The sequence below is a fragment of the Malus domestica genome, chromosome 15 (assembly GCF_042453785.1).
Source record: "Malus domestica chromosome 15, GDT2T_hap1".
In the NCBI taxonomy this organism is placed as follows: Eukaryota; Viridiplantae; Streptophyta; class Magnoliopsida; order Rosales; family Rosaceae; genus Malus; species Malus domestica.
In genome coordinates this window covers 53246086-53386795 of record NC_091675.1, presented here as the reverse complement: position 1 = coordinate 53386795, position 140710 = coordinate 53246086, and the positions used below count along the sequence as shown (strand labels likewise).

Below are 140710 nucleotides of genomic sequence, written 5' to 3'. Positions count from 1 at the left end.
ACATCAAATTTTGATAATTTGGTTTCTTAGATACATTTAATGGTTGTACGACAGAGGAATAAGAGAGCTTTGATTCTCAGACAGAGAAAAAAGGATGGTTTACTATACATCCTAAAGTAAAGAATTGCAAACTCTTGCATGTTTTATAAAAGAACAATTCTGAGGGAACCCTTGATTCTCTTTCATATTTGTTGGTCTATTTCTTAACCTGTCACAGCAATGATGTTTTACAATTCTTCAAGGTCTGAGATATTATATCTTTAAATAATATTCTTTGTGAGCAAAATACTCCAAATTTTTACCATAAAAGGTTGATTGTTTACTTTTGTTTATGTATGTCTTCCTATATCTTTGCTCTCTACCTGACTATCATTTCACCTCCTTAAAATATGCTGATAAAGAAATGTTAGATCAATATTTGATTTAGTTCTTTTCATTTTAAAGGAGTTTTATGCTTGAGGGGCCTCATTTATTTTGTGCTTCTGTGTGTGCATGCTTATAACTTGGGTCAGAACTCAGAAGGAGATGCATTGACAAAAAAAATAGTTTTCAAGGAGCATGGGATAGAAACTAAGATGTATGATAATGTGCGTGGAGGTCTGGATTTTAAGCTCAGCAATTCAAATCACGTATGTCATTGTGCAGGTGTAGTGGTCTAAACCAAAGCAAGGTGACAGGGTAAGTAGAAGAAAAAAAAAAGAGACAGAAATATGAATTGCTGGTTTACTTCATATGACTGTATTTTATGTATTTAAAAATATCGCCTGTAGCTCCAAAGAGGAGGTTTACTCATTCGGCATAAAGGGTTTCTTTCCTTGATATCCTGGATGTTTTTAGGTGGTCTAGTTTACTGAAAGTAAATTCCCAAATTTTCAGTCTAGCGAATAAGAATATTATATAACTGCAAAAAACATCTGTCCTGGTCCTAAATAAAAATTCGTATATGACTGCACAAACAGCAATTCGAGAAAGGCTCATACTCAATCAGAATAAAGCTGTTCGAATTATTCGAACAATAAACAAAAATCATACAAAAATATAGGGGAAAGATTGAAATGTATCGGGAAGAGATAACAGAGCTGGTTGTATGAGCTGGGACAGCGAAACAAAAAACCAGCTGCTCAACTTCCTTGGACTGGAACAGAGAAGGAGAGAAGGATTGAGGTATGTAGGTGGGAGGCCGATTCATGTCTGCTGGAAGGAGAAATAGGATATCGAAGAGGTTGATGTGGGATTAGGCTTCTCTATTGGGTGGGAGGAGGAGAAGAAGATGGTGAGGGCTTAAGTGAATACACACAATGGCGGCAGTTTTTGTTTAAAAGAAAAAAACATTATCTAACAGATGACACAAATCCTTACATTAAAAGTAAGCAATCACCAATGACCAAAAGGTGCCATTGCCTCTTAAGACTTTTGAAAGCAAAGGTAGGTTTACTGGTCGTCTTTCTTCTGGGGCTTTCGATGTTTCTCCCATTCTTGGCACCACTGCATCATGGTTTGTATCTTGCGCCGCCACATCTTGGAATATGCGTTCCTTGCTAAGCAATCATATGCCAGGGGAATATTCGGCCTTGCCCCAAAGTGCAACTAGACGACTTTGAAAACACTGATGAACATGGTATAATTCTTGCCTCATTGTCTTTCCTTATTTCTTTGTAACATGTTCATTGATTTATCATGTACCACTGTTGTGAAGAATGACGAAGGTGGTAACTCTGTATCCACTGTGCTTCTCGAGGGTATAGTGACAGTATATTGGATGATATTGAAGGAGCAGTGGATGACAGAGTGAAGACGGACAAGGTAATTGACAAGGAACATTCAGAATTTTATATTGCTAGGCTTGTTTTGTTTCACCTCTGCAATAAATGCTAGTGTATGTATAACTTTAAAAAAACTTGGGTGTCTGAACCATTGAATTTATATCTTCGCTATCATGATCTCTTTCATTTCAGGCAACAACTGCTAGTGTATGTATACTGTTCTTGGAGCTGCAGCTACTGAATTGAGTGAGCTAGGAGAGTAAAGGAGTTCTATTTTACAGAAACGGGGAACATTGTCATTTTCAGGCAATGTGCATTGGATGGCCGTGTTTCATATTCAGGTAATGTGCACAGACGTCGTATTTTGTTCACTTTCAGTGATTTCATATGCAATATGCCTGTTTAGTTAAAAAAAAAATGCAATATTCCTGTCGAGGCTTGGGTTGGCCGTGAGTGAAATAATGAACTAAAGAATCAATGATGTTGCAGATTGGACCAGTATACTGTAGCAAAATTTGCCAAAGGCTTTGACACGATGCCTAAATTTCTTGAGAAAAATGCTGGGCTTAATGCAACGGAGATCATATCTTCTATATGTGCTGAACATGCATCAGGAAATACCAAAGTTTGCCTTGACCAAGTAAGCTGTTCCTTGTCTTGTAACAGTTCATGCTTTTGTATGAGAGTTTCCATTGCATTGTATGCTGTTACAGCTGTGATGCTTTGATGTGATATTGGTTCTGAAGATTATTTTTTGTGCATTAAATTTTGGTCTAGGATTTGTCTGTATGTTGTCACGCTGTGGTGTGTGCTTGCTGGTAAATGATTCTTGAAGTGTCGGTGGTAATTTGTTGGAGCGCTAAAGCCTTCTTTTTCACCAAACGGGTGTCTGTTTTGGGAGTTTGTTTTGTGTATTGTGCTGCTTCGTTTTGCTCAGTGCTGCCTTTTTTTGTTTTTAATTTTTGTGGGTTAGATTTTTGCTTCTTCTCAGTTCATACAATCACAAGATTGTGATAAGTATTTATGAATCAAGTTTACAATCTCTTGCCAACGGGAGTTGTTTATATTCTCTCTTGCTCTCACGTTTCATAGTAACTTTGATATCGCATACATAGCATCTCTCTCTCGCTCTCACGTTTCATAGTAACTTTGATATTGCATACATAGCATCGATCGAGTGCAGCTTAAAATCCACATCCTTTGCCTGCTTCTTCAAGATATCCTTGAGGCGGCCGATTTCACAGGTAAGTGAAGATGGTATTCTTACATAGAAACATTATGCTCAGTGAAGTGACAACCTAGTGCTTCACCAGGTCCTTGTTTGCTAGTGCTTTGGTATGAAACTGATTCTACATTCTCGAGAACGATTTCGTAGCAGGGAATTGATGCTCACCACTGTAACTATATGTTAACTATATGTTAAGATATATTTGAAGATGCTTTTTTTTTTTTTGAGAAGAAACAAACATTTTATAAAAGAAAAGAGAAATACACTGAAATGGATAAGAAATCCACCATTTACAAGAAACAAGAAAAACTCTCAATAGGATTTGGCTACAGCAACAATAGCTAGACCTAACTCACTTTACCGCTGCTAACAAATCTCAATATTTGAAGATGCTGGGGGATTGGAAATGGCGGAGGTGTGGGAAAAGGTCAAGCTTTGGGAACTCTATGGACTCCTGTATTTCGTATTTATAGGATACACATCTATCGACCATTATACTACCCTAAACCCTAAACCCTAAACCCATACAGGTATTTGAAGATTGTAGGGGATTGGAAATGGCGGAGGTGTGGGAAAAAGGTCAAGTATTGAGCAACGTTTTGGGCTTTTGTATCTCTTATTTTTAGGAATATACCTCTATCGACCATTATACTAGCTTGGATGCTAAGCTGCAGTGTCTTGATGTTTTAGTTTACTTATAGATTACTTGTGCATTACTTGTTCACTTTGATGTACAGGCTTTCTTTTGAAATAAATCTTCTTTTTTCGAAAAAAATGTATAGACGTGAAAAACTTTATTGGTCACTTCTCCACAAACAGTAAAAGGAATGTTTAATGAGGTTTGTTATGCTTGTGTTGCCACAGTTGTCTGGTTGCTGGGAAAGTTGGGGGATGTAAACAGTGTCAAGTCAAATGTTGGGTTTTGTTATTCAATGTTTATTCTTTGTAACTATCTATTTTTGTGAGGAAATTTTCTCTACCCCTGGAAATTGAACTTGTGTTGTGTTCCTTATTTTCGCTTTGCAAGTACATTATCTATTTGCTTTGCTTTCATCTGCTGCTAAAAGATTGAGAATGTTGAATGGAATGAAAAGTGAATATTTTTTGCGTATAGCTTAGTCTATAACTAGCTGTGTTAGGCTAAAATAGGCGCTCTACATTCTCGTGTCAGAATATCAATCACTTTTGTGAAATTGCGGCTCTGTTGAATAGTGGATTTAATTTAGCGGGAAACATCAAAATTGGGTTTGTGTGGTTTTTTTTTTCCTTCTTTTTTTCTTGCAGTGAAAGTTGGGATACCAGAGTTTTTGAATGGCATTGGCAATGGAGTGGAATCCCATGTAACCAAGCTTGAGTCTGAGATTAGAGACTTCCAAAAGTTGCCTGTCATTCGTACTCTCAGGCTGAAGAAACTTGGCGTCCCTTGCAAACATGTAAGCAATCTCTTAGTCTAACACTCATGTAAGCAATCTCTTAGTCTAACACTCATTGTAAGGTATTAATAACTGTATTATTCAGCACCAGCTGGGCATTAACACAGTAAAGTTTCTGTTTTTATTTTTTTATCAATTCTCGTAATTTAGGAATGTATAGCTGTAGTACCTACTTAGCAGCAGTAAAGTTTCTGTCTTGCTGATTAGTGGGTGTGGAACGAAATCTGTGTCTCCCTTTCTTAAAAAAACGAATAAATTTCAAGGATTTGAAAGTTGCAAACTTGGTGTTCATTTGGTGGTGAAAATAATTTCACCACTTCACGTGGACTTGTATTTTAAAATTTGATAGCTGGATTCTTTTGCAGAGGAAGCTCATCTTGAAATACACTCACAAGTATAGGCTAGGACTCTGGAGGCCTCGAGCTCAGCCCGTCAAAGCCTAGTTAGTTTAGGAGTAGCGGAGATGGATTGTTTGCCCTCCCCTCCCCATACCCTCCTGTTTTGTGCGGTCATGGTTAAGCCACGTCAACATTTGCTTTTTGTCTTATTATTTTTATAAAAAAATTAATATAAAATATTGACGTGGCTTAAGCGTGACCGCACAAAACAGGAAGGCATGGAGAGGGTATGGAAAGGAGAGGGCAGACAATCCATCTCCTAGGAGTAGCGCGTCCTTTACACACATATTGTCTGCCGCAAAATGTGACTGTCGGACACTTGATGTACTGAGATTTGAAAGAAGAGTTTTACTTGCTTGTTATAGTCGTCCGTCTCCTTTATTTAATTTATAATGAAGTTTAGTGGTTTAGTGTCTGATATACTGGATGTTCAGTTTCATAATGTACCTAGCCAGTTGAATATAACAATAATTTTTTAGCACATTTAATTACGTATTACTCTTCGCATCTCTCATTCGTGTGGAACTCGTACGTAGAATCCCATTCGTATTTGTAAGAGATGTGATCTGCCAATTTTCGATACATGTATCATGAATATCTGCATGACTGAAAATTAAGCTCCGAGTGTTCTTCAATTGAAGCGATGCAGTTGGACCATGTTTTACGATACTGAGGCAGTTGGAGCATGTCTCGGAGTATCAACGTAGCATTCAAAACTGGACATTAAAGCATAAGAACATATTGACACTCATATGTTTCGATGCCCACGCCGTTGGATTGATCGTAACGAGTCGTAACTGAAACGGTCACAACCAATCTCACAAGCTTGCAAACTTATAAATTTTCGTATCTTTAAACTCTCAAGGAAGGAGAGCCCCCAAAAACCCTACATATGGTGACAAATTCTCGATTTAAACCTTAATCCCCCTGACAAAACCCTACTAGTATAAGTACTACAAAAGCTTGTATACCAAGGGAACCAAAACAGGAAACGTCACACTTGAGCGACCAAAACACAATGTTTGATATGATAGTGTACTTGAGCTCTCAACATGACAGATTGAGAAACTAGAAATTTCATACGGTAGTAGACTTCGACCAAAAAACCGTAAAATTTGAGTTCTTATTTTCAACAATCTCCAACTTGACGAAAAATGTATTGGCCGCCACTTCAAATCGAGAAGTCGAGTTAATCAAGAAGCTCAAGAGGATAATCGCCTAAAATTAAGGTTCAGGGGAGAAATTGGCCAATTATAAAAGTTTAGGGGTGGTAATTGGTTAAAATTAAAGTTTTAGGAGGGAAGAGGGGAAATTGACAACTCCTTAGAAGTTGCGAGAAGGGGGGATCGACGGATACCTCATCATATAACAACCCCAAGAATAGAAGGCAAGTTCAAAAAAACCAAACCCTAGCTACATCTTTAAGAGCAGTTCACTCGTTTTAGGAGGGCCAGTGTGAGGGCAAGGCATGTAAATTGCCCTTGTGCAACTCCATCCGTTAGGCAAGGGTAAAAGCAAGAGCGATTACTATTCACATATATATATTTTTTTATTTCTATGCCTTGTAAGTGTGTTTAAGTGTGAACTTTGTAAGTTTTTTTTTTTTAAAATAAAATTCCCAAAAATATAACTCATACCATATTTTCCATACCACGTTTGTATCATCTCTCCAACTAAGGTAAGACTCACATGTGTTTGTGGACCCTACCTTTATTAGAAAAATAATACAAATATGGTATGAAAAATGTGGTAAGTGTATCATTACTCTGAAACTTCATGTTTAACTCCAATAATTTAATTTCTAAAACAAAGCAAATCATAGAATTACAACTAGTATGATATTAAAACAATATTATTCTGAGTAGCCTACAACTTAGGACATACAATGTGTAGTGCTAGGCATCCAGCGTATGGCACAATTTTGTATTTAAAGTATGCTTCACAACATTCCAACGTTTGTGCCTTTGTGAATGATGTATTGTTGTTATGAAGATTAAATCACATTTGTGCTTTCTATTATCTCATTGGCTAGATTATCGCCACTTTGATAAATTGCTTCTGCTTTTGTGAGGACTTCTTGTCAATGCTTCAACTCTTTATGTAGATGTTTGTGCCTACTCTACAAAGATTCCTCTATCCGGGATGTGCCTTGAATCTGCTTAACAAATTGTGCATGAATCTTCTTTCACATTTATTGCACCCTCATCTCATTTTTCGTGATCGGTTCATGAATAACACGTACCTAACTCTCAAGCAAAGCAACATCTTAATCGACCAAATTGCCTTCTCACTCGATTTGTTTTGGGTAAAAAATAGATTTGGAAAGTGGAAACAAATATAGAAATTTGTAGTAAAAATGATGTTGAGTTGTGATGTGGGGAATAAAGAAGATGGTTGGGTATTTATAGTATAATAAATATATTCTTAATTTTTTTACCATTGTATTATTCCTGGCCATTGATTTCCCAACTCATCTAAAATCTGACGCACCAACACGTGCCACGTGGCACAATGATAACTTTTTAAATTTTTTTTCTACCGTTGGAAATCCAAGAGTCTAGATCACATAATCATACGGATCGACGTGAGAGTCCAACTACATTGCAGCTAGAATCCACGTTGTACATTTGAAAGAGGTTGACCCCTTTGCTTCTCTTATGTTACAATCCTCTTCCCCCTGAGCCTCTCTTTCTCCTCAGTCCACATAGACAAAATGTAGAACTGGGGCGAACAGTTCATCAAAGAAGAAAGGACTCACTATTTGTTGGTAGTAGAGCTATTACAACGGGCCCCATGACAACAAAAATTGTTCGTCCAAGTGCCAGACTCACTTCACACGTATAATGCATGTGACAGACAAAAAATAAACGTGGCTGACGTCAGTCTTGCCTGCTTTTGCAAAACTAGATCTAACTTGCCTAGGCTTTTCGGGGGCTTCACATGACCCACAACTTTCCCTTTTAATTTGGATTTGGATCCCATTCGGATCCAAAATATGGGGATCCTAGGAATCTTCACATTTTAACCATTCATTGTGCATTGTGCGGTCAGAAGTCATTTGGTTTTTTTAATTTAAAATTAAACACACATTTAGTATCTGATGAAAACTGGCCGCACAATGTGTGATGAACGGTTAGGATGTGAGGATCCCTAGGATCTCACAAAGTGGATCCGTCAAGGATCCTTGTAACGCCCCGCCCCAAATATTTGCTTTATTTCGGGAAATAATAATATTAGTGATATGCCCAAACTAAAACTCTTGTTTAGTTTGTTACCATTTCTTCCAATTCACTTATAAATCTCCAAACACCTCACACTAATTTTTTTTTTAAATATTTAATTCCCAAAAGCATAAGGTTAAATCTCTATTTATGCATCAAATTCCTTTACTTAATTCCATTCTTCACATTACTTAGCTCAATTTCTCAAACAAGGATTTTATCTCAATTATTTAAACTACTGATTTATAGTGATTCTCTAATCACAGGCCTTGAATCCAACCATACTAAATACGTATTATTTCTTCTCATACCAAAAGTATGATTTCATTCCCAATATATCACCTTTCTCTTTCATAGATCAATTTCCATTCGAATCATGGTTAAACTTATTTTCGTGAATCAAATTTCATCACTCCAAACGATTTAATTCTTACTAAACTATCCATGCTGTTAATTACCAAAACACTCAATTAAATTATCAATTTATTTCCCCAAATTCTTCTATCAAACAACCTCTAAACAAAAGATTAATTCTCGAATATTTAAGGCTGCATCTAACGTTGTTAGACTGCCTACGTACTCTTTAGCGGGATCAAGCCTTTCGTAGTTCACAAATTCAAATTTAACCTAATTACGAAATTCAAACAAGTAACCATAAATCAACATCTATCTCCAAACAAGCGAATCACATCCAATGCTTATCAAACTTGATTTCAGAACATCAAAATTAACTTAAAAATATGGCTTTAGCTCACTGGCCACGTGCCGCCGCCGGTGGCGGTCGGCTGCCTCGAATAGTCAGAAAATATCAACTATTTTTAAAAATTACCAAATTATACATAAATGTAGATTTCAATGAGTGAAGCAACTTTCATACTTGTGACCAAGACCAATTTGGCCTGAAAAAGCCTCAATTTGCCTCTAACCCGTCGAAACCCTATAATTTGGGTGTCCTCAATTCGACTCCATAACAACTCCGACGCCCCCAAACTTGTTTGGGCCTTGTTCTTGGCCTCCAAAGGAGTGTTTTGGTAGTGGAAATTTGAGGATTTTGTTTCAGGATTTGAGGGATTTACGCCATGAACCCGAAGTGCCGCCGTCGGGTTTTCACCATTTTCTCACTTAATTTCTTCTAATTTTAGGTGAAAATGGAAGAGGGAGGGTCACTAATTCAAGTTTAGGTGGTGGCGACATTCAATTCGCCTGAAAAATCACTAAAATGGAGTCGGAGAACCCCTCAATCCCTTCGGGTCGGGTTGCGGTTAGGAAGGATGTCTGATCCCCTCCTCTACTCCCTCATTTCCCTTCCTTTTTTCCTTTCCTCATTGGCCATCCCTCCTTAGATTCCTTCTCCCTTTTCTCCTTTCTATGCTTTTCTTTTTATCACAGCTGTCCATCATTTATATTTCCTTTATCACAGCCACACACGTGGCACAACTCATTGCTCCAGATTTTCCAGAGCCTTCTAAATGGAAATAAAATTACCATAATATCCCTGACTTTAAACATTAATAACTTATTCGTTATAACTCCGTTTCATGAACAGTTTGCGCCTACGCGTTCGTGAGATCGAGCTCTATTCAAATATATAAATTGTGACCTCGAAAGGTATATAGATTTTAAATAGTTAATTTCCAAACTTTAAACCTCGTAACTAGTTTAATTTAAAACTAAACTCACATAAATTATTATAATTCTCAAGAAATCATATAAAAGCTCAATAATACAAATATGTAGATTATCATAATTTCCGGAAACAAAACTTTAAAAGTTCTCGATTAAATTCTTCATAATTATAAATCGATTTATTTTCGATTTTTCCCACATATCCCTAATTATGAATATATAATTCATATATTTAAATTTTCAGGATATTACAATCCTCTTCCCTTCATTTTGGCCCGCTGAAGGTGATTGTTCGGGTTATCAATACACAGAAGTCTTAGGACTTGTTTGAAAAATGATTTTAAATGAGTGAAATCACTTTTGATAAAAATGTTTTTGAAACCAATTACTAATAAAAATGTAAGTTAATCATGAAAAAGCACTTGAAGTGCTTATTGCAACACATAACTGGTGCTTCTTGCAGAAAGCACTTGAAGTACTTTTAAACAAAAAATATTTATCTAAAAACACTTTCAGTCATTCGCAATTCCTAACGAGCTCTTAATCTATTTTATAATACTTAAGTACCCGTTCGAAAACCAGACACTGTAAAAGCTTATTCCAAAAAAGGCCATGCAATCACAGAACAACATGTTATCCTATGACGTAGCGACCAATAGCCAATTTACCAGAACACCCTTGCACTTCCAATGGACCGGCGATATATCAGTCTCCTCACTCTCCTCTCACACACACAGCAGAGTCGTCTTCTCCTTCAGTCTACGCTCTCCCTCCCCAGCCGAAAACCCAAAAATAATCCCAGACGAGCTTCGTTTTCTGATTCTGTGGATGGTGGATCTATCCAAACCCGTATGCTTCTGAAGGATCCGAACCCGTTCTGTTTCGTTCGGTAACTGCAAAATGAGGACCCGTTTTAAATCTGCGTTTTGTGCTGTGATCGTCCTGGTTTGTTTGGGAGCGTCCGGAATCGGTTTAGTTTCGGGTCAGAATCGGAGGCCCAAGAATGTTCAGGCCGCGGTTCGGGCCAAGTGGTCGGGTACTCCATTGCTCCTGGAAGCCGGGTAAGCTGCTTTCTTTCGAAATTTTATGTTTTGATAATTCTGGAATTGATTGTGTCGGTAAAGTTTGAGCTATGAAGTTGTTGGTAATGTCGAAACCGTTATTGTTTTACGCTACTGCGAAGCCGATGCTTTTACAAATTAGGAAGATGATGATTGAGTAGGCGTGCGTTTTGGAAACCATGGAAGGGGCAACGACATGAGGGATGTAATCCCAAAATTGTAAAAGTTTTGTAGGAAGTGAAAAAAACGGAGCGGGTTTCTTTCGGAAGAGAAATGTGGAAGCAGAATTCAATTTTTTTTAGTTGGAGATAGTCAATTTTAAACTAATTTGAACACTTCATTCTAAATATAAGTAGAAATGAAATAAAATTTTAATTTTATGTAGTTTAGATGACCGAAAAATGATTCCTTTCGTTGATAAACTAGCATTGGGGCTGTGCTATTTGTCACACGAGTAAACAGAATGAGCTACTGTATCTTGAAGGGGACGACCGTCTTGAATGTACTTTTATGTATCATAATAACTTAAAATAAGCACATGAAAGTGCTTCCTCTTAAAGTCTTAAATAACGAGAAATTTGAGGTGGTTTTTGAGTTAGAGAAATAGTTGTGTTGGAACTTGGATGCACATGGGATTTTCTCCGTTTGGAAGTTCTGAAGTTTTTCGGTGGAAAGAGAAGGAGGGTAGTGCTTAGGAGATGTGCTATGATGGTAATTTTCTTGGTGGAATGGGAAGAAAGGAATATGAGGAATTTTGAGAATGTTATCGCTGACTAGATGGAGTACCTTTTTGTGGGCATCTGTAGCTTTGGAGTCCAGAGATCTCTTTTTCTGTCATTTGATCAAATTTGAAGGCCTCTATATTGTGATTCTGTGTTTTGTCTTTTGTTTCTTGTTAAAGAAAGAAGTAGCATATGTTATGAGTATTGTGATTATTGATGGTTAGAGCAGAATCATGTCTATGAGATGATTATTCTTTAGATAAGTTAAATTTTGGAGTTCGAATTCTTGATTGGAATCAGCAAATTATTTTCATCTGCTTTTTGTAGATATAGTTTATCTCATATATGGTGCCTTTCCTAAGCTATTATTGGCTTCCTGTTTTTTAATGCAGTGAATTACTATCTAAAGAACAAAAAGACCATTTTTGGGACTTCATTGATGCCTGGCATCATAGTGAGAAGGATGATGCTGAATCTTATACTGCTAAGGGCTGCCTAAAAAAAATTGTAAAGCACGGACTCTCTATTTTAAACGAACCATTGGCATCTTTGTTTGAATTCTCCCTCATGCTTAGATCTACATCTCCAAGATTGGTTCTTTATCGGCAATTAGCTGAGGAGGCTCTGTCTTCTTTTCCTCTGGTTGATGAAACTAATTCAAGCAGTGACAGTGGAATTTCTGAAACAAATGAGCTTATGGAAGGTAAAAGGTCAGATCTTTTGAACATTGGTCGAAACCCGAAGAGCCCTAATGGGAAATGTTGTTGGGTGGATACTGGAGGTGCACTGTTCTTTGATCCAGCAGACTTGAAAATTTGGCTTCAAAGTCCAAGAGATTCGTGAGTACTCTCTTGAATTTTGCCTTGTTCTCTATCTCTAGAAAGAGTATCCATATTGGGAACACTTCCTTACTTTATTTTTCTTGTTTCTCAGTTCTGGAGATTCATTTCAGCAGCCTGAACTTTTCGAATTTGATCACATCCATTTTGATTCAAGTGTTGGAAGTCCTGTTGCTGTTCTTTATGGAGCTCTTGGAACTGATTGCTTTAGGGAGTTTCATCTCACCCTAGTTGAAGCTGCAAAAGAGGTTCACATCATGTTTTATACTTTATATCCTCTTGGACATTAAATTGATTAATCACACTACAGTAAAATTTTTTTTTTTGAAAAGAAACGAAAGAATTTTATAAAACGAAAGAAATACAAAAGAGAAATAGAAAACCACGTGGAAAAGATATCCACCTGGAGCTAGAAGAAAACTAGCAAGGGCCCCTAACTAAAACTAAATGAACAGAGGAAAAGCTAGACCAAATCAAATAACGGCAGCTAACAAATCCCTAAAAATAGAAGAGAAATTGTAATCTCTAAACTCCACTGAAATCGAAGCCCAAAGGGCTGCCCAGTGTTTTACTCTATCCCAAAGCTCCTCAACCCCCACTCCCTTGTAATCCTCAAAGACTCTTTTATTACGCTCCAACCAAATGTTCCAGAAGAGGGCCAACAACAGAGATCCCCACAAAGTTTTGGCTTTCCTCCCTTTCCCTAGGCCTTCGAACTTAGTGCTTAGGAGCTCAAAACAGCCCTTTGGAGTGACCCAACTTGCTCCAGCTTCCTTGAGCAAATTCCACCAAATTTGAATGCTATACGGACAGTGGAGGAAAACATGGTTGATGCTTTCCTCCCCGGATTTGCACAAAGCGCACCATTGGGGGGAGAAACATGCAAAAGGCATTCGACTTTGGACTTGATCACAAGTATTAACCTTCCCGAGCGCCACTAGCCACACAAGGATTTTGACTTTTGGAGGCACTTTTGCTTTCCAAATCTGAACGAAAGGGGGAAATTGTTGCACAACTTCATTGTTGCAAAGGAAAGAGTTATAGGATTTGCAAGTGAACTGGCCAGAACCTTCTAAATTCCATCTTCTCCTGTCTTCTCTAGAATGACACAGCCGTACGGACTCCACCTTCTGCAGTAAACCAGCCACATCTTCAATCTCCGACTCTCTTAGGTTTCTCCTAAAATCGAAATTCCAACAGACCGGCTGTAAAGAAGAAACCACCAAATTGGAAATACTTTGGTTTTTTGTCCTTGCTAAAGAAAATAATCTAGGGAATTGCTCCTTCAACGGTTCGCCCTCCAACCAACCGTCCTCCCAGAATCTCAGCCTCTCTCCGATACCAACCTCGAAGATGCATGAGTGAAGAAATGAAGGGTAACCAGCTGAGATGTCTGTCCAGGGACGCTTGCTCGAGCCTCGACTCGGACAATTAGCATCCCAACCATTTGCCACCAAACCGTACTTGCTCTTTATCACCCTATGCCAAAGAGAGTTTGATTCGCACGGGAATCTCCACAGCCACTTGGCTAATAAGGCGGCATTCCGATTTCTCAAATTTCCCAGACCAAGGCCACCTTCCTCCTTGCTTTTACACACTTTCTCCCACTTGACCAAGTGAAACTTCTTTCCTTCCTCAACTCCTTCCCAAAGGAACCCTTTCATTAGCTTTTCCAATCTCCCAATGACCCCGCATGGGGCTTTGAACAGGGACATGTAGTATATGGGCAAGGATCCTAGGACAGCTTGGATCAATGTTAATCTTCCGCCTCTAGATAAAAAAGCTTTCTTCCAACCCTGAAGTCTCAAATCCACATTCTCTACCACCGGGTCCCAGAACTTAATAGATTTTGGCTTGCCTCCGAGGGGAAGACCCAGGTATTTCATTGGCCAACTGCCCACCTCACAGCCCCAAGAACTTGCTAGCCTTGTAATTTTCTCGCCATTAGAATTAATTCCCACCAAGGAACACTTTGCTTTGTTAATCTTCAAACCTGAAACCTTGCCAAAAATTTGCAGCAAATGTAATAAATTGTTCCAAGCCTCCTCATGCCCTTCCAAGAAAAAAATTGTGTCATCCGCAAATTGAAGATGAGAGATCTCCACGTTATCTTGCCCAACACGCAGCCCTTTGATCAAATGATTATCTTGAGCCTTCTCAATTAATCTGCTCAGCACGTCTACAACTAGGGTGAACAAGAACGGAGACAGAGGGTCACCTTGTCTCAGACCTCTTGAAGCTTTGAATTTTCCCCTAGGTCTCCCATTGATCAGAACTGAGAAATTAGCCGTGCATATGCAACCAAGCACCCATTTTCTCCATCTAAACCCGAATCCCTTTCTCAGTAATACTTCTTCCAAGAATCTCCAATCGACGTGGTCATAAGCTTTTTCGAAATCAATCTTAAGAACCAAACCCTCCTCCTTCTTCTGCCTCACCTCTTCGACCACCTCGTTTGCTACGAGGACAGCGTCCAGAATTTGTCTGTCTTTAACAAAAGCTCCTTGAGATGGGGAAATTGTACTGCCCATGACATTCTTTAGTCTTGTAGCAAGGACTTTCGCCACTACCTTGTAAAGACTGGTAACTAAGCTTATAGGCCTATAGTCCCTCAAGTGCACAGAATCTGCCTTTTTCGGGATTAGGCATATATAAGTTTCATTTGTTACTGTGTTTTTAATCCCATTTTCGAAGAATTCTTCCAACACCTTCATGATATCCGCCTTCAAAATATCCCAAGAACTTTGGAACATTTGCAAAGAGAAGCCATCTGGGCCAGGGGACTTATCATTCCCACAATCGAAAACGGCTTTTTTAACTTCGGCTTCCTCGAACGGCTGTTCAAGCCAAGTTGCCTCGGTGGCATTAATTGGACCCCAATTAATACCATCCAGCCCCCAGCACTCCTCTTCGTTGCTACTGTACAGAGACTTGAAAAAATGAATGATTGCTCTTATTTGTTTGAGAAGTCTAAAAATTGGGTATAAATCATATTATAATTGAGGAATACATGAAGGGAGGTGAGTGGGTGAACCATAATAATAGGTGCAGCGAAGTACTGTTAATTCTAGATTGTTAGAAGCTTTTCTGGAAAGACATCCCCGAATGGCTACACCTGTTTTTGAGTTGCTTCCAGGTCGTTTTGGGTGGATGCTATTAAGTTCTGGGAGGATGTTTGGGTGAGCTAAAATATTTGGATACGGTTCAAAGAAGATGGCCTTCTGTCTTTATTTCTGCCCCCTGGTGTTGTGTGTAGGAAGGATTCTGATTATAGATCACTTATTGCTTCATTGAGCTTTGGTGTATTCTTTACGGTCACAACTACTCGTGGAGACAGGCTTATAGTCTCCTCTAATATCATGCAATGCTTTGTTGTGCGAGGAACTTAATTTTTTTGGGATAATATGGAGTTGGCTCGTTTATGGGGATAGGGTCCCTTTTTGGTCTTCTCTGTGGGCATCACTTTAGAAAGTTGTCATTTTCTTATTTTATTTGACTGGGTGGCAGCTGTTATGTAATTTTTATGATGTATATTGCATCTCGGTAGCTTAAGATTGGTAGTTCTAGTTCATCGTTTCAGTCATGGATTTCTTGTTCACATTTCCTATACTCTGTGACTGTTAATAAAAACACTGTTTCTTAAAAAAAAAGAAAAAAGTAACTATGCAGGGATTCGGGGTAGTAAACACAAGGGAGAGAATTTACTTAATTTGTCAGCTTTTGTTCTTTTTGTTCATTTTCTACTTTTTCCTTTTTTACGAGGATAGGTACTAACTTTTTGTCATATGATCTCATGATGCTGCTTTATGTTTAGAGTCTTCGTACTGGTTATCTCTTTTATGTTCTGTTATACATGTATTTTTATATGTTTTGCACATATGTAAGAAAGGTGAATGTTGCATAATTTTTTGCACATATTACAAATCTTTGTTTGCTTGATAGTGTGTGCTTGTATGTAATATATGCAAAATCTTTCTAAAAGATTGGCCCAAAACTTCCAGGGAAAAGCTAAGTATGTTGTTAGACAAGTATTACCTTCTGGCTGTGATGCCAAGATTGACCGTTGTGGTGCTGTTGGTACAAGAGATTCATTAAACTTGGGAGGCTATGGAGTAGAACTTGCTTTGAAGAATATGGAATATAAGGCTATGGATGATAGTGCTATAAAGAAAGGTTAGAATAATTGATTCTAGCTGTTGCTCTTGATTCTTCTGTTGGCTTGTCTTCTCAAGCTTTTGAGGCATGTCCCAGTATCTTAAGGATGTTTGAATGCAAAAAACGAAATAGGTATTGAACTGTTTCTTGATTAATAATAGTATTTATGAAAGAAGTGTGATGACAGTTAAATTGAAAACTTTATAAATCCCATGTGTGAGGCATACGCTATCCTTACTCTTTATATATGTTTCTGTTTCTAATAACTAAGTAAACCTGATAAACTCAGACCTGTAGTCTTAACAAAAAACGAGATTACAATGGAATGAGTGAATAAAAATGTCTACGGATCAAGCTTTTGAGGTAGAATTATGTTTTCCGCTCAGTTTTGAAACCAGTGATACTTTTGCACTTGAAAGTATTGCTACTTTTCCATAAACTATGAGAGCGCTATTGGATTCCACTTGAGCAAGTTACATTAACCATTTTCTTATTTTGTTTCAAGATAGTCAACACTTACTCAGAAAAAATATAAAAACTTTCAACTACTTTAAACAAGTAATACCAATAATTACCAGAGATATAGAAAGTTTGTAAAGCTGCTTAGCCTCCTAAACATGCATGAATGGGTACCTAACACATACTGCTGACCAACTTAACCTGAGATCTAGAATTAGTTGCTTACACATGCGCACAATATCTTGAGTAGCTCAAGCCTCAACACAACTTGAATATATTCTACTCTCTTTACTCTTCTTCCAAAAATAGGCTTGACTCTCTTTACAAAGAGTCAGTTAAGCTTGAAAATTGCAAATTTCCTGAAATATGAATTGGACATTTTTGAATATTTTCTTTTTCTTCTTTTCTTCACATCTTCATGTTTTTTGTTATTTTTTTTAATTGCAGGAAACAAAAATATGTTTAGTGCGTGTACTCATGTTTAATTGTTCGTAGATTTTTTGTTTTGGGTCAAAATATTCCTCAGAAGTACCGGGTTTATGTTGCAGGTGTCACATTAGAAGATCCCAGGATTGAAGATCTCAGCCAAGAAGTCAGAGGGTTTATATTCTCCAAAATTCTGGTTTGTTTTCCTTGATATAATAGCACAAGTTACAATAAATTTTATTATTAAAAAGATTCTGAGTTTTAAGCATGGACACTCTTACTCTCTTTGGTTTTCACTGGAAAGCTTAATTTTTTTTTTTACATGAATGCCATTGTATTTTCCCTTTCACTAATGACACAAATTGAGTCCAAGAATTTTCGTAAGTCTTAGACTGGGAAAATATCAAAAGAAATCCGGAAGAAGAATTTGAAACAGCTTTTGTTTCAATTTCTTTTGTCCTTTGATTATTGGAAACAGAAAGAGGGAATAAATAGAAAAGGGAACAAGAAATTCTTAAGTTTATCTGATTATTACCTCTAGGTTTTGTTTATCTATTCATGATTTTGTTCATATTAGAGATAATACGAACTTGATCAGGAATAGATGAGTTTCCAAACTGAGTATGAAATTAAGTTGCAGTTCACATTAGATTTTTTTTGTTTGTTTGTTTTTGTTTTGTTTTTTTTTAAATTATTTTGAAAACTGGTTTTTCTTCCACTTTCTTTTTTCTATTTTAAAATACATAAATAAACAAAAAAAAAGAAATCTGACATAACTAACTACCCATGTTTGAATGTTTTGAATTTAAAGTTTTCTTGGCATTTACCATTTTATCCCTGTTAATTAAATTGTCTATCATTTGGATTCCAAGTTAGGGAAGGGCAATTTTAGGCATTATGAATGTTTCACCCTTTTTGCCTTCTAACTTTATATATACTATAAAGAGATAAAAGGGGAATGTTTGTATATGAATTAGTATGCATCTTTATTTTCTGGATGGTATTCTGTACATTTTATTTGAGATACCAATTTATACCATGTTTAACACTCAAATTGTGAATATAATGTCTGGATTTTCATAATCCACAGATACACCATACGTAGATTAATTTAGTTACAGGAAATTATAGGGAGGATGGGTTGGAAGGGTTACTGGACCCAACTAATATTAAACAAAAGAAAATAGTGGACACATTAAAGCTTGTAGTCTTATGATAATATCATTGCTGAAATAACAGGAATCCAGTTTTGTATTTTTTTCATGTGGGGGTTATTTTCAGGGTATGACTAACAAATCACTCAAATATGTGGAAAGAATTTGAACTAAACTTATTCCAAGAATTTGAAGCCCTCTTCAAGAAGTTTGATTAATAAATCATGTGGTTGGCAGAATTAAGGAAATATGATTAGTTTTGTGATTAAAGCTAGAGCAATGATTGGAATGAAACATTGAAACATTGAAACATTATAAGTCAGATATTAGAAGGTAGGCATTGTTAAAAAGACGAATTGCCATCTGGTTTCGCATTAAAGTTTTGTGGAGTTGTTTTGATGCTTCTCTGTGAGTGTGTGCTCACTTGCCATGATCTGATGGTATTATTAACAATGTCAGTTGTGATAAGAATGGAGTTATTGTAGTTTGTGGATAATGAATAATTTTGAAGCCAGGATGACATTATTTGCTCCGTTCACTTTGCAGGAACGCAAACCTGAACTCAGTTCAGAGATAATGGCATTCAGGGATTATCTTTTGTCATCAACAATATCTGACACACTTGATGTTTGGGAACTAAAAGGTATCTGCAAATTAAGGCTTTTCTCCTGATTTTGATGAACTACAGTATCCTTATGGTTTTCTGTTCAACAGATTTAGGACATCAAACTGCACAGAGGATAGTTCAAGCCTCCGATCCTTTGCAAGCAATGCAGGAAATTAATCAAAATTTTCCGAGCATCGTCTCTTCCTTATCTCGCATGAAGGTAAAGAATTTATTTGCACACTTTGAGTTTGATTGAATCTTAAAGTAATGTCTCTTCCTTATATAAAATTTTAAAATATTTCAGAACAGATATTTTTTTGTTGCTATTGTCATCTATTTACTGAGCGTTTTCTTGCAGCTCAATGATTCAGTTAAAGATGAAATAAGTGCAAACCAGAGAATGATCCCACCTGGCAAGTCCTTAATGGCTCTGAATGGTGCTTTACTCAATATTGAAGATATTGACCTTTATCTGTAATGCTTTTGCTCTCACTGAATTTCTTTTCATCTTTTTGACACCAACAGTTTATAGTATCACCTAGTGGTGAACTGGTGATGCATGTGGTTGTTTGTCATTACCAATTTTGAAAGTGCTCAACGTTTCTGTTGTTCATTTGACACTCATTCAAGCGTGTACAAGTTTAATGCTCAACTTTGTCTGTTCAACCTCTGACATTGCATTTCTTTAATATTCTCTTAGGTTGCTTGATTTGGTTCATCAGGATTTATCGTTGGCTGATCAGTTTTCAAAGTTGAAGGTAGGCATTCAATCTTAGCTATGATTAGCTGGAAGAGTGTACATGATGGGCTAATATGTGGCCAAGTTAGTAAATGACCTGTTCACTCCATCAAGTGAAATGCTAACCTTGAATTTTTGAATTCACCCAATGTTATAGTTTTAAATATGTGTACTTTGACCCCATTCCCTCTCTGTTTTTGTTTTGCTTTATAAATTACTTGTCTTTCAGAAGCAATGTTTTTGGTTGCGAAATGTGATTAAGAGAAACAACTTTTAGATTAAAATTTCGTTAACAGCTGACCTTAGTTACACATATGACCTGACACCATCATTAATCTTGATTGTTCAATCAGTTGATTACCTTTGAATAGAGTACACTGGGAACCCTTGGTTTGGTATGCCAATAGTTTTTATTTTTTATGCTTAAAAATATTTACCATGGTCCAGGGTGAGATGTCAGATGCTCATCCTCTATGAGTTAATTCCGGCTCAGATAATGGATTAGGAATTGGGCTAGGTTGAGCTTGGTCTAAGGTCATATCTGACTTTTAGTTACTAAGCTCCTGGCCTAGCTCTGTAATCTTCTTTCAACTGTGATCTATAATAGCCTCGAACAATGTTATTCAATGCATTTTATCATAGCCTTTTAAGTTCTCTGACTTTGTTCTTACTATCAATTATCACAGATTCCTCATGGCACCATACGGAAACTCCTGGCGAGTCTGCCTCCTCCAGAATCTAATATGCTCCGTGTAGATTTTCGTTCAGATCATGTTCAGTATCTGAATGACATAGAAGAAGATGATATGTATAGACGATGGAGGAGTAATTTAAATGAGGTGGATATATCGCTTCTTTCAGCATTTTTCTTTCTCAGTTTTGGATGGCATTGAATGTCCATGATTTTCTGGAAATATGATCCCTACAATTTATTTTGTGTAGATTTTGATGCCAGTCTTCCCCGGTCAGCTACGTTATATTCGCAAAAACCTTTTCCATGCAGTTTCTGTTATTGATCCATCAACTGTTTGTGGTCTTCAGGTGAGTTTTATATTTCTTTACCAAGTTATATGTGATATTCATGCTTCATGTTATTTTGCTGGTTATACTTGTTGATCGTTTTATTATTAAAATCTTGCAGTCCATTGACATGATTTTGTCTCTTTACGAGAACAATTTTCCTATGAGATTTGGAGTTGTACTGTATTCTTCGAAGTTCATCAAGCAGATTGAAACTAGGGGCAGTGAAGATGACCATGAAATTGAAGAGGATATGTCCAGCTTGGTATTTTCTTCTATTGCCTTTCTTATTTCGTTATTCTTTGTGGGTATTTAATTAAAACTACTCCTTAGCCAGCTTCCATATGTCCCTGCTATCAACTCAAAATACAAAATATTGTTCATGTCTTACAACAGCAATTCTTGAAAATGTTTTTTCTTTGCAGATTATACGTCTCTTCATTTATATAAAGGAGAATCATGGAATTCAAACAGCTTTCCAGTTTTTGAGCAATGTGAGTGTGATCCCATGTTTCTGTCAAATTTTTATTCGTATCAATAACAGAAGTCGCGTTATAAAAATATACGAAAGTTTTTCGCTTAAACCAATTAAAATACGAGAGTGACAAGATGTCCAGAAAGTAAGACATAAACAGCAACTGGATAATGAATGTGACCACCATCCTCAATTTAAAACCTCTATGAAACTCCATAAAATTAACTAATAGTGGCTTTGCAGTTAAGCCATATATCTGAAGACAAAATGTCTAATCTCTAAGGAAACATAGGCTCATAGGGATGACCATAAACAGACTTTCTATCTCAACTCATTTCTTTTGCTGATTGTATGTTCCTCAATGATCAGCCTATTTCTTTCCATGATTGCTCTTCATCTACTTTTCTGCTGTAATGATGTCGCAATATTGTTTTATTGACTATTCTAAAGCACCTGACCTGATCCTTGTTAAGAACGTTGAAATCCGGTATTTGTTTGTTATTTTTTTTTTCTGTGCTGCTTAACTAGACTTTATCCATTATAGCATATAGGTGCTACGTCATCCGTAGAAAAAAAAGGGGACACATTGTATCTTGTACTTAAACACAGTGATATTCTTTTACTGCTGAATAATAATTATCTATTTTAGTATGTAGCCTCGTTTGAAAATAAATGGGGCCTCATGCTAAACTCATTCAGTGAGAGAACTTAGATAAGGACAAGTGCCAAATGAAAACGCTTTACTTTTTTTTGTTGACTTTCTCTTGTAATTTAAATGATTTCAAATGGTCTCTGTATTTTCCAGTCACTCTTTGGTGTAATGTTGCTTTTCGATATGCGGTGACATTTGTTGATGCTATTTTTGACTTGTAAGACAATGCTGTGGGAAATAATAGTTCATAATTCTCATGCCTAAAGAATGTTATTCTGCTTGATTCTGGACACATGTCAGATAAACAAATTGCGGATTGATTCTGAAGATTCTGCCGATGATGCTCTTGAAATGCACCATGTGGAAGGAGCATTTATAGAAACTGTATTGTAAGTGTTTCATAGATTTTATGGTGATATCAATACTTGTATGTTAATGAGGAGGGCCTTGTAAACAAACATACATATTCTTTATTATATTTTCGGGTGATCTGAAATACGTTCTCATTCTCCTTTTCTAGGCCCAATACAAAATCTCCACCTCAAGATTTATTGCTAAAGCTGGAGAAGGAGCAAACTTTCAAGGAGCTTTCGCAAGAAAGCTCCATGTTTGTCTTTAAGCTGGGTTTGGCTAAGCTCCAGTGTTGCCTGTTGATGAATGGCCTTGTGTTGGAGTCTAATGAGGTGTTGTTTGAGATCTTTTGATAAATCTTCACAATAATAAATCTAATTACCTAAGAGTTCAGTACAATACTTGAGTACATTATGGCACCCCGATCCCCAGAGCGAAATGGTGATCCCTCCCCCTAATGGGATGATCTATCAGCAGTTGTAATAATTAATATTTCCACCACCATCCAGAATCAATTGCAGTTGACAGCCTGAAGTTCCTAAAACTGAAGCAGTCAATATCTCAATATTGTTGCTCAGAGGATTGTTCAACTTTTAGGCTATCTGACTTTCTGATTAATTTATTAGGGCCCCTTTGATACCCGTTTTGATTTTAGTTTTAGTTTTTGTGCTAGAGATAGAAAGGAAATACATGGGAGAAATGAGGGATATCGAAGAATGGAGGAAGGATAGTGGGAGAGATGTAGAAAGAAATTTATAGAGAAGGGCACACAAAATGAAACTAAAAACCAAAACTATTGATGTTGTTTTCACTTTCAAGATGTATTTTCACTCATTCTTTATTTCTTCCCCTCTTCCACACCCTTTTTCATCCATCAAAGCGGCCCTTAGACTCTTGGGTATGTTTGATCATTTTGAATTCCCTAACCGTTGGGCGACTATAGTTAAACTCAGCTATCTTTACACCTCTCATTATAGGGGATGTGAATTCCCAGATTCAGCTTTAGAAGGCACAATCTCAACATGCAATATGGCTAACATATCAAAATTTGTCATTCTTGCACTTGCAATTGGATTTTGATTTTTATCTGTCAACTTCAGTTTTATGTAGTTTATAATATTTGTCTCTAGTTATTTTATTAAGCTACAGTCACATGTTATAAACCATGATTTGTTTTGGTTACATTGATCAGGAGGCTCTTATAAATTCCATGAATGATGAGCTTCCCAGAATACAGGAGCAAGTGTACTATGGGCATATAAATTCCCGAACAGATGTTCTTGACAAGTTTCTGTCAGAAAGTAGTACTACTCGCTATAATCCACAGGTGGAAGCATTTAACAAAGCTTTTAATCCAAAATTTAGAATAATTAGTTACGGTAATGATAGTCCATGTATCTCAATGGTTTAACATGTAGTGTGGGTTTGTAGATTATTGCTGGTGGAAAGCCAAGGTTCATTTCTCTGCCTACATCTATTCTTGGAGGGGATGGTGTCTTAAATGATATCAACTATTTGCATTCTCCCGAAAGTAAGCTTTTTTTAGGTTGAAAATATTAGTTCACACGTACTGTTTTGCTCAGTTAATTATAACACATGGTTTATTTTGATTGCATCCAGCTATGGATGATTTGAAGCCTGTGACCCATCTTCTAGCTGTTAATATCGCATCAAAGAAAGGGATGAAGCTGCTTCATGAAGGCTTACAATATCTGGTTAAGTTTTGGACTGTGATACTAATCTCACTTGAATTCTTCAAATTTATATTATGTGTTTGCTGTCATCATTTCACTCTAAATCTAAACATGTTCATCACTATTATCATAATTATTATGTTGCTTTATGTTTTGTATTTATTCTTTTTACTCTTAATTCAGATAGAAGCGTCCAATCGCGCTCGAGTAGGTGTGCTTTTCAGTGTGAATCAGGATGCTGATGTCTCTAGTCATCTTTTTGTGAAGGTGTTTGAAATCACTGCATCCTCGTATAGGTTTGTATTCGTATCGAAGCTTAATGGGTTATCTGTCAATGGATGCATAACTCATATTAAATTTTCATTGACTTATTGTGCAGCCATAAGAAAAAGGTGTTAGATTTCCTGGATCAGATGTGCTCATTCTATGAACATAATTATTTGCTTGCATCATCTAAGGGTACCGAAAGCACTCAAGAATTTATAGATAAAGTGTGCGAATTGGCTGAGGCTAATGGTTTATCATCAAAGGCCTACAGATTTTCCCTTTCTGAATTTTCTGATGAGAATTTGAGAAAATCTATGAATAAGGTATGCATTTATCTGTATGCTTTGGCTTTCGTTTTGTTTTGTTTTTTCCCTTTAAATGTAATTTTACTACTTTCACCAGATGTCTACTGTTCTGATAAAAACTGGCTTGCTAGAGGACCTCACGAATAGTTCTATGAATTCTCTCTGATCAAACCGTGGTTATCTATTGTGAGAAAGTTCTTATGACAGCTGTTTATGATGGTTTCCAGGTATCCCAATTTTTGTATAGGCAGCTTGGCCTTGAATCTGGTGTTAATGCAGTCATTACTAATGGAAGGGTAAGTCTTCTTTGTAGACATTCTACTTAGTTGAATGTCATATTAAATGTTATTTCAACTCTTTTAATTAAATAAGATTTGTTTGTTGGAAAGAGACTCTAAGAAAAGACTTGGAGTACTTGGATCTAACAGAAGACCTAGCACAGAACCGAGTGCAATGGCATTCTAGGATTCATACAGCCGACCCCACTTAGTGGGATAAGGCTTTGTTGTTGTTTGCATGACAATCCGTTCCTTTGGTCACTGTTTCTTTGTTTATTTGAAGTTAAAGATAGTCTAGAGATTTAGTATTTTTAAATGATTATCTTTGCATTAAGTTCCCCAATCTTGGCAGTTATGCCTTTATTAATGAATCATTATCCGATAGGTGACAGTTGTAAATGATGGTGGCACATTCTTGAGCCATGATTTACGCCTTCTAGAGTCTCTAGAGTTTGCCCAGAGAATAAAGCACATTGTGGAAATTATTGAGGAAGTGAAGTGGGAGGATATGGATCCCGACATCCTAACAAGGTTTGTTAGTTTTAACACTTATTTTCTATAGCCGTACAATGTGCACTACTGACTACAACAGCTTGAAATTCTCCTTTTTCCACCCGTCTTCTATGCATTTGGAAGATCCATCCTCCGTTGCAAATACATTAGGGTAAAATGAACTGTCCATATTACTGTTCTTATTGGGAGTGAATAATGATATTGATAGGGTCAGTAGAGGCCACTGATCTATCTGTAAATCCGGACTAGACTGTCTGATAAGCACCTGTATTCATCGTATTATGTGTTAAAATGATTCATTAATAAAATGATTTCACGTTTTTATACTGATCAATTTATCCATAAATATTTCTGTAAATTCAAGTTCAGAAGTTGTATCAATGCCACTACTTTCATTTTTGAACAGGGGATTGGTGGCTATTTTTCTGTGATATTTTTTCTTCACTAGAGTTTTCTTTCTTGAAATTGATGTTGATCTTATTTGTTGGCTGTATTCTCTTTTATTTGTGGAAAGACTGATGGTGATTTTTAAAATGATTCGTGCAGCAAATTCATTAGTGATACTATAATGTCTGTGTCATCTTCCATGGCTATGCGGGATCGAAGTTCTGAAAGTGCCCGCTTTGAAGTTTTGAGTGCACAATATAGGTAAACAGATAATTGTTTCTTTGAGTGGATGCATATATGTGGAAACTACAACTATATGGCTCATTATCATTCATTTTCACTTTACTTTGTAAACAGTTTTGATATTATTGTTTGATATCCAATATTTAATAGAAAAGCACTGGTGTGTTCTTTAGTGACGATTCTCCTGGATACCTTGGGGTATATAAATTATCCATTGTTTGATGTTGTGCGCAAATTCATTTAATTATTCATGGTTAAGAGAAGGTCATTGTTATTGCTTGTTGAGATTATTGTCACGGATAGGTCTATAAGTTATGTGATTTTGATGTCCTTTTATATCTTACACTTATTTTTTCTTTATTCTTTGCAGTGCCATTGTTTTGAACAATGAAAATGCTAGCATTCATATCGATGCAGTTATTGATCCCTTAAGTCCATTTGGGCAAAAGCTATCGTCAATTCTTCGAGTCCTGTGGAAATACACTCAGCCTAGCATGAGGATTGTACTAAATCCTTTGGTGAGTTACTATTTGCTTCGTTGCTTGTACGTCATTTATGTGATACATGATCACCTTTACCTCTACGGTGTTTCTTTCCATTTAAGCTGTTGCCATCTTTTCTACTCCATTTTGTAACTTATTGTCTGTCTGCAATAAAATTTGTTTCTTTTCCACAAAAAATAGATTACTTAATATGGAATGAACCACCCTTTTTGGGTCCTCCTCATAATGTGATTTCTTGATCCAAACCATTCTTTTTCAGTTAGCTATTTGCTTATCATCTTAACTTTTTCAGTGTTTTTATCAAATTCACCAATGCTATTCATATGAAATATTGATTTCCGAGTTTTCTATTTTCATAGAATACTCGAGCAAGACAACACACTTTTTCTGCCTTTACCCCGGTCTCCATAGCAGATAACAGGATTCAACAAATTTCCTTGTCATAATCTTTTCTTCTTTATTATATACTTGTATGCATCCGAAGCATAGATAACCTTTTTATCTTCCATGTCTGACATTCTCTATGTTGCTAGTATGAAAAGAGATTTAGGCATGGAAATTTTTGTCACCATATGAAAGCATGACTAAAATCTGATTAATATCAATATAGATTTAGGCTTCCCTACCAGTGTTTGGTTTAACATTCAAGTTGACCTAGCAATTGCATGATCGACTCATGATTAGTCGTCGTACCCAGTGCACAAGGCTCCCGCTTTACGCAGGGTCTGGGAGAGGTGAATGTCGGCTAGCCTTACCCCCATTTATGGAGAGGCTGCTCCCAAGTCTCGAACTCGAGACCTACTGCTCATGGACGAAGGCACTTGCCATCGCACCAAGAAACATATATTTGTTAATGGAAATTAAGAGAATGCAAAACACAGGAAAGCTAACTTTAAGAATGAGGACCCTCACTAGCAAACTTTAAGAATGAGGACCAGCACAGAAAATCTAATCTTAAGACACTCACACCTTTCCAATCAGACAAAATAACTGAAAATGATCATTACTTTTACTCAAATGGGAAGCCCATGTGGATGCCCAAAACCAGACCCTCTTCTACAGAAGAAACAACCATCACACCATGCCTCCCTGGCAACACTACCCACACTTCTCATTATTGGCATGGAAAAATCAATAAATCATAATGGATTGGCGTCAATAATGACGCCAATTGACTACTACATAACATCACTTTGTTCTGGATAGACTTCAAATTACAATAATTAAAAAGAGGTGTAGGTTCACTAGATTAAGGAAAAGAAGAGTAGTAACAGACACTTCTAAATAAAACATAGTATCAGAATTTATTTATTTATGTTGGCGCTGTCTTTTGAGGTTTGACCTATTTTCATAAGTCATGATTTGGTATTACCTGTTTCACATTCAAGCTGTATATGAATTTTGAGTTCTACAAGTAATAACAAGGCTGTTATTTGATGTTTCACTGGGTATCTATATGTTGGTATGACTGTTTATAACCCACAAAGACTATTTTTCAATTTCCATCAGTAAACCAAAGAGTCTGTAGTAAGTTTGCAGTTTACAAACACTATTTTTAAATTTCCATCAGTAAACCAAATAGTCTGTAGTAAGTTTGCAGTTTACTTACTACTCTGAAAGTGTTTTGTAAAATCATTTGCAGGTGTAAATGTTTCTCATTGCACTTGCTACTACAGTACTATACTCTTAATACTTTCCACATTCTAACAATTGAATTCATGGCAGAGTTCTCTTGTTGATCTTCCTCTGAAGAATTACTACAGATACGTCCTACCAACAGTGGTAAGTCAGATGAATCTTTTGTTATAGCCCCAAAACTGTTGTCTCCATTGGAATGTAGACTCCGGTTTCGCACTCTTAGTTGTGTCATATTTGCAGGATGACTTCAGCAGCACTGACTACACAATAAATGGGCCAAAAGCCTTTTTTGCAAACATGCCACTGTCCAAAACACTCACAATGAATCTTGATGTTCCTGATCCATGGCTAGTTGAGCCTGTTATTGCAGTGTGAGTTTCATCATTAACAAAGTTTGTAGTTGTCATACTTTCTTTCATTAGCTCTGCTTTGAACAATTTTACGTTATGAGTCACACTTTTTGTGCTTTGCCTTTGCTAAATTTGTTTTTAATTATACACAGCCATGACTTGGATAATATTTTGCTTGAGAATCTTGGTGAGACACGAACATTACAAGCCGTGTTTGAACTTGAAGCTCTTGTTCTTACGGGTATGATTTATTTGTTTTTTGTTTTTTAGATAAATTGCAACTTTGAACTGCCTTGCAATTTTACTCCAAGTTAATGGCAAAGTGAGGGTTACCAACTATGTTGTGATATGCACTGACAAGTCATCTACAGGTCATTGTTCTGAGAAAGGTCATGATCACCCCAGAGGCCTTCAGTTGATTATTGGTACTAAGAGTACTCCTCACTTGGTTGATACTCTTGTGATGGCCAATCTGGGTTATTGGCAAATGAAAGTGTCTCCTGGCGTTTGGTACTTGCAACTTGCTCCAGGTAGAAGTTCTGAACTTTATTTTCTGAAAGAGGATGGCAACGAAAGTGGGAGCAAAACATTATCCAAACGTATCACCATAGACGATTTACGGGGTAAAGTAGTTCACATGGAAGTAGCAAAGAAAAAGGGAAAGGAGCATGAGAAATTGTTGGTTCCTGATGGCGAAGACAACTCACACGATGATAAGGAGGTGAATTTTTGCTGTTTTGAAATATTGTTCTAATGCTTACTAATGCAGTAAGTTAATAACCAAACAAAAATATTGTGTTTGTGTGCAGTCACACACCCTTTCTTTTTGTATTTTTATTTCCTTTCTGTTGTTGTAGGGAAGTAGCTGGAACTCCAACTTCTTGAAATGGGCTTCTGGTTTTATTGGTGGTGGTGAGCAATCTAAAAAGAGTGAAAGTACTTCAGCGGTGAGGAATTTGAGCTCTTCCTTTCTTTACTTGAATTTAACTATAACATGATATCAGTTCCATTTTTTCTCTGATTGTGATTGAAAAATACTCTCTTATCTGGTTTTGGATAATTATTAGGAGCAAGGAAAGGGTGGACGACATGGAAAAACGATTAATATTTTTTCTATTGCTTCTGGACACCTGTAAGTGCTTTTTCTTTCTTGATTTTATCTGCTTATTTACTTTATGCTTCCTCTGACAGTCTTTTTTGGGGTTGAAATACTGAGTCCATGATGGCTTCTGCATCATTGTTTTGTTTATCTAGGGTTTTTTCATGTTTCTGCCTTGTATTATAAGCGGACAGTAAAATATCACCTGTTGATAATCAAATGCCAGAGTCATGATGTCATTGCATATTACTGGAATAATCAAGTGCTTGATTCATGTACTAAACTTCATTCTTGTTTGTGTGAACTTTCAGACATTAATGATCAACATGGTGAACTTTTATAAGCCCTACACTCAGGAATTAAGTGTCTGAAAGTTTCTAGATTTTTGATAGAGGGCGTGCCATACGCTATAGTTGAACTTTTAATGTATTGAAATTAATTCTTTATAAAAAGATTTTAGTCCATGCCTTTACATGTTGGATTCAAAATTGTTTTGCACGGATCTCTGAAAAACGTTACATTTTTGGCGTCTTAGTTCCATAAAGGTCGTACCCAGTGCACAAGGCTCCCGCTTTACGCAGGGTCTGGGAGAGGTGAATGTCGGCTAGCCTTACCCCCATGAATGGCGTCTTAGTTCCATACTGAAATAATTTTCCACTTTGAAAACTATAGTAATAATAATATGATAAAAATAATAATGATAATGAATAATAACAATCATCATCATGGTAAAACTTTGCCTTCTTTTGATTTATTTGTTAAGCATGCAATCCTTTAATGACTTCCTTGTGGAATGTTTTGGCAGATATGAACGTTTTCTGAAAATCATGATTTTAAGTGTCTTGAAGAATACCCATCGTCCGGTCAAATTCTGGTTCATAAAGAACTATCTTTCTCCTCAGTTCAAGGTTATAAAATGTTTAAGTTGTAAACTTTTCAAGGTTTTTGTTTACTTGCTGAGAACAAATGAGAGTGCTTAACATGGATGCTCGGTCATTATTGTTATATGCAGGATGTCATTCCACCTATGGCTCAAGAATATGGTTTTGAGTATGAACTGATCACCTACAAGTGGCCTACATGGTTGCACAAGCAAAAAGAAAAGCAACGGATTATTTGGGCCTATAAAATCTTGTTCCTTGATGTTATCTTTCCCCTTTCTTTGGAAAAGGTATTGACATTAAATATTTTCTAATTTGACCTGTTGCCTTATTGGGTTTTCATCTTTAGTGATACTCGTACATTTGACATCTACAATATGTGCCAATATCTGCAGGTCATATTTGTTGACGCAGATCAAATTGTTAGGGCAGACATGGGAGAGCTGTATGACATGGATATAAAAGGACGACCTCTTGCATATACTCCATTTTGTGACAACAACAAGGATATGGATGGATATCGGTTTTGGAGACAAGTAGTTACCAATAATGACATTTTCGTTTACTTTTTACTTTCTTTCTACACTTCTTATGAATCCAGCAACCATACTTGTTACCGTATTTTAGATCCATGTCTATTAAAAGTCTGAAGGAATAATTTCTTAAATCATGTTTCTTTTTAATTCATTATTGATTGCTCACATGTTGTCATTTTTCTGGAACAGGGTTTCTGGAAAGAACATTTACGTGGGAGATCTTACCACATAAGGTAAACTATGACTTTTGTTGACGTGGTTCATAAGCTGGCCATATTTAGTAATTTATTTGTAGTACATAGCCATTATTAGATGGTTTGATAAATATCCTTCACTAGCAGACTTCTCCCTACCCTTAGAAGGATCAATGTATTCTTTTAAATCAGATACCATGATAAACTTATATTAGTTAACCATGGTTTCTAAAAGCTTAAAACTATCAGGATCTAAGAAAAAATAATTAATTTACATTGAAAAAAAAAACAATAAAGAAAAACAGCAGGAGTTGACATGTTGATTTTGTGCAGTGCTTTATATGTTGTCGATTTGAAGAAATTTCGAGAGACTGCAGCAGGAGATAATCTGAGAGTTTTCTATGAGACTCTTAGCAAGGACCCAAACAGTCTATCTAATTTAGACCAGGCAAGTGGTTACGTTTCATGATTCGCAGTTTTGATTGCACCATCTCATATTACTCTTCCAATTTTGATGCAAGTGAAGCCAGAATTAGTGTTGCGATGTCTGTCTGAATGATATTCTGATTTTCTTTGCATTCTAAGGCACTATAAATTGATCTTTTAGGACACGTTTCTAACAGTACCACAACTGAGGCCCAATATGTGAGACGTTTGATTAATTAGGAGGGAAATTTGATTGATTTGTCATTATTTCCTAATGCTTTACTATCATAAGGATATAGGCAAACAATTGCTTTAATCTTAAGTATTTCATTGGGGCATAAACTAAAAGAAATTACAACTGAAATTCTTCTTATGAATTTGTATTAATCTTATCTATACATGCAAACAACGAAAATGGATCCATGCTTGCTGCCATCATTGAGTGAAAATAACCAAATGCATTTACAAACACAACCCCAATCGTTGTGTAAAAACACCGATGGAATATTTTTATTTCACTTGTTCCCTTTTCCACTATCAGCGAGATCTCCCCTCTCTCTCTGGAGGAGATAAAAATGAAAAATCAACAAACTGACGTCAGGAACACATCATTTGGAGGCTCGTTGTAGATTCATATTTCCGTTTTGTTTTCATTCATTATGCTAAATGCCATCGTTCATATTTCAGGATCTTCCAAACTATGCTCAACATACAGTACCCATCTTTTCATTACCGCAAGAATGGCTGTGGTGCGAGTCATGGTGCGGTAATGCAACTAAATCCAAGGCAAAAACCATTGATCTTTGCAACAATCCCATGACAAAGGAACCCAAGCTTCAGGTAGATATGTGTTCCTTCGGTTTGTGATTTTTCACTTACTGAGCAGTGAGCTCGCACCCAGACCATATTATATCATTGTTTTTCCTGAATATCGTCGAGTCTTGCAGGGCGCTAGAAGAATAGTTTCTGAATGGCCAGATCTTGATTTGGAGGCAAGGCAATTCACTGCAAAGATCTTAGGTGACGAACTGGACATCCAAGAGCCTGCACCACTTCCTAATGAACCAGAGAAATCAGTGACCGGCAGTCCGGAGGAGGATCTTGAATCCAAGGCAGAGTTGTGAATATAACACACACTATGGTTCAATTCCAGTAGAGCAATTATTCAAAAGATTCGAGGTAACAGGTACACTTACACATAATTTGACCTGAGGGTGACGGCCCTTACAAACGGTATACCTGTATGCTAAACAAGAGATTTCGGCTAATCAGCAGGAAGATAATGTAATATCGGTAAACAGAGGCTTTACAGGCTTTCTATGTCATTGCAATAGCGACTGAGACTCGTTCGGGCTTATTAATTGTTAGCCCAGATACACTTGAGAAAAAGAGATTTTGTCGAGCTAATTTACGAAGACTTCTTTTGTGAACGATTGAAATTGGATGGATGACAAGAAAAATGAAAGATGTCTACTTTAGAATGGCTTTTGCTTCTTTAACTAGCTTCAAGATGGTATTGATAGGCAACGAATTTGACATATTTAAGCATTAAACATGTTTATTTTCACTTTACAACTATATCAAATCGCTGTCTGCGCAATTCAAAGTGCTTTTCCAAAGGAGAAAAACTACACATTCAACGACGGTGATATGATTTTTACCACATGCGCAAGTGTTAAGAACACCTATAATACTTGTAAGAATGACAAAGATATTGTAGTATAAATGGTTCTAGTAAGGTCGTTCTCCACAAGGAGTATTAAATAATTCATACCAAACCAAATTTTAGTTAATTATTGTAAAACAAAGATTTGGAATGATTGATTTTATGATCTAATTTAATAAGAATGAATTTAATTAAAGAGAGTAGAACAATCTACAAGTATTAGGGATCCGCCGTCACCTTAACAATCTTATATAGTTCTCCAAATTACTTATGACCTATATTTGCATATTTCGAAGGTTAGGTTTTCCTAAAATATGCCTATTTGGACTCCCAATATAGTGTATATTAAACATGCAATTTGTCTATTATATTCAGATCAAATTTAAATATGCATGACTCATTAAGTTTTGTGAAACCTTTTGAAAAACCATGCAACCCTAAAGACGTGGTATTCATCATAAGTGAACTTGCACATATTAGCCACAAGAAGCCTTCGTCAATTTCAGGGACCGACCTCCGACCAAAATTATATCAAATTACTTTTCTAAACATCCTAATGGTCGCGAATCATCAAGACACTTAGATAATTTAAACTGGTGATTTTCAAAAACCTGCATGCATATTATCACAAGCAACTTGAAAAGAAACTACATATTCTTGCTAAGGCTCGTGGCCTCACCCCTAGCAAAAAGGGAATTAGTTACGCATATTCATAATAAAAATCACAAAGTTCTTTATTGAAATAATAAAAGATCGAAAACACCTTGAATATAGAAGTTTGAAAGTCTCTACGCTTGACCAATTTCCTCTCTCAATATCGCACGGAGTAGAAGATGACATAAAATAAGGCTGGCCAAGCTTATTTATCCCATTAAAAATTAATTCCTCCTAATACAAGGTCTTCCAATCAAACTGGGAAACCAAATAATTAAAATAAAATAAGAAACATAATGCTCAATTAAATGGTAAAATTCGTCTAAAATCTGCACAGCCACGTTTTGGAGTTTTGGACCCATATCTGCTCCAAAACCGGCCCAAAATAGCTTAGATTTAAAGTTTGGAATATTCTGAACACTTCTCCAAAAGACCACAAACCCATCACAAGTTATCTTGGGCTCAAAAACTCACAATTAAGCCCAAAAAGTCACTTTCCAACACCGCGCACTACTTTTTTATTCCATTGCCAGAAAATAACCGTTTGGTAGAAAAATCTCGAATTCTGATACGAACACGCCAAGGGACACACGATTGTCTTCCAATTTGAATCACCTCAAAATTCATCCGTTTGATCACGTTTTGCTCCAGAGGAAGTCGAATGTCCTATATTGAAAATATAAAATAAAGTATCAAAATTCTACCAAAATAATTACCAAAATATACTAAAAATAAGGTAAAATATATGATGTGAAATTGAGTCATCAAACGGCAAGGGTGACGGCGTGCCAATTTGCTATATAGAGAGGTGGATAATGACACCTCAATTCAACATCATATACACCAAAAGAAAAAAGTTACAAGTTAGTCACGTTAAGTTTTCTTCAATAGAATAGACTACCAAGTAGTTTGATTATTCCAATTTTTATTCAAGAAATTGAGCGGTCATAATTGAATTTTAAAAATGCTATTTATTGAATCGAAAAAATACTATTTTTTTTTCTCTTTAACAATCCAATGGATGAAAAGGCAAACTGACTCGATTGATGTAGCTCTGATTCTTGTCATAGTAATGCAGTTATCAAATACGTACATGCATAGTTAATTACACTTCTTCGACTCAATTGAACTGTTTCGTTGCCTCAATAGTCACCGGAAAATTCTTGACGACCATTCACTTGAAACTAACACAATACTTGGCCCGCGAATGGGTCCGTATGTGTATCACATAGTCAAACTAACATAATTTTAAAAGGAAAACTAATGAAGAGGACTTGAAAACTTTGAGTTTTAATGATAAGGATAAAATAAAGGGTAAAGTGAATAGTACCAGGATTGACTTTTTAGTGTAAAAATGTGGTTTTTCGTTAAAGTGAACAGTACCGGGTGCTTTTCGTTAAAGTTTCCAATTTTAAACCAAAGTTAACGCAATGGACCATTGACTACACTTTGTTAAATTCAAGGACTAGAATTGACCGAATTTTAATTCGGTTACTAAATCTAAACTAAGGTTATAGCATAGGACCAAATGAAAAAGTTACTCTAAAAACTCTATAAAAATGGTTAAAAAAAGATCGAGTTGTGCACATTAGCGTGTGATGAAAGGCTAGTATTGTTTTACGACAACATTGAAAAGACATGAGAAAATTAAATAAGTGATGTCATTACTGTCTTGAGCATCAGATGAATACAAGACAACGTCTTATATGTTTAATAAGAAACAAAACACAATTAAAATAGTTAAAATTTAAATTAAACCTTGGAAGTAGATAGACGCATGTTTATTTAATCTTCAACTTGTACCAAAACAAGTTGTTGATTGGGGGATAATTAGATAATTATTTGACAAATACAACAGCCAAATTGTCCGGTTGGATAAGGAAGACAGACAACAGTTGTTGGAGGACGGCCAAACTCGGTGCATGGTCGGATGCAGTCTTCCTTGGTTTTGCATTGGACTTGAACCCATCAGGACATTCTCCACTTGGACCCTCACTCGGTCCTTGCTCTGATGTCTACATTTAGACACACACACCAAAAAACATGCGAAAACGAAAGTGTTTTAGTAAACGAGATAAAAACGATGTGCGAAAATCACAAAGAGAGATGTTTTACCGAAGCATTGAGCAAAGAGAACAAGAGAAAGCAAAAGAAGAGCGACCACGGCGAGCTTCAACTGACATTGCTATTGTATTATCTTATATCCCTTCTAAAAGAATTAAATTTACAATATTTGACAAAAATTCTGAAGGTAAACATGCGCTTATTTATACTGTAATTCGGATGATTACAATTAATAATATTACATGAAATAATGTAAATATTGATATGCATTTATCTCGTATTGACCATATAATTATCATTATTTATTTATTGTAGGTCGAAATTTAATCTGCACTAGTAACACATGCATTGAACCAGATATGTATTTGGCACTTTGTTGATGATAATTTTCTGCTATAAATAAATAAAATACATGCATTGAACCTGCAATTCACGTCAGGTTAAATGGAGCTGGGCTGCCATTAAAATGGGAAAGGGATCATATTCGGATCTTGAAATTTGATTCAACGGTTAAAATTAATAATATTAGCCGTTTGATCAAATTTCAAGGGTCCGGATTTGTTGATTGACAAGATTTGGTGGAAGAGATCCGGAGAGGATCCATTTCCATTAAAATGAATCTCCGTCCTACTCCAAATCCAATCCATTAAAACAAGTTCCAATTTTTGAATCACTCTCTATTTTCCAGTTACTTCTTACAGAAATAGGGAAATATAGTGGGAGTGGCAGCGGCAAGCCCGTCACTGAGCATTAACAACTTGGATTACAAGTTGCCCACAAAAACGTATTACAAGCAAGGAAACAAAACAACAAAATTTCCCACCCCTACAGTTACAAGCTGATAGGTATTTACTATTTACCTTACTATTACTATACAAATATAAATCAAAATCTCACCAAAACCTATGTACATACGCTTTTGAACTAATAAACACGTTAGAGCGGTAAGAGAGATTGTTGAGTGTGTCGAGAACACGGCCCACTGAAAAATTCCAACCTCTTATATTATTACACTTGATAAATTAGGTTGCGTTTGATAAACTAGGTTGTGTTACTGCCATACTGAAATTTTTCGAGCTTTAAGAATCTCCCAAGGACTCAGACGGTCAGCAGGCCCATGAAGTGCTTCACTCTCTGCTAAACCTGTTGTGGGCATAGATATCAATGATGCTACTTCAATCGAGTAATTAAACAGTTAACGAATACAAGATAAATATATGTATTGCAGCTTGGTTACAAGAGAGAGAGAGAACGAAACACATAAAAGAAAGGAACCCATGATGAGATAGAACGGAACAACCATGAAAGTATAGGTTTAATAACGAATTGATTTCTCATTAGATTCATTTCCACATAAAATTTCCGAATTCATGATGATTTCGACTCCAACTTCTTGACTCAATCTGTACTTCTTGAGTCAATCTGTTCTTCTGGAGTAGCTGATTCAATTCAAACAATACTGTTTGCTTATACAGTTATCTACTTCTTCACTCGCGCTATTTATAATGTCAAGCCAACCATGTAGTTTGGTAAATATGATAACACCACAAGAAGTTGCAACTTTATAAAACACAAAGATCCTACACTAGCCGGTGCAATTCCTAACCTCGGATGTGTAGTATAGCCTTTAAATTTGTCTATGAGTTCTTATATGTCATATTTACAAGATTCTCAACCACATACCTTGAATGAACTCATGGACTGGAGGGTCTTCCATGAACATGCTTCTCACTCTTTACATCCTTCGAGGCAATGTACAAACTAAAGAATCGCAAATCTTTCTAGATTACCTGAGCATGTCTCTGCTGTGTAATTTTGGCCCGCTCAAAGCTGGTGATATGCTGAACGTGTTACCGTTGCCATTGCCATAACTTGAAGGATGACCAAGAGGCATCGGCCTATCTGGAATCTGTGGCACCTCAATATCTCCCTCCAGCATTTTCAGGGCTTCCAAAATGGTAGGCCGTAAAGCCACCATTACGTGAGCACACAAAATGCCGACCAGCAAATATCTCTCCATTATGCTCTTTGGATTCGAATTCGCATTATCCCCATCTCTCACCAATGAGAAGTCTAAAGCTTGCTCAGCTTTTCCAGATTTCACAAATGACCATGCCCAATCTGTGATCAAAAAAGCACGAGGGGAACCTGAAGATGACAAATCAAGTGCTTTTCTCCCACACATAATCTCCAAAATAACCACTCCAAAGCTATAAACATCGCTCTTCTCAGTCAGCTGTCCATAAAGAGCATATTCAGGGGCTAAGTATCCATGAGTCCCTGCCACTCTAGTAGTGAGATGAGACTGGCCTTCCAAGCTCTGTTTTACAAGCCCAAAGTCTGCCACCCTCGCTCTCATATCGGCATCTAGTAGTATATTTGTAGCCTTAATATCTCTGTGATATATCGCAGGCTTCACTCCATAGTGAAGATAAGCTAAACCCTTGGCTACATCCAAGATTATGCTCTTTCTTTGAGGCCAAGTCAAGGGTCTCCTTTCAGTTCCGCTCTGACTACTAGGCTGAGAAATAAAGAGATGGTCATCTAGATTCCCATTCGGCATGTAATCGTAGACAAGGTATCTGTGACTTCCTTTCTCCTCGTAACTGTCTTCCCCCTCGACCACACAACAACCTCTAAGCGGGACAAGATTCCGGTGCTTCAAATTGCTAATAATCTCAACCTCATTGCAAAATTCAGCATCCCCTTGAAAATCAGATTCTATAACTTTCTTAACAGCAACCGTAGTCCCGTCCTGCAACACACCCTTGTAAACAACACCAAATCCACCTCGACCGATAAAATTCTTCTGCGAAAATTTGTTAGTAGCCTTCTCAAGGTCCTGAATTTTAAACCAAATTGAACCGGTGTTTGGTCTCACTCTAATCCTAGCATCTCGTTCATCCAAGTCAAAACCGGATTCCATTCGAGACCCTATAATCCTTTTGTTCCTCCACCTCCTATCATACCAAAAGTACAACCCCAACAAACTAAACATGACAAACACCGCAACCCCAGCGCCAGTGAGGCCGAAAACAAGGGCAGTATTGCTCTTTTTCGACGATGGCGCATTGGAAGAAGACAACCCAAATATACAGTTCACAACACCATTGCTCTCAGGGCCAAACTCATTGACAATACCAGCAGCATAAAGAATAGTAAAGTACCAACAGTCTTTAGTGTGAGAAGAGTTACCATCGGCGGCAATCAACATCTTCTGAATGGCAAAGCCGGCGTCGACACAGCCCCCGCAGAGGGAGAGATCGGCGAGGTCAGGGCGGCAGGCGGAGTCGAGGACGGTGGAGTTGCCGAGCTTGGAGACCCAATCACTGGTGGACTGAATGTTGGCGCAGATGTTGGGGGAGATGACAAACTGGAGAGGGTCAAAGCAGTAGGAGACAAGATTGGGAGAGAGGGAGAGGGAGGAGAGCTTGGACTGGAAGTTTTGGAGGCAGGAAATGGAGGTGGGGAGGTTGGGGAGTTGGAAGAGGGAGGTTTCTTTGAGGTGTTGGGCGAGGGAGATCCCGAAGAGGGACAAAAGGGTTTGGCAGCAGGGGATCTTGGTGAGGTCCTCCGACTCCATTTGTGTGGTTTTGGAAGGAGGTTGGAAGTTTTTGCAGGTGGAGGAGTTGAAGGGGATTCTTAGGACATAGCTCAGATCCATTGGGCACGCTGCTGTTGTTGTTATATTTGTTCTGGGAGGAGGAGCTGGTGCTGGTGCTTCAGCTGCTGTCGATGGAGATAAGGTAGAGAGAGAAAGTAGAGAGAGAAACAACCAAAACCCAACTGCAAGTTTCATCATCTCTTCTCTTTGTCTGTTCTAAATTTCCAAATTTCTAAATTCCTAAACTTCAGATTGTGGGTTGTGTTTGATTTTGGAAAAGAAAAGCTGTGCATCTAGTTGTAGAGAGAGAGAGAGAGAGAGAGAGAGAGAGAGAGAGAGAAAGGAACTGACTTTCCTGTGCTGAGTTCGAGTTCTGAGTTAGGTTGATCTTTCACTCCTCCTCTGAGTTTCAGAGATGAGCTTTAGGATTGGTTAGTCAAACCTCCTCTGTTTCTTTTCTTCTGGCTGCCGGGATGGTTGGTGCCACAGGAACTGTCAAAGGGCGCGTGGCCTAAACGGCCTTTTTTGTTGACAAGATTAGATTATGATGTGCATGAACGTCAGAGGAACGTGTTGGACTTACGCTAGATCCGGCAATTGTATTAATTAATTATTAATTTGTGATTTAGAATCGGACGACGCTCATTTTTCTTACGCACATTTTTGGACCAAGAATGTCCGCCCTCTCATTTTTCATCCCCTTCCCATCCTTTTTTATTTTTTTATCATTGATTTCATGTTGAGTTAATTTGATGCTCTAGATTTTACCAACTCACATATTTTCACTCTCCTTTCTTCCTCTTGCTTCTGCTACTGCATTCACAATCCATGGCTCCTGTCACCTATCTCTCCCACTTGTCACGAGGGACAAGAATTGTCTGCCTTTCACTTTGATGTCCTTTTCATGTTTTTCTGTTTGTGTGGTCACGGTTAAGTCACGTCAATATTTTATATTATTATTTATTTTTATCTTATTATATTTATAAAAAAAATATAAAATATTAACGTGGCTTAACCGTGACCACACAAAACATGAGGGACAGAAAGGGCACCAAAAGTGGAAGGCAGAGAATCCGGATCCCTTGTCATAAGCCCCAGAAGCGTCATTTCGAATGGGGTGGCTTTAGAATCTTTAAAGTTGAAAGCTTTCAGTCCACAGTTTTTGCTACTTAAACCCCCCAAATCGCACAATCTAAATCCACCCAGAGCTTCCACCAATGGCGCCGACAACGGAAGCATTGAACCCAGCAAACCCACTCGCGGCAGGAAAAAGGGCACCCCTTCTTCTTCTTCGGAAGCACCGAAAAAACCCAGGCGTTCGAAGAAATCCGAGGTCGTAAACGGCGCCGTCGAACCCCAACCCGAAAACCCGAATTCGGAACTCGAGGATTACGACGACGGCATAGATTTCCCGTACGATTACCCGCCTCTGGTTTGCTGCTTCGGCGCCGCGCAGAATGAGTTTGTACCGACGGTCCGGGTCTCCGACAACCGGATGCACCCGGATATCTACTCGCAGTGGAAGATGCTTCAGTGGGACCCGCCAGATGCACCGGGATAGCCATTGAATGACGTTTCTTGGTCTGTGAATGTAGCAGCAGAAGCGAAGAGGAAGAAAGGAGAGTGAAAATGTGTGAGGCGGTAAAATCTGGAGCATTAAATTAGCTCAACATGAAATCAAAAGCTAGAAAAATAGAAGGGGATGGAAGGGGATGAAAAATGGGAGAGAGAATCTTGATCCCACATTTGTATATCGATTTTGTAGGACCTCCTCTATTGAACTGTCTATATTTTAATTGATCATTTATAGATTATTCATACAAAAAACTAAAATAATTAAGAAATTCATTATAAGTGAAGAAAATGGACAAATAGTTTTACAATAAGGGGTGTGATATCCACATATCATTTTTTTATATCTCACACATTCTTCTAATTTTCGACCGTCGGATTGAATGAATTAAAGAAGATCAACGAACAGAAATTAATAAAGGACGCGTGAGAAGTAAAATGGGGTGTGTGGATAGCACATCCTTACAATAAAACACTAAAATGACTATCATTTAGTCTACAGTCATAAGATTTGGAATTTGAGTGATTTTTTATAAACATGATCTTTGAAGGAAGACCCCATGATAGATAGTTTGGATTGTTGAAATATATTACAAAGTATGCCCTGCAAAATGAGTGTCAAAACATGTGTCCCTCGATCCTCACCCGTTATTTAAAGTTTAGATTTTACCTCCGATCAAGCCCTAATTAGCTGGTAATTCAATATGGTGCTAATCTCTCGTTTGAGCTCGCTTTACAAATTAAATATCATCATCATAAGTGTTTGTTTTTGAGGTCTTCATTCATACATCTTTTTTGCAAAAAATCACTCAAGTCAGAAATCGTTTAGCGTTTTAACTATAAATTTGAATATTTCATGATTAATCCGAAAAAAAAAGGGTGATTGCCTATCCTTCAGGTCACGGTTAGATAACTAAATGTATTCTGGTTTCAATGAAATTTTGCAGAATGATAACCTAACAAATAGTTGGTTCATATTATGAAAAAATATTGTCAAGGGGAATAGACAAATGATTAATGCCTTGTTAAGTTGCTAACTGATATCGCTTAAGCACTCACATCTCCTATTAATTAAAAAAAAAAGTAGGGAGACAATTTTTTAGGCCACGATTGTAGATCATATGATGTGTCTCTAATAAAAAATAAACTCGTTAATCATGTATTTAAGTAATAATCTAATATTTCCTTTCCCCTCTTTCTTACAAAACCCTAAATATATAAACTCCATATCCACCGGCCCGTTGGTCCGGCTTAAGGCCATTGGCAACCCCGCTCTCCATTTTTCTAGTATTCCTCCTTTATCTTCTCATGGATTGTTGCTTCTCAATTTTTTTGTCTTAGTATCTCGCCAATAAGTGTCTCCTTGGTGAGGTTATGTGTGAATCTTTCTTCATAAGTATTTAATTTTGTATTCATGTGATACCAAATCATTTGGTTCCACTTTGTTGGAATTAGTATCTTTGTCAATGGTGTTACTTGTAAAATTCATGGTGATATGGACACTAGTTGGTTCGCTGTTGTTTCCTCTTTGGAGTCAGAGATGTTAGTTGTTAAAGAGTGTTGATTCGTTATATTAAGACTTTGTGCGTAGAAGTTTTCTTAAAAAAAAAAAGGGAGTTTATCTAGCTTTGGAGTGCCATCTCAATTTTCTGAGTTTGGGAGTGGATCATTTCAAGACTTGGATGTGTTTCTTTGCTTATTATTGGGCATGTCTCGCCCTCAAATCCACCAGTACGATGATAATTAGATTGGCCAAGTTGACCTTTTATTTTATGTTAAAGTTTCATTGGATTAACTATTATCTCGAATGTCCTCCTTGATATTTGTAATGATTCTTAAAGTATAATAAAACCGCTATCGTTTCATCTAAAAAAATTAGTAATCATCAACAATCACAGTATATATTCTTTACAAAATATAATTTTAATAAATTGTCTTGTGTCTAGCATTACCCAAAAAACACACACTGGCAGATTGGCTACCTTTTCTAGTAACTTCTTGTTATAACCATCTTCACATTAAAATAAAGAAAACCAAACTAACGAAAAGGAGGATAAAACATGAATTACATATGCCTTTAAATATAATATAATATCAATTAGTCCACAGTTGCCAATTAGCTACGGTAACGTGTCCGTCCCTATCCAAAAATTGGACTAATTTATAATACCAACTTGTACAATAAAAAACAAATTTATTAAAAGTAAACAACTAATTAGAATTAATTAGAAAAAAAAAATCAACATAGTTTACAATAATTACACGTGTATTGAAGGAGGCTGCTTGGACGGATCTACCCCTCTCACACACGGGATAATGATAAGCATGATTGAACACACATTTCAAAACATATATCGAAGTACTTAAAAAAAAAAAAACATATATGTATGGCCGCGAGCTTGCAATGGTACCTCTTGTAAATGAACGAATATCCTTTCTGGATTCTCTTTGTAAGGATTATAAAGATTCTTAAATTGTGTCTGTTCATCATACATTATACGGTCAAAAATTATTTTAAATATTTTTATTTAAAATTAAATATGAACATTATCTAATGAAAACTGATCGTACGATGTACGATGAACAAACATAATTTGAGGATATCCGGAATCCTCACAAAGAGGATCCGAAAAGGATCCTCATTCCTTATGAACAACCAAAGTCCAAAGGGCTCTTAATGACGTCCATAAATACGTATACTCAAATCAAACAACTAATTGACTTAATAAACCAGATAATAGTTTATAAATCAACATATCAAAGAACACCACACACATCTCTATGAGTTATCATCGTGTTCAAACTTATCAGGTATAGAAGGATATGGTTTTTCACCATGTGACGTCACAGAAATCACCTATCTTTTCTTTGTTTAAATGACATAATCGGTTTTCGACACTTGTGTAGAATTCGTTTCGGAACAAGATATCAAACTCTAAAAGAAAGTGATTTGACTAAGCCAGGCAATGAGTCATTCGTAACTAGATATCAAACTCTACTTAAATATTATATGTCATCATTATTCAAGTGAGTCAAATTAAGACTTTCTAGTTAGAAAGGAATATGTATGCCCCACTAAACAAAGAAAAATTAAATCCATGTTTTTAATAGGGGATTTGAATATTCTAAATCATATAAATTGCTTGTATTAAAAAAATAATTTTTTAAATTAATGATACTTATACAGTGGAATATGTTGATGCTGGACTCTATACAAGCGCGTGGAAAATGAATTTGCCGGCTTTGGATAGAATAGGATAGAACGGTTAAAGAGAAAAAGTCTGCATGCTGCATGTAGCAATGCCATATTATAATATACACCGGTGTGGTAGCAAAATCTCATCGTCTTCAGTTTTGATGAATTTGTACTTATAAAATAATTAACGGTCAATAGATTTGGTGAAAGACCAAAGCTTCACGCTCCCACGAGGGGGATTTGGCCAATGGTCCGATGCTTAAGTTAGTAACTCTGAAAAAAGTGAGTGTTTAGGGTTTGTATGGGTAGTATTTTACCAAAATTTGATAGAGATTGACATATTTATAGGAGGATTAGCCGGCCATAGTGTTAGAGTTTTGCCCTACATATGACTGTTTCATATTGGCCAAGATGTGTCATCCATTAGATGAATAAGAAAAGGATATTCTCAAGATATAGATTAGGAGATAATATATCGGGAAGAGGATGAAAGGATCCATGATTGATTGTGATGGGGATAATATCTAGGGTTCCTATTAAGTTAATTAGGAACCTTTTCGAGCCTAAAAATATCGTGAAATGTCCACGATCACGTTGGAGCAACAGAGCTCCTCGCGGGAGCTTGGAAATTCTCACGATTCCAACGTCCTTTCTTCGAACAAAGGGTATGGTTAGGCTCGCGAGCTTGCAAGGAACTCGAATGTGGTCTCCAATAGCTGGATTTGTGCTAGATGAGGATGGTTGGGTGTATGGGTGTATGGGTGTATGGGTGTACGGACGGTACGGATGAGAGAGACTTCGAGAAGGATGAGGGAGAGGAAGAAAGGTTACGTGTGGGTGTGGGTGTGTGTGTGTGTGTGATTGAGTTACGGGATTGGCCGAAGAAAAATATCAAGGGCTTCCCATTGGGCAGCCGTGTGAGGGAAAAAGGAGAGAGGGAGAACCCAAGTGGCCCAAAACTTAATTAAATCCAATCCTGATTGGGGTCCAAGAAAACAGGAATAATTGCAATTGATCTAAGTTTTATTTTCCTACTTGATCCAATTGTATTCTAACGTTCCTAACTTTTTCATTACGAACCCAATTCAACCCTAATTCGTGTCCACTCGCTCGTGACGACGAATACAATTTAATTACATCAGCGAGAAAAATAATTTAGCACTCTATACGTACATCCACGTCACTAAGCCTCGAGGGCATAACCATCATTTTACATACATTCGGGGAGAAAATATTTGTTTTTATTCGGGACGGGTCGTCACATGAGCCCACTCTCTCCTCCTTAATATAGATAATATCGTTTGTTCAAAAAAAAAAAATCAAATTATATTATATTATATATATGTATATATATTAGACATGATATTGTAATGAGATGAAACATATCTAAATCTGCAAGCAGCCCTTACCACATTGATGGAAAAAAATTGTGCTTTTGCTTTCTGGCGTGGGTTTGAACCCCGTCAGCTTCCTAATCTAACATTTAGCCACTAACGCTATTGCCTTATAAAAAAACATATTTAATCCTACTAGATAAAGGATATATCTAATACTTAAAGGTTGGGATGATTCATGCCTGTATTCCACACGACACATTTTGAATTTAATTCTTGGCGTTGGTGAATTACATGATAATGACCAAAGGGAAGTTGAAATACCTCTGTGAATCTTTCTGACCTCTAAAAGATAGACTATTGTGATGAAACCCCGCTAATCTCTTTTTACAAACAAACATAAAAATACATGACTGGTCTGTAGAAAGGGTGATGAAAGTACATAAAATAGTGAGGTTTACTCGGAAATAACCTAAAAATAGAAGGTTTTCAGTGTAAATGTAAATAATAAAAAACGACACTACTTCATGCATGTCACAAAAACAAACACACTTTTGCCCCATCTCACCAAAGAAACAACACTAATATTTTGCCTCACAAAAGCTCCCAAGGAAACGCTTCTTCATCTTTGGATCCCCAGCCACTATCTTCCGATATCGATCGATCTACCTCCCTCCTCCGCCCTCCTCCTCCCTCCTCCCCCTCTCCTGTATGGGGGATCATCCACGTTGAGCGTCAACATCGGATCTCTACAACATGCTCGGAATATCGAATATCTGCAAAGGATACAAATCCTTTGTTATGAAATTGGCCCCCAACCATAAGCACGGAGACTCAAAGTTTGCAGACAATCATGACACCACCAAGGTAACATGCACACATTCATAATCCCTAATCATTAATCGTGCAATTAACACATGATTTACGAATGCGGAATTACGTTTGTTAAATTTAACGACATGTGTTACATATTTGATGATTGCCTTTATAAATCTATATATTAATTGACAATGTTTTCGTGATTTATATATCAAATTTACATGTATCATGATCTTGAAATTTTTTCTAGCTCGTTCCTGATGTAAATCTATGCTTAATTTGCATATTGTTTGTGATCCGAGGAGCAGGACGATGAAAATTTTACGATTAGTTACCCAACAACACCGGTAGGCGGGTTCGATAATCAACGAAGTATTGATGATAACTTCTTGCGCCGAAGTCTTTCAAGGACCTCGAGTAGAAGATGTAAGACACCGACACCGAGGAGCTTCTCAAGAAGTGCAAGCCGGAGCACCACTCCGACACCCTCGTCGTTGTCAAGAAATATGAGTCGAAGGAATGCCATGGAGACCGAAATTTCTGCTTCAGTTTCGAGAAATATGGGTCGAAGGAGCACTTCAGAGATGGAAATTCCTTCCCTTCTATCAAGAAATATGAGCCGGAGGCACCCTTTTGAGACTGAAATACATTCTCCATCACCCACCACAGCTTCAGCACCAGCCTCTCCAGCACCCGCTTCTCCATCACCCGCCTCTCCATCTCCAACCTCTCAAACGTCTAATGGCAGTAAATCAGGCACGTCTGATCAACCGGAGTCTTTATCAAGAAGTGTGAGCAAGAGGAGCACAACCCCGATTGTCTTCTCTCGGACAACTGCGAGAAAGAAACCTCGTCCGATTGAGAAGAAGCTTGCATTCACACTTGAAGAGTTGTGTCACGGATGCGTAAAGAAGATCAAGATCACAAGAGAAGTCATCAACAATGCTGGGTTTGTCACTAACATTGCTGACAATTTCTTACGTAATTAAGCAGCCTCTGTGTGTGTGTATATATAATGATGTGTATATGTGTATATATATAATGTGTGTATTTGTATATATATATATATATAATGTGTGTGTGTGTGTGTATCTACAGGATCATTGTCCAAGAAGAGGAAACACTGAAAATAAACGTGCAGCCGGGATGGAGGAAAGGAACGAAGATTACATTTGAAGCGAAAGGCGATGAGAAACCAGGTTACCTCCCAGCTGACATACTCTTCTTGATAGATGAAAAGAGGCACCATCTGTTCAAGAGATCAGGCCGCGATGATTTGGAAATCGCTGTTGAGATCCCTCTGGCAGATGCACTGGGAGGCTGCTCATTTCCAGTTCCTCTGCTAGGAGGAGACAAAATGACAATTTCATTCGATGACATCATATATCATGGCTATGTAAAGGTCATTCCAGGACAAGGAATGCCAAAGCTTAAAGACCCAACAGCGAGAGGCGACCTCCGCATCACATGTCTTGTAAAATTTCCGACACATGTGAGCGACGAGAAACGAGCAGAAGCAGTTGAAATTCTACAAGATTGTTCTTATGATTAACAGTTCAAATATCTCTTCATCACTTCTGACTTATGTGCAGAGGAGCCAACTAGCATTGTTCTCTTTCGATCTTTTCTCTACGGGACGAAAAGAAGAAAAAATACTCACACTTGTTGAATTTCTAATTGCATTGCATCTAGCCATGTACATAGCTCTCCAGTGGACCTATATAATGTGAGAACATACATATATAAATTCCTCTGAGAATTTTGTAAAAGATAGTGTTCGTAATGTATTTGTGCCAATCTTAGCAATCTTTCCTCGAGTTTGTTATTTTTCCGATACAGCGGTTAAGCTTCCAATTAGTTATCTTTCCTACAGAACCACTACGTACTAAATCCTAAACTCCACATGCTTTACCCTAATCTTCCAACTAAATCCAAATGTTTTATGGATAGAAGCACAATTAGTACAACAATGTGAATATGGCTGGTAACATCAGATGGACTTGATGTGTTCAATACGAAAAGCCTAGATTACGGCACTGAAAATCTTAAGACTCTAGCCAAACAACGGTGAAAGTAAGCGGGCCATTTACACAAAACAAAACGAATTAAGTTTGATTTTATCTATTCCCTTTGTACTTTGTATGAAAAGCTTCATAAGGATTGTCAATTTCCCTAGTACTCACAACACATTTGTGTTTTCTTTTGGTCTACAACAAAAATCAAGCACAGATGAAAACTGCGTTTCAAATTCATAACCTACAGGTTATTGCACATCAACAGCTTGAGCTTTTCGATGGCGGGTGCTGCCCAGCAAGAAAAGGAACTTCTACCACTGTTCCAGTAATGCCATCTCCAACAACTATGGTGTCTCCCATTTTACTTCTCACACACGCTCTCAATTTATTTCACAAATCATATATTTTTATAAAATGATGAGTGACGACGAAGGTAAAATGTCTGCAGTACAACAAAGCAAGCCTACATTACTCACCAAAATGATATCTTTACAAGTACGTCAACAAAATTTCCCTCCCCCTCCTCCGCTTTGTAATTGCCTGCTGTAGTAGTACTAGTACAACTGATCATCAAGTCCGTTTTGGATCCTTCCATCTTATGATCTTATGATCGTTGATGATATTTTCGAGAATCATACTGAGCTTGCTTTGCATGTCTTTCATAGTAGGGATCGACCCAGTAACGTACCCAAGAAAACTGAGCGAAGGAAACAAATCAGGAATATCAAACCCAATAGCGAGTTTGATCGATCCGTTTAGTAGCGGAAGGAACTCCTTTTGGTCTTTGCATTTTGTGGAAATTTGCCATGTCAAAGTGTCTTTCTTGTATTTTCATGAAGAATGAGGTTACAAAAGAGGGCTTTAGATAGAGACTGAAAAATAAGAAAGGAGTCAGCCTCCTTTAACACACAATCAGATTTTAAGGAAAAAGTGCAAGATACTACAAGACATAAACCCTAGAATTAAGGGATATGATAAAAAAGAGATTAGGTAGCAAACTGACAGTAGTGGCAGCAGCAACTTTTCCTGAAAATAAGGGATTGAGTTGCAGCTGCAACTAGTGACAATCAACTTGTAGTCTCCAGTTTCAATACTCCCCCTCAAGCTGGATCAAGAGGGTTGATTGATCCAAGCTTGTGCAACAGCTGCTGAAAATTTGTAGAGTCCAAGGCCTTTGTAAACAAGTCAGCAAGTTGATCGTGACTGCGAGTGTAAATTGTATTGATAACTTTGGATTGAACTTGAGCACGGATGAAGTGACAATCCACTTCAATGTGCTTGGTACGTTCGTGAAACACCGGGTTGGAAACAATATGCATGGCAGCTTGATTATCACATAATAGGGACATAGGTTCCTTGTTAATGTGGCCAAGGTCTGCTAGCAAACTCTTTAACCAGATTAATTCACAAGCCGTAGCTGTCATGGCTCTATACTCAGCTTCTACACTTGATCGAGCAATCACGGTTTGTTTTTTACTCTTCCATGTCACGATGTTTCCACCAACAAACGTGCAGAACCCGGTGGTAGACTTTCTATCTAGAGCATTACTTGCCCAGTCAGCATCTGTGTATGCCATAATATGATGTGAACCATTTTTCTTCATGAGCAAGCCTTTGCCAATTGACCCTTTTAAGTATCTGAGAATCCGTTTGACAATCTCCCAGTGAGTTAGAGTAGGAGAGTGCATGAATTGACTGACGAGGCTTACGGAATAAGTAATGTCAAGTCGAGTGATTGTTAGGTAGATCAACTTCCATACAACACGTTGATAGACACTAGGATCGGATAGGAGTTCACTTGAGGCATCAAGTTGGAGTTTGCTTACAAGAGGGGTAGATGCAGCTTTGCAATCCAACATATTAGTTTCTTCCAGAAGATCAATAACATATTTACGTTGATTTAAGAACAAACCCTTGGCAGACGTTGCCATTTCTATGCCCAGAAAGTACTTTAGGGTTCCTAAATCCTTAATTGCAAACTGTTGTTGGAGAGAAGATTTTAGAGTATCGATCTCTTCTAAATTGTCCCCTGTTATAATGAGATCATCAACATATATAAGGACAATTAATCTGCCACTTGTACCACACTCGAACAAACAATGAAGAATCTGCATGACTCCGTTTGAACCCTGCAGTCTCAAGAACCGAGCTTAACTTCAAGTACCAGGCTCGGGGTGATTGTTTAAGGCCATAAATAGCCTTGTGAAGCTTGCATACTTTGTTAGCTTCACTTTCTTGTGGATGTCCAGGAGGCATCTTCATATATACTTCCTCTTCAAGGTCACCATGGAGGAAGGCATTCTTCACATCCATTTGGAATAAAGGCCAGTTATGGTTGACCGCCATAGACAGCAAAACTCGAACCGTGCTCATTTTAGCTACATGAGCAAATGTCTCATTGTAGTCAATTCCATAAGTTTGAGTGAAGCCACGAGCAACAAGCCGAGCTTTGTGACGTTTAATATTGCCGTTGGAATGGTACTTTATCTTGTATATCCATCTACTCCCCACTGCATTTTTTCCTTTTGGAAGATCGACTATACTCCAAGTGTGGTTGTCATTTAAGGCCTTGAGCTCTTCTAGCATAGCTTCCTTCCATACTTGACTTTGCACAGCTTCATGGAAGTTTCTTGGTTCAACATTTGAAGATAACTGACTTAGGAATGCAGCATAAGATTTTGACAGTCTGTGATATGATAGGGCTTCTGAGATAGGATGTCTTGCATTGTAAGTAATGTATTCTTGAAACCTGGAAGGAGGATGCCTATCCCGAGTTGGATTTCGTCGAGGAGCCTCAAAAGATTATGGATTAGTGGCTGAGCTTTGTTCACTTGTAGCTATTTCCTCACTCTTAAGTTGCTCCGAGAGATGTTCGAGGGAATCATCCTGGACATGAGCTTCAATAAAACTTGCTGGAGTAGGCAAAGGAAATATATCCTGTAGGCCCTCCCCCTGAGACTCTTCACCACAATTTTTATGAAAGAAATGAGCAAATTCATCAAATCGGACATCTCTAGAGACTCTAACCTTACCATTATGAGGATTAAAGTATTTATATCCCTTTTGAGAACTGGAGTACCCCATGAAGACACATTTCACAGCTTTTGGTTCGAGCTTATCACGGTGTGCAACTTGAACATGGACATAGCAAGTGCATCCGAAAGTTTTGAGATGAGAGATGTCAATGTCCCTTCCCTTCATTACTCCCATAGGGGACTGTGAGTTTAGAACTCGTGTAGGTAGCCTGTTGATGATGTATGCGGCGGTGAGAAGAGCTTGTGACCAAAACCTTTTAGGCACATTCATTTGAAACATGAGAGACTTAGTATTCTCCAACAAATCATGGTTCTTTCTTTCAGCTACTCTGTTTTGTCGTGGAGTGCCAACACAGCTAGTACGATGCAAGATTCCATGCTCACTTAAGTAATTAGACATGTTATTGGATGTGTACTCAGTGCCATTGTCTGATTGCAGTATGCTTAGCTTAGATGCGAATTGATTTGTGATGAGTTTATGAAAGTCTTTAAAGGCATCGAAAAACTCACTTTTAAATTTTAAGAGATAAACCCAGGTAACCCGAGAGTAATCATCAATGAAGGTAACATAATATTTATATCCATCAAATGAGTTTACACGAGAGAGACCTCAGATATCTGAGTGTACGACCTCAAAAGGTTTACAGGATATAGACTTGGAAGAAACAAAAGGGAGCCTAGAGGCTTTAGACATTTGGCAGATTTCACAAGCCTGTGTAGGTTTACAAAAATTGGGAAAAAGTTTGGTCATCACAGGGTCAGAGGGATGAGCCAATCGAATATGCCATAGCTGGTAATCTTGAGAGAGATTGAGATTGGCAATTGGGTGCTTAAGAGACTTGAAATCTTTTGAGAGGTAATAAAGACCATTCAGAAAATACCCTTCACCCATCTTCTTTCGAGTAACCCGATCCTGAAATATAACACTATGAGGTGAAAAAATGGCAAGACAATCTAGAGTGCTGGTGATTTTACTTATGGAGAGAAGTTGGAAATGGAAAGTAGGTACATATAAGGCCGATGACTCAATCTCATCACTTAACAGTTTAAGGTTTCCTTTTCCTAGAATAGGTTCTCCATTCCCATTTGCAACAAATACCCGTGTGGACTCAGGCAATTTTTGAAACTTATCCAAGCAAACATACTGATTTGTTATATGATCAGTAGCACCAGAGTCAATAATCCAACAATCATGACTAATTTCATTAAGGGCAGAGTTGAGGGCAGTAATGATACCTGAGGCATTGTTATGATTTGAGGTTTTAGCCAAGAATCCTGCAAACTTGCCTAGTATGGTAGTAGGAGTTGTAGTGGATACTTCCTTGACTTCAGTGTTGCCTCCTCGTCTTTGAAGAAAGATTGCAAATTCATTTATCAACTCTATTGGATTGGCAGTGAAATTTGAAATTCCACCAGTTGAAGAACTAGAGGATTGTAGAGCCTTAGGGTTGATTCTTTTCCATTCTTTGATCATTCTTCCTTCCTTATCGTATTTTGGCTTCAACTCCGGATGTAAAATCCAGCACTTGTCCCTTAGATGACCTTTCATGTTGCACTAGGTGCATTTCCAGTCTGCTTTCTTATTGGCAAAAGATTTTTCACCAGTATTCTTAAGGTAGCTCGAGAAAACCCTAGCCTCGGGATTTGATTTTGGCTCTATGTTCATAACTTTTCTTCGAGTTTCCTCCATTTGGACAGCTTGGCAGACACCATTGAATGAGGGCAACTCAGGTGTCATCAACAAGTGACTTTGAAGATTTCATATTCAGCTCCTAGACGTGCTAGAAGTTGAAACACCTTGTCCTCATCAGCTCTTTTAAGGAGCACAGCGGAGTCAGTTGTGTGTGGTCGGTACATATCGAGTTCATTCCACATGGACCTCATGCTTCCAAGATGTTGCATGAAGGATTGATCATCTTGCCTTAGTCCAACAAGGTCCTTCTTGAGCTGAAAGATACAGGCTACATTGTTTTGATTGCCATACATTTCTTTAACTGATTCCCAAAGAGAGGTAGAGGACTCCGAGTAGCTAAAAAGTTCTGAAAACTATGGTTCCATGGAGTTGAGTATCCAGGACATAACCAACTGGTCGTTGGCATGCCATGCACCATATGACGATGGTGATTGTTCAGGCTGTCTGATGCTTCCATTGATGTATACTAGTTTCGATCTTCCACATAGGGCAAGTGAAATAGCACAAGACCAAGGGAGATAGTTGAACTTATTTAGCAATAATGAGCACAGACGCAAGTTCGGGTTGATCTCACCCTGAATAATACTAGGAGATGCGTTGTTTTAGGAGTTTGTAGCCTCCTGGTTTGATGAGCTTTCTTCAGTCATTGCAGCAAATGAGGCCCGGTAACAGCAAGAATTTTGAATGGATGAATCAACAGAGACATGACCCTATGGTTCCTGCTCTGATACCATTTGGAAATTTTCCATGTCAAAGTGTCTTTCTTGTATTTTCATGAAGAATGAGGTTACAAAAGAGGGCTCTATATAGAGACCGAAAAATAGGAAATGAGTCAGCCTCCTTTAACACACAATCATATTTTAAGGAAAATATGCAAGATACTACAAGACATAAACCTTAGAATTAAGGGATATGATCAAAAAGAGATTAGGTAGCAAACTGACAGTAGTGGCAGCATCAACTTTTCCTGAAAATAAGGAATTGAGTTGCAACTGCAACTAGTGACAATCAACTTGTAGTCTCCAGTTTCAATACATTTTTTCCCAAATGATGCATTCGACACTACATCATTTGCGAAGCTGCAGCGAGTGTCACTAAAATTGATGGCAAGTCCCTCGTGAGACATTGAGCCAATGGACTCAACAAGATTTCGTACCTTTTCTTCTCATACGGATCTGAAAGACTGAACACGTTTCGGGCTCAGCAGCTCGAAAATACAAATCTTTCTCAATGATCTCCATAAATTTGCATAACCTCTGCCGCCAAAACCATAGGACTCTGCGCAAATGCAAGCTCATGTGTCTGCCACCGAAATCACACAACTTTCACATCGATAACAGAAGTTCCAGAGAAAAAAAAAAAGCATCACCTTAATGTTGAAATATCCCACATCGACGGTTTCTATGAGAAAAGAAGAGTTTAAATATCATAACTCCACTCAAACTAATATTGAGACCTTTTGTGATAAAACTCCTAACATGTCGGACTGTGCAGGTGATAATTAACAAGTTGCCGATAATATATATCGGTGTTATTGAAAGTGCGTCTTTTACCCGTCTCTCTAATAATTTGACACTTATAAGCCTAAATAAAAAGCACAGAAATTTACTTACTCAAGAAAAAATGTAGTCACGATTGACTGTGGTACATACAAGTTGTGGATCTCGTAAATCGAATTATTGTGGCCAGTCTTAGTTGATACAAGGAGCCTTTGAAGTAGCAGACATATTTCATAGAGCTTGGAGTGATTAGGTTACACCTGTATCTTACCTTGTATTTCCTTTGAACTTTCTTTTGAGAGATTTTGATTTTAGTGTGGATTTCTTAGGATAGATGGTCGGTTATATAGATACAAAAGAAAGGATTAGGTTGTAGATAATGCCACCTAATGATTCATTAAAAAACTTATCGAAATCTATCATCAAAGATCCTAAATAGATGACGACACGTGGAGCAACGAGATTGGTTAAAAATCTTATTGGAAATCTATCCTCAACAATTCTAAATAGGTAACGACACGTGGCGCGACGGAATTAGATAAAAATCTTATTGAAATCTATCCACAAAATTGTACTTTCGGATAATGACACATGGCGTGATGAGATCCGGTTAAAAATCATATCCGAAATTTAAAATAAAAAAATCATCTTTTATTATTTTATAAAAAAAAATACTAATATTTTAACACGAATTGCCTGATATATTCAGTTTATAGGTGGAAATGCAATAGGTAATTATTGTTAATCAAAAGTAGTAACTATTTACTTGTGGGGATTGAATTACCTATATGGTCATATGGTCATGGGAAGCTTTTACACACTGCAAATGCTGTAAGGAAAGAAGGTTGCGGCAAGGGAAGCCGTGGCTGGATATTTTTGAAACTTTTAATATTGTAGCGGGAATCCTTTTTTGGCCCCGGTTTTGGTTGCTTCCAAATTTTTTTACCATGTTTGGTCCTTGTCAAATAACATTGTCCCCCCAAATGTGATGGTAACACTGTTTTGGAGATTTACAATGAGGAGATTTATGATTTGTTGTCGAGCAATGGCGGCGGAGGATTCGGGTTTGGATGGCCAAAGAGCAATGGCTCCAATTCTAAGGTGATAATATTAACTGGGTCTCTCTTTTCTTTGTTGAATTCTTGCCGATCTATGGTTTTCTGTAAAAAAATTCTATGTTTAGAACTGTAAATTCGGATTTGGAAAATGGGTTTTCTGTGCAAATTTCGATATTTGGATTTGGTTGGTTGTTGGTTAAACTTAGGGGGGACTACCTTCAATTCTAAGGTGATTAGACTAACTGGGTCTCTCTTTTCTTATTGAGTTGTTGATGATTTATGCGTTTTCTGTCAAATTTAATTTTTGTTTAGAACTGTAAGTTTGGATTTGGAAATGGGTTTTATGCAAGTTTGAATTTTTAGATTTGGTTGTGTTTGCTCACTGTAAATTTGATTAAGTTGGTTGTGTTCACTTAAATTCAAGAAAACTAATTATAACTTACTTTGAAGACTGTCAATTTATAAGGATGAATTATTGTGAGCTCAGTGTAGATTTGGTTAAGCGGCATGTGTTGGCTAAAATCGGAGGAAATTGCTCCAGTTCTAAGGTGATTGTACATTAATGGGTTCTCTCTTTATTAATTCTTGATAATTTATGAGTTTTCTGTCTGTTGCAGAGAGAGATGGGGGAGAGCATGGGGTAGGGGCAAGGATTCTCCGGGAGGGAGATATGGGTTTAGGGAGAAAAAGTAAGGGAGGAGTATTGGGGTAGGCTGTGCCATTTGGGGGTAGGTTTAAGGGGAACGCGTTAGCCATTCTTAATCGAGGTGATGGGGACAACTCGAGGGGTTGAGGTGGCGTCGGGAAGGTGTGTCGTTTCTTTCTTCCCCTTCTAAATCTCATCTTCAGTTCACGTTGCTGATGCATAAACCCATCAGTTCCTCTGTAATTCGTTTAGGTTTTCATTATTCTTTTTCGATTTGTTTTGTCAAAATTGGAATGGAATTTCTTGGCTTGATTTTGTATTAGGCTGCGAGAGGGTTATGTTTTTAGGGTTTTCTCTCCGTCCCGCTCCCTCTCCCTCCCTGTTTCTCTTATTCAATCAGTCCGATTTAGTTTTGCAATTTAGGGTTCAGTGCATTTCAATCTTTTTTACTGGAATATACATACATATAAATGTCTAAATTTGTTCAATTTTTCTATACACAGGGCTGGGTTAATTTGATTCTTGACCTATGATTGGATATTATATTACAATTGTGGGTTCTGTTTTTGGGAAGGTAACATCATCCTAATATATTTTTTGAAGCAATTTACTTATTTGCATTTTTCAGTTTTATGTGTCCAAGAGTTTTCAAGTGCTAGTAAGGACCTCGAAAAGGTTAATCAGTAGTGCTTTAGTGGTACAAAATGTAAACATCACTTTGAGTGATTAATATAAACTCTGTACGTTTTCGTTTTGAGTGATTAATCTTAAATACGTGGAATATGTGGATATGTAACTCCAAATGTTCAATTTTATCAAATGAGTGTTGGTTGGTTGGCTATTTTAATCATGAAAAGCAATTTATTTTAGTTGAGCAAACATTTGGGTACGGGATTTCGATTTGTTCCGCGTGGATTTTTTCTATGGTTTTGTTCTTCGTTTCTTTGGAAACTGATATTTGGTTGTGTCGTGCTTTTGTGTACAGGTTTGGAAGCTGCGTATGTTAAAGGTGAGTGTTTTTGTGTTCTCCCTTTGGGAGTTTTGCACAGGTAGATTTTTTATTTTTGTGTGTTGTAAGTCTTGATTGAGCACTATAAGATGTGATTGATAATAATTTTTTTATGAAATCCCAATTGAATCTAGAGTGACAAGGTTTGCACACTCACCCTGAATTTATATATGGAGAATAAAGTTTTATATTGGGAATCCATGATATGTTTTTCTTAATCTGTTGTTCTTGATAGGAAGAGCTTGGTGAATAATGGTTTCTTGTTTGTTTTCAGAATTGAGATATATGTGTATTCGTGTTTTTGTTTACGTTTTCTACCTTTTAAGAGATTTTGAGGTTTTGATCCTGTTGTTTTTATGTTTTTTTGCTTTGCTGTTTTCGGCTCAGTTGTTTGTGTTTATTTTGCATTTATCAAAATTAAACTAGGGGAAATTGGTCTTTGTGTTCTCCAAAATCTTTAGAGATTACATTTGGCTTTATTTTTCATTTGATCTGTGTAGCAATTCTTTGCGTTACTTTTTGTGGATGTTATATGCTTGAATGGTGTTTAACTAATAGGCAATTTACTTTGAGGTAGAATGAGAGAAAAGTGAAGTATATGAATCAGCTACAAAGCAAGGTGTGCCTATTTCAAACCCAGGCAAGTGCCCTTTGAGGATACGTCGCATTATTAGAGGTATAAAAGATGTTATTGATTGTTTTTCTTTGTTTGTTAATTGGATTCAAATCGTCGTTAATGATATTCAATTGATGGAGAATGTCATCTAATTACCATTGAAATTTGATTGTTTTTCTTTGTTTGTTAATTGGAATCAAATCGTGGTTAATGATATTCAATTGATGTAGAATGTGATCTGATTCCCGTTGTGGATTGTCATTCATGTTTTATGGTTCTCCATCAGATGTTTTTGTGTCAACTCTACAGTCTAGACTCTAAACACAATGGTACCTCAATACAGTAAGCTTGGGTATTAAATATAATTGTCAGAAGATGTTGTATTGGAAGAGTTCTTTGTCATTGTAATTTCTTTCGTTTAATATAAAGTTTTAAATCTTGGGAGCAGCCTCTCCATAAATGGGGGTAAGACTAGCCGACATTCACCTCTCCCAGACCCTGCGTAAAGTGGGAGCCTTGTGCACTGGGTACGACCTTTATTTTTTTTTAATATAAAGTTTTAAATCTATAGCCTTCAAATTCTGAGATAAATGGAAAATGAATTTAAGGGCAGCAGTAGACTATTCAGTGCATTTGATACAAATATTATATGCATTGATTATGTTGTAGGATCCAAGATAACTGCAGAACTACAACCATACTATGGTCGCATCTTTCTAACTTATGTCATTTTCTGTAGCTTTCTTTCTTGCTTTTGGATTTTGGACTTAATGTGCGTGAAGTACATGTCCTCTCGACAACTGATGGCTACTCTTTAGATGTATTTGTGGTTGATGGATGGTCTGTTGAGGTAGTTTTCTTTTACTATATAATGTCGGTGTATGTTTGGTTTTTAAAGGGAGTTAAACGTTAGTGATTTATGGGTTAAAATATTCATTTGTTGGTCATTCATGTTTTATGCTGCAAGTTTACAACTTCATACCAATCTGACGTCATGTTTTCCCATTACAACTTCATACCGAAACGATTATGTGACCAAAAATTGAAACGATTTTGTGTATAAAATAAAGATCTACCTATTTTTCCTCAAACATCAGAACCGTCTTCGGCAACTGCTCCTGTCGTCTCCATTTGCTACTGCTGCATCGCATCTTATGCATCTACTGGTAACTGGGTTTCGGATTCCATGCTTGAAGCTTTCTTGTTCTTTTTGTTAGAGTCCTCTGCTTTACTGATTACAGTCCCCTTTTGCTTTTCTCAATCCAAACGAAAAGCTTCTTTTGCTTTTCTGTTTTTGCATATTATAATAATATTATTGTTAGTGGTCTAGAATATTTTAGATTATAATATAATTATATATGTTTTTATGTTGCTCTGTTGATCTCATAAATTTGAATTGTAACTTTTTATGCGACTACTTTGAATTGATTCTTACGATTTATATGTTGATAATTTAGGAAAATAAATCATTCTGATAATAATGCGAATGTTAATGTTAATCTAGTTGAGAATGTTGAAAATGATCATGGTACACTGTAGAAGTATGTCAAAAAGCTTGAAAGAGTGGAAAATGAAAGAGGAGATATTGTGTTTCAATGCAACTATTGTCAAAAGATTTTCAGAGGATCCTACTCTAGGGTCAAGTTTCATTTGTTAAAAATGTTTGGAAATGGGATCATCTCTTGCAATAAGGTTACTGATGAAGTTTTTGCAGAAATGAAAAAGCTAGTTCGAGAATGAGGGACTCTTTCCTTTTATTTTTTAAGTCGTTTGGATGTTCTTTTTAGTTTTTCAAGTTTGAAGACTAATTTAGTTGTTTAGTGGATTATCTTTTTAAATGTTTGAAGTTTATCGAAATAAATTTGAACTTGAATAGTATATTTGAATGCTTATTTTATAATATTTAGATATATTTATTTATTTATATTATTTTTAATTGCCGTATCCTTGCCGTATCGTGTCTTCATTTTTAGAAATTTGACGTATCCCCGTGTCGTGTCGTATCGTATCCCCGTATCCGGGTCCGTGTCCGTGCATCATAGGTGTAAGATATTGGCCATCATTTTTGCAGATAGCGTTATGTTGCCATTCCTAAGATACCTGTACATATATCTTTCTATATCGGGCCCACACTTGGGGTATCTTTACAGTTCAAACTCTTTATTCAGCTCCGGGCTGTGGCTCTTGAAGAAGCTCAAGAACACACACTGCATTCATCAGCTTACCTTCACCAATGATCCAGATCTTCAAAATACGTTCTTTTACAAGCTGGGTAAAGTACTGAATTCCTGTATTTAAGGCACTTAGCTTAGCCATCAGGTGTTAAGCTTCCTTGAATCTCGGATGGTTCCTCAGGGAGGGCAGATTTGTGGGTTTTTGGTTTTTAGGGTTTCACGATTGGTTTGCTCCTGGAGGTTGTTAAGCTTCCTTGAAAATCTGCATCTTTGCATTTCTTATGTGCTTTGTGTTTGTGGTTCTATATGGTTTGATGACCTTTTCCTCAATTTTTAAAAAAATATTTTTCTATTTAATTTGAACTGTTAAGATGTTTTACATTGTGGATTCACTTATAGACGCTGCACTCTCATTGTTTAGGTGTATAACGAGTCGATTCGTAGGCATTAATGTATGGCGGAGAAAGCATGGAAGAGAGATTTGGGATTAGGGATAGGGAAACAGAGGAAAAGAATATGATAGAGGAATGGGTTCAGTTCATTTTCACTATTTTTTAACTGATTTGGGATTTTGTTTGGGTTTGAGGCCATCATTGGCATTCAGGTGTTTATTGTCAGACCGTATGTGTTTTTTGCTAACTTTTATTGGTAATTTTTTATGTTGTTCTTGCGATTTTGTGTGGTAGGGTTTCTAAATTTTATCGTTGATCATTTGGTTTTTTGTTTGTGTTGGTTTGTTTGCTTTGCAGGTTGTGTTTGTGCTGGGACAACATTTTCCACCTTCTATTTGCACTGGGATGACTGCATTTTAAAATTGTTGAGGGTTAGATTTACATATGGAAACATTCCATTTTTTTCCAAATATTTGCATTTAGTTATCTTTAATTTTAAAATTTAAAAATTAAATCGTTATTTGAGTAAAATGTTTTCCATTGCTCTCAAACCTAGACCAATAGCGGAGCTAGGAATTTTTTACCGGGTGGGCTAGTTTAAAATTTTAAATCTTTTTAAATAAAGAAACTTGATAGCCTATTTCTCATAGTATCAGCTAGCTTAAAAAAATTCACAAGGTGAGCAAAAAACGTGTTAAAATTAAACAAATTCAAATTTGTACATGTACAAGAAGCGATGGGAAAAATAATGTAAGAAAAAGAGATGGTTTACAAACTGTATTATATAATTTTATATAGTTAAATTAACCTAGAAAATTCGAATTAACGACTAAATATTTGGTGGGCTTCAATCAAAATTACATGTAAAATTTTATTTTTCACCACAAGCTACCTGTAGCCCAGGGCAGCCCTTAACTTGGCTCCGCCATTGCCCTAGACTCCAGTCGAACTCACTTCCTTCAAGGCCACTTCAGCTCTTCGACTCGCTGCCCAGAAGATCAAGTTCTCAAGGTTTGATGTTTCATCAATTTCTTCCCCCTCAACGATTATTTTGGTCTTTCTTGTGTATTGATTTTTTTATTTTTGTTCACTTGGTGCGATGGCAAGTGCCTTCGCCCATGAGCGGTAGGTCTCGGGTTCGAGACTTGGGAGCAGCCTCTCCATAAACGGGGGTAAGGCTAGCCGACATTCACCTCTCCCAGACCCTGCATAAAGCGGGAGCCTTGTGCACTGGGTACGACCTTTTTTTGTTCATTTTATTGACGAAGAGAACAACGACTTTTGTAATATTTGTAGTCATTTACGCACAGATTCATAAAGCGGTGTTAACGAGCATTAGGCGAGGACTCATTATTTCCCTCTTGCTTTGCTGTACTGGTCGTGCTATATTGATGGAACTGCGACAGTGCTCTTCAGCTGCTTTGTTCTTCAATCATAATATGTTGCTTTTAATTTTTGGGGCAAAGCTTAAAGGAGATTGTGAAATACTGCACTGAGGTCCTCCCCCAACAAAGCCGTCAATGGCCTCCTCGCCCAAGGTCCTACGCCTATTTCTCTCTCCTCACTTTGTCTCTTTAAAATTTCAGATTTATTTCTCTAAATTTTTTAACTTGAAGTTTTTGGTTTTTTCTATTTTGGTTCTGGGTACTTTGTCTCTCTCACTCTGCAAATTTAAGCAGCAAAGCACACATCTTTGTGTTCTTCACTTCAGACAGTTCCGTATTACAGGTACATCCACTTTCTATCTATCTTTTTTTTTTCTTCTGTAAAGTGATTAGAGTTGTTTCGGTTATAATTGTGTTAAAATTTTAGTTAGGATTGAAATTATTGATTGTCCAGTTTTTGCTATGTGGAATTGGACGTGGGTTTTGTGTTAAAAGTCAAGAATTTGTGTGCAATAATAGGGATTGAGTTTCAAAGTTGTGTGCTTTGTGCATCAATTGGTGAATTAATTTGATTGGTTCTGTTTTTTGAGATTGAAATTTGAAACAAAATATTCATGCTTTTGTGGCGTAAGTAGGTGAATGAATTTGATTGGTTTTGTGTGGCTTCGCTGTTAAAGAAAAGCCAAAACAAAACGAAACAAAAAAGAAAATTAACAAGAGTGATCGAGCAATGATGAATAACCTTAACAGCGTCGGTGACCCTGAGTAGCATGAACTAGAATTATAGGTATTGACCTTTCCTTTTTGTGTTGAATTTTTTTTTTACTGATTTAGGGTCAGATTTGAATTGGCGAATTGCTGCGGTTATAGGAGAGCTTGATCATGGTGATGCAGGTACAAGAAAAATTGAGATGTTAATTTGATTTTATGTTTACTTTGGAGTTTTGGATACTGATCATGAATTTTGGTGGAAGGTATGAGATTTCTTTAATTTTTTGCTTGGTTTATGATTTTATTACTGGATTGGACTAGCTGGGGGCTATGGGTCTCTTCGAATTTGGATATTCAAGGGTTTCTGACGAGTTTTCTGTTTGTGGTTTTTGTTTTTAGGGCTCGGATTTTGAGTGTGGCTGTAGTTTTTTGGGGCTTTTGTGTGTAGGCTTCCAAGCTTTTTGTGCTTGGGCTATATAATTTCAGATTTTCCCTTTGACTTTTATTTTTGAAGAAAAATTTAATTTTGTGTGCTCTGAAGGTTGAATACGTAGGGATCTATCTGTTTTTATATTTTTGTGCATTTTGAGAATAACGTTTCCTGTATTTTACGGTTTTGTATCATATTTTATGAGTTTGCGCTCTTTCTTTATCGTTGCAATAGATTTTGCATTCCTTGGTGGGAAGTCAATGGAAACCCTACTGCTTGGATTTGGCTCTCCATTCACATTGAACACAATCTATTAAGCATAACAAGATGCCCATTCCTTTCTTCAGTTGGAAGAAAATGCAAACCCTATCAAAGTCTGTAACTGCAAGCAAACATGAGGAGACACAAATTGGGCAGAAGAAACCAAAAACAAAATTACGAGAAAAGCCAATGTGGCAGCAAGCAGTCTGGCAATTCTCCAAGAAATATGACAACTACCAATACATACGACAACGTCGTCCTTCTCAGATCTCCCCCACGAACTCCTTTCCGTTTGGATCATCTCAATTTTCTAACCTATTATTACACTCATTCCTCTGTCCTTTTCCTGTTTAGTTGATATAGAATGAGTTTTTGTTTGTTTTAGAGAATTTTTGTTTTCTTACCTATAGAAAGAAATTGAGGATGTATATTTTTGTGTTAGTTGGAAGGGTGGAGGCAGTAGTTTTTGAAAAAAGGTTGTTTTTTCCATTTTTTATTTCTGTGTTCATGGTTGTTTCAATGGATCTTCGTCTAATATAAACAGAGCTAAATTGAATGCCTATTTTTCTGCATTGTATTTTCCTTTTTAAATTCATTCCTTTTTCTTGATGAATGTAATTTGGTTTTGCAGTTCAAACTTTTCCAGCAAGAAGATTTAAGCTTCGAATTGGATTGAGGTATAAATGTTTCCACTTATTTAGTGTGCTCAATGGATTATTGCTTTGAATGCATTGTGGTTTGGAACATGATTTAGTACGTTTTTGATTGACAGTGAGAGATTGAGAGATTTATGTTTTGGGATCAGACAGAATCCCTTTAACCACAAAGACTATTTTTGGGGAGTTTTTTTTAGTGAGACAACGATGTTATTAAAATGCAGTTGGTAATTCTTTTTTGTAATTGATCAAATCCAAATGTGGTTAAGTTTAAGAAGGTTTTCAACATACCTTATACTCTTCATACCATTTGTTGCCTCTTCATTTTTTACCCTTTTATGTCTCTGCAAGTCTGCTTCTCTTATTTTGTGTGTGTGTAGAGAGAGAGGGAATGGCTTACATTCGGAGTGATCAAGAGGTGAGTGATTTTATTCAACTACAATGATTTCATGTCTTTTATTCATTTTTGTGTGTTGATTAGCATTTGTTTTCTATAATTTGGAGTGTGAACCATGAGTTACTTTACAGTAGTCTGTCTCATTGAGTTGGAGTTTCTTCCTTTTGCACACGAGGCAATTCCACGAGGTTATTCTGAGCAGACGGTACTCAAGGAGGGCATGTTTGAGGACCTGAGCTTGTCCAACAAGCAGCTCCGGTTTGTTTTGATATTTTTAATGGTATGCTTGCTCTTGAATTGGCGAGAGATGGTCCGGCAGCTGCTCAATCAGCTCAAAGTCTTGGTTGATGAGTGCAAGAGGACCTTCCAGGTTTATGATTTTCCATTGTTTTGTTATTAGGGTGCTTTGATTTGTTAGAAAACATAAGTTTAGTGTTCACATTCTTGCTCTATGTGTTTTTAATCTTTTCTAACTGACTACTATGTTCATTATCCTGTTAGTTAACTATGTATTTTTGTGCAGCCATGGGTAATGAAAAGGGAAACAGTTATTGGGAAAAAGAATTGCCATCAAATTTTGACAGAAGTGGGACTGAAAAATTTATTCGTGACAAGTAAGTTGTTTTCTAAAATTAATTATGAGCTTTATGTGGAACATGGAGAATGTTCAGTTATTATTTCCTTCTGCTCTTTTAACTTTCTTGGGAACTGTCAGTTATGAGCGTTATGTGTCTCTCTGTTCATTCATGATTGTGTTGAATTTATTCAAATTAAGTGTATTATTCATGCAGTTACACCTGAAACGGTTCCCGCCGCAACGCGTGAGCTTATTATCTAGTATAGTCGATAATGGTTATTTAACTCTTCATATTGCTCTCTCACATTAAAAACCGATGAGCTTTATTCTCCACATTATGTTCGTGCAAGTGGAATCCTTGCCGGACAACAACACTCAAGTTGGTGGGCTAGTTTTTCCACTCAAATTGGCCAACGGGACTCTACTATTTCAGTTACTCATCTGTCCTTATATATGAGTACATAAACTGAGTATCCGATGAGTTCCTATACTTTAGAGACTCATTTCTGATCAATTGGAGATTTAATTTGTCTTTATATTTGTTTTATACCGGTTTTATACAGTAGTTGTCCCTATTAGGGACAGCACTGGAGACGCTTTTAGCACCTTCATGTCTTCCGTTTTTGCTGTAAAACATGTCATGCTCTGAACAACTTATCATGCATGCAGTGGAGGGTTGATAACCTGTTAGGTGTGGCCCTTCGGGGAAGTGGTGTTGAAATAATTATAGTATTTTCAGCAGGTTTTAATTTGGGCCCGAACCTAATTTCAAAGAAAACTATACCCAATTTTTAGTAGATTATTCGAAGTTATTTTATTAAATTGGATCTGCATGCACGTTATGGCTACGTCACATTCTGAGCGACGGAAAACACGTCTTGATTTTAGTGTTCAACTTGACATCAGGTTAAGATGTGTCAATTTCATAAAAGAAGAAAACAGTGGCTCAAGCAACATATATGCTTGAGGAAATTGCATATCTACGAGAGAGATCATAATTAAACTCATCTAACTTAAGATTATATATATATATATATATATATATATATATATATATATAACTTCACGATCCGTATTAGGAATGTCATATTTATAAAGCAAATCTTACAATTTTATACAACCAAAGAAAAAAAACCAAGGAAAAGACAAAATAAATTGGCACAAAGAAGCATACAACAATGTAACATTCTAATTGGATAATAAAAGAGTAAAAACAAACCACACAAACTTGATCTATCAACACAAAATAGTTAATAACGTTCAACGATTGCAGCATAAAACTTCTTCACAATGCGATTTTGGAACTGAGAAAATGCATTGCTCCATGGCACATTAGACAGTAATGAACCAAGAACAATCCAAAACCCGAATGCAAAACCAAGCCCCAAACTCATATAGAAACCACCGTCTTCAAGAAAATGACCTTCTCTCTGCTTCTCATCACCTACTGGTGGCATGGCCTCATTTTTAATGCAACGCTCTTCCAATGGTGGTCCGCAAAGTTTATTGCCAACATAACTGGACAAATCAAAGCTTTGAAGCTGAGTGCTTTTTGGAATCTGCCCAATCAGATTGTTATAGGACAAATTTAGATGATTGAGAAATGTTAAATTCGAGATGCTTGGAGAAATTTCGCCAGAAAGTTGGTTCACAGACAAATCAAGCGACTCTAACGCTCCCATATCACCAATTTTGGAAGGGATTCTTCCGGTCAGAAGATTATCAGATAAATTCAATGTTTGTAGACTAGTGAGGTTGGTCAACTCTTCAGGGATTTCTCCAAATAACATGTTCCTTGAAAGGTCCAAGCTAGTTACCAAACGAAGCACTGTGTTATATTTCACTTCTCTGCCTTTGGCCACAAAAACTGCATTCTCTATGTAGGAGAATTGAAAAGAAGAACTATAAAACTCATAAACCGAGAATTCAGTACCGGAAGCTCCTTTGCTTGTAAATTTATTGGCCATGGATGACAAATTTTGGAAACATCTAGGTATCGTTCCCGAGAGATTGTTATGTGCAAGGTCCAAGATTTGGAGCGTTCTGAGACTACAAAGTTCATCAGGAATGGTGCCTTGGAACTTATTTGAACGAAGAATAAGAACCACCAAGCTTTGGCCAAACCATATTGGAATGCTTCCAACAAACTTGTTTCCACCAAGGTCAAGAAGTAACAACTGCTCGCAGTTTTGGAGGGACACGGGTAAATCTCCAGATAGGTTGTTATTGCGCAAGTGCAACGACTGAAGGAGAAGTAAGTCTCCAATAGAGCTTGGAATTTTCCCTGTCAAATTGTTGTCTTCTAAATTCACTACTGTCAAGTTTGGCCAGTGTAACCAACAATCAGGAATTTCTCCAGTGAGGTGATTGTTGTCAAGAAGAAGAACTCGAAGGTATTTAGGTACATCACTCGTATCACAAAAAAAGTGAGAGAGACTTCCTGAAAATGATGAATTGGAAAGATCTAGTACAAACACTGCCGAAGACACAAGAGGCAATGAACCGTTGAATTGGTTAGATCCTAAAAAAATGTCAACTGTTTGCAAATAAAAATCCAGTTTTTGCCAATGGGTAGAAGCTATATTTGGAACCTCCCCGGACAATTGATTACGCGAGAGATCCACAAAGATACTTGCATATCCCATTTCTTGGCTTTCAACAGAAGAAATGTTCCACAACCAAGCCGGAATGGTACCTGAAATTCCTGTACTGGACATATTAAGAGCGAGCAAATGTTTTTGACTCTGAAGCCATGCAGGCAACTGTGATGGGTCCAGGCGCCAAGAACTTAAACTCAACAGAGAAAGTTGAAAAGGAGGAACCCAGTCCGGGCTAGTTTTAAGAGTCAAGGAGTTCTCATTTGCATAAAAGGTATCCAATCTTGTAAGATTAGTAAAATGAGCTTCAGAGACAACGCCCTCGAATAAATTGTTAGAAATGATCAACTCCTCTAAGCGTGATAGATTTCCTAAAGACACTGGAATGAGACCTGATATTGAATTATTTGAAAGATCAAGGCGGTGTAAATTTTTAAAAATTCCCAACTGATCAGATAAATGACCTGAAAAATTATTATCTGAAAGCTGTAAAGAATATATTTGACCAAAACTACAGCTAGACAAACTTTCAAAGATTTCTGATACCCTCCCTCGAAAATTGTTTGACGATAGATCAAAAGAAGTCAACTTACAAAGATTTCCCAATGAGTTTGGGATTTCCCCTTCAAGCTGATTAGAACCTAATTCAAGATCAACAAGGGCTGTCAAGTTTCCAAGGGAACTCGAAATTTCACCATGGAAAGCATTGGAAGAAAGATCAAGGGACTCAAGATGGTTCAAACTGTACAACCATGTAGGTATGGCAGAGTTGAGATAGTTACCGTGTAGATCAAGAACTTTAAGACTTGTCAAGTTCGGAATACCACTTGGTATGTGATAAAGTTCGCAGCTTGACAAATGCAACTCGACCAGGAGAGAAGGGAGTGTGTTTACTTGTAACCAATGAGATGCCCTGGTAAGATCTATATTACTCATGCCAAGATGTTTCAACAGAGAAAGACCAGAGAGCCATTTGAGATTCTCGACCTTCCAACCATAGTTATAAGAAAGGTCCAGATAACGCAGGCTCGAGAGATTTCCCAACTGATGAGTAATGGTTCCGCTGAATTGGTTCAAGGACAGATCAAGAACTTTAAGACTTGTCAAGTTCGCAATACCACTTGGTATGTGATAAAGTTCGCATCTTGACAAATGCAACTCGACCAGGAGAGAAGGGAGTGTGTTTACTTGAGGTATGGTAGAGTTGAATTGGTTCCAGGATAGATCAAGAACTTTAAGACTTGTCAAGTTCGCAATACCACTTGGCATGTGATAAAGTTCGCAGAAGGACAAATGCAACTCGACCAGGAGAGAAGGGAGTGTGTTTACTTGAGGTATGGTAGAGTTGAAATAGTTGGAGGATAGATCAAGAACTTTAAGACTTGTCAAGTTCGCAATACCACTTGGTATGTGAGAAAGTTCGCAGCCTGACAAATGCAACTCGACCAGGAGAGAAGGGAGTGTGTTTACTTGTAACCAATGAGATGCCCCGGTAAGATCTACCCAACTCATGCCAAGATGTTTCAACTGAGAAAGACCAGAGAGCCATTTGAGATTCTCGACCTTCGAACCATAGTTCCCAGAAAGGTCCAGATAACGCAGGCTCGAGAGATTTCCCAACTGATGAGGAACGGTTCCGTCGAACCTTGCATCTGAGAGATTAAGATATCTTAAACCTTTAAGAGAACCAAGAAAGCTAGGAAACTGTCGTCCTCCAAAATCATTGTAGCTCAAGTCCAAGTAGGTGAGATGCTTTAAATTGAGTAGAGAAGGATTTACCTTACCACCCAGCCTATGGTACTCACCAGCCACTTCATCATAATAAGCAGCAAGGTGGAGCTCACGGACATGACCGGTTAAATTGTCGCAGGCAACACCGGTCCAGGTGCAACAATCGCCTTCAGCAACCCAAGAGGAAAGCAGATTTGAAGAATCATTGAGATCTTTCTTGAACATAAGAAGTGTTTGTCTCTCATTTTCTGGGCAAGGCACATTCAGGTTTCCATTGCATAAGCTAAGTGTAAAAGACGCAATGGATAGAAGAAAGGTGAGTAGTGGAACAAGTCTCATGACTCTAGCCATATAGATATCAAGTAGGTGATTGGTGTGAGGAATGAGTAATTTAGAGTGCTATTTATACACACATTAGTAAAGATAATTACCACAAATTACTTTTCTACATCTCCAGACCTACATAGACGGTAGTGAGTCAAGAGATAAAAGACAAAAAGGATGGTCCATCCCCAAAACAAATTGCAGACAGTGATGGTTCAACTTCATCCCCAAAACATAAATACAAGTACAAATTGCAGACGTTCGACCACTTTTATACAGCAGGAATTGATTCTCAATTTCACTCTTGATAAATAAAAAAATGAAAATTTAAAAGGAAACAAAAGCCTAGATGCCTTTGCGCCTCCTTCCACGGCAAAGCCCCACCCAGTTTCCGCCATGGCTGCTGTTCCAAAATTTTCTGATGATTTCCTCATCAGTCACGGAAATTTCAAAACAAAAGAATTAGCCTTGCAGCTTCCCAGTAACTTGTAATGTTATACTTTCTTCGCAACCATACATAAACTAAAATTGAATCTAATTGTCTAACCTTCAAATCAAATCCCGTTTTCTTCTTTACCAACTCTCCAAATTGAATCTAATTGGCTATAATTTCCCGTTCACAGGAAGGTAAAAAATGAACAAGATGTTTGAACCCAGAATAAGTTTGGGTCTATATTAGGCCTAATGCTTTTATTTCACTCAAGTATGAATGGATATTTAATTTCAACATAAGTGAACGGTAACTGAGCTCGAGGATTTGAAAGTACTTTACACGTGGCATTGTGGGTGACAAACACTCTGTCACACTGTACATTTAACCCAATCGGTTTTACAGAGAAAACGCTACTTTCTAATGACATTTTGGTAGTTTTGAGGAGATGGAAGCTCAAGTTGCAATGTAAATAATTTTTTTCTTCCTTCACTATTCACATCAACAATTAGGAGCAGACATAATTATACTAAGAGTAAAGGGTTTAAATGGGAAGAAATGTATGTTCTATATATAGGAACATAAAGAAAGAAGAAAAGGGCACACAACTCACAACTCATAAAAACTTTGAAGCTCTGCAGCCTACAATATTCCAAATTCCTTATGTAATCTAGCATATTTGTACTTGTATTCATGTTTATAGCTTTGCTACTTTGCATGTAGGATCGGTTCCCTTTAAGAAAATTCTTTTCAAATCACTTCAAGTTATTGTATTTTTCATTTCTTTTAAGTTATTACTTTGTAGTTGGATATTTTCCAAGTATTTAACATCATTTCTTTTCTGTTCTTTCATTTTCTTACAGTCTTTCATACATTTATGTGAACATATTCATGTGAGAATTGCCAACTAAGTTGAACTAAGAGCCAATCAGCTTGTGGTTATTATTTCTCATACATAAAGAAAAAATTTGAAGTCCTTTATAAAATAAGGCATAGAAAAGAGCTTTTTAATTAAAATTAGCTACTTGTGCATTGAAAATGAAATAATATAAACTTCATCACTTTTCATGATTCATCTCTTTTAAATTTGAGTGGTAGACAATGTTCTTCCATAACTTATATGTCAGTCTACAGGAGAGGAAAAAATGAACAAAATGTTTGGACCTAAAATAAGTTTGGATTAGGCCTAATGCCTTTCTTTCACTCAAGTACTAATGAATATTTAATTTCAACAAAAGTAAACAGTAATTGAGCTCAAGAATTTGAAAGTACTTTACACATGACATTATGAGTGACAAACACCCTGTAACACGGTACATTTAACCCAGTAGGTTTTACATAGGAAAAACTACTTTTTAGCTTGGAATTTTATGAAAAGAGCTTTCTATTTCTACATATCCCTTTCCATGTCACACGGTACATTTAACCATGTCGGTTTTACATGGAAAAAACTACTTTTTAGCTTGGAATTTTATGAAAAGAGCTTTCTTTTTCTACATATCATTTTCCCTATCACACGGTACATTTAACCCTGTCGGTTTTACATAGAAAAAGCTACTTTTTAGCTTGGAATTTTATCCTTTTTCTTGTCACACGGTACATGTATCCCATTCGGTTTTACATAAGAAAAGCTACTTTTTAGCTTGGAATTTTATGAAAAGAGCTTCATTTTTCTACATCTAGCGGCCTAGTTGGTTTTACATAGAAAAAGCCACTTTTTAGCTTGGAATTTTATGAAAAGTTTTTCCTTTTTCAACATCCAACCACGCAAAGACGTTTGACAAAGTGTATAAGTCAGTCAAGAGAAATAAGACCAAAGTGATGGTCCATTCCCAAAACAAATTCCGAGCAGTGATGGTCACACGTGGCCAAATGTAGACACACACTTGAACAGGTGCACATGTAATCTGTAAACACGTTTTAGTATGTTTGAGCATCTTAAAAAAAAACATCAAATTCAAAACATCAAATTTTTATTTGATGATTGATTTGACAATTTGACATGCTGTTAATATTTTCATTCCACCCAATAAGCCAAAATTTATTGTTTTATTTATGTTTTTTTAAACAAAAATAATAAAAGTTGGGTTGTTGGTTTAAAAATAATATAATTTATTACTTCATTTAAAGTAAAGCAAGTGGAATACCTTTGAAAATAAAAAAAAAAAAAAATCCAATTTGAAAGCAACTTCAAATTTAACATCTCTTTGTCCATGTCAACTTAACCTTCTTTTTCATGTCATCTTTGGCATATCGGTTGAAGTAAATGATATGTCAGCTTAACCTTCTTTTTCATGTCATCTTTGGCATATCGGTTGGAGTAAATGATATGTCATTTATTACTGTTATATATATGTGGCTAGTTAGTTCTTGGAAGTCTTCCAATCCCATATGTGAAATGCTAATGGACTTGCACTTGAATAGGTATGGAAGGTGAACGCAAAAACGATTGTAGAGCGATCGCCTGTACTCAAGCTTAAGAACATAAAGTCGACTCGACTTGTCTTCACAAAAACAACTGTAGGGCAATCGCCTAATTAGTAAACGACGATCAAATGATCTAAGAAGTGCACAAACCCGTGATTCAACCAGCAACCGCTCGATCATGCAGTTGATGCAGATATCTTGGCTCCTTAAGATTGCGGAGTTAGAATTTTGTGTTTATGATCAGAACCGTTCATATTATAAATCACCCTGTAAATATCATCTCCACAAAAAATCAATAGCTGCCCTTCCATAATCATTGAACAGATGGCCACCTTGTTCGTATACTTTAAATCAACAGTGCAATACCAACTCAAACACCTAAACCTCCAACACTACAAAGCAAAAAATACATTCGCAACAAGAAACTTGCAATTTGCAAAAGAATACAGGCTTTCGACCCTTCCGGGAGACGTTTGCTTGGGGAAAGACATTGCTCTTTGAACAAAAATACTTTATTGGGCAGCTTTCGACGTTTCATTGTACAAAACAAGGGACCCAGAAACATATCTTGGATCGGCATACGAAGGAACTGGGAGGAACGGAAACGGTGCAATAGAGGCGTATGATACAGGTGGGCGAACTTGTGAGCCATCTGAGGTATTCCTCAACCTACTCTTCCGTTTGACATTGCCGTCTTGTGAGGACAATGAAAGCTCAACGCTACTCTCTAAATTCTCTTCAGAAAGGCTTTGTTGATTATCAACGATGCGGTGGAACATAATCCCCGACATAAATACAGGAAGGTAAAGAAGGCTGGCATGAAACATCTTCCTTGCTTTATGTGTAGTACGGTCTCGGTAGAACGAAAATGATGTTGCAGCTATCGCGAGAGTAAGAAGAGTAGATTCAAGACAAAACCATCCAGACGTCATACCCCCTGCAGACAGAAGAAACGGGCGGAATGAGATGTAATCCCCAACATTAATTATTCCCTGATTAGTGATCAAGGGCCAAAGATTGCATCTCAAGCATGGAACATGTTGGTCATTCTACTACCAAGAAGAGTTGCATGATAACAAAGATGACATTTCCGATTAATCAATCACGTACTACGATGATCAAGAATTGTCCCCGCAGTATCATACAATTGATAATCGGTAGAAGGAACCACAAATTAAAGTCAATGTACGAGAGGACCAATGACATATGAAATCAACCAAAACCATGAATAACAAATATAACTCGTCAGCTTTGTTAAAACCATCAAGAGTCTTAGGAAAATGCAAATAGCTAAAGACTCAAAATGCAATCTGAAAACAGCCATATCAGACACGAAAGCCAGATAACAATCTATTTCGTGGAAGAAAAAAATGATAACATTTCTTGCGTTTTTCCCAATGGTAAATGTAAGTCTAAATCACTTATTTGCAATTCAAAGAAGACAAATGCTGACACCTCTACGATGGAAAACCTTCTTTCAATAAGACATAAGATTGATCGAACATTGGTTGAAAAGAGAGAAGAAAAACAAAAATGCTCAAAGAGCTTTACAAGACAACCACCAATAGAAATACAAAAATACAAATAGAAACACGATTAGGAAAAGAAAGATGGTTTGTGAGTCTTGGACTACAGTCATAGGCCAAGAACCCCAAAGGGATCATGTATATGCAATTCCTTAAAGCTACTGAGGCTGTTCTCTGACCAGAAGCATCAGCAAGGGAGAACATCCTAAATCTGAATATGAATCAAACGAAAAAGGATTAGAGAGGAAGAAGCCAAGTGAACTGCATCAATAATCTGTGGACCACCATCACACGTACAAAGATCCAACCTACAATCAGCTTGACTACAAATTCCTAAAATCTCATGCTAATCATTTAAAAGGGGAAGTAAATTGGATAACAAAACGGCTGCTCACACCATTCGCTCTCAAAAAGTATAAAATCTGTCGACTATAATTCTTTCTGCCTTGACCTCATAGGGCATAATTGGATATTGATTAATTCTTTCCATGAACAGATACATGGCCCATGAAAGCAAAGGCAGGAAATAAAACTCCTGTTCTGAAACAATTTCCAGGTGCAAAATATTTGAATCTTTTCAACTGATGACATAAATGTTAAAGTAAGACCATGAAAGACCCAGAAGCTCATACCCTCCAGCGGCATAGTCATTACGGCACAAGTATGCTAGGGCCATAAAATGAGGTATTTGCCAAAAGTAGAGAGCAGCTGGGAGTAGCATTGCATTGAGGGAAACCTGGCCGGAAGCTGCAGCCCAGCTGAAAGAGCCCAAAAGAGAAATCACGAGCCAACATGCAGGAAAATTCAGTTCTTGATATATGTCATGACTCGTAATGTAACAAACAAAAATATCAGTTAGGTCTGCAAAGGGATCAACATGAAGAAAACGATAGAGTTGAAAAGAAAACTTCAATACGAAGAATTATAGAAAAGAAAACTAGATCTATTCACATTTTTTTTCGATAAGAATTATTCTCATATGAATAAGAAAAAATAGGGTTGAATTATAGACAAGAAAATAGTAAAACTAATAGTACCTACATAAAGTTTCTATTTTTATGCCTACAGCTAAAGTCAGTCACCATGATTCCCAATCTATCCATAACAACATCCTAAGACCAAAGTTGATTGGCAGTGTGTGGCTACGTTAGAAGCTTCATTTCTAAAAATCCATGAGGCAGATAAAATGGGATATCAGAGAGAGGTAAGTAATTGTCACATATCTTCCCATATACATACCAAAGACAAACCGATCAACAATAATTGTGCTCCTTGTGGTGCAGGCCTTTGCTACAGGAGTGCTATACCAATCAGATGGTGAAGCAAAGAAAACCATCTCTGCATGGGGTGGTTCAAGATCATCAACTTGAAATGGTCCCATTACAAGGTGTAAACACATGCAAACATGTGTGTGTTTGGCGAGAGAGACATCTATTTTACTGTTCTATTTTACTGTTAAACAAGTGGAAGCTACGAGATAAGTCCATAGATATTGACAAAAAATTTCAGACCAGAGAGAAAAAGATACTGGGGGAATATGCAAGTTATGTGTATAAAATATTTAGTACAGTACAATGGGTACTTTTCAATAGATATTGGAAAACAAACTTGGTTTTTATTTAAAGTAAAACCCTGATCAGTTTTGGGCTGCCAAAATATTTTGCAACAACTAACATTTAAGCTACTATGAGTCAATTGAAAGCATAACTTTTCAACAGCCAAAGCAATACAACAACAACAACAACAACAAAGCCTTTTCCCACTAAGTGGGGTCGGCTATATGAATCCTAGAACGCCATTGCGCTCGGTTTTGTGTCATGTCCTCCGTTAGATCCAAGTACTCTAAGTCTTTTCTTAGAGTCTCTTCCAAAGTTGTCCTAGGTCTTCCTCTACCCCTTCGGCCCTGAACCTCTGTCCCGTAGTCACATCTTCGAACCGGAGCGTCAGTCGGCCTTCTTTGCACATGTCCAAAATCACCAGAGCCGATTTTCTCTCATCTTTCCTACAATTTCGGCTACTCCTACTTTACCTCGGATATCCTCATTCCCAATCTTATCCTTTCTCGTGTGCCCACACATCCCACGAAGCATCCTCATCTCCGCTACATCCATTTTGTGTACGTGTTGATGCTTCACCACCCAACATTCTGTGCCATACAACATCGCTAGCCTTATTGTCGTCCTATAAAATTTTCCCTTGAGCTTCAGTGGCCTACGACGGTCACACAACACGCCGGATGCACTCTTTCCATCCAGCTCGTATTCTATGGTTGAGATCTCCATCTAATTCTCCGTTCTCTTGCAAGATAGATCCTAGGTAGCGAAAACGATCGCTTTTTGTGATCTTCGCTAGATTGCTCCGGTCATTAGTGTGGATAAGTATATAACTGGATAGAGATAGGAAAGCAAACACAAGATGTACGTGGTTCACCCAGATTGGCTACGTCCACGGAATAGAAGAGTTCTCATTAATTGTGAAGGGTTTACACAAGTACATAGGTTCAAGCTCTCATTTAGTGAGTACAAGTGAATGATTTAGTACAAATGACATTAGGAAATATTATGGGAGAATGATCTCGTAATCACGAAATTTCTAAGTATCGGAGTGTGGTGTCGTCTTAACTTGCCTTATCTGTCTCATAGGTAGATGTGGCATCTTCTCTGGAAGTACTCTTCCTCCATCCAGGGGTGGTATCTTTAACTGGTGGAGATGCACAAGGTAATGTATCAATTTCACTTGAAGCTTACTTGTAGTTTCAGGCTTGGTCAAGCGCGATACAAACCATGTAGTAGGAGTCCCTCAAGTCGCCGAGCTAGGGGGTCTGCTGAAAGAGGTGACAGACAAGGTAAGCAATCAGAGCTCCGACTGATTGTTCACCTTCTCCCCATCTTGCAGCAGCATGAAGGATAAAGAGAAGAAAAATGAGAAGAGATGATATGAGATACTTTTGCTTTTGAAGAAGTAACTTTCCACAGGCTTATTCTTGAACTGAGCTGGAGGGTTTTCTGGTTTCCTCCAGAGTATAAGGCCGAATGAAGAATTTGAGGGTCAAAACAAGTCCATCAAATCTAGAGTACGTTCCACCCTGCTGATATAAGATACTTTTGCTTTTGACAGAGTAATGAATGTATCGGCACGTGTGCTGTTACGCTTGTCTCCACATGCTTCCTTGTATCCTTCGCACTTACCCTATCTGTTCCTCAAGCAGATGCGGAATCTTCCCTGGAAACATAAGATGTTGAAGATGAGTACTCGAGAGCAATGCCAGGTAAGTAATCAGGTAAGGGGTTCCAGGCAGTCAGTTCCTGGCTGGAAGCTTGATTCCAAGTGCTGACTGATTGCTCTCTTTCTCCTTGTCTTGCAGGTAAAAACAAGGCCAAAAGAAAAGACAGGGAAAAAGCATGATATGGGATACTCTTGCTTTTAACCCTGATGATATGAGATATTTTTGCTCTAGTATAGCTTGTTTGCAGAGGTATTATCGGGGGGAAAGAAAGCTGAATATTTCGAAAGGCTTCGTTGGGAGTGCCCTCTCAAATCTGATGAAGGGTTGAGCATTTTTGCAGGTCTACCTGTCCGTTGGGGATGGAGGTCGACATATATAGGAGTCTCCCTAACAACAAGTAGTAATGCTATTCCTTTACCCTGCTTGGTCATAGCACGGTAGTGGGAGCTGCCAGTTTCACATGTTTTAACTCTGTCAGAGCACTTTGAAAAAGTGGTCTGTGGTATCTGGCTCTCGAGATTCGGAGAACGATGCTTCTTCGATTTTTGAGAAAGCAATCATGCTGGGGGTATGACTCTCGAGATTCGGAGAGCAGTGTCTCTTCGATTTTTGAGGAAGTAATCATGTTGGGAGTCTGGCTCTCGAAATTCGGAGGGCGGTGCCTCTTCGATTTTGGAGCAAGCAATCTTGTTGGGAGTGTTGTCTCGAATGTGAGTAAAGGTTGGGCATGTTTGCTAGTCTACCTTGCCACGAAGCACAAAGGTTGACACACAGGGACTTTCCAATTATCCAGCAATGGTACTGTTCCTTTACCCTCTCTTCGATTTTGAGAAAGTAGTCATGTTGGGAGTCTGGCTCTCGAGATTCGGAGGACGGTGCCTCTTCGATTTTGGAGCAAGCAATCTTATTGGGAGTGTTTTCTCGAATGTGAGTAAAGGTTGGGCATGTTTGCTAGTCTACCTTGCCACGAAGCACAGAGGTTGACACACATGGACTTTCCAATTATCCAGCAGTGGTACTGTTCCTTTACAGTTGTGGGTAATAATATGGTAGCTAGACCTTCAAAATTTATGTGTCTAAACTTTTGTTAGTGCTGTTTCTTTGCTATTCTTTTACCTTTCTTGGTCAGAGCGATGTAGTGGGAGCTGCAAGCTTCACGTGCTCAACTTTGGCAGAGAACTTTGGCAAAGTTATTTGTGGTACCCATGAGCTATTGTTGCGTGTGGGAAGTGGGTGATTGAACAGTAAGATTCATGTGCTTTCTACTTCACCAGAAGTCTTCGACAGAATGCCCATAATTTCTGCAAAGCTGAGTGTGCGTGTGACAGGTGCTGACAAGGCTAGAAAAGTAGGTGCCTCTTCGATTTCTGAGATCGGCCCTCGTGGTCTCTGAGCAGCCCAGCTTTTGAGAAAGCGAGCGCCTCTTCGATTGATTCGGAGAACGATGCCTCATCGATTTTTGAGAAAGCAATCATGCTGGGGGTCTGGCTCTCGAGATTCGGGGAGCAGTCTCTTCGATTTTTGAGAAAGTAATCATGTTGGGAGTCTGGCTCTCGAGATTCGGAGGGCGGTGCCTCTTCGATTTTGGAGCAAGCAATCTTGTTGGGAGTGTTTTCTCGAATGTGAGTAAAGGTTGGGCATGTTTGCTAGTCTACCTTGCCACGAAGCACAGAGGTTGACACACAGGGACTTTCCAATTATCCAGCAATGGTACTGTTCCTTTACCCTCTTTTCGATTTTTAAGAAAGTAGTCATGTTTGGAGTCTGGCTCTCAAGATTTGGAGGACGGTGCCTCTTCGATTTTGGAGCAAGCAATCTTATTGGAAGTGTTTTCTCGAATGTGAGTAAAGTTTGGGCATGTTTGCTAGTCTACCTTGCCACGAAGCACAGAGGTTGACACACAGGGACTTTCCAATTATCCAGCAGTGGTACTGTTCCTTTACCCTTGTGGGTAATAATATGGTAGCTAGACCTTCAAAATTTATGGGTCTAAACTTTGTTAGTGCTGTTTCTTTGCTATTCTTTTACCCTTCTTGGTCAGAGCGATGTAGTGGGAGCTGCAAGCTTCACGTGCTCAACTTTGGCAGAGAACTTTGGCAAAGTTATCTGTGGTACCCATGAGCTATTGTTGCGTGTGGGAAGTGGGTGATTGAACAGTAAGATTCATGTGTTTTCTACTTCCCCAAAAGTCTTTGACAGAATGCCCATAATTTCCGCAAAACTGAGTGTGCGCGTGACAGGTGCTGACAAGGCTGGAAAAGGCTGGAAAAGTAGGTGCCTCTTCGATTTCTGAGATCGGCCTTCGTGGTCTCTAGGGAGCCCAGCTTTTGAGAAAGCGAGCGCCTCTTCGATTTTTGAGATCGGCCTTCGTGGTCTTTGAGCAGCCCAACTTTTGAGAAAGCAAACGCCTCTTCGATTTCTGAGATCAACCCTCGTGATCTCTTAGCAGCCCAGCTTTTGAGAAAGCAAACGCCTCTTCGATTTCTGAGCAGGCGCCTCTTCGATTTCTGAAGCTTCGTCGAGTGCAGATTTTTATAGGGGCTGGCATTAAGTTCCAAAGCACACTTGAATCTCCACCAGTAGAAGCTTCATTCTTGCACTTCTAAGATCTTGATTTGTCCGACCTCTTCTCTCTTCAACACCTTTGAAAATGTCTGGCCCCTCCGACCGTCGTTTTGACTTGAACCTTGTTGAAGAGGCAGCCCCGCCTTCTCCAGACAACATATGGCGCCCATCCTTCGTCTCCCCTACTGGTCCTCTTACCGTTGGGGATTCCGTGATGAAGAATGATATGACCGCTGCGGTGGTGGCCAGGAACCTTCTCACTCCCAAAGATAACAGACTACTTTCCAAACGGTCTGATGAGTTAGCTGTTAAGGATTCGCTGGCTCTCAGTGTTCAGTGTGCAGGTTCTGTGGCTAATATGGCCCAACGCCTATTTGCTCGAACCCGCCAAGTTGAATCATTGGCGGCTGAAGTGATGAGTCTCAAACAGGAGATTAGAGGGCTCAAGCATGAGAATAAACAGTTGCACCGGCTCGCACATGACTATGCTACAAACATGAAGAGGAAGCTTGACCAGATGAAGGAAACTGATGGTCAGGTTTTACTTGATCATCAGAGATTTGTGGGTTTGTTCCAAAGGCATTTATTGCCTTCGTCTTCTGGAGCTGTACCGCGTAATGAAGCTCCAAATGATCAACCTCTGATGCCTCCTCCTTCTAGGGTTCTGTCCAGTACTGAGGCTCCAAATGATCCTCCTCCGGTGCCTTCTCTTTCTGGGGTTCTACCGACTGCTGAGACTTCTCCTAAGCAACCTTTGTGAAGGCTCCCTCTTGTGTGCTTATTTTGACTCATGTATATGTACATATTTGTAGCTTATCGGGGATATCAATAAATAAGCTTTCCTTCATTTCAACGTATTGTGTTAAATACACCAAAGCCTTCTTCGCTAAGTTCTTTGAATTTTCTTTTGTTAAAGCTTGTATGTTGAAGCTTTCTGAGTGGAGCATGTAGGTTGGGGTAGTGTTCCCTTAATTTCCCGAGTGAGGAAAACTTCTCGGTTGGAGACTTGGAAAATCCAAGTCACTGAGTGGGATCGGCTATATGAATCTTAGAACGCCATTGTGCTCGATCCTGTGTCATGTCCTTCGTTAGATCCAAGTACTCTAAGTCTTTTCTTAGAGTCTCTTCCAAAGTTTCCCTAGGTCTTCCTCTACCCCTTCGGCCCTGAACCTCTGTCCCATAGTCGCATCTTCTAATCGGAACGTCAGTAGGCCTTCTTTGCACATGTCCAAACCACCGTAACCGATTTTCTCTCATCTTTCCTTCAATTTCGGCTACTCCTACTTTACCCCGGATATCCTCATTCCTAATCTTATCCTTTCTCGTGTGCCCACACATTCAACGAAGCATCCTCATCTCCGCTACACCCATTTTGTGTACGTGTTGATGTTTCACCGCCCAACATTCTGTGCCATACAGCATCGCCGGCCTTATTGCCGTCCTATAAAATTTTCCCTTGAGCTTCAGTGGCATACGGCGGTCACACAACACGCCGGATGCACTCTTCCACTTCATCCATCCAGCTTGTATTCTATGGTTGAGATCTCCATCTAATTCTCCATTCTTTTGCAAGATAGATCCTAGGTAACGAAAACGGTCGCTCTTTGGTATTTCTTGATCTCCGATCCTCACCCCTAACTCGTTTTGGCCTCCATTTGCACTGAACTTGCACTCCATATATTCTGTCTTTGATCGGCTTAGGCGAAGACCTTTAGATTCCAACACTTCTCTCCAAAGGTTAAGCTTTGCATTTACCCCTTCCTGAGTTTCATCTATCAACACTATATCGTCTGCGAAAAGCATACACCAAGGAATATCATCTTGAATATGTCGTGTTAACTCATCCATTACCAACGCAAAAAGGTAAGGACTTAAGGATGAGCCTTGATGTAATCCTACAGTTATGGGAAAGCTTTCGGTTTGTCCTTCATGAGTTCTTACGGCAGTCTTTGCTCCTTCATACATATCCTTTATAGCTTGGATATATGCTACTCGTACTCCTTTCTTCTCTAAAATCCTCCAAAGAATGTCTCTTGGGACCCTATCATACGCTTTTTCCAAATCTATAAAGACCATGTGTAAATCCTTTTTCCCATCTCTATATCTTTCCATCAATCTTCGTAAGAGATAGATTGCCTCCATGGTTGAGCGCCCTAGCATGAACCCGAATTGGTTGTCCGAAACCCGTGTCTCTTGCCTCAATCTATGCTCAATGACTCTCTCCCAGAGCTTCATTGTATGACTCATTAGCTTAATACCCCTATAGTTCATGCAATTTTGTACGTCGCCCTTATTCTTGTAGATAGGCACCAAAGTGCTCATTCGCCACTCATTTGGCATCTTCTTCGTTTTCAAAATCCTATTGAAAAGGTCAGTGAGCCATGTTATACCTGTCTCTCCCAAAAGTTTCCACACTTCGATTGGTATATCGTCTGGGCCTATTGCTTTTCTATGCTTCATCTTCTTCAAAGCTACAACCACTTCTTCCTTCCGGATTCGACGATAAAAAGAGTAGTTTCTACACTCTTCTGAGTTACTCAACTCCCCTAAAGAAGCACTCATTTCATGTCCTTCATTGAAAAGATTATGAAAATAACCTCTCCATCTGTCTTTAACCGCGTTCTCTGTAGCAAGAACCTTTCCATCCTCATCCTTGATGCACCTCACTTGGTTTAGGTCCCTTGTCTTCTTTTCCCTTGCTCTAGATAGTTTATAGATATCTAACTCTCCTTCTTTGGTATCTAGTCGTTTATACATATCGTCGTAAGCCGCTAACTTAGCTTCTCTGACAGCTTTCTTCGCCTCTTGCTTCGCTTTTCTATACCTTTCACCATTACAAAAGACCGTGCCATTCAAAAAATATTTTCATCTACACAATAAGCCAGGCCCAAAAAGAGCCGAATAACAAGGGGCACACAAACCTGATTTAAGGAATTAGCAGATGCTGCAACCATCATGGTACCAGCACATGTGCAACAAAGTCCAGCAAAATCAATGGCATGGCCACTTCCATGAATAAACCCAATTCCAGAAGTTGTGACGACTAGCATGCTGAAGTAAAAGTGATGAAATCATAAGAAAAAAAAATCTTAAACTAAGTTTCAATGACGAAAAATTGATAATCCCTAGTTAGAAGAGAATCTACTACGAACACAAAATGTAGATGTTTAACGCATGAATAAAAATACACCCAATACTGCAATCAAACCGAGTCCTGAATTCAGGAGTTGAAAAAAATTGGCACAATAACTTAATAAGTGATAATTCAACTTAACTAGATGAAGGTGGAAAATAAGTATATCTTCTAGCTAAGCGTCAACCGCTATTTCCTTAAGAAAGGGATCCTTTATGAATGTTTATATTGAAAACCAGTATGGGTTACATAAACACAGATGGGATGCAAATTCTGTTGTGAGGAGATCGAGTCTAAGCCCTTCAAAAATAGAATTTTCACGGATAAGAGTCCCATTTCTAGATTTGTAAGAACTTCCATTCCATTGAGCTGAGATGGTTTCAGGAAAGATTTGAATGATTTGGAAATTGGGGGAGCTCACTTCTTGGCAGAGGCGGATCCATTCAGGGACTAGGGTGGTCCCAGGACCACCCAACGGCAGAGGCGGATCCATTCAGGGACTAGGGTGGTCTCAGGACCACCCAACGGCCTGGAGTTTTGCGGAGGGGAGATATGCAGCGGTGACTCTCTGCAGACTGCAGATGAAAAAGAAAGAAGAAGGTTGTTTTCTTGTTAAACTGAATCGGCCAAAACGCACCGTTTGAGTCCAATACAATTAAAATGAATGTGTGAGCCCAATTCCCATTTTAATATTTTATATAAGAGACCCTAATCGGTAATCCCAATGCCCAATCCCTTTTTCCTCTCTCCCCAGTTTCCTTTTTCGTTCTAACCGCATATGACCAAGCCATCACCTGTCCACCTCTCTCCTCTCAAACACCGCTTCATTTCTTAATTTTATTTTTGTTATTTTAATACTGTCCTAATGTCTAAATTTAAATAAGTTTTCTAATTTTAGTCCAAAATAGAATGCTATTAAATTGATGTGTATCGGATAAAATTGTTAGATTCCTAATATATACTAGTTAGTGCTTGGATTGTAATATATGATTTTTTTATATTGATTTGATCATGTGATGGTTAATTTCTATATATATGTTTTGTTTTTCAACAAATATACATATGTTTTTATCTCCATTAATTTATATGAATTTTTGTTTTAATAATTGAATGTGTAGAAATTAAGAACATGGTACGACATAATACATGAAAATCATACTCGATTAGTTTAAACAATGTTATTTCAAATAGTACAACTCGGGAAGAGATCGGGTCCGGATCTCTCCCATCAAAGGCCCAAGAACAAATGATCCGGACCGTTGAAATTTAATCAAACGGCTACAATTATTATAACTTTTAGAAGAGCCCCCTGTTTGTAACCGTTGGATCAAATTTCAACGGTCCGGATCACTTGATCGTGGCTTTTGATGGGAGAGATCCGAACTCTTCCCGTTCAACTCCAATACTGGGACCACCCAATGATAAAAGTCTGGATCCGCCACTGCTTCTTGGTTGTCTTTGTCGAAGCATTTACATTTGTATCTGGTTAGATCAGATGTAGAAGATGGAGTTTATAACCATGCGGCAGCTTCTCGTTTTATGTAACAATCCATCTCTCTTTATTGGTTTAGTTTTTTCTTGGTTAGCTGCTTCATTGGTTTCTCATGGAGGGTCAAAACCTATGATATGACTATAAGGACAAGAATACGCGCCCGTTTGTCTCCATGATGGTGTATAATGTTCTAAAGCTGAGGATAACAGTGAAAGTCCCGTGTCTCCATTGTTCTACAGTTCTAAAGCTACGACTGAGATAGTGTTGCGAAGGAAATGTGAGTGTGCTAGCCAATTTTGGGTTTTGTTGCTGGAGAGAAACGAGAGAATTTCGAAGAACTTATTTGTGCGGGCGAGCAGGACTTAATGTGTTCAAACTAGAAATTTTTTTTCTCCTCACTCTTCACAATGGGGTATATCTTTTTGGGTCATATTCAAGCCAACTGGAGTGGAGCTGTTTTTCGAGAACCTAATTTCGGTTTAAGGTCCTAATCGTTGGAAGAAAAAATATTATTATTGTTATAATATTACTTTAGTATAAAGTAACGTTTTCAATTGGGGAATTGGATCTCCTCCTGAACAATTGGTGGGGATCTTCATGACCACACAACACAGATCGTTAGATTTTGATCTAACGGCTACAAATAGGAGATTGTTCTAAAAATTATAATAATTATATTCAACGATCCGTGTTGTGTGATCATGAGAGATCCCATCATTTGTTCAGGAGGAAATCCAATTCCTTCAATTGGCACTATTCATTTGAGATGGATTTTGAGTTATTTACAAAATTACCATCGCCTCGGCCTGCCGTTCAGATTGATAATTTCAATTTATTTACAAAAGTGCCACCGTTTTGCACAATGGAAGGGCGCCAACGTGTCAATCGTCTTGCATTGCTTCGACTCCGTTTCCATCCCCTTTTCTTTCCCTCTTTTCCTCTCCGACTCTTTCTGTAACCATCCATCACTGTAAATTCGTCAAAAAATCCGACACAAATAGACACGTTTCGAGGAGGACAAGGTGAAAAAACAAGGCGTTTGGTGTGTATGACGAGCGCTTCGGAGCTTTTCTACAACCGGGGGTCTCGCTACACCAGCCGAACCGCCACCGATCTAGGGTTCGACTCCCTCCCTCTTCTTCCGACAGTTGCCCGAAGTCAAAACCATAATCACAGTCGACGCCACCACAATTCCGACGGCTGTGATCCCCTCCTCCGCCGAACTCCTCTCTATTTCCGCCACCGCGCCTACCTTCCTTCACGGCACCAAGGTCGTCGCTGCACCACCTCTCTCTTCCGGAAGATTGAAAGCTCAGAGACACTTCAAGTCTGCTTATGCTAAAGCTTCGGACCACGTTCCCTAGCAGTTTAGGCAGGAAAATCTCGAAGATGGAGGTGAGTTTTCACTACCCTTTTGCTCAATTTTTTGTTTATTGATTTTTATAGATTGCCATCTCTTCTAATTTTGTTTTAAGTGGGAATTTGTGATTCGTTTCTGTATTTTAATCAAATTTGCTATGTGCACGTATTGTTTCCTTTCTGATTTTTTTTTTTGGTTTTGTATTTCGGATGGGAGGTTTCAAATTTTCAATTGGGTTACTGCGTAAAGAGGAAGGGAATATAGGGGAAGTTGAAGTTTGAACATTTAATTGTTAATCTTATGATATTTGAGGAGACAATAGGTTTTATTTGGTTGAAGAAGGTAGTAAATTTAGAAAAAATTGAGGGCAATTTCATGTTGCCATATTATTATCATGCATTATCCTATACAGGAAGAGGAACTATTGGGGTGAACTAGATTGGTCATGCTCTATTGATATGTCGAAAGTGAATGACTGACCATAATCTGATTGGAGAAGTCAAGGGAAGTGCGTAGTTGAGGATTGTATAATTTGGATTAGTGTACGACTATGGCATGGGAGGAAGAAGTGGACCGTGCACGCCAAGGTCAGAGGGATGCATAGGTCAAGCTTTCTTCTTTGAGGTAAGTGCCCTCTGTTTATTGCCCAACAGTGTTGTTATTATCAATTTGAAGCTTTGCGTTCTGAATTTTTTGCTTTGTCAAACAACCTCCTTGAAATGCTCGATTTCAGGCCGAAGTCCAAAAAATGAGAGTTGAGATGGCTTCCATGAAGAGGGATGCAGAGCATTCCTTGCGCCAAGTGATATCTGCTTCCTCTCCTTTTGTATATCTTCATATGAAGAGTTTTACTAGGTTATATTGAGCACTATGTTATTTATGGGTTATATTTTCCATTTTGCAGGAACACATGGAGCTAGAGAAGCTCTATCGTGAACTCACTGATCTACTGGTAATGTCACTCAAGAACACTTATTTACATGGTCAGATATCGCATCTTTATGACACTGCTTATTCCATTTGTTTTCATGTTTCCGTTTCCTTTTTCTGTTTATCATACTTAAACTGTTTATTTGTGCAAGCTGCTACTACGCGCTTGAATGCAATTTATTACTGGCAGGATGCGAAGAAAGCTAGATATATGTGTAGGATCGCTTGATTAGTGTTAGGGTTTTAACAACTAATTGTTAGTAGCTAGAAGATCTGGTTAGATGAATGCTAATCTGATATTCCTTACAGTACTTGAGTGCCAGTTTCATAGTGTTTGTTCCCTGCTGTATACCTGCTGTACAGTTTCATTTCTGTTTCTTCATAACTTTCTTGGTTCTGGGATAAATGCAGATTGAGTACAATGAATGTCCATTGTTCTCTTAGGGTGCGTTTGGTACGCGGACGGGACGGAACGGAACGGGACGGGACGGGACGGAACGGAACGGGACGGGACGGAACGAAGGTGTAATTTTTGAAAAAGACATGGGGTATATTTGTCTTAAAATGGTAAAACATTGTGTTCCACAGACGTGGAACAAACCCGTTCCAGGGGGGAGAGGTGGAACGCAAAAACACCCAAAATCTGTCCCGTGGAACAACCCGTTCCACCCATTTTTAGCGCACCAAACGCGGGACGGAACGCCTCGTTCCGTTCCGTCCCGTCCCGTCCCACGTACCAAACGCACCCTTACTGTTCAGGTATTTGTCATAGGTTGTGTAGTTCAAGAAATTTAACATTTAGCAATTGGTGGGTTAGAAGAAGCGGCTAGCGTGATGGGTAATATTTTAAGTTTGTATTTCTTAAATTTTTTCGTTCTGGAGTATATGATTTACCTCAATTGTTTTGTACTTTAATCTTTACTAATTTTCATTGTGGAGTATGATTTACCTCAACTAACAACTTTTCATTGTTTAACCTTTTCCTCCCTTAGTTGCATATGTTTGATTTGTTAGTTTGCTTCTTACACATGTTGTTTCCTAATGGTGTAGGTGAGTTGCCGGATGCATGTGCAGATTACTCAAATAGACGAAGCTAAGAATGACTTAGTATTGAGTGAGAAAGAAGCTTGGGTCGGTTGGACTTCGACATTTGATTTATTCATGTTTTTTGTTGCTTGCAATGTTCTCTCCTTGTTTGTTCTGAGATTCTGTGATCTTATTTTTCATAAGAACTGACATTGGTTTGCCATATAATGTTTTAGGAACTGTTATACCTTAAGGAGGGAACGCTTGTAGAAGGAACTGTCAAGAAAATCTTTCCATATGGAGCCCAAGTGAGGATAGGATAAACTAACAGGAGGTATAATGACTTTCAAACTTACTTTAAAATCAGACTGCGTGCGTGGTTTCCCTGCTTTTTCCACTTTTGAAGAAGCGTTGCATGTGTGGAGTACTTTTGAAAGATTAGAACACCACAAAATGGAAATAAAATAGCATGGGACTTTCTCTCAAAAGGTATCTAAATGCATGAAAAAATGAGAAGATACATAATATTGATCTTCAGAATAGAAATGAAAATTTTGAACTTTAAAATGGAAGGCATGCAATTTTGTACTCTTACCCAGCAGTTGCCTCTCAGAATTGTCTCATTCCCTTTCTTAAGAGGGATCTATTTTGATAAGAAACAAGACCTTACAACTATTGCATTCTTCGTTTTTCTTGAATTTCCTTGGTTTTTGATGGGTGATTGAGTGGTGTTTGATTGAGAAATTTGCTGATTAGGGTTAGGTTGGCGTCTGTTTGGTTGGCTGGAAATTTTGGGAAAGAAAATGGGGTCATGGGATAAGGATTTAGGACCTTTGTAACTCTATTCATGTATGTATCTCCTGATTAGTATTCAAATTTAGTGCATATAAGTCCATTTCTTAAGAGGGATCTATTTTGATAAGAAACAAGACCTTACAACTGTTGCATTCTTCGTTTTCTTGATTGTAAAGTCTGTGTACCATGTTAAGTATATTAATAGGATGCTTAGGTAATTGTAGGAGAAGTTATGCGTGCATTCTTTTGGCAATCCTTTCCCAGAACCTGTAGTGATCCTGATATGAGTCTAACTCTGCCTTGGTCATAGCTCAACATGGAAACGTTATGAAATATCTTCTTTATAAGTGTTTCTAGGCTCTAGCCTCCTCTTTTTTAGCAGACTTATCTAATGTATAACAAAGCATGTTCTACTAGAGCTCAAATCATACAAAGAGAGGGAAAATCAAAATACACCAGAAATATAAAAAAAAACTTAATTTATTAAGATGTATGGAGGAAAGGTTTTAGTCATTTAAAATTGGTTTAAATTAACGATGTTATATAGTGATTCTAATTTGATGCTTGCTTGCCCTGCAATCAACTCAGTGCTTAATGATTATGCATGTTTCCCACTTCCCAGGTCTAATTTGATCGCATGCATGTAACAATAGTTAAATTGGGGGACTGGACAATTAACTAATGGATTTGCTGTGTTTGCGATTTTCATTTTCATGTTTTTGGATTTAATTAGGTTTGTAGTTTGTCATATGATTGACTTCTGAATGATGTTACGGACTCATGTTGTGCCATCGCTTATGCCCTTTTAACCTGTATATGTGTTCCCTCAATGGGTTTTATTATCCCTGAAATCTTTTTGAAATCAAATGTTGCTCCTTTCGTTTGTGATAGTTTGTACACTACTAAATTCTTAATTGAAGTCATTATTCTTTTGTTTTCTGCCTTTTCACCTTCTTAAGAGTCTGAAATCCATATATATGTAACCCTTAATTAGTTTAGATATGCCTTTTCCCATTCTTAAACGCGATACTCTCAACATTTATTTCATGAATCTATAAGAACCACATATCTTGGGATGCAAAATCTGTACTGTAATATTAACTGAATATATTCATACTTTGATTCTACCTGTTGATTGGGCAATAATCTTCTCCTAAACTAACAATCTGACTATCTGACTATCATACTAATTAGAAACATGCTGATGCTATTTGATACGCATGCATCATATATATCATACATACCTTTGCAGGGAGATGTTCAACAATGGTGGACTTTCCGTATGCAGTAATTTCGGCACTCTTTCAGATTTGTACTTTATTCTATATTTGTTGCTAGAAGCGTAGTACTGTATGGAAGGAACACAATTTTTTATAGTTTTTTTGTTTGGTGCTAAACATCCCATCTCTGTGTTATTCTCAGACTCTCACAGTCGCCGCATCACTCGCCCACTCACTCACTCACTCACTCCAGGTACACCTCTTAAATCCCCTTTTGTATTTTTATCTTTCCTGATTGATGATTTAATTTGGGTTTTATTAATAGTTTAATTTGGAGTTTAATTGAAGGTTTAATTCAGGTTTGTAGTTGGGGTTTAATTGAAGGTTTTACTTAGGTTTAGAATTAGGTGGGTTTTTGCTATTTCAGCTCCCTAAATTACTTTAGAATACATAATATTTTTGGTCTTCTTTCTTTTGTTGGAATGTTGTCAGTGTAATCTGTTAATTTTGGATTGTTTAGTTTCATGGGTTCTGTAGAAATAGACTCCAGTTGTGTCATCCCACAAACAATTATGCCATGAGTGGGATGCTGCATGATTGTTAAAACATGAGACTTTCTGTTCAGTTCTCATGATGTTCCATGTCTTCACAAGTGCGAAGGATGGGACGTTATGGGATCATTTCAAGATAATAGCATTTCACAGTATTGCGATAATTTGTAGGCTAGAAATAAGACAACTCGGTGAGGGGATACATCATGTTCCAGGTCTGGTTGAGGCACATGTAAACAACATGAGTGAAGTCTGGGAAGTTCTGCAAACTGGCAGTAATGCAAGGAGAACGACTCAAGGAAACTCAAAACATAAATAGGTCTCTGTCTTCCCTTGGTGATGTCATATCTGCACTTGCAACTAAAAGCTCACACATACCTTTATGTTTAATGAATAGTTCTTTGTTTATATTGGCCAAGTTGCCACCTGATGTATTCAGCTATTACTTTCTTTTACTAAATTATGTGTTATGTGCAGGAACTCGAAGCTTACCCACTTGCTTCAAGACTCTCTAGGTACTTCATTTGGATCACAGAAGAATCAACAATTCTTATTCTGAGTTGTTTAATATTCCAAGTTCATATTTTTTATTTTATTCTCTGGTTTCTTGGATGAAACTTAAACTAATGAATATCATTCGTTGTTTTAGGAGGAGACTCGAAGACACTCATGTTTGTTCAAATAAGTCCTAATGAAAATGGTGTGAGTGAGACATTTTGCTCACTGAACTTTGCAAGTAGAGTGAGACGGATAGAGTTGGGTCCAGCAAAGAGGCAACTGGACACTTGTGAACTTTTGAGATACAAACAGATGGTAATTTACTGTGCTTGACGCTACTTATTTCTCTTTCTTAGACGAAATTATCCATATGTCAAATAAACCATAGTGGATAATTTCACTTCATTATAAATAACACTTCCATGTGCTTATTTCACTTCATTATTTTTTGCATTCCAATTGGTATTTGTTTCGTTCGCAAACGGTTATCGGCATAGATAAAGTAAAATTCCGTTCTTGGCTCTCTTTTACTTTACTGTAGCATCTGTTTGTCTGTTAATGTAAATTTGGGTTATGTTGGATTTTTCAATTTGATTCTCCAATATATTTTTTTGGTGACCGTGTTAAATTGGAGGATTAAATTTATATAAAACATGACATAGTATGCCACAACACATTTATGTAAATGTAATTGAAGAGGATACATGCATTAGTATGCCATTGGTATGGCATGGAATGACACCGGATACTATTTAGCTAGATTGTTCCGGGGTTCAAGCTTATCCAGTGACTTCCTAGCACTTTCTTATTACCTATCTCCTTAGAGATTTGATCAAAATTAATAATTTTTCCAAGACGAGAATTATTATGTGTCACCTGTCGACAGCCTTATAAATAGTAAAATGCTACTTAAATATTTAACACGTTAAGGTTTCAATGTTATTTGAGAATATCATATTTAGGTCACTAGAATTCTTTATACAGGACTGACTGGGCTAAAATTTTAAATGACAGGTCAATCCCCAATTTTATGCATTTAAGTGGATCACCCTCCTCTTAACCACAAAATATACAGACTTCGAAATCAATACTGTAATTAAGCTGCTGTTTCTTGCGAATATCAGTTTTCAATTTCCAATCAACAACGGGTAGATCTATAGGACATGCACGAACGCGTACTTCACAAGTAATGCTTTTATCAAATTCAAAATGGCAGGAGTTCAATTTCGCTGACAGCCTTCACACTTGGGATACACTTTCAAGTGATCTGAGGGTCCTCAGGTAGGATTATATCCTTTCAATCATTAATTTATGAATTGGGTTGTTTTTCTTTTGTGATTTCAGTATTTAGGTCTTTAGTGACTGCACAATTTCATGGTTTTTTACTATTTCAGAAGTAATTGATAAGAGTTGGATGTGATTCTACTAAAGTTGGAAATCGTTGTCCTTAGAGCAAGCAAGTTTGCAGATATCCATTTTGTTTTGATTCGGGCATCTTCAACCAGTTAGTATAGGACATAAAAAAATGATTTGATTGAACTGTTATGTATTTCTATTTTTTTTTAAGGAAAACTAATGAAAAGAGCTTGAAAACTTGGAGTTTTAATGATAAGGACAAAATAAAGGGTAAAATGAATAGTATCAAGTTTGACTTTTTAGTGTAAAAATGTGGTTTTTCGTTAAAGTGAACAGTACCGTGGACTTTTCGTTAAAACTCCATTTTTTTTATGGCGGTATCATTTTCTTAACAAAATAGAAATCACTTAAATAAATAAACCACTCAAGTAATGAATCGTCAATGAGAACTTTATATCTTCTCATGTTGGACAAACCAGCAGGTGTTTCTTCACAAATTTTACTGGCCCATCTCTTAGATGGACATAATAAGGAACATCAATTGTTTGTCTCTTACTTTTTTGGGTTTAGCTTTAAGTTATGATTTTTTATACCGTAATGAGGTTTTTTTTTCTCATAATGCATATGAAGACCTTTGACTCTGTTGGTTCTATTCTGTGTTTGAACTTTGAACCCAGAAAAACTCATATGTTGCTTTTGCAGTTTGATTAGTAGTTGTTAATTAGACACTTTCCCATATAATATGTTTATATGCCAACTCACTTAAATGTGTTAAAAGCAAAACTGCTTATCTTACCGGCCTCACCCACTCATGTATCCCTCTGTTTGTTCGTAATTGTCTTGAATTTATTCAATTTAAATGTGTTTTATCCATCTGATTACATCTGAAACAGCTGGTTCCCGCAGCAACGCGCGGGCGTAATTTCTAGTTGAAATTAAATCTTGCTTTCCAATAGAAAATCAAACATACTAAAGAGGAATACAACTGTGTGAATCAACATAAGATTAACATATCATATACTCACAAAATAAATTTAAAAATTATCACAGAAATTATAAAGCAAATCTTACAATTTTATATGGCCAAAGAAAAAACCAAGGAAAAGATAAAATAAATTGGTACAAAGAAGCATACAACAGTGTAACATTCTAATTGGATAGCAAAAGAGTAGAAACAAATCACACATACTCGATTTATCTGCACAAAATAGTTAATAACGTTCAGCGATTGCCGCATAAAACTTCTTCACAATGCGATTTTGGAACTGAGAAATTGCATTGCTCCATGGCACATTAGACAACAATGAACCAAGAACAATCCAAAACCCAAATGCAAAACCAAGCCCCAAACTCAGATAGAAACCACCGTCTTCAAGAAAATGACCTTCTCTCTGCTTCTCATCACCTACTGGTGGCATGGCCTCATTTGTACTGCAACGCTCTTCCAGTGGAGGTCCGCAAAGTTTATTGCCAACATAACTGGACAAATCAAAGGTCTGAAGCTGAGTGCTTTTTGGAATTTGCCCAATCAGATTGTTATAGGACAAATTTAGATGATTGAGAAATGTTAAATTCGAGATGCTTGGAGAAATTTCGCCAGAAAGTTGGTTCACAGACAAATCAAGCGTCTCTAACGCTCCCATATCACCGATTTTGGAAGGGATTCTTCCGGCCAGAAGATTATCAGATAAATTCAATGTTTGTAGGCTAGTGAGGTTGGTCAACTCTTCAGGGATTTCTCCAAATAACATGTTCCTTGAAAGGTCCAAGCTAGTTACCAAACGAAGCACTGTGTCATATTTCACTTCTCTGCCTTTGGCCACAAAAACCGCATTCTCTGTGTAGGAGTAGGAGAGCTGAAAAGTATTCATACCAGTAACCGAAGAAACGGAGAATTCAATACTGGGAGCTTCTTCACTTGAAAATTTAGTGGCCATGGATGACAAATTTTGGAAACATCTTGGTATCGTTCCCGAGAGATTGTTATGCGCAAGGTCCAAGATTTGGAGCTTTGTGAGACTACAAAGTTCATGAGGAATGGTGCCTTGGAACATATTTGAGCGAAGAATAAGAACCACCAAGCTTTGGCCAAACCATATCGGAATGCTTCCAACAAACTTATTTCCAAGAAGGTCAAGAAGGAGCAACTCTTGACAGTTTTGTAGGGACACGGGTAATTCTCCATATAGGTTATTATTGCGCAAGTGCAATGATTGAAGGGAAAGTAAGTCCCCGATAGAGCTTGGAATTTTCCCCGTCAAATTGTTGTCTTCTAAATTCACTACTGTCAAGTTTGGCCAGTGTAACCGACAATCCGGAATTTCTCCAGTGAGGAGATTGTTGTCAAGAAGAAGAGTTTGAAGGTTTTTAGGTACATCACTCCTATCACAAAAGAAGTGAGAGAGAGTTCCAGAAAATAATGAATTGGAAAGATCTAGTGCAATCACTGTCGAAGACACAAGAGGCAATGAACCGTTGAATTGGTTAGATCCTAAGTCAATGGCAAGATAAACAAATTCCAAATGCTTTTGTTTTGGCCTGTGGGTAGAAGCTATATTTGGAACCTCCCCGGACAATTGATTATGAGAGAGATCCACAAAGATACCTGGACCCATGTTTTCAACAGAAAAAATGTTCCACAACCAAGCCGGAATGGTACCAGAAATTCCTGTATTGGACATATTAAGAGCGAACAAATGTTTTTGACTCTGAAGCCATGCAGGCAACTGTGATGGGTCCAGACGCCAAGAACTTAAACCCAACGTAGAAAGTTGAAAAGGAGGAACCCAGTCTGGGCTAGTTTTAAGAGTCAAGGAGTTCTCATTTGCATAAAAGGTAAACAAGCTTGTAAGATTAGTAAAATGAGCTTCAGAGACAACCCCCTCGAATGAATTGTCAGAAATGATCAACACCTCTAAACTTGATAGATTTCCTAAAGATACTGGAATGGGGCCTTCGAATGAATTGTCAGAAATGATCAACTCCTCTAAACGTGATAGATTTCCTAAAGACACTGGAATGGGGCCCGATATTGAATTATTTGAAAGATCAAGGATGCGTAAATTTTTTAAAAATCCCAGTTGATCAGATAAATGACCTGAAAAATTATTATCCGAAAGATGTAAATAATCTATTTGACCAAAATTACTACAGCTAGACAAAATTTCAAAGATTTCTGATACCCTCCCCCGGAAATTGTTTGACCATAGATCAAAAGAAGTCAACTTACAAAGATTTCCCAATGAGTTTGGGATTTCCCCTTCAAGCTGATTATGATGTAATTGAAGATCAACAAGGGCTGTCAAGTTTCCAAGGGAACTCGAAATCTCACCATGGAAAGCATTGACAGAAAGATCAAGGGACTCAAGATGGTTCAAACTGTACAACCATTGAGGTATGGTAGAGTTGAAATAGTTTATGGATAGATCAAGAACTTTAAGACTTGTCAAGTTCGCAATACCACTTGGTATGTGATAAAGATTGCAATCCGACAAGTGCAACTCGACCAGGAGAGAAGGGAGTGTGTTTACTTGTAACCATTGCGGTATGGTAGAGTTGAAATAGTTGTAGGACAGATCAAGAACTTTAAGACTTGTCAAGTTCGCAATACCACTTGGCATGTGATAAAGTTCACAATCAAACAAATGTAACTCGACCAGCAGAGAAGGGAGTGTGTTTACTTGTAACCAATGAGATGCGTTGGTAAGATCTACATAACTCATGTCAAGATGTTTCAACTGAGAAAGACCAAAGAGCCATTTGAGATTCTCGACCTTCGAACCATAGTTATCAGAAAGGTCCAGATAACGCAGGCTCGAGAGATTTCCCAACTGATGAGGAATGGTTCCGTTGAACCATGCAAACGAGAGGTTAAGATATCTTAAACCTTCAAGAGAACCCAGAAAGCTAGGAAACTGTCGTCCTCCAAAATCATTGTAGCTCAAGTCCAAGTAGGTGAGATGCTTTAAATTGAGTAGAGAAGGATTTACCTTACCACCCAGCTTACGGTCCTCACCAGCCACGTCATCATAATAACCAGCAAGGTGGAGCTCACGGACATGACCGGTTAAATTGTCGCAGGCAACACCGGTCCAGGTGCAACAATCGCCTTCAGCAACCCAAGAGGAAAGCAGATTTGAAGAATCATTGAGATCTTTCTTGAACATAAGAAGTGTTTGTCTCTCATTTTCTCGGCAAGGCACATTCGGGTTTCCATTGCATAAGCTGAGTGTAAAAGACGCAATGGATAGAAGAAAGCTGAGTATTGGAACAAGTCTCATGACTCTATCCATGTAGATATCAAGTAGGTGATTGGTGTGAGGAATGAGTAATTTAGAGTGTTATTTATACACACATTAGTAAAGATATTTACTGCAAATTACTTTTCTACATCTCCAGACCTACAAAGACGGTAGTGAGTCAAGAGATATAAGACAAAAAGGATGGTCCATCCCCAAAACAAATTGCAGACAGTGATGGTTCAACTTCATCCCCAAAACATAAATACAAGTACAAATTGCAAACGTTCGACCACTTTTATACAGCAGGAATTGAATCTCAATCTCACTCTTGATAAATAAAAAAATGAAAATTTAAAAGGAAACAAAAGCCTAGATGCCTTTGCGCCTCCTTCCACGGCACAGCCCCACCCAGTTTCCGCCATGGCTGCTGTTCCAAAATTTTCTGATGATTTCCTCATCAGTCACGGAAATTTCAAAACAAAAGAATTAGCCTTGCACTTCCCAGTAACTTGTAATGTTATACTTTCTTCGCAACCATACAGAAACTAAAATTGAATCTAATTGTCTAACCTTCAAATCAAATCCTGTTTTCTTCTTTACCAACTCTCCAAATTCAACCAGAACCACGCTGAATGGATGAGTCCGACTCAGCCAAGCAAACCCATCAGCCACGCTGAATGTATTTCCAAACGCCTTCACACCGCTTTCGGATGCCGATCATTTTCGAGTTTAATCCCCAAATCGTGAAGAAAAGAGATGCGGCGGTGTGTGGAAGGGGATTACCAGATTGGGCCGGAGGAGGCAAAAACTTCAAGAACACGATCTATTTTGTTCTTTTTTTCTTTTTTTCTTTTCATTTTTAAATTTATTTAAAGATTAAAAATGAGATTAAATTCCACTTGTGTAAAAACATAACACATGGCGAAATTCGAAAGGAAATATCACGGATGACGAGGTATTACTGTACTACACTATAATTTCTCGTCTATGGGAGGGTAAAAAATGAACAAGATGTTTGGATCCAGAATAAGTTTGGGCCTATATTAGGCCTAATGCCTTTATTTCATTCAAGTACTAATAGATATGGACAAGGATTGTTTGCCCTCCTGTTTGTGTGGTCACGGTTAAGCCACGTTAACATTTTATATTACTATTCATTTTTGTTTTATTATATCTATAAAAAAACAATATAAAATGTTGACGTAGCTTAACCGTGACCACACAAAAAAGAAGGGTACGAGGAGGAGGGCAGACAATCCTTGTCCAATAGATATTTAATTTCAACATAAGTGAACAGTAATTGAGCTCAAGGATTTGAAACTACTTTACATGTGGCATTGTGGGCGACAAACACCCTGTCACACTGTACATTTAACCCATGCGGTTTTACAGAGGAAAAACTACTTTCTGATGACATTTTGGTAATTTTGAGGGGATAAAGGCTCAAGTTGCAATGTAAATTTTATTTTTCCTTCTGTTAGTATTCACATCAACAACTAGGAGCATACATAATTATACTAAGAGTGTAAGGTTTAAACCGGAAGAAATGTTTGTTCCATATATAACAACATAAAGAAAGAAGAAAATGGCACTCAACTCACAACTCATAAAATTTTTGAATCTCTGCATTCTACAATATTTCAAATCACTTCAACAATGTGCACGAACTTGCCCGACTAGCAAGAAAGTTTGCCCAAATGGGTTTAACTTGCCTGATCTCTTATATTTTTCATTTCTTTTGAGTTATTACTTTGTAGTTGGATATTTTCTAAGTATTTAACATCATTTCCTTTCTGTTCTTTCATTTTCGTATGGTCTTTCGTACATTTATATAAACATATCCATGTGAGAATTGCAAACTGAGTTGAACTAAGAGCCAATTAGCTTGTGGTTATCATTTGTCATACATAAAGAAAATATTTGAAGTCCTTTATAAAATAAGGCATATAAAAGAACTTAACTTAGATCATAACCCCATCTATGCCACATACCTTGAAGAACATACCTTGTTTGCGAGAGATGGTTAGTAACCTGAAAAATACAACTCATATAAGGTCCTCTGAAATACACATTGTGAGATGAATGAGTAGTCATCTAGAAGATAAATTATGTATCAGAGTAAACAGAGCTTACTCTTCGTTGGTCAAAGAGAAAGACTTTATTCATCAAGACAATTTACCACTTGCATATGTAATTATATACCTCACGAGGAATAATATTCTACAGGTCTTATTTCTTTTTCTTTTTTGTCTTAAAGATGATTATTTTTCCCGTCAAAATATAATTGGAGGAGATTTTGCTCAGCCTTTGAAATTTATGAAAGAAGCTTCATTCTTCCACATCTAGCGCCACAAAGACGGTAGACAATGTCGTTGTGGAAAAATTTATAAGTCAGTCAAGAGATAAAAGGCAAAAATGATGGTCCATCCCCAAAACTAATTCCAGGCAATGATAGTTCAACTTCATCCCCAAAGAAAAGTCATGAGAGACATTTAGTAACCTGCGAAATAAAACAACTCCGATAAAGTTATTTGAAATGCGCATTTTGTGTGATGTATAGTAGTCTAGAAGACAAATTATGTATTAGAGAAAAGGGAGGTCCAAATTGGAGCATAGACATGACAATTTCTTAAACGGCTTGTTAATTTTATTCGAAACGATAAGAAAATAACGGGTTTTGGGTCAACGAGTTAACTAATTGGGTCGTTATAGGTCATACGTTAAGAATCCATTAATCTCTCATAGTATTTACCCGTGTATGACCAGTTTCGACCCGATAAGAAAAAAGCTAGTTAATAATTTTAAACCACTAAAAAAACCTTACTACAATAGCCATAATATTTAATCTCACATAAGTAAGATTAAAAAATTTCAAAGCACATTAAACATACGAAAGCAATTTAAAAATACCAAAGCACATTAAAATTTCATAATAATTGATTTACAAGTGTGAAAAAATATGCAAACACTTGTGATCGCACGATTTGGTGATGGGTGCATCATCGTTTGGATTTTTAAAACCCTACAAACCCTCATGAATAGTGTTTTAAGGGGGAGTTCAAAATTAAAAAAAAAACATATTATTAATGTAAAAGTATAAGCGCTCGAGGTTGCATTCTCTAAGCTTAGAAAATGGTTACATCGTCATCCTCATCCTTGCTCGACTAGCAAGAAAGTTTGCCAAAATGGGTTTAACTTGCTTGATCTCTTAAAATTTTCATTCTTTCAAGTTATTACTTTGTAGTTGGATATTTTCTAAGTATTTAACATCATTTCCAAACTGAGTTGAACTAAGCGCCAATCAGCTTGTGGTTATCATTTGTCATACATAAAGAAAATATTTGAAGTCCCTTATAAAATAAGGCATATTAAAGAACTTAACTTGGATCATAACCCCATTCATACCACATACCTTGAAGAACATACCTTGTTTGCGAGAGATGGTTAGTAACCTGAGAAATATAACTCCTATAAGGTCATCTGAAATACACATTGTGAGATAAATGAGTAGTCATCTAGAAGATAAATTATGTATCAGAGTAAACAAAGCTTTCTCTTCGTTGGTCAAAGAGAAAGACCTTATCCATCAAGACAATTTAACACTTGCATATATAATTATATACCTCACGAGGAACAATATTCTACATGTCTTATTTCTTTTCTCTTCTTTTTTTTTTTTTTGTCTTAAGATGATTATTTTTCCCGTCAAAATATAATTGGAGGAGAATTTGCTCAACCTTTGAAATTTATGAAAGGAGGTTCATTCTTCTACATCCAGCGCCACAAAGACGGTAGACAAAGTCGTTGTGGAAAAATTTATAAGTCAGTCAAGAGATAAAAGACACAAATGATGGTCCATCCCCAAAACTAATTCCAGGCAGTGAAAGTTCAACTTCATCCCCAAAGAAAAGTCATGAGAGACACTTAGTAACCTGAGAAATAAAACAACTCCGATAAAGTTCTTTGAAATGCGCATTTTGTGTGATGTATAGTAGTCTAGAAGATAAATTATGTATCAGAGAAAAGGGAGGTCCAAATTGGAGCATAGACATGACAATTTTTTGCACATCCTGTTAATTTTATTCGAAACGACAAGAAAATAATGGGTTTTGCTTCAACGAGTTAACTAATCGGGTCGTTATCGGTCACACATTAAGAACCCGTTAATCTCTCATAATATTTACCTATGGATGACCGGTTTCGACCTGATAAGAAAAAAAGGTAGTTAATAGTTTTAAACTACTAAAAAATCTTACTACAATAGCCATAGTATTTAATCTCACATAAGTAAGATTAAAAAGTTTCAAAGCACATTAAAGATACCAAAGCAATTTAAAAATACTAAAGCACATTAAACATAATAATTGATTTACAAGTGTGAAAAAATATGCAAACGCTCGTGATCGCACGATTTGGCGATGGGTACATCATCGTTTGGATTTTTAAAACCCTACAAACCCTCATGAACAGTGTTTTAAGGGGGAGTTCAAAATTTAAAAAAAAAAAACATATTATTAATGTAAAAGTATAACGCTCGAGGTTGCATTCTCTAAGCTTAGAAAATACTAAAGCACATTAAAATTTCATAATAATTGATTTACAAGTGTGAAAAAATATGCAAACACTCGTGATCGCACGATTTGGTGATGGGTGCATCATCGTTTGGATTTTTAAAACCCTACAAACCCTCATGAATAGTGTTTTAAGGGGGAGTTCAAAATTAAAAAAAAAACATATTATTAATGTAAAAGTATAAACGCTCGAGGTTGCATTCTCTAAGCTTAGAAAATGGTTACATCGTCATCCTCATCCTTGCTCGACTAGCAAGAAAGTTTGCCAAAATGGGTTTAACTTGCTTGATCTCTTAAAATTTTCATTCTTTCAAGTTATTACTTTGTAGTTGGATATTTTCTAAGTATTTAACATCATTTCCAAATTGAGTTGAACTAAGAGCCAATCAGCTTGTGGTTATCATTTGTCATACATAAAGAAAATATTTGAAGTCCCTTATAAAATAAGGCATATTAAAGAACTTAACTTGGATCATAACCCCATTCATACCACATACCTTGAAGAACATACCTTGTTTGCGAGAGATGGTTAGTAACCTGAGAAATATAACTCCTATAAGGTCATCTGAAATACACACTGTGAGATAAATGAGTAGTCATCTAGAAGATAAATTATGTATCAGAGTAAACAAAGCTTTCTCTTCGTTGGTCAAAGAGAAAGACCTTATCCATCAAGACAATTTACCACTTGCATATATAATTATATACCTCACGAGGAATAATATTCTACATGTCTTATTTCTTTTCTCTTTTTTTTTTTTTTTGTCTTAAGATGATTATTTTTCCCGTCAAAATATAATTGGAGGAGAATTTGCTCAACCTTTGAAATTTATGAAAGGAGGTTCATTCTTCTGCATCCAGCGCCACAAAGACGGTAGACAAAGTCGTTGTGGAAAAATTTATAAGTCAGTCAAGAGATAAAAGACACAAATGATGGTCCATCCCCAAAACTAATTCCAGGCAGTGAAAGTTCAACTTCATCCCCAAAGAAAAGTCATGAGAGACACTTAGTAACCTGAGAAATAAAACAACTCCGATAAAGTTCTTTGAAATGCGCATTTTGTGTGATGTATAGTAGTCTAGAAGATAAATTATGTATCAGAGAAAAGGGAGGTCCAAATTGGAGCATAGACATGACAATTTTTTGCACATCCTGTTAATTTTATTCGAAACGACAAGAAAATAATGGGTTTTGCTTCAACGAGTTAACTAATCGGGTCGTTATCGGTCACACATTAAGAACCCGTTAATCTCTCATAATATTTACCTGTGGATGACCTGTTTCGACCTGATAAGAAAAAAAGGTAGTTAATAGTTTTAAACTACTAAAAAATCTTACTACAATAGCCATAGTATTTAATCTCACATAAGTAAGATTAAAAAGTTTCAAAGCACATTAAAGATACCAAAGCAATTTAAAAATACTAAAGCACATTAAACATAATAATTGATTTACAAGTGTGAAAAAATATGCAAACGCTCGTGATCGCACGATTTGGCGATGGGTACATCATCGTTTGGATTTTTAAAACCCTACAATCCCTCATGAACAGTGTTTTAAGGGGGAGTTCAAAATTAAAAAAAAAACATATTATTAATGTAAAAGTATAAACGCTCGAGGTTGCATTCTCTAAGCTTAGAAAATAGTTACATCGTCGTTTAGATTTTTAAAACGTTCTAAGGCCTCATTAATAGTGTTTATTATTTGAGTGCAAATTAATAAAAATTCATAATAATTAATGTAGTGAAAAATGTTTAAAAAAAAAAATATATATATATATATATACACACAATCACTCGTAGTGACAAACTTTACAACTTTCTTGAAGGGGTCAACTTTGAAATTCGACACCGCAATCCAAAAACCTAGATTTATATTAAACCTTTGATTGTTGTTTATGCTTTATTCTTCTCACCAAATTTCATTTTTCAGATTTTCTTTTTTGAAAACATGATCTTTTAGCGGATGCAGAAAAATGAATGGTTTGGATCATTGATATCACGTTCCAACGTTTACGGTTAACTCAAATATGAGTCGATATTGTATAGTTTCTAGAGACTTTATAAACTCTGAGCAATATTTTCACCAACTGTAAAATCTGAAAGTGATATCAACGATCTGAATCATTTATCTTTTTGCATCCGCTAGAAGATCATGTTTTCAAAAATGAAAATATGAAGGGAAAAAAAAACGAAATACCATGAGAAGAATAGAGCATAAACGTTAATGACAATCAACGATTAAATTTAAATCAATGGTTTATGGGATTATGGTGATGAATTTCAAAGTTGACATCTTCACAAAATTTGTAGAGCTTGTTATTACGAGCTTTGTATCTCTTTATATATATATATATATATATATATATTTCACAATTCTACATTAATTAAAAAACCTTACTACAACACTAGCCATATAAGTGAGATTAAATCCTTACAGTTGGATTCTTTCATCTCATTTATGTTTTTATTATTACATTTTTCATTTTATTATTTGTTAACTAGAATATATTTTCTTTAACAGGTAATGAGTTAGGGCATATTACCCCATTAATATTAAAGGGTTGGGTTTGTGTTGGATCATATTATCGCTTCATTTTAATGGGTGTTATACGACACGATCCATTAAGATATTAGGTATATCACCACAACGACACGAATCAAACCATTCCATATCCCAAACCAAATTGCCAGAAAGCAACAAATATAAATCTATCAAATTTGCATTTCTTTCAAGTTATTACTTTGTTGTTGGATATTTTCTAAGTATTTAACATTATTTCCTTACTATTCTTTCATTTTCGTAGTGTTTGATACATTTTCGTAAACATATCCATGTGAGAATTGCAAACTAAATTGAACTAGGAGCCAATTAGTTTGTGATTCGATTCATAACTTAAAAGACACGTTATGTGCATTTCAAGTAATTTGATTCATAACAATTGACAGCTCAACATTAGTCTTGCATAATATTCTATAGCCAATCTTATTTCTTTTTTTTTTGTCTTAAGATGGTTTTTTTTCCCAATGAAACATATAATTGGAGAAGTTCTTGCTCAACCTTGGAATTTTATGAAAGGAGCTTCATTTTTCTACATCCAGCCCCACATAGACGTTTGACAAAGTCTATAAGTTAGTCAAGGGAAATAAGACAAAAGTGATGGTCCATCCCCAAAATAAATTCCAGGCAGTGATGGTTCTAACTTGATCCACAAGGAAAGTCATGTGGTTGTGAGGGAAGCCGTAGCTGAATATTTTTCAAACTTTTAATATTAAAGATTTGGAATTTGGAAATGAAGGGCTTGAAATAAACATTTGGCCCCTACATCCATACAAATTAAATGTAAATAGGATTGATAATTGAGCCAGTGATGGTAACACGTGGCCAAATGTACACACATTTCAAATTCAAAACATCAAATTTCAATTTGATGGCTGAATTGGCAATTTGACATATTGTCAATATTTTCATTCCACCCGATATGCCAAAATTTATTGCTTCATTTATGTTTTTTTAAACAAAAATAATAAAAGTTGGGTTGTTGTTGGTTTAAAAATGATATAATTTATTGCTTCATTTAAGGTAAGACAAGTGGAATACCTTTGGAAATAGAAAAAAATCAAATTTGAAGGCAACTTAAATTTGACATCTCTGTCCATATCAGCTTAGCCTTTTTTTCCATGTCATATTTGGCATCTCAGTTGGAGTAAATGATACGTCAATTATTACTCTTATATGTCTATGTGACATTTTTGACATCTTCTTTGAACATGATCTTACTTACAATCATGAACGAGAGACAGTTATGGCAAGTTAGTTCTTGGAAGTCCTCCAATCCCATATGTGATGCAAATGGGACTCGCGCTTAAATAGGTATGGAAGGTGAACGCAAAAACGACCATAGAGCGATCGCCTGTACTCAAGTTTAAGAACACAAAGACGACTGGACCTGTCTTTGCAAAAACAACTGTAGGGCAATCACCTAATTAGTAAACGACCACCGAATGATCTAAGAAGTGCACAAACCCGTGATTCAACCAGCAACCGCGGAGTCTAGGAGCTATCTCAATATAACAGGGGCTTAGCAACTCGATCATGATTAGTAGCGTTCATATTATAAATCACTTTGTAAATATATCTCTGCAAAAAATCAATAGCTGCTCTTCCATAATCATTGAACAGATGGCCGCCTTATTCGTATACTTTAAATCAACAATGCATTACCAACTCAAACACCTAAACCTCCAACACTACAAAGCAAAAATACATTCCCAACAAGAAACTTGCAATTTGCAAAAGAATACAGGTTTTCGACCTTTCCGGGAGACGTTTGCTTGGGGAAAGACATTGCTCTTTGAACAAAAATACTTTGTTGGGCAGCTTTCGACGTTTCGTTGTAAAAAACAAGGGACCCAGAAACATATCATGGATCGGCATACGAAGGAACTGGGAGGAAAGGAAACGGTGCAATAGAGGCGTACGATACAGGTGGGCGAACTTGGGAGCCATCTGTGGAATTCCTCGACCTACTCTTCCGTTTGACATTGCCGTCTTGTGAGGACAATGAAACCTCAACACTACTCTCTAAATTCTCTTCAGAAAGGCTTTGTTGATTATCAACGATGCGGTGGAACATAATCCCCGACATAAATACAGGAAGGTAAAGAAGGCTGGCATGAAACATCTTCCTTGCTTTATGTGTAGTACGGTCTCGATAGAACGAAAATGATGTTGCAGCTATCGCGAGAGTAAGAAGAGTAGATTCAAGACAAAACCATCCAGACGTCATACCCCCTGCAGACAGAAGAAACGGGTGGAATGAGATGTAATCCCCAACATTAATTATTCCCTGCTTAGTGATCAAAGGCCAAAGGTTGCATCTCAAGCATGGAATATTTTGGTCATTCCACTACCAAGAAGAGTTGCGTGATAACAAAGATGACATGTCCGATTAATCAATCACGTACAACGATGATCAAGAATTGTCCCCACAGTATCATACAATTGATAACAGGTAGAAGGAGCCACATATTAAAGTCAATGTACGAGAGGACCAGCGACATGAAATCACCCAAAACCATGAGTAACAAATATAACTCGTCAGCTTTGTTAAACCCACCAAGAGTCTTGGGAAAATGCAAATAGCTAAAGACTCATATTGCAATCTGAAAACAGCCATATCAGACACGATAGCCAGATACCAATCTATTTCATGGAAGAAAAAAAAGAAAAGAGAGACATTTCTTGTGTTTTTTCCCAATGGTAAATGTAAGTCTAAATCACTTATTTTCAATTTAACGAAGACCAATGCTGGCACTTATATGACTGAAAACCTTCTGTCACTAAGAAATAAGATTGGTTGAACATTGGTTGAAAAGCGAGAAGAAAAAGAAAAAGGCCCAAAGAGCATTACAAGAAGACAACCACCAACAGGAATACAAAAATACAAATAGAAACACGATTAGAAAAAGAAAGATGGTTTGTGAGTCCTGGACTTACAGTCATAGGCCAAGAACCCCAAAGGGATCATGTATATGCAATTCCTTAAAGCTACCGAGGCTGTTCTCTGACCAGAAGCATCAGCAAGGGAGAACATCCTAAATCTGAAAATGCAACAAACGAAAAAGGATTAGACACGAAGGAGCCAAGTGAACTGCATCAATAATCTGTGGACCACCATCAACATACAAAGATCCCACCTACAATCAGCTTGACAGCAAATTCCTAAAATCTCATGCTAATCATTTAAAAGGGGAATTAAATTGATAACAAAACAGGCTGCTCACAACATTCATTCTCAAAAGTATAAAATCTGTCAACTATAATTCTTTCTGCCTTGAACTCATAGGGCATAATTGGATATTGATTAATTCTTTCCATGAACAGATACAAGGCCCATGAAAGCAAAGGCAGGAAATAAAACTCCTGTTCTGAAACAATTTCCAGGTGCACTAGTTGAATCTTTTCAACTGATGACATAAATATTAAAGTAAGACCGTGAAAGACCCAAAAGTTCATACCCTCCGGCGCATAGTCATTACGGCACAAGTATGCTAGGGCCATAAAATGAGGTATTTGCCAAAAGTAGAGAGCAGCTGGGAGTAGCATTGCATTGAGGGAAACCTGGCCGGAAGCTGCAGCCCAACTGAAACCCAAAATAGAAATCATGAACCAGAATGCAGGAAATTCAGTTCTTGATAACAACTTTTTTATGGCATGACTCGTAATGAAACAAACAAGAATATCAGTTCAGATCTGCAAAGGGAACTTCAACATGGAGAAAATTATAGAGTATACGAATACTGCAAGGGGAACTTCCAGCACAAAGAATTATAACGAAGAAAATTAGATCTATTCCCATTTTTTTTCAATCAGAATAAATAAGAATTATTCTTGTATGAATAAGAAAAAAGAAGGTTGAATTATAGACAAGAAAATAGTAAAACTACTAGTAACTGAATAAAAAAACCCAGTTTCTATTTTTTACGCCTACGGCTAAAGTCAGCCACCATGATTCCCAACGATCTCCATAATAACATCCTAAGATCAAGGTTGATTGGCAGGGTTAGAAGCTTCATATCTAAAAGTCTATGGCGCAGATAAAACGGGATATCAGAGAGGTAAGTAATGGTCAATCATCTTCTTATATACATGCAAACACAAACCGATCAACAATAATTGGGTTCCTTTGTGGTGCAGTCCTTGGCTACAGGAGTGTTATACCAATCAGATGGTGACACAAAGAAAACCACCTCTGCATGGGGCGGTTCAAGATCAACTTGGAAATGGTCCCATAACAAGGCGTACACACACGCAAACACGTGTGTGTGTGTGTGTGTGTGAGTGAGCGTGCGCGCGCGCGAGAGAGAGAGAGAGAGAGAGAGAGAGAGAGAGAGATCTATTACTGTTAAACAAGTGGAAGCTACGAGGTAAGTTTGTAGATATTACAAAAAAATTCAGACCAGAGAGGGAGGTCATGGGGAGGACAGAGAGAAAAAGATACAGGAGGAATTTGCAGTTTTATGTATAATATATTTGGTACAGTACAACAATGGGTACTTTTCAATATATACTGGAAAACAAACTTCGTTTTTATTTAATGCTTAATGGGGATTAGAGAAAACCCAGATCAGTTTTGGGCTGCCAAAATATATTGCAACAACTAACATTTAAGCTACTATGAGTCAATTGAAAGAATAATTGTTCAACAGCCAAAGCAATAAATAAAGTAACTCCAATAGGTCCAATGAAAATAGCATGTAGCTCAAAGAAACTTACGGAACAAATTACCCTAGAAGTGGAGGGATAGCACCAACAACAGCACCAACCCATGTGTTCACTGGGTGAATCTGCTTCAATGGAGTGTAGACAAACGCATAAAGTATTAGATTGGAAGCTCCAAGACCAGCTGCCAACATATTAGCCTGCAACAACCTTGTCATAAGAGTTGCAACATTAGTCCCCAAACAATCAAACATTTGAGGTGATGGAAATCAAACATTTAATGTCATATAACAATTATAGAAGAAAGTGTAAATTCATTTGGGCACCTTGCTTGCTAACAAAGCAGTGCCAGCTAAACCAGCAGCAGACGCCAAGGTGACTGCATGAGGGATCGTAATGCGTCCTGAAGGTAGTGGTCTGTTCTTCGTTCTGTTCATTTTGGCATCATTTTGCTTCTCAAACGCCTAAAACCAAATAATTTCAATGATTTAACACCTTACCTGATCAAATTGTTGATCTACAAAACTACAGGTACTGCAAATAGTGAGCCATTAACTACTCAAAAATGATCAAATGGGCCCTAAACAATGAAAAATTAGAAACTGCACCATCAAAATAAAATAATACAAAACTTTCGAAAACCATTAATCTTGAAACGATCCTAATTATCATTAAATATTTTGTTCATATTTTTCATATTGGTCCCTATAAAGTCTGATTCCATGCTAAGCTTCATTCCTGCTTGTATCTTAGATCCAACTTTAATGGACAAAAAAAAAATGTTCCGTGTGTGTAGTATGTGTATCTATCCTGTTAAAGGGAGACCTCTCTTTGCACACTGACCCACCAGTTAGCTCCATTTCCGTATATTGTGTGTGTGTAGAAAGAAAAATCTGTTATTGAACAGCAAACCTGATTTAAGGAATTAGCAGATGCTGCAACCATCATGGTACCAGCACATGTGCAACAAAGTCCAGCAAAATCAATGGCATGGCCACTTCCAAGAATAAACCCAGTTCCAGAAGTTGCAATGACTAAAATGCGGTGAAAGTGAAAAACTCATAAGAAAAAAAATCTTTAACTAAGTTTCAATGACGAAAAATTGATAATCTGCAGTTAGAAGAGAATCCGCTATGAACACAAAATGTACATGTTTAATGCATGAAAGAAAATACACCCGATAGGGCCGATACTGCTTTTACATGTTGAAGCAAAATATCGAAACATCTTTTCTAACAGAGCAATTAAACTGAGTCCTGAATTCAGGAGTTGAAAAAAAAAATTGGCTTAATAACTTAATAAGTGATAACTCAACTTACCTAGATGGAGGTGGAAAATATGTATTTTCTCGCTAAGTGACAATGGATATTTACTTGAGAAAGGGATCCCTTATGAATGTTTATATTGAAACCAGTATGGGTTACATGAACATGGGTGGGATGCAAAATCAGTTGTGAGGAGATCGAGTCTAAGCCCTTCAAAATAGAATTCTCAGGATGATTGTCCCTTCATCTTGCTGCAAGTTAGCACTGGTTACCGAAGAGAGGATGAATTCTAGGACGAGAAAAAGGGTTGGGGAGTCATATTTGAATAATTAGTTTCCTCACCTGTACAATATCTCCAGTTATTAAAACATGCCCCTTACTAGATTTGTAAGAACTTCTATTGCATTGAGCTGGGATGGTTTCAGGAAAGATATCAATGATTTGGAAATAGAGGGAGCTCACTTCTTGGTTGTCTTTTTTGGGGAATTTTTGTTTATATCTGGTTAGATCAGATGGTAGAAGATGGAGTTTATAACCATGTGGCAGCTTCTCGGTTTATGTGACAATCCATCTCTCTTTATTGATTTAGTTTTTTCTTGGTTAGCTGCCTCATTGGTTTCTCATGGAGGATCAAAACCTATGATATGACTATAAGGACAAGACTACATGTCTGTTTGTCTCCATGTTGGTGTATAACGTGTTAAAACTGAGTATAAAAGTGCAAGTCCCGTGTCTCCATTGTTCTCTACAGTTCTAAAGCTATGACCGAGATAGTGTTGCGAAGGAAATGTCAGTTGGGAAATCCTATCCCAGTGCTCTTCCCTGATTCTTGAGAGGCATAAAACTGTTGCTGGAGAGAAACAAGAGAATTTCGAAGACCATATTTTTGCAGGCAAAGAGGACTTAATGTGTTCAAACTTGATTTTTTTTTTCTCCTCACTTTCTTCACAATGGGGTGGATCCTTTTGGGTCATATTCACGCAGACTAGAAAGGAGATATTTTCGAAAACCTAATTTCGGATTAAGGTCCTAGTCTTTGAAAGAAAACATATTATTGTTTCTGCAATCCAGTTTGTTTAAGAATGACAACTTGTCCACAGAGATTATCTTATTGACATATTGAAATTAAATCTTGCTCTCCAATAGAAAATCAAACGCTTAAGAGCAGTACAACTGTGTGAATCAACCTGAGATTAAGCGTATCAAATAATTGCGCACATACAAAATTATCACAGAAATTATCAAAAAAATATCAGATAATACAATGATTTAATTATTCCAAGATGAAAGACAATTTAATTTAAAAAAATTCAATGAAAAATGGATTGAAGAAAAGGAGGTAACGAGTACCTGAGGCGAGCTTTGGAGAGCTCCCAATAGCACTGCCCATAGTGGCAGGCCAAGTGCGAGGCCCTGGATGCCAACGACGGGAGATCATTTTGACAAAAATTCTAACGGAGTTGACGAAAATGACCATTACTGTACATTTTGATGAGTTAAAACACCAATGATCAAGCGGCGCTTTTTAAAACACTGCTTTTCGTACTTTATCTTTTGGGTCGTGTTAGGTTCTGTGTACGGGATAGAAAAAACTTTTATCTTACGCAGGAAGCGGTTTATTGCTTCTAGTAAACTCTCTGGTCGTGTTTGGTCCAATGGATTGCTTGTAGCTTTAATTTCTTGTGGTATTTGCAAGTCTTGGTCTTAAGATTCACAATCCTCTTCATTTAATTACGTGTCTTTGGTACCTCGGCGAAGAAGAGCAATACTGATAACATCAAGATTTCGAAGGACATCAAAGCTCCTGGCAGCAAAGTTGAACAGCAATTCGTATTTACAGAGGCCGATTTCTCGACAGATGCTACAGCTAAATATTGGACATCGAAAGAATGAGGTGCTCTTCGCGATAGGCTTACGCAGGTTAGCAGTTTGATCAGTTGAATTAAGGTCCGTCTCAAAATTACTTTTCAAAGCATTATATCATATAACATGCCGGCATTTCGAGTAATCAAAACAGAGTTTGTAATAATACCTGAGACAAAAGAATAATTCGAGTTTCGTATGTTCACCAATAATCTCGGCAAGAACACAATCCGTCTTTGAAATGGTGGAACCTCTTAGCATCTCGCATGATGAGTTCTCTGCCTACAATTTTCGAAATGATCTTCAGTGCGTTATGGCAATCGCCACAAACACGAAGATTCTTGATAACCCTAATAGTTGAACGAGCTGAGCTGCTGATGAGGCCATGAGCAAGAGCAAGTCTCTCACTATGGGCAAGCAAAGCATCTTCCTTGCCTTCCTGATCTATGTCATGTAACACAAATCTCGTTTCCGGAATGTAGCCAGCCTCCTTCATCTGTTCCCTTAAACCCCTGAGTTGAGCATAAATTTCATCGTTCTCAGGATGCGATTTATCACCTGCTCGATATTCATGGACTCGGCTCCTCACTTCTAAAAGATTTTGTGCTGCTATTTTTTTCTTCTCTTTCTCCTTTACCAGGTCAGATTCTTTTACAGGAATAAGGCCAGCCTTTGATTGCTCATCTAAGCAGGAGGGATGTAGCTGCTCAATAAGCTCCGCACACCGGTCCCCAAGCTCCAACTGCCCATGAACTCTACAGTGATTCATCAAGGTCTTCCAAACATCAACATTAGGTTCCAATGGCATCTTTTCAATGAATTCCAAAGCTTCATCTAGATAGCCCATACTTCCTAGCATATCTACTACACTCACATAATGATCCACATTTGGGACAATACCATAATCTTTGCTCATTGATTCAAAATGCAGCAATCCTTCATTAATATCTCCCACGACACTACAAGCGTATAAAACGCCAATAAACAATTGGCCATCGGGTTTCAAGCCTGCTTTCTTGAATTGGGTAAATAGATCAATGGCATCTTCCCCAAGACCATTCTTAGCAAACCATGTTATCATAATGTCCCACGATGTCAAATTCCGGTTTGGCATCTTGTTGAAAACCAAAAATGCGTTGTCCATAGAACCACATTTAGAATACATCTCCAAGATTTTGTTGTACGTACTCACATTCAAAGGAGGCAATAATCTTGTAATGCTGTCATGAACAACTTTTGCTTCTTCTAGAGCCTTGGCCTCACCGCATGCTTGCATCAACTGTAAAAAGTGATGCAAATCTACATGAACGTGCTGCTTCTCTAGCAGTCCCAAGATCTCCACAGCCTCCTTAACTTTCCCCTCCTTGCAAAAACGATCCAACTCTTCAAGACTGGAACTAGACGGGCTATCTTCCGAAGCCTCAATTAATTGTGCTTCAGATTTTGACTCACTTCCTATGTGAGAATCCACTATCGTATTTTGAAAAGCACCTGAATTTGTCTGATATTGTTCATAACTAGGGTTTTGCTGGTATTGCCCATAACTAGGGTGTTGCTGGTATTGCCCGTTTCCATAACTAGAATTCTGTTGATGTTGTCCATAATTAGGGTTCGGCTGATGCATTTCAGAGTAACCATTGGTATTTTGCCGATAATGTGCATAACTTTGCATAGAATTCTGATTATGGTTTCCCTGCGATCCTGAATTTACTTGTGATTTAAAATCATCGGGATTCTGTCTGACTTCTATGGATGGCTCCTTCCGAGACACATATGGATTCTGTATATTTCCATTTCCTAAATGTTTCCCATGCAGGTTTGGGGTTTTTTGCAACCATCTATTTTCATGACCATAATACCCTCTAAAATTTCCATTTTGTTGAACTGGGTCATTCATAAATTCGTTGCCTGTGCTTCTCCAGAAAATCCCATTGTTACTTTGACTATACTGGGGATCCCGTGAACCATCAGCACATGCCCCATTTAGTTTCTGTTGCACCTGCCCACTATTTTGACCATAATACCCATTATCCATTCCACTCTGTTTGGATGTATTGATCCTACTCTGTAGAAACATTAATCGAAACAAAATCACTATGTAGCCCACAATTAAGCAAATTTTATATTTTAAAACTGCAAAAATAAGAAAAAAAGAAATAACAGTGCAGTTACGTTGCTAACCTGATGCTCAGCCTCAAATTCCTCATGCTCATGACCCATAAATGCAGACGCACTGGAACAGGAAGTAAAGGTGGCGTGGGTGGAGGAAAGAGCAGGGTATCGCTGAAACAGTGTCATTGAAGAGGACGATGGTGAGAAGATGAGGAGTCGAAAGCTGTGTTTGAGACATGAGGATCTCTGAGAGGCTAGGGTTTGGAGCTGAGCTGAGGGTGCTTGTACCACTCGCTTCCACATTTTGCTCAGTTAGTCAGTTGTGCTTGTACAACTATTCCCACTGAAAACCAACGCCAGAAAAGAGCCTGTCAAATGCAGAACAGAATAAGAAAACCCCATTTTACACTTTCTCCACCAGCTGAACAATTCCCACCAGCAAAGAGACAGTTAAAACACCTAAATAACAGATCACAGCCTCTTCTTTTTCTAACGAAAAGTCCTAGTTTTTAACAGTGTTACTAATACCTTTCCAATAAGAACTTTGAACTCCAAAGCCACAACATGAACTCCCAAATCTAATTTCACAACATATTAAATCACAATTCGTAAACCCTAAACAAAAGCCCCAAATTCAACCCCAAAATTTAAGACCTGAAATTAAGTCTTACTACATCCCAGGTCCTATATTAGAAACAAATGAAACACTAAACCTACAAAGAAAAACAATCAGATGAATAAACACAATACCTGAAAATATGACAATTCAAAGAAATTTGAATGGGTGATGATAATGAAAATAAGAAGACCCTTGTCACGATATCAAAGTCGAAGAGGAAGAGAGGAGTGAGAACTCGTCCTCTCTGCAACTCCGTCATCGTCTCAGCAGCTCAGCTGGACTAGAGAAATGGGTCTTCCAGTTCCCACCATTAACACCACAACAACAACAACAACAACAACAAAGCCTTTTCCCACTAAGTGGGGTCGGCTATATGAATCCTAGAACGCCATTGCGCTCGGTTTTGTGTCATGTCCTCCGTTAGATCCAAGTACTCAAGTCTTTTCTTAGGGTCTCTTCCAAAGTTTTCCTAGGTCTTCCTCTACCCCTTCGGCCCTAAACCTCTGTCCCGTAGTCACATTTTCGAACCGGAGCGTCAGTAGGCCTTCTTTGCACATGTCCAAACCACCGGAACCGATTTTCTCTCATATTTCCTTCAATTTTGGCTACTCCTACTTTACCTCGGATATCCTCATTCCCAATCTTATCCTTTCTCGTGTACCCATACATCCCACGAAGCATCCTCATCTCCGCTACACCCATTTTGTGTACGTGTTGATGCTTCACCGCCCAACATTCTGTGCCATACAACATCGCTGGCCTTATTGCCGTCCTATAAAATAAAATTTTCCCTTGAGCTTCAGTGGCCTACGACGGTCACACAACACGCCGGATGCACTCTTACACTTCATCCATCCAACTTGTATTCTATGGTTGAGATCTCCATCTAATTCTCCGTTCTCTTGCAGGATAGATCCTAGGTAGCGAAAACGGTCACTTTTTGTGATCTTCGCTAGATTGCTCCGGTCATTAGTGAGGATAAGTATATAAATGGATAGAGATAGGAAAGCAAACACAAGATGTACGTGGTTCACCCAGATTGGCTACGTCCACGGAATAGAGGAGTTCTCATTAATTGTGAAGGGTTTACACAAGTACATAGGTTCAAGCTCTCCTTTAGTGAGTACAAGTGAATGATTTAGTACAAATGACATTAGGAAATATTGTGGGAGAATGATCTCGTAACCACGAAACTTCTAAGTACCGGAGTGTGGTATCGTCTTGACTTTCCTTATCTGTCTCATAGGTAGATGTGGCATCTTCTCTGGAAGTACTCTTCCTCCATCCAGGGGTGGTATCTGTAACTAGTGGAGATGCACAAGGTAATGTATCAATGTCACTTGAAGCTTACTTGTAGTTTCAGGCTTGGTCAAGCGTGATACAAACCATGTAGTAGGAGTCCCCCAAATCGCCGAGCTAGGGGATCTGCTGAAAGAGGTGACAGACAAGGTAAGCAATCAGAGCTCCGGCTGATTGTTCACATTCTCCCTATCTTGCAGGCAGCATGAAGGATAAAGAGAAGAAAAATGAGAAGAGATGATATGGGATACTTTTGCTTTTGAAGAAGTAACTTTCCACAGGCTTATTCTTGAACTGGGCTGGAGGGTTTTCTGTTTTCCTCCAGAGTATAAGGCCGAATGAAGAATTTGAGGGTCAAAACAAGTCCATCAAATCTAGAGTACGTTCGACCCTGCTGATATGGGATACTTTTGCTTTTGACAAAGTAGTGGATGTATCGGCACGTGTGCTGTTACGTTTGTCTCCACATGCTTCCTTGTATCCTTTTCACTTGCCCTATCTGTTCCTCAGGCAGATGCGGTATCTTCCCTGGAAGCATAAGATGTTGAAGATGAGTACTCGAGAGCAATGCCAGGTAAGTAATCAGGTAAGGGGTTCCAGGCAGTCAGTTCCTGGCTGGAAGCTTGATTCCAAGTGCTGACTGATTGCTCTCTTTCTCCTTGTCTTGCAGGTAAGAACAAGGCCAAAGGAAAAGACGGGGAAAAAGCATGATATGGGATACTCTTGCTTTTAACCCTGATGATATGAGATATTCTTGCTCTAGTATAGCTTGTTTACAGAGGTATTATCGGGGGGAAAGAAAGCTGAATATTTCGAAAGGCTTCGTTGGGAGTGCCCTCTCAGATAAGAGGAAGGGTTGAGCATTTTTGCAGGTCTGCCTGTCCGTTGGGGATGGAGGTCGACATATATAGGAGTCTCCCTAACATCAAGTAATAATGCTATTCCTTTACCCTGCTTGGTCATAGCACGGTAGTGGGAGCTGCCAGCTTCACAAGTTTTAACTCTGTCAGAGCACTTTGAAAAAGTGGTCTGTGGTATCTGGAAAGCTGATGTTGCGTGTGAAGATTACAGACAAGCTTTATCCAAGGAGATCCAGCTCTTGAAGTTGGGAAAGTGGTGCCTCTTCGGTTTTCGAACAAGCAATCCTGTCGGGGATCCGGCTCTCGAGATTCGAAGAACGATGCCTCTTCGATTTTTGAGAAAGCAATCCTGCTGGAGGTCTGGCTCTCGAGATTCGGAGAGCGATGTCTTCGATTTTTGAGAAAGTAATCATGTTGGGAGTCTGGCTCTCGAGATTCGGAGGGCGGTGCCTCTTCGATATTGGAGCAAGCAATCTTGTTGGGAGTGTTTTCTCGAATGTGAGTAAAGGTTGGGCATGTTTGTTAGTCTACCTTGCCACGAAGCACAGAGGTTGACACACAGGGACTTTCCAATTATCCAGCAGTGGTACTGTTCCTTTACCCTCTCTTCGATTTTTGAGAAAGTAATCATGTTAGGAGTCTGGCTCTCGAGATTCGGAGGGCGATGCCTCTTCGATTTTGGAGCAAGCAATCTTGTTGGGAGTGTTTTCTCGAATGTGAGTAAAGGTTGGGCATGTTTGCTAGTCTACCTTGCCACGAAGCACAGAGGTTGACACACAGGGACTTTCCAATTATCCAGCAGTGGTACTGTTCCTTTACCCTCTCTTCAATTTTTGAGAAAGTAATCGTGTTGGGAGTTTGGCTCTCGAGATTCGGAGGGCGGTGCCTCTTCGATTTTGGAGCAAGCAATCTTGTTGGGAGTGTTTTCTCGAATGTGAGTAAAGGTTGGGCATGTTTGCTAGTCTACCTTGCCACGAAGCACAGAGGTTGACACAGCGGGACTTTCCAATTATCCAGCAGTGGTACTGTTCCTTTACCCTTGTGGGTAATAATATGGTAGCTAGACCTTCAAAATTTATGTGTCTAAACTTTGTTAGTGTTGTTTCTTTGCTATTCTTTTACCCTTCTTGGTCAGAGCGATGTAGTGGGAGCTGCAAGCTTCACGTGTCTCAACTTTGTCAGAGAACTTTGGCAAAGTTATATGTGGTACCCATGAGCTACTGTTGCGTGTGGGAAGTGGGTGATTGAACAGTACGATTCATGTGCTTTCTACTTCGCCAGAAATCTTCGACAGAATGCCCATAATTTCCGCAAAGCTGAGTGTGCGTGTGACAGGTGCTGACAAGGCTGGAAAAGTAGGTGCCTCTTCGATTTCTGAGATCGGCCCTCGTGGTCTCTGAGCAGCCCAGCTTTTGAGAAAGCAAGCCTCTTCGATTTCTGAGATCGACCTTCGTGGTCTTTGAGCAGCCCAGCTTTTGAGAAAGCAAACGCCTCTTCGATTTCTGAGATCGACACTCGTGGTCTCTAAGCAGCCCAGCTTTTGAGAAAGCAAACGCCTCTTCGATTTCTGAGCAGGCGCCTCTTCGATTTCTGAAGCTTCGTCGAGCGCAGATTTTTATAGAGGCTGACATTAAGTTCCAAAGCACACTTGAATATCCACCAGTAGAAGCTCCATTCTTGCACTTCTAAGATCTTGATTTGTCCGACCTTTTCTCTCTTCAACACCTTTGAAAATGTCTGGCCCCTCAGACCGTCGTTTTGACTTGAACCTTGTTGAAGAGACAGCCCCGCCTTCTCCAGACAACATATAGCGCCCATCCTTCGTCTCCCCTACTGGTCCTCTTACCGTTGGGGATTCCGTGATGAAGAATGATATGACCGCTGCGGTAGTGGCCAGGAACCTTCTCACTCCCAAAGATAACAGACTACTTTCCAAACGGTCTGATGAGTTGGCTGTTAAGGATTCTCTGGCTCTTAGTGTTCAGTGTGCAGGTTCTGTGTCTAATATGGCCCAACGCCTATTTGCTCGAACCCGCCAAGTTGAATAATTGGCGGCTGAAGTGATGAGTCTCAAACAGGAGATTAGAGGGCTCAAGCATGAGAATAAACAGTTGCACCGGCTCGCACATGACTATGCTACAAACATGAAGAGGAAGCTTGACCAGATGAAGGAATCTGATGGTCAGGTTTTACTTGATCATCAGAGATTTGTGGGTTTGTTCCAAGGGCATTTATTGCCTTCGTCTTTTGGGGCTGTACCGCGTAATGAAGCTCCAAATGATCAATATCTGATGCCTCCTCCTTCTAGGGTTCTGTCCAGTACTGAGGCTCCGAATGATCCCCCTCCGGTGCCTTCTCTTTCTGGGGCTCTACCGACTGCTGAGACTTCTCCTAAGCAACCTTTGTGAAGGCTCCCTCTTGTTTGTTTATTTTGACTCAAGTATATGTACATATTTGTAACTTATTGGGGATATCAATAAATAAGCTTTCCTTCATTTCAACGTATTGTGTTAAATACACCAAAGCCTTCTTCGCTAAGTTCTTTGAATTTTCTTTTGTTGAAGCTTGTATGTTGAAGCTTTGTGAGTGGAGCATGTAGGTTGAGGTAGTGTTCCCTTAATTTCCCGAGTGAGGAAAACTTATCGGTTGGAGACTTGGAAAATCCAAGTCACTGAGTGGGATCGACTATATGAATCTTAGAACGCCATTGTGTTCTGTCCTGTGTCATGTCCTCCGTTAGATCCAAGTACTCTAAGTCTTTTTTTAGGGTCTCTTCCAAAGTTTTCCTAGGTCTTCCTCTACCCCTTCGGCCCTGAACCTCTGTCCCATAGTCGCATCTTCTAATCGGAGCGTCAGTAGGCCTTCTTTGCACATGTCCAAACCACCGTAACCGATTTTCTCTCATCTTTCCTTCAATTTCGGCTACTCCTACTTTACCCCGGATATTCTCATTCCTAATCTTATCCTTTCTCGTGTGCCCACACATCCAACGAAGCATCCTCATCTCCGCTACACCCATTTTGTGTACGTGTTGATGCTTCACCGCCCAACATTCTGTGTCATACAGCATCGCCGACCTTATTGCCGTCCTATAAAATTTTCCCTTGAGCTTCTTTTTTTTTTTTTTTTTTTTTTTTAAATCAAAATACAGGACAACATATAAACCCTAAACCCATGACTTATCCCATCAACAATTCCAAAACCCACCAATCATTTCATACAAATTTTCATGCCCAATCAATCATTTCATTCATTCATTCAGCAAATTAATTAAAACCCATCAAACTATATGTATACGCAATGTATTACTGAAAGATAGAACCAACAAAAATACCTGAAAATATCCTTTCGACTCTGTGTGAATATTTTCAGCAAAAGCAAGCCCTCTTGTCCTTGTATGCCAAGACCGAGTGCCCTTGTCTTTTTTGCGGTGAGTAGAATTTGAAGGAGGAAGAGCCGCTGGAGAGAGGCTGAGAGGGACAACCTCTGACGGCGGCAACGAAAGGAAGAAAGGGCGGTACAAGACGGTGTGAGTGAGGGAGCAAGTGACACGGGGTTGGTAAATTGGAAATGGGTTGTATCGTGTCGGGTTTGGGAAATTGGAAATGGGTTGTATTGTGTCGGGTTTGGGTCGTGGATTGGAATTTAATGGCTCAGAAAATCTCCAACCTAATACAAACCAACAAGCTTAAGCCGTAATTTATATTCAACTCGTAATTTATGAGAGTTGAAACCAACATTTTTTATTCACAAATAAGAGATATTAGTAGACCTTGTGATACTATAATAGTGACAAACAGATAACTCATTTGACCCGTGTAACGTATTTGAAACCATTTTATACATTTAAATTCTAAGAACGCTCAAGCGATAACTCGTTAGTAACTTAATACGATGCTTATTATGCGTTTGGGTGGAATCTACAACATTTTTTTTCATAATTTAAACCATTCATTTTATAAATCTTTATTCAAAAAATTATCCTTAGAAAAATTCATCCCAATTGGAAGTCATTTCAGTAGCTAAATGTGATAGAAAAAATAGACAAGAACAATGTCGTTGGAAAACAAAGAAATGATCATGACAATAATCAAATGGCTAAATGATTTTCGATTTGGGTGGATTTTTGTAAGAATTATCTTTGAATGAAGATCTACAAAGTGAGTGGGTTAGATTATGGAAAAATATTGTAGTTACGAGTCAAATGCGTGGTTAACTCTATATTAAGTTACTAACTAGTTAATACTTGAGTGCTCTTAATTTAAACTCATATCAATATTTCTATGTTCAGAGATGTCTTTTTTTGTATGTAAAAGATGGTATGTGTCATTTATTAAAGTGAAAAGGTCCAAATGCAAAGGTTGCTAGTATTTCTTTGTTTTGAGTTTGCATTTTCGAAGCTACAAGTTTAGTGCGTGTAATTAGCTAACGAGGATTGCTATGGAGACTCCCAGACTCTCTTATGGGTTCTAGTGGAATCACATTAGATGAGTAGAAGTGAGAAAGTTGAAATAAGAAGGTTGCTAGCACTCCCCTATTATGATTTATTGGTGGTGTTCTACTAATCAAGATATTGGTGTTAATGATGATCTTGAACCATCCAAAAAAATTTCTAAACCCTAAACCCTAGACACCATTGAAAAATATTATGGTTTTTCTCATAATATCTTGATTAGTAGAACACTAGTAATTAGGAATTGATTCAACATGCGTCTGCAGCTTGAAAAAAGCGAACCCAAACCAACAAAGCCCCTCGCATTGCAAGGGTAAAGAGAAACATCTATTGTACACATCCGTACCCTTGTTTTGCAAAAAGAATGCGTCCACGACTTAAACCTGTGACTTTTCCATCAAAAAAGAGCAACATTTTCGAAGGCTCGCCCTCGGTCTGCAGCTTGAAAAGATTAAGAAAAATCACTTTGCTGACGGAGACACGGTTCAGAAAAATCGAACATCTCCAAATCCGATTCTTGCTTTCGATTGTATTCCTTAGATTAACCAAAAGGACGTCACGTATATCATTTATACAATCCAGCATAACCTTTGCTATCCTACTTCACCATGAAGATCTACAACAACAAAAGGAAGGCAAACTGAGATCGCCTTCCTCCACACATGCAATGTTCCGGTCCTATCTATGTACATCTTGATTTTCTTGCCTAGGGGGTTCCGCTTCCGCATAAACTTGTCCCTGCTCTCTCACATCTCTGAACATAGAAATAAGGGAATTGAGGCCGCCTTCAGAGGACGCCCCTCCCAAGATCCATAACAAAAGCGAACTGAATGAATTCATACCGCCGGGGTTGGGACCATTCTCTGCTTGATTCAGGTCAGCTTGGCCCGGAACCTGAGGGTTTCCTACCCTGTCTAGGTTGTCATTACCTGACTGTTCTTGAAGCCCGGGAACTTCTGCTGCATTTGATGGCACCACTGGATTGGATCCAGATCTCAGCCCAGGTCCAGGTGCCAAGTCAGAATTAACAAGGCCGGGATTTCTTGTGTTCAATCTTGTGATCTGTACAGTTGAGGCAAGGAACGTTGAGGAGGTAATGTGGAAATCTGGGTTTTGCTGGAGCTGAAATCGCCGATTTTGGATAAACCTCTGTAGAGTTGGTACCTGCAAGCAGTGCACCGACATAATAACAGATTAAACTTCGACTAATTAAGGCTATTACAGATCTCAACAATATAGACCACACTCAAATCTTCTGTAAATGATTTATTCTGGTAAAAGTTCTTCCGGTTTCTTTTCCAACGAATAACAAGAATTTAAACACAAATATTTTAACACCCGTGAAATGTAGCACACATACGCGTGCACATCTACCATCTGAATCTAGGAACTTCATTATTCATCTGCTCAAACAAGCCGTGCAAGCAAAGGGAACCAACTGAGACTACACTTGCAAAGCCAACTGAGGCTACCATTGTCATTCAAAAAATATTTTCATCTATACAATAAGCCAGGCCCAAAAAGGGAAAATTCTACACAATAAGGATTACCTCAAAACGGTTCCAGAAGTATAGAATGAGATGCAGCATAAAAGCGGCAGCCGTAGAAAGAGCCAAATAAGAAAAACCTGCAAACAGTTTGAAAGCAGAATTTTATCTAGAAAATGAAAAATAGTTTCCATCTACTAGTAAAATAAGAAGTAATACGTACCATAAGCATAGGAAAAGAAATAGATGTGGAAAACCAGAAAGTAGATCAAAAAGAAGCGGGGAAAGAACTTCATAGAAATGGGCGTCCGGACACTGCAAGAAGGGCAATCAAATGAAAAGAGCATGGCACAAATTAGAAATTTGGCGAAAGTAGGGTGTGCACACAGGAGGGAAAATTAGCCTCGAAGAGGTGCCATTATATAATCCTTTTCTAACATCATATCTTAAGCCAATTTAATCAGCTGACTCACAACATCAAAGCCCTTGATCTAGGAAATCTACTACAGAGATCAAAAGAGTGCCAATTACAACCTAACCCTGCCTCAAAATTGTTTAGCACTAACTTTCAGGTAATATTTTATCCATATTAAGCCTAGAACTACCAACCTAAAATAGGCCCACACACCAGAGTCGAAAGAGCAACAAGTTGAGCAATCATCACATTGTCTAGACCCCATATTTGATATATCTTACGACTAACATAAGGTCTAATGAAAATATGAACTCATGCATTGATTAATGACAGCACGACTCCCCATCACATGACCTGTGGAAAGGAATGAGAGTCTCAGAGTGAATGACTTTTGAAATGAAACGTACTCATTATGTGTACAGGCATGGGCACCCAATAATTTTCATGCCACTATTTAAAAGGGAGAGAGCGAAACCTGATCAGCGTGAAAAGTTCACTCAACCAGACAAGTATGAGGACCATAAAAGCCAACAGTTGATCGTCATAAAACTCGAACAGAAAAAATAATATACCGATCATTATCTGCAAAACCAATAATAGTTTCACATGAAAATACATTAGCAAGTAAAAATAAGTAAATGAATAAATAAAATCCAAAAAACTCATCAACTGGGTACATATTGTGTTGATGGTGAACAAAAAAGATGTACACTTACCGGCACAAAGACAAGTGATTCAATTACATGCACAAAAATTAACTGGAAAGTTGGAAGCTGATGACGAGCGTGGTGTTGAAGCTGCACTGCAATAATTTGACAAAAGTAAGCACCAAAATATAGAGGCAGGATAAGGAGGATGTATGACGCACTGGGAAACAAAATGATACTCATCAAAGCAGGGAAACAAAATGGATGATGTTTTCGATGAACAAAACCTTAAATTTGATAATAACATGTGAATAAATGCTATTTCTGGGTTTAACGTCAAAATACAATTAAGAGCTTCATCACATACATTATTTCATTGTCTCAAGGAGGGGACAGAAGAAAACATTAATGGAGGCAAGTATTGTGAATGGAGCTAGCATCAGCATTTTGCTTTATCCAGAATACACAAATTAACACAAACCTGTGAACTTCAGCATGCGAGTCTGTGTCTCTCTCAATGTGAAAGACACAGACATGGTGGTTGTAAAGAACACAAAAAGAGACATCATAAGCACACCACATTTTGTCACCAGGTAGTCTGCAAAGAAACCAAATCAAGCCAGAACTTTTCTTAACATAATGCATATATTATTGGAAAAGAGTAAAATAAGTTTTTAAGACTTATTTTTTTTCATAAATACTTGATATTTTTAGTTAGCCTAAGGTCCCTGATATGTAGCATATTTTTCTTACGAGTGTCCTCAGTTGATTGTTTGGCCAAATTTAATTCCATAAAGTGTGTTATAACATCCTTACTTTTACAGTCTTTTCAAATAACCAAATTAACCTTTATTGTAAAACCGAAAGTACCACAGTTTTAAACATCATTACATACATTCCACATGTCCGCCTTTTATAAAATGTCTTTTCGGAAAGCAAAATTCAAGATTTATGAATCAAGACCCATAATCAATATTACGAAAATAAATAAATAGAATAAACTAATGCAACTGTTGTACAGCTACTTCAACCAAACCATCCAAAACCCTACATCGCAATTGCCACCTAGTGAAAATTCTCTGCTGTCTTGCAATCACTTTCCATAAGTTCAAACCCATGTAACTCTCCTATGGCTCCCAAACTAACCCCCATCCCACAAACATTATTCCTCCAAATACATTACAGATTGAAATTTCCCAATATATCAGAGACTCGGAAATACATTAATACAGTCAAGTAATGTTGTACCAACTTAGTTCTTAATGTAGTGATACTTGTCTTCCCAAAATTGACAGAGATTAAAAGTTTAATCCCCCCCCCCCCCGGCCGCAGCCCGATCGATAAAAGAAAAAACAAGTATTCTCGTGCTGTCACAGGTGCTTTACAGAAAAACAAAAAGGTTTCTGTAGGACATTATGTATTCTTTGTTCTTTGTGTATTTGAGAAGTAGATGCACTATTTTTCAACAAAACATGAATTTGATTTTATATGCCTCAACAATAAGTGCTTCCCAGAATTGCAAATTTCACAAGAAATGGCTGATGTAAAAGAAAAGCCATGCCATCTTTTAATTATATGTGAAGACTGAAGAGTCATGTTTACAAGATGAAACAACATTGCACAAGAATGGAAATAGAAGGCACAATCCAACAAACCTCCAAACCTTGCAGGGCCTTGTGGCGGTTCTTGTGCATAACTAAGATTAAAAAACTCCTTTGTCTGAAAATTATAAAGATATCCTGCAATGTGTATCATAACAAGCTTAGGCACAAGTCGTGAAACTCACTCTCAAGTGGCATTTTTGCCTTTAATTTAATTAATGCTCTCTTCCAAATTCTTAACTTATTTAAGAATACAAGATATTGAAAGTAAAAAGGAAATTAACGGCTAATTTACCTTGTCCAGGTGAACTCAATAAACTATTTATTAAAATAGTATCATATCCAACAAATCTGTTAACGAGTAGCTGCTGCCACCTGGTGATTTAACGTAAATAAACCACAACAATCAAAACACATACTAGTTTACAACTCCCATATGCTTATTAACAACTCAAATTTACAAATCCATATAACCACGATATATCTTACATGTATAATGTTATTATGAGAAAGGAAAATGATTGTAAAAGGTGCACCATAAATATCCATTGTTGACCAATTGCAAAATATTTGCACATATCAGCAATATATTCACCAGATTCCTGAATTATTGAGCTATATTCAATCCCAACCAGGCTAAGTTAATAAGATCTCCTAAGTGTCACATCTTACTGAGAAATAATTTTCAAAAAAAAATTGTTATTTCAGTAACAACCTATTCAAGCCTAAAGAAAAGTATGGCTATTATCTATGCATACAACATAGAAATATATTAACAAAAACAACAATAAAAATTGCAAATAAATAAATCAGAATATTACTGATTAAAAACAAAAAAACACTCCTGCATATGACAGGTAAGCTGTAAGATGTTTGATTTAAGAAATACAACAAAGCCAATGCAAAGAACTGATGCTACATTTTTCACGCTACAAGCACTTGGGTTAAGTTAACCTTGATTTAATGTATGGGTTCTAGACAAAAAAATTCTCTACCAAAATCAAAAGCACGCTACCCAAACCAATATATGTAGTTATTTTGTGGAGATAATATCATTACCTGTTCCCAAAACAAGAATGCCGAGCTGATATGCTAATGTTTACAGCACGAATATTATGCTGAGACCTGACACTTTCAGGTAGTAAGAAATAACCCTACAAACAAAATTGACAAAGACATTAGAAAACTATCACAAAACAAGCTTCTGAAGCCAAAACCTGTGCAGTCCAACTCATCAGAAAGTTCGGGAGATACGAGTGGAAATAAACTATACCGCTGAAAATTTACCTTTTCCATAGTGTATAAATAAGTCGGTTCAAAAGTTTTGCTTCTGATCTCAAGCCACTGCACTGAAACAGATTCAAAACAAGTTGTCAATAACAATGACATTCAGTTCTCATAAGTTCATGAAAGGCTGTTGAAAACTGATACACTGAACAAAATGTTCCAGTGCAATCCTAATTGGTGAACTTTTATAATGGCTATAAAGTAACAACAACTAGAAACATGGGTTCAGATATCATGTTTCTTTCCTAATTGCTGCCCCTGGTTCCTGCAGCCAACCCCAAACACAACAGGACAATAAACATCCAATGACTGAAAAGAAAAGGAAAGCCCCTATAATACTTAGATAATGATGCCTAAAAGAAGGTAGGGGACCTAGCTGTGTCAAAAATAAAAGTATATATAGTTGAAATCTCTCTTACTAGTAAAAAGCAAAAACAAAAAACGAAAAAAAATAACTGCACAACCATTGCTTTACACAGCAGGCAGCAATCAGATAAAAAAGCAAAAATCCTCCTTTTTGGAGTACACTACAAGTGGTACAACAGCCTCCCAAATTATCTTTAGGAAAAACACTTATAAATGATTTTTCACCAAGCTCCTCCAATGGCATGACTTTCAACATAAAAAGCAACATCCTCATACATGAACATAATATCCAGTCTCCAGACAACTTGCTGAAAATAGCATTCTATACCTTTGTTTTGTATTCAATCAAGCATTTGCAACCAAATCACAGAAACAGCATTCCAGATTTAAATACTTTGTACAAAAATGTCAAAAAAATCAGCGTCCAACCTATGCAGATATTCTTTTTTTCATTACCATTGACAAAGAGACCAAGACAGGATCCAAAAAACAAAGGTGGAAAATGGTTTGTGCTCCTTTAATTATTAAACTGTAACACTCGGTTTAAATGCACTATGCAAGTAACTGTTTTTCTTTTCCCGGATGAAAAAGTAAAATAGAACAAGCATGGGTGTATGGAATCCAACATGATGTTATGCAATGAATAGTTAAAAGGATAGTCAGCAACCTGCATACAAGTTAAGCCTGTCCAAATGAAGTATGCGCAACCACTTGGGAATATCAAGATCTAAATGTATCCCTGCAATGTTCTGCACTTCAAAATAAAAATCAGTATAAAGGAACTCACACTAAAATACAAGAAATCAAATAATGTTCACACAAAGCATGTTCTTATAATCCGTTTCCAAATATGAAATTGGTCAAATGCATGAGAGAGAGAGAGAGAGAGAGAGAAACTGCAAGCGGCACCTATTTCAATGTTAAAGGAATCAGCACGTAGGTTGAAACTACAAAGAAAATTTAGAAGGGGAAGAAAGGCTTATTCAAAATCCTTCAAATGTCAAGGTAAAGTGGGGTTACAAGGTGGATAGAGCCATTTTTTCTTTTTTTAAAAGACGAGACGTGCACATGGCAATTTCAGTACTGATAATCTTCAACATGAACTAGATGAGATCAAAGGTACATGGACCTTGAAACATAACATACTGCCATTATTGATAATCACAATCTTCCAAAACTACCCTCTATTAGTTTGATTTTGTAGGTCCCTTTTGAATCAATAATAGTAATTTGGAAGTTTACTTACGAGAGATTATATTCACACACCCCAAATTACTTCTCCCACACCCTTTTAATTTTTTAATATTTTCTACACACCACTAACACTTGATAAAAAAATATTAAAAAATTAAAAGGGTGTGGGAGAAGTAATTTGGGGTGTGTGAATATAATCTCACTTTACATAATTATGCAATGCTCTTAGAATATGGGCACCTATTTTGGGACACCTAAAAACAAGGGGATGGAGAAAATTTGAGACACAGGGCAATATATAAATTTCCTACTATGTCAAAGAAATTCACATCAACATATTAAAAAGCACATAGAACACCCTATAAGATAACAGTAACAGTAGAAAGTAATAACATAGGTACAAAGTATAGAAACCAACCACAAATCAATTTATGCAGACTGGTTTAATCCAATGATTTTGGTAAATAGAAAACAGGGTCAAGAATATTTGTAAGTTCCGAGCAATGTTTTAAAAGGGCAAGGCGTAGGCAAGGCATTTCAGGATAGCCCCACCTAGGCGAAAGCCTTGAGGTTCGCCACACGGGACCTAAAGTTTTTACTATATATATATATATATATATATGTACATGTATATACATTAATATATATATACATATATATATAATAGAATACTTTGTACAACAAATATACTTTGTCATTCAAAAGTGCACAAGTCATGGACAAGTTTAACTCACAAACATACAAAAATAAAAAAGAAATCATTCATCTAAATATGGTACACATACATCCCCTGCCCACACTCTTTCCCTCACTACACTCTCACTTTCCCTCTTCGCTGGGTGGTGGCAGTGCTGCTCAGTTGGTGGTGTTGCGTGACGAAGAGAATGGAGGGTTTCAGTGTTTCACAGAGAAGAAGAAGAACACGAGGCTTCGAGGACTCAAGTGTCAAACGAAGAAGACTGAGAAGAAGTTTTATAAAAATAAAATAAAAACGCCATGAACGCCCTAAGGCGAGCATCAGCCACCTAGGCACGAGTCTACCACGTCTAGACGAGTTTTGGCCTACTCCCACTGGGCAAAGGCATTTTCACCCCCGCCCTGCCTCCAAAGCGACCTAGGCATGCCTCAGGCGCGTTTTTTAAAACAATGGTTCCAACTTCCAAGGATAACTATAATTCGGTTGTTAACATTCAAATGCCTCAGTCTACTTACCCACAAATTTCCAATGACATGTGTTCCATGTTTCTGAAGGACCGACAAGAGACGGGAACGCATTTTCCACAGTTTGTTAAAGTAAGTAAGTGCTGCCTTAACTGTCTCTTTCATACGTAAAAGAAAACTACTATGCCTCTCCTTTATTTCATTTTTGACAACTGCATCATCAAGTGTTACCATAGTGTTTGGGCTATTGGGAGAGCCATCCGTCTGTTGATCCACAACTTCAGTATCAGTCTTCAATGCCAACTTACCCCTCCTAACACCAGAACCAATCCAATTCAACCAAAATTTTGCAGCAAAAAATGTCAATCCATCTCCATCTACATTAGCAAATTCTAATTTATACATTACAGATTTTGTGTCTGTGCCATCATATACCACATTGGTGAATTCTGACTCATTCTGCGACCACAGCCCTGCACTAGTTATCTAAATGAAAACAACAAAAGTTAGGATATTCAAAGATGTCAGTTAGGCCACGATAAGAAACAAACTCAAGTCCACCTTAACATGCAACCTTGTCCAGGAAAGAAAAGCAGACCATTAGAGCTTCAAAAGATATTTAAAATAAGTACATCTGAAGTTATCCAAAGTAATAAATAATACTGAGTACAAAATTTGAACATAGGTCTAGCACAGAACTGAAACTATTATATCAACCTTTTTTCACTATAATCACAAAACTAATCACAAAACTTAAAACTAAATAAACCAAGGGACTTCAGAAAATAGAGTCACTTCAGTTCAGAAATTCTGATAGCTTTGCATTTGTTCTTATTAAGCAACAAAATGGAACCAAAGGCATCAATACGATTTACAACAAGCTTTCTGAGAGCACGCAAATATTCAAATGTTTGAGAAATAGAAGACAAGACATACCTTAATTTGAATAATTTGCGCTTGTGTTGTTTCAACGCCAGAAAGTTCACTTGAACAGCCAGGCTTCAAGTGCAAGAGAATCATAGTTAATCCAAAGGCTCACAAGATACGATGGAGGAAAATTACAAATTCAACGACGAAAACACAAAGCAGATCCTAAACCAATTACCTAAGCATTTCCGTGAAAACTAAAATGATCAGAACTTAAGGGTATGGGGGATTAGTTTCATGGAATCGCGATTTATGAAGATACAAGTTTTCCCGACACTCAAGCCCCTCTGGCTTTATATCAAAATCTACACTACACGAAGTTGATTTCAAATATGAAACATGATAAAAAAAAAACCAAAACACAAAATCTGTAGGACACTACTGATAACATCAAGGCTATTTGAATAGAAACTCGACCGCAACTGATCGTCTATTCAATTTCAACTTTATAAAGACACTTGCAATCAAGAGGACCAATAAATATGAGCTCACCCACCCATGTTACTGTGAAGTATGAACTCACAAAGTAAAATCCATATCTGCAAAGCTAAGACCTAAAATTGATCAAGAATTTACACGAACGGAACTCAAATTGAAATGCAATTGGTGAAGAATTTACACGAACCAAGCTCGAATTGATCAAAACCCTAACAGATACAAAACTATTAAGACAAATGTAAGCACAAATTGCAATTCTCCAGCTGAATTTCAAAGTCAAAAACCCTAAAACAGCATAAAAATATGTACAAGGAAGTAAGTAGGGAGAAGAGAAACCTGTTGAACGTAATTGGCGTGCATAACAACGAGAATACAGAACAAGGTGATGGCAATGAAGAGGTAGATATACTCCAAAGCAGCTCTCACTTTCGGCGTCAGGATCTGCGAGAACCGCTCTTGTACTCGGATGAAGGTCTGCTCCGCATCCATGTCTTCTTTTCCTTTTCTCTCCGATATTTCGATCTCCTTATCTACTCTCTACATAATGTGAGAAGTTCAGGATTGAGAAACGAGGATTTTCCCGAGAAAGTGATGGAAAACTGATTACGTCATTGTGTTTGAAGGAATGGGTAATCTGACTTTTCTCCCTTCTTCTAACCCATCTGGGCAAAACTGGTTGTGTTTGCGACTTTCATGTCAAATTCCTCATCGTGTCGTAGTATAATTTAAATCCAAATTTGACCCCTATATTCATCAGTGTAAAAAACCAAAAGAGGATAGGAAATTTTAACGAAAAATTCATTATTTATTTTAAAGAAAAATTATATTTTTATACTAAAAAATCAATTCTTGTACTATTCATTCTACTCTTTATTTTGTTCTTGTCGTTAAAATTTAAAGTTTTTCAAATCTTTTTTATTAGTTTTCCTAAAAAAATAAGAATAATTAGATGTAAGACTAATTTCGTAGTCAATGATTTTTTTTTTCAACATTTTGTAGTCAATGATTAGATCTTTGAGGTTTCATTTATCAATTTAGGTTCTTTTACTTTTAATTCATGTTTAAAATTTGAGGATGTCACTTTATACTACAATTTAGTGGTATTCCTCTTCACTTGTAAGTAAGAGATTTTTTGTTCAATTTTCGTCAAAAACAAATTTGAACCATATTATTGCTAGCTCATACCCTCCTTTTAATGTAAATAATATCGTTTGTTTAAAAAAAATATATCGTGGAGTAAGGGTGAGATGGTGGTCCCTGAGTTCTTTGTACTAGTCCGTGATTTTGGAGCTGGTGGATTGCATACCATTATTAGTTACTATGGTGTGCGGAATTCAAACCAGCATACAATGTTCTTCTAGACGAAGGACTTGATCACTGTTTCGGTAATTCGAGATAAGGGTTCGGCTTTGATCCACCTGGAAAAGTAATTATTTGCTACTATTAGATATTCTTTGTTGCCTTTGGCCTTTTAAGTGACCAACGAGATCTATGCCCCATGCAGGGTGTCGAGCTCTTCTGCATGTTGATGGTTCATCGGTGTATGTCTTTGATACTCGTTGCATGTTTGTGCACAATCTAAAGGCATCTTGCCTTATAGTTGGCCAATAATAATGATTCCAAGGACATGAGGTGTTGGGCAGGATGGTTTAAGTGTTCGCTTTTCAACGATTTCAACCTTGGCGAATTCAATGGCCATTTTGCTCAGCTGATGATGATACCTTCTGCTTCTGGAATGAGATGTAACTAAATTTGTGGATGGTAGCATAGAAGCTTGCCTTCCTTATAGCGAAGGCTCGACATTAATTGAGTTGCATATATACTTACTGCTGCTAGGAAAAGCCCCAACTACTACTTTTGGAAGCCAAAGCGGCTGTGGCCGGAATTGGTCGTTTTAGGCCGGCTCCCTGCCTTTGACATCCATAGAATTAAATGATGGATTAACTTGGTAAATGTGTGGGTTGGACTATGTATGTGGATGTTGAGAGTAGCGATGGCAAATCAATCTATTGGGTTGTTAGTGGGTATCTGTTAAGGCATGTTTAATTTTATATCACCGTAATATAGAGGTGAGATTGCAGATGTGATGATGGTGTAAGGTGAAATCAAACTAAATAAGTTTTAATGGGTACCCATTGACAACGGAATGAGTTCATTTGCCACCTCTAGTTGAGAGTGTGAATGACATATTTAGAAGGAAAAAAAAAAAAAAAAAAAAACTTTGCATGTGCTTTAGAAGTAGTTGAACTACTTTTCATATTGTCAATTAATTTTATGATGAAACCTCAACTTTCTACAAGGAGTTTTGGCCTTTTTCCTTTCAGTGTACCAAAGAATTAAATTGGTAAAGCTAGCTAGCTTTAGTTGTTAAACTAAGGGGTGTGTAGTCAAACTTGGATTTGAAATGATTTTAAAAGATTTTAAAATCCTAGTGTAGTCAACCAATAGATTTTAATAGATTTTTAGAATCCATGTAAATTTAGATGTAGTCAATGAAGATTTTAATAATCAGTTTTAAAGTTCATCCAAATCTAGATGTATTCAAAAATTAAAGATTTTGTAGGATTTCATTCAATTATGGATTTTGTCGGATTTGAGAGGAAAAAATATATATAACCAAGATCAAATTGAATCCTACCTCGCACCATAGGATTTCAAATCCAAAAACCTAGTTGAACGACTCCTCTTCTTCTCATTGCCAGCCACTTTCTTTGCCTTATCTTCTTCCTTCATTTTTGCAATTTTTTCTTCAATTTTTGTTGTTGGGTTGTATCATTTTATGCGATTTTTTCTTCAATTTTTTGTTGCCGGGTCGCAATTTTTCCTTCATGTCTGCAGTTTTTTCGTTGCTGCTGGGCCCTCCTGCTAATTGATGTTGTTTGTGCGGCATGGGTTCATGTGTTGAGAGCATGTCTGCTTCTTTATGCTTGTTTTTTTTTTTTGTACCATGAATGAATTCGTTTAATTAATAAATATTAAAAGTACTCCTAGACAGTGGCGAAGTCAGAAATTGACGGAACGAGGGGCGAAGTTAAAAGAGTGCAAAGTTCAAAAGAATAACAACAATCAAATCCTTTTATATAGTAATGTCTTCCATAATTTATCAATAGAAACAAAAAAGCAAATACATCTCTCTCAATGTAAACAAACATGCCATCATTCAACGATTGATCTCCCATTTTGTTACGCAATGGTGTTTTCACAATCTTCATAGCAGAAAAAGCTCTTTTCACTAAAGCGGTTGTAATTGGTAACACCAAAACTAATGTAGGAAGCTTATACACTAACATATAGCTTGCATACCTCCCGGTCTTCACGAACTCCTTTGCAAGATCACAAATTCCTCTTAATTATGAAAACTCACTATGCATCTCCACATTTAATTACTTAATCAATGTGTGATATATGTTTTTGGCAGGCGTCGTCTTGTTTCCTATAAACTCCTACCTCATTTCAACCATCTAAAAACCTTTACCTGCATGATCAGAATCAAACATTAATCTCACCACCATTCACCACCAATCCACCACGAATCCACATCACCACCACCGCCATCACCGCTGCCCGCCAATTCAGTTCTCTCCCCCAACCCTTCAAACGCACCACCAAATTCAACCCCAAAACCCCCCAATTCCCCCAGTTTAACACCCCAATCCTCGATCAAAACCCTAATTCTAAATCAAATCCAACAGGCCAATTCAATCCAACCTTCTTCACAATTCCTACCTCGAGAAGCCCCAGATCATCAAAATTGATCCTTTTCGCGCCACCAGCCAGCCAATGCACCGGAACAGGGAGGGGCTGAACCAATCTAGTTTCCAACGAGGGGAAGGGCTGAACCTTTGCTCTAGGTGTGTTTTCCGGTGAAGGGGGTGGCGGTCGCCACTCCTCGCCCTCGCGTGGCTTCGCCAATACCTAAATACATAAGGTGACAACGAAAAGGATAAGAATAAAGTGGGGGAGGAAGTAGGATTGGAAAGGGGTGCACTGGGGATCTTTGAGGAGTTGGGTTTATGTGATAATCTAGACTTTTTTTTTTCGGCTCCAAAGGATGCAGCTCCAGAGCATGAACAACTTCATTTGATTAGATTTATGACCTAGATACATTTATCACTATTTAATTTATTTGATTGTTAAGATTTAACGCTACAAAATCTTTCAAAATTCATATAAATCTGTTATACGAATCTTCTCAAATCTTCCAAAATGTATATGAATTTTGTAGAAATCTATATAATCCTATGAAATCCATCACGTATCAAAATCTATTAAAATCCTCTCAAATCCAAGTTTGACTACACTCCTCTAAAGTGTTTCGATTTCATTGTAAATGTAAATGTGAATTGTTTGCATCTCAATTATTTCAACCGTGATGTCACTCAGTACTACAGTATGGTGGTTTCTTCGCTTAGAAGTGAGATATCTTAGGTTCAAATCCCATGAATGGCGAATTCGATACCAAATTAGGCTGCCCATTGTGTGACTTAGCCATACTCCCCATTTTCCTAGTGTAAAAATATGATGTATTAAAAAAAAAAAATTCAATGTGATTTTATGTTGCTATCTTGATTTGACTTTTGATTATAAACAGAGCCTTGGCATGCTTTATACAAGGAAAAACGATTATGTTCTACGGATGAGGATCCCATCCGGATTCAAATGGTGGAGATTCTAGGGATCTTCACATCCTAGTCATTCATTGTACATTGTGCAGTCAGTTTTTGTCATATACTATTTGTGTGTAATTTTAAATAAAAAAATTAAAATGATTTATGACCGCACGATATATGATGAACGGCTAGGATGTAAGGATTCCTAGGATCCCCACCATTTGAATTTGGATGGGATCCAAATCCATGTTCTACATTAAGCAAGAGCTTCCTATGCAAAGTAAAATGCATAGAAATCAAAAGTAAAATGCAAGTCAATTGGATAGTTAATTATTCGATGGTTGTTTTATTCACGTTTTAAATACAATTCATATACTGAATACTTTCTAAAACTATTTTTCAATTAAATTCATTTTAATACACTTCTCGTACTTTTCATACTACCCTAACATCCCACACTTTTATATATTCCACATTCTACATGTACAACCCACATCAATCTGTATTTTGTATACAGCGGCAGAGCCAAAGGCACACCAAAAGTGGATGAAAAACCTGAAAGAATAAAAGCAACAAATACATTGTTGTAGGCCTAATTTACTGAACTAGAATAAGGACAGAGAGAGAGGAGGTGCGACAATAGTAGAGAAAGAGAGAGATGTGTAATTGTGAGGTGTGTTCTATTTCAACTCATTGTGCCTTTATTTATAGTAGTAGGGAAGGTTAATTCCTTACCCTAATAGGATTACAACTCTAATAGGAATTTAACTACTAAAGGGAATATTCAAAGATATCCCTAGATACACTAGGATTTACACACACTAGGATTTACACAATCACATTCCTAATCCAATAGGATTGCAACACTCCTAACCATGTCTCACGTGTGGCGTAGTGAAGTGAGGTGGGTTTTGAAGCGATTTGAAGATTTCGCAACTAAGGTCATATCGTGGACCTCCAAGATATTGCGATATCCCTAACGGTAAAGACATAACCATTTGGGGATGTGCCTTATGCTGGTTTGATAAGTAACCAACGTCAACATAACAAATAAGGCAAACATCATTCCGAGGATCAGGAGGGTCGGATCCCTCCCTTGTTGGTTCTTGTTATTAGTTTTTTTTACTAGATGGCTTTGCGCCATCCTTTTGTGTCTTTTTCAGGCTTGGCTGTGATTTCCTCTTTTCTGGGAGCTTTATGTATTAACTCCTTGAGCATGGGAGATCATTGTCTGTATTTAATTCTGTTTCTTGGAGCTTTTGTCATGTTATATAGGGGTGGGTACGGTTAAATTCGGTACGGTTTTAAGTGAAACCAAAACCAAACCAAAAGTTTTTGTGGTATGGTTTTGAAACTAAAACCGAAATGGGACTAAAATATTTAGTTCGATTCGGTTTCAAACAATTTCGGTTTCGATTTCAAACTATTTGCAAATAAAATAAAATAAAATAAAAATTATGAACATTGGTTCGTGTTTTGATTTCGGGTTACAATTCCAAGTGTCCACCCTTACTATTATATGCAACTACCTCTTTCTGACAAAAAAAATGATAAAGGTGGTCTTATTAGTTAATTATTGTCCCAAATTGTCTTAGAAGAGTAATGCAACAAAACAACATGAGGTCAATTCAAACGACTTGATCCAAATATTCCAAACTTTTACCCTATAATTTCTTCCCTTTATTTTATTTTATTTTATATATTTTTAAACTTAATTCTATGCGTCAACTTATGTAAATACCCAAGTCCTGCCGAAGGTTGAAAGCAAAAGCAATATAATTGTCCCTCGTGCTGACAGAGAAACTCATAACTTTCGACGTAAATAAATTATATAATGGTAAGTAGCTAAACCATTCTTTCTCAACTACTACGATTTATTTTCTTTCAGAATATTTTAGGGTTTGATATCATTTTAGTCAAATGGGTTTTTTTCCCTCCTTATTTTTCAACATGGTAATAGGCCATAAGTGTTTAATGAATTTAATTTTAGGTCAATGTACGAAGCGATCAAATTAAAACGCCAAAATGACTGCAAAACTTATACAAAATGCAGCACTTCTGCAAATATCGAAAATATTCACAGACTATATAAATCCATATGTTCGATATTTGGTATTTTCGATATTTTCTGACCTAAAATCAAGAAGATAGGATTATTGGATTCCTCGATGTCGAAAATATTTTTCTGACCTAAACCAAATATCTTATACTTATTAAACTTGACCTAAATTAATTTTTCTTTTACTTACAAGGCTTGAGGTGAAGGACGCGTTGTTAATGAATTGTTAAGAAATTTTGATCAACAACTTGACCCCAATGAGTCTTGTAAACTTACAAAATTAGCTGAACTAACTCCACACTCGAGGTGGTTGATGATGTGATTCTCATCAAACCATTACATTACCACACACTTAAGGTTGAGGTTGTTAATGATTTGATAGGAAATTAAGCCACTATAAGTTAATTAAGTTGACCCCAACCCCACGGCACTTTGTAGGATATATTTTTTTTTAATACAATGATATATTTAAACTAAAAGTTTGATGAATAAATTAATATTGAACTCAGCATTTATAATATTCGAAAATAAGACATCTTATTTATAAGTGAAAAAATACTATTAAATTGTAGTACTAAGTGGTTATAAGATTTAAATTTGGTTGAGCTGACTTTACAACCCTAACAACTAATGTACGTATATTCATTAATTCATTGGAACATCGATCACTAGAAATATATATACAGGACCTAAAAATATCCACCATGGCTAATTTATTTTTGTAATTTGACCTAGGTATGGACTGGTGGACGATCCTCAAACACCCAAGCCTACCAAAATTTATTAGAAACGAAAAAAAAGTACAGCGAGGAGGACAACTAGCCAAAGCCTTGACGAAAAAATACAAAGTTATGAAAACCTATATCAAAACGGTAGTTGGCCTAACGATATACGGGACCAAAAAGTTTCCACCATGCATGTCTAATTTACTTTGTACAAATATCAATCTAACTTTAAAATCTTTTCGGCAAAAAAATAGAAATAAAAAAAACTTGAAATTCTTAATTGAATTGTATACATTTTGGGTAATTAATCAAGGATCGTAAATTCCTGCGAGACTGTTAAGAAGTTAAGAATCCCACATCGGTGGGTTCAAAGAAACTCAATGAGTTTAAATAATATTACCTTACCCTAACTAATACGGATGTATTTTGTGATAAAACCTCATACCTGATGGAATGAGCAGGTGGTAAAATGGGGATAGTATCGGTATTGTTGGAGTGGGCCCTCGGCTCGTCAACCTGAAAAATTCTACATGGTATCAAGGCAGGTTGTTGGGTGAGGTACAAGCCCAGTTAGTGGCTTATTATATGATATTAGGCTACTCTTTATATTTCTTCAATTAATTTTATGGTGGAACCAATTTTGTCATAGACTTCTTCCGCAACCAGCTAAAGTTCTGGCATTGTTTCTTTCTCCGACAGTGTACGCGGGTTACAGGCGCATGAATATTGTAGCCGTAATGTAAGCACTAACATATGGAAAATTGCCAGTTGTGCATGAATTTGAAGTGAGTCAACATTTTGAATCTCTGTCGACGAAAACCCATTGACCACTCCAATTGGAATTTGGATGCCATGGGGTTGGGAACAAAACCCACTCAAGGGTTATGTACTTCCACCCACTGGCGGAAGAACATAAGGGCTAGAGTAGTTCTAAACGTATCTGACTTGAAAAAAATGAAATTAGTATTACACTTATTTTTATTGCCTTGCAACCCTTCTCACACTTTAAACAAATTCAATTATTAAAGTTTCTTTCATCCAATAGATTCCATCCCAAAATTTAAGTTATTATGTTAAATGATCATTTATCACAAATGAATAACCTTTTAAATTAAAAATCACCATTCACTTTTAATTATAAAAAAAAAAAATCGTCTTTCACGTGTGCACTAATAGAGCTATTCCCCCTCTTCTTCTTGAATTTCATATATTTAGCCATTTCAAATCCCAAATTTATTGGACAAAGAACAATAAGGTTTGTAAAACCCTGGTTATTCTCTATACACTTTTATTTGTTTCTACTCTACCCTACCTCATACTTGAGTTTTAGGGCTTGCAATTTTTTTAGTAATTCTTTCTCGAGTTTAATAATTTTTTTCAATAATATAGATAACATCATGGAACGATTTTGAAATATGAAAACTCGTTGAGAATGATTATGGTTGTTGTATATAAATAGATAAAACTATCTACACATATGTAAATATTTGGATATATATTATGATGTTTTGTTCAGTAATTTTATAAATAGTATATGTTTTTTTTTCTTCTTCTATACTTGTGTGAGGCACCTGCTCACAAGAAATCCTGACTCCGCCACTGCTTTCGCCATTGGTTACTTCTAGGTTGTGTGTTGGAGGAGATGAGTAGCAAATAAATTCATATCATGCCTATACTTATTTGAATATTGTGAGAAATTATGAAAAAAAATAAAAAGTTAAGAATAAGTGAGATGAGGAATGCGCCTGAGATTAATTTATGCCCTTAATCAAATCTAAGAGACAATAATTTGACTGTAGCTAAGCTATAGTCAATCCCTTCTCAACTTTAGAACAGATAATGCTCTGAGTCTTTGCTTGTAATGTTATGGTGATTTCCCCTCCATAAAAGTTCATACGTTCTAACCAAGCCATTTGCACAACATTTTTATATATGAACTTTGACTTTTGTTCACCTCGTCAACTTAAATTCCGCGTCCTCATTTCATACTCGTTAATTAAAAAAAATATATTTAGCATTATTATCTACCTATGACAAGGATACAAAAAATTGAATATATTTGTCTACTTTTAGTAGTTATTTAACTACGAAATCGTGAAAAGCTTCATAAAAAATATAAAAAAACTTCATAAAAAATATAATACTATGTCACAAAACGAAGTAAAATACGCATAAACAAATAATATTATGTTACAAATGTCATGAAAAATTCTTAAATTAGAGCAAAATTTAGAGAGAGTCAAAATTAATAGCAAGGGTAATACGGTCATAAAAAAAACTTATCTATCTATACTATTAAGAGAACCCTCCTTGTAAATTTTTTTCCCTTTTTTCCTATTTTGCCCTCACTTTTGATACACACTATTGACAAAATGAGGGCAAAATACTAATTTTGTACCTTTGGACAAAATGACAATCATATCCCTATTTTTCTTATTTTACCCTTTTTTTTTTTTTGAGAAAATGACAATCATATACTTATTTTTGCAATTTTACCCTTACTTTTGATACACAATATTTATATAAGGAAGACAAAATAGTAATTATGTAATATTAAAAAAAAAAGCACTTATTAAGAGAAATTATTCACACACACAAAGTATGTGCTCTATGCTAGTATCAAATAGTCGAAGAGTTTAATCTGAAATTTTTTATTTTTTTATTTTCCCTAAAGTACGCTAAGAAAGTCCTTTTTTGTTTTTTAGTCAAAAAAAAGTTTGGAGAGGAGGGAGGCTATCCCATCACAGGCTAAAAACAACACAACCTCTTTGACTTACAGATGAAGTGTTAGGCCTGTTTTTTGTTTTACAGATCGTCCATTAAGAACACTTGTCGAAAAAAATGTCTTTACTTTATAAAAAAGATTTTTTTACCTATGACGAATATGTTCCATCCTTTCCTTAATCCCAATTATAACGCGTCCACTATGTAGAATCATTTATCCCACCTACGACGATTAATAATGAAGTTACGTGTGAATAGTTCAGAAAAA

At 37.3% G+C, this 140710-nt stretch overlaps 11 protein-coding genes and 2 long non-coding RNA genes across 93 annotated transcripts; 5 read left to right on the top strand and 8 right to left on the bottom strand.

Moving 5' to 3' along the window:
* Positions 1-1384: 1384 nt before the first annotated feature.
* On the top strand, positions 1385-2403 carry LOC103402519 (uncharacterized). Its single transcript, XR_003769413.2, has 4 exons — positions 1385-1618; positions 1697-1803; positions 1956-2104; positions 2253-2403. It is a non-coding gene; the product is annotated as an uncharacterized lncRNA (long non-coding RNA).
* A 7908-nt stretch (positions 2404-10311) lies between these two features.
* On the top strand, positions 10312-33124 carry LOC103402520 (UDP-glucose:glycoprotein glucosyltransferase). Its single transcript, XM_008341269.4, has 37 exons — positions 10312-10730; positions 11845-12291; positions 12386-12539; positions 16293-16464; positions 17454-17527; positions 19032-19128; positions 19200-19312; positions 19451-19566; positions 19793-19850; positions 20518-20670; positions 20774-20872; positions 20973-21116; positions 21277-21345; positions 22279-22367; positions 22499-22661; positions 23522-23656; positions 23761-23860; positions 23950-24044; positions 24207-24319; positions 24403-24613; positions 24823-24891; positions 25259-25404; positions 25933-26034; positions 26387-26534; positions 28245-28301; positions 28398-28528; positions 28660-28748; positions 28879-29228; positions 29365-29454; positions 29575-29639; positions 30412-30514; positions 30619-30777; positions 30883-31023; positions 31213-31256; positions 31551-31665; positions 32331-32483; positions 32591-33124. The coding sequence occupies exons 1-37, from the start codon at positions 10570-10572 to the stop codon at positions 32765-32767; spliced, it is 4902 nt and encodes a 1633-aa protein (XP_008339491.2). The 5' UTR covers positions 10312-10569; the 3' UTR covers positions 32768-33124.
* A 2591-nt stretch (positions 33125-35715) lies between these two features.
* LOC103402522 (probable receptor-like protein kinase At1g11050) lies at positions 35716-40182 on the bottom strand. Of its 4 annotated transcripts, none has more exons than XM_070813832.1 (3): positions 37711-40182; positions 36851-37170; positions 35716-35958 (listed from the first exon to the last, which is right to left on the bottom strand). In XM_070813832.1, the coding sequence occupies exon 1, from the start codon at positions 39827-39829 to the stop codon at positions 37814-37816; it is 2016 nt and encodes a 671-aa protein (XP_070669933.1). In that variant the 5' UTR covers positions 39830-40182; the 3' UTR covers positions 35716-35958; positions 36851-37170; positions 37711-37813. The 4 variants fall into 4 exon arrangements, with proteins under 4 accessions (XP_070669933.1, XP_070669932.1, XP_017178770.2 ...); XM_070813831.1 differs by having other exon boundaries at positions 37818-40181; XM_017323281.3 differs by lacking the exon at positions 35716-35958 and having other exon boundaries at positions 36751-37170.
* A 6185-nt stretch (positions 40183-46367) lies between these two features.
* On the top strand, positions 46368-48354 carry LOC103432340 (uncharacterized). Its single transcript, XM_029095224.2, has 3 exons — positions 46368-46600; positions 46861-47501; positions 47651-48354. Exons 1-3 carry the CDS (start codon positions 46490-46492, stop codon positions 48102-48104), a joined length of 1206 nt encoding a protein of 401 aa, XP_028951057.1. The 5' UTR covers positions 46368-46489; the 3' UTR covers positions 48105-48354.
* Positions 48355-55554: 7200 nt separating this feature from the next.
* On the top strand, positions 55555-65855 carry LOC103432315 (uncharacterized). Of its 50 annotated transcripts, none has more exons than XM_070814394.1 (17): positions 55627-55895; positions 56303-56400; positions 57002-57072; positions 57484-57507; positions 58085-58183; positions 58863-58973; positions 60195-60537; positions 61047-61120; positions 61627-61700; positions 62000-62227; positions 62369-62417; positions 62909-62968; positions 64108-64153; positions 64515-64550; positions 64684-64899; positions 65053-65143; positions 65321-65855. In XM_070814394.1, the coding sequence occupies exons 10-15, from the start codon at positions 62210-62212 to the stop codon at positions 64763-64765; spliced, it is 291 nt and encodes a 96-aa protein (XP_070670495.1). In that variant the 5' UTR covers positions 55627-55895; positions 56303-56400; positions 57002-57072; positions 57484-57507; positions 58085-58183; positions 58863-58973; positions 60195-60537; positions 61047-61120; positions 61627-61700; positions 62000-62209; the 3' UTR covers positions 64766-64899; positions 65053-65143; positions 65321-65855. The 50 variants fall into 50 exon arrangements, 27 of the variants coding, with proteins under 27 accessions (XP_070670490.1, XP_070670481.1, XP_070670493.1 ...); XM_070814395.1 differs by having other exon boundaries at positions 61986-62227; XM_070814400.1 differs by having other exon boundaries at positions 64705-64899; positions 65321-65642.
* A 324-nt stretch (positions 65856-66179) lies between these two features.
* LOC139187414 (receptor-like protein EIX2) lies at positions 66180-69863 on the bottom strand. The gene has a single exon (XM_070814357.1). It carries the CDS (start codon positions 69783-69785, stop codon positions 66357-66359), a length of 3429 nt encoding a protein of 1142 aa, XP_070670458.1. The 5' UTR covers positions 69786-69863; the 3' UTR covers positions 66180-66356.
* A 93-nt stretch (positions 69864-69956) lies between these two features.
* Positions 69957-70401, bottom strand: LOC103402561 (uncharacterized). Its single transcript, XR_011576489.1, has 2 exons — positions 70306-70401; positions 69957-70176 (listed from the first exon to the last, which is right to left on the bottom strand). It is a non-coding gene; the product is annotated as an uncharacterized lncRNA (long non-coding RNA).
* A 2488-nt stretch (positions 70402-72889) lies between these two features.
* LOC139187567 (protoheme IX farnesyltransferase, mitochondrial-like) lies at positions 72890-75522 on the bottom strand. The gene is made up of 4 exons (XM_070813060.1): positions 75381-75522; positions 74774-75002; positions 74249-74352; positions 72890-73552 (listed from the first exon to the last, which is right to left on the bottom strand). The coding sequence occupies exons 1-4, from the start codon at positions 75520-75522 to the stop codon at positions 73128-73130; spliced, it is 900 nt and encodes a 299-aa protein (XP_070669161.1). The 3' UTR covers positions 72890-73127.
* Positions 75523-85451: 9929 nt separating this feature from the next.
* LOC103426228 (kinesin-like protein KIN-14Q) lies at positions 85452-92573 on the top strand. 25 transcript variants are annotated; one of them, XM_070814368.1, is made up of 11 exons: positions 85546-86541; positions 86651-86719; positions 86822-86869; positions 87898-87978; positions 88110-88207; positions 89921-89955; positions 90091-90141; positions 90611-90758; positions 90917-90954; positions 91089-91252; positions 91952-92099. In XM_070814368.1, the coding sequence occupies exons 8-11, from the start codon at positions 90718-90720 to the stop codon at positions 92087-92089; spliced, it is 381 nt and encodes a 126-aa protein (XP_070670469.1). In that variant the 5' UTR covers positions 85546-86541; positions 86651-86719; positions 86822-86869; positions 87898-87978; positions 88110-88207; positions 89921-89955; positions 90091-90141; positions 90611-90717; the 3' UTR covers positions 92090-92099. The 25 variants fall into 25 exon arrangements, 16 of the variants coding, with proteins under 16 accessions (XP_070670469.1, XP_070670465.1, XP_070670470.1 ...); XR_011576464.1 differs by lacking the exon at positions 91952-92099 and having other exon boundaries at positions 85718-85952; positions 86330-86541; positions 90655-90758; positions 91089-91467; XM_070814361.1 differs by lacking the exon at positions 90611-90758 and having other exon boundaries at positions 85718-85952; positions 86330-86541.
* Positions 92574-93283: 710 nt separating this feature from the next.
* LOC103417504 (receptor-like protein EIX1) lies at positions 93284-97243 on the bottom strand. 2 transcript variants are annotated; one of them, XM_070814358.1, is made up of 2 exons: positions 97105-97243; positions 93284-96517 (listed from the first exon to the last, which is right to left on the bottom strand). In XM_070814358.1, exon 2 carries the CDS (start codon positions 96457-96459, stop codon positions 93505-93507), a length of 2955 nt encoding a protein of 984 aa, XP_070670459.1. In that variant the 5' UTR covers positions 96460-96517; positions 97105-97243; the 3' UTR covers positions 93284-93504. The 2 variants fall into 2 exon arrangements, with proteins under 2 accessions (XP_070670459.1, XP_028949735.1); XM_029093902.2 differs by lacking the exon at positions 97105-97243 and having other exon boundaries at positions 93284-96688.
* Positions 97244-105197: 7954 nt separating this feature from the next.
* Positions 105198-109557, bottom strand: LOC103431812 (protoheme IX farnesyltransferase, mitochondrial-like). Its single transcript, XM_070813059.1, has 7 exons — positions 109533-109557; positions 109243-109388; positions 108657-108794; positions 108397-108530; positions 107127-107251; positions 106606-106710; positions 105198-105900 (listed from the first exon to the last, which is right to left on the bottom strand). The coding sequence occupies exons 1-7, from the start codon at positions 109555-109557 to the stop codon at positions 105530-105532; spliced, it is 1044 nt and encodes a 347-aa protein (XP_070669160.1). The 3' UTR covers positions 105198-105529.
* Positions 109558-111555: 1998 nt separating this feature from the next.
* On the bottom strand, positions 111556-120019 carry LOC103431807 (pentatricopeptide repeat-containing protein At4g32450, mitochondrial). 2 transcript variants are annotated; one of them, XM_029093903.2, is made up of 3 exons: positions 119683-120019; positions 113640-113938; positions 111556-113523 (listed from the first exon to the last, which is right to left on the bottom strand). In XM_029093903.2, the coding sequence occupies exons 2-3, from the start codon at positions 113871-113873 to the stop codon at positions 111661-111663; spliced, it is 2097 nt and encodes a 698-aa protein (XP_028949736.2). In that variant the 5' UTR covers positions 113874-113938; positions 119683-120019; the 3' UTR covers positions 111556-111660. The 2 variants fall into 2 exon arrangements, with proteins under 2 accessions (XP_028949736.2, XP_028949737.2); XM_029093904.2 differs by having other exon boundaries at positions 113640-113913; positions 119683-119932.
* Positions 120020-121285: 1266 nt separating this feature from the next.
* LOC103425410 (membralin-like protein At1g60995) lies at positions 121286-131044 on the bottom strand. Of its 3 annotated transcripts, none has more exons than XM_029093706.2 (15): positions 130661-131044; positions 129896-129958; positions 129363-129445; positions 129011-129272; positions 127272-127353; positions 126239-126300; positions 126011-126105; positions 125247-125326; positions 125006-125089; positions 123832-123948; positions 123420-123505; positions 123179-123285; positions 122512-122603; positions 122352-122428; positions 121286-121965 (listed from the first exon to the last, which is right to left on the bottom strand). In XM_029093706.2, the coding sequence occupies exons 1-15, from the start codon at positions 130811-130813 to the stop codon at positions 121480-121482; spliced, it is 1929 nt and encodes a 642-aa protein (XP_028949539.1). In that variant the 5' UTR covers positions 130814-131044; the 3' UTR covers positions 121286-121479. The 3 variants fall into 3 exon arrangements, with proteins under 3 accessions (XP_028949539.1, XP_028949542.1, XP_028949538.1); XM_029093709.2 differs by having other exon boundaries at positions 129191-129272; positions 130661-131042; XM_029093705.2 differs by having other exon boundaries at positions 129011-129445; positions 130661-131042.
* Positions 131045-140710: the final 9666 nt, after the last annotated feature.

What these genes read in the sequence shown, in the direction of transcription:
- LOC103431807 (XM_029093903.2), bottom strand. Translation starts at nt 113,873, where the DNA reads ATGTGGAAGCGAGTGGTACAAGCACCCTCAGCTCAGCTCCAAACCCTA. An exon ending in AATTTGAGGCTGAGCATCAG is followed by an intron (nt 113,524 to 113,639) that starts GTTAGCAACGTA and finishes ATGTTTCTACAG; the next exon opens with AGTAGGATCAATACATCCAA.
- LOC103432315 (XM_029093917.2), top strand. Translation starts at nt 64,645, where the DNA reads ATGAGTTACTTTACAGTAGTCTGTCTCATTGAGTTGGAGTTTCTTCCT. An exon ending in AGTGCAAGAGGACCTTCCAG is followed by an intron (nt 64,900 to 65,052) that starts GTTTATGATTTT and finishes ATTTTTGTGCAG; the next exon opens with CCATGGGTAATGAAAAGGGA. An exon ending in GAAAAATTTATTCGTGACAA is followed by an intron (nt 65,144 to 65,320) that starts GTAAGTTGTTTT and finishes TTATTCATGCAG; the next exon opens with TTACACCTGAAACGGTTCCC.
- LOC103425410 (XM_029093705.2), bottom strand. Translation starts at nt 130,813, where the DNA reads ATGGATGCGGAGCAGACCTTCATCCGAGTACAAGAGCGGTTCTCGCAG. An exon ending in CGCAAATTATTCAAATTAAG is followed by an intron (nt 129,446 to 129,895) that starts GTATGTCTTGTC and finishes GTTTTCATTTAG; the next exon opens with ATAACTAGTGCAGGGCTGTG. An exon ending in ACTTCTGGAACCGTTTTGAG is followed by an intron (nt 121,966 to 122,351) that starts GTAATCCTTATT and finishes CACTGCTTGCAG; the next exon opens with GTACCAACTCTACAGAGGTT.
- LOC103432340 (XM_029095224.2), top strand. Translation starts at nt 46,490, where the DNA reads ATGCTCGGAATATCGAATATCTGCAAAGGATACAAATCCTTTGTTATG. An exon ending in ACAATCATGACACCACCAAG is followed by an intron (nt 46,601 to 46,860) that starts GTAACATGCACA and finishes TCCGAGGAGCAG; the next exon opens with GACGATGAAAATTTTACGAT. An exon ending in GAAGTCATCAACAATGCTGG is followed by an intron (nt 47,502 to 47,650) that starts GTTTGTCACTAA and finishes GTGTATCTACAG; the next exon opens with GATCATTGTCCAAGAAGAGG.
- LOC103402522 (XM_070813831.1), bottom strand. Translation starts at nt 39,829, where the DNA reads ATGATGAAACTTGCAGTTGGGTTTTGGTTGTTTCTCTCTCTACTTTCT.
- LOC103426228 (XM_070814359.1), top strand. Translation starts at nt 89,867, where the DNA reads ATGCTGATGCTATTTGATACGCATGCATCATATATATCATACATACCT. An exon ending in TGGTGGACTTTCCGTATGCA is followed by an intron (nt 89,956 to 90,090) that starts GTAATTTCGGCA and finishes TGTTATTCTCAG; the next exon opens with ACTCTCACAGTCGCCGCATC. An exon ending in CACTCACTCACTCACTCCAG is followed by an intron (nt 90,142 to 90,916) that starts GTACACCTCTTA and finishes TGTTATGTGCAG; the next exon opens with GAACTCGAAGCTTACCCACT.
- LOC103402520 (XM_008341269.4), top strand. Translation starts at nt 10,570, where the DNA reads ATGAGGACCCGTTTTAAATCTGCGTTTTGTGCTGTGATCGTCCTGGTT. An exon ending in CTTTCCAGTTTTTGAGCAAT is followed by an intron (nt 21,346 to 22,278) that starts GTGAGTGTGATC and finishes GACACATGTCAG; the next exon opens with ATAAACAAATTGCGGATTGA. An exon ending in TGAGAAAATCTATGAATAAG is followed by an intron (nt 24,614 to 24,822) that starts GTATGCATTTAT and finishes GATGGTTTCCAG; the next exon opens with GTATCCCAATTTTTGTATAG.
- LOC103431812 (XM_070813059.1), bottom strand. Translation starts at nt 109,557, where the DNA reads ATGTTTCGATATTTTGCTTCAACAT. An exon ending in TCGATATTTTGCTTCAACAT is followed by an intron (nt 109,389 to 109,532) that starts GTAAAAGCAGTA and finishes TTTTCTTATGAG; the next exon opens with TTTTTCACTTTCACCGCATT. An exon ending in GGGGTTCTTGGCCTATGACT is followed by an intron (nt 105,901 to 106,605) that starts GTAAGTCCAGGA and finishes TTCTGTCTGCAG; the next exon opens with GGGGTATGACGTCTGGATGG.
- LOC139187567 (XM_070813060.1), bottom strand. Translation starts at nt 75,522, where the DNA reads ATGGGACCATTTCAAGTTGATGATCTTGAACCACCCCATGCAGAGATG. An exon ending in TGTTGATCGGTTTGTCTTTG is followed by an intron (nt 75,003 to 75,380) that starts GTATGTATATGG and finishes ATCCCTTTGCAG; the next exon opens with ACCTAACTGATATTTTTGTT. An exon ending in AATGACTATGCCGCTGGAGG is followed by an intron (nt 74,353 to 74,773) that starts GTATGAGCTTCT and finishes ATTCATATTCAG; the next exon opens with ATTTAGGATGTTCTCCCTTG.
- LOC139187414 (XM_070814357.1), bottom strand. Translation starts at nt 69,785, where the DNA reads ATGGCTAGAGTCATGAGACTTGTTCCACTACTCACCTTTCTTCTATCC.
- LOC103417504 (XM_029093902.2), bottom strand. Translation starts at nt 96,585, where the DNA reads ATGGATAGAGTCATGAGACTTGTTCCAATACTCAGCTTTCTTCTATCC.